At 49.5% G+C, this 144,179-nt stretch overlaps 3 protein-coding genes across 8 annotated transcripts in view; 2 read left to right on the top strand and 1 right to left on the bottom strand.

Moving 5' to 3' along the window:
• Positions 1–18,351, top strand: part of prune (prune exopolyphosphatase) — a 38,621-nt gene extending 20,270 nt beyond the window's left edge. For both annotated transcript variants that reach the window (XM_041181622.1, XM_041181621.1), the window contains 7 exons: positions 1,704–1,799; positions 4,423–4,628; positions 7,598–7,782; positions 8,305–8,463; positions 9,625–9,719; positions 13,520–13,678; positions 17,738–18,351. In XM_041181622.1, the coding sequence (XP_041037556.1) occupies positions 1,704–1,799; positions 4,423–4,628; positions 7,598–7,782; positions 8,305–8,463; positions 9,625–9,719; positions 13,520–13,678; positions 17,738–18,106 (1,269 nt within the window). In that variant the 3' untranslated portion in view covers positions 18,107–18,351. The remainder of the gene's footprint in view (positions 1–1,703; positions 1,800–4,422; positions 4,629–7,597; positions 7,783–8,304; positions 8,464–9,624; positions 9,720–13,519; positions 13,679–17,737) is intronic.
• Positions 18,352–43,355: 25,004 nt separating this feature from the next.
• Positions 43,356–113,721, top strand: bnipl (BCL2 interacting protein like). Of its 4 annotated transcripts, none has more exons than XM_041181615.1 (10): positions 43,356–43,541; positions 77,850–77,945; positions 80,790–80,860; positions 82,426–82,632; positions 96,933–97,106; positions 97,974–98,076; positions 100,768–100,899; positions 105,163–105,249; positions 106,232–106,330; positions 112,549–113,721. In XM_041181615.1, exons 1-10 carry the CDS (start codon positions 43,465–43,467, stop codon positions 112,586–112,588), a joined length of 1,086 nt encoding a protein of 361 aa, XP_041037549.1. In that variant the 5' UTR covers positions 43,356–43,464; the 3' UTR covers positions 112,589–113,721. The 4 variants fall into 4 exon arrangements, with proteins under 4 accessions (XP_041037549.1, XP_041037548.1, XP_041037551.1 ...); XM_041181614.1 differs by having other exon boundaries at positions 82,426–82,653; XM_041181617.1 differs by lacking the exon at positions 43,356–43,541 and adding an exon at positions 56,942–57,119 and having other exon boundaries at positions 82,426–82,653.
• A 19,014-nt stretch (positions 113,722–132,735) lies between these two features.
• Positions 132,736–144,179, bottom strand: part of LOC121274356 (CDC42 small effector protein 1-B-like) — a 14,873-nt gene continuing 3,429 nt past the window's right edge. Inside the window, exons 2-4 of one of the 2 annotated variants that reach the window (XM_041181632.1) lie at positions 140,931–141,035; positions 137,718–137,838; positions 132,736–136,653 (exon numbers count right to left, since the gene is read on the bottom strand). In XM_041181632.1, the coding sequence (XP_041037566.1) occupies positions 137,734–137,838; positions 140,931–141,035 (210 nt within the window). In that variant the 3' untranslated portion in view covers positions 132,736–136,653; positions 137,718–137,733. The remainder of the gene's footprint in view (positions 136,654–137,717; positions 137,839–140,930; positions 141,036–144,179) is intronic. The other variant, XM_041181633.1, reaches the window with a different exon arrangement.

Raw genomic sequence — 144,179 nt, 5'->3', positions numbered from 1 at the left:
GGTCTGACCGCGCGTGTGTGTGTCTCTGTCTGTCCGCGTGTGTGTGTCTCTGTCTGTCCGCGTGTGTGTGTCTCTGTCTGTCCGCGTGTGTGTGTGTCTCTGTCCGCGTGTTTGTGTGTCTCTGTCCGCGTGTGTGTGTCTCTGTCTGACCGCGTGTGTGTGTGTCTCTGTCCGACCGCGTGTGTGTGTCTCTCTGTCCGTCCGCGTGTGTGTGTGTCTCTGTCCGTCCGCGTGTGTGTGTGTCTCTGTCCGTCCGCGTGTGTGTGTCTCTGTCTGTCCGCGTGTGTGTGTGTCTCTGTCCGCGCGTGTGTGTGTATGTCTGTCCGCGTGTGTGTGTGTCTGTCTGTCCGCGTGTGTGTGTGTCTGTCTGTCCGCGTGTGTGTCTCTGTCTGTCCGCGTGTGTGTCTCTGTCTGTCCGCGTGTGTGTGTGTCTCTGTCCGCGTGTGTGTGTGTATGTCTGTCCGCGTGTGTGTGTGTCTGTCTGTCCGCGTGTGTGTCTCTGTCTGTCCGCGTGTGTGTCTCTGTCTGTCCGCGTGTGTGTGTGTCTCTGTCCGCGTGTGTGTGTGTATGTCTGTCCGCATGTGTGTGTGTATGTCTGTCCGCGTGTGTGTTTCTCTGTCTGTCCGCGTGTGTTTCTCTGTCTGTCCGCGTGTGTGTCTCTGTCTGTCCGCGTGTGTGTCTCTGTCTGTCCGCGTGTGTGTGTGTCTCTGTCTGTCCGCGTGTGTGTCTCTGACTGTCCGCGTGTGTGTGTCTCTGTTTGTCCGCCTGTGTGTGTCTCTGTTTGTCCGCGCGTGTGTGTCTCTCTGTCTGTCCGCGCGTGTGTGTCTCTCTGTCTGTCCGCGCGTGTGTGTCTCTCTGTCTGTCCGCGCGTGTGTGTCTCTCTGTCTGTCCGCGCGTGTGTGTGTCTGTCTGTCGGTCTGTTAGTTAATGCAGCTCCGTCTCTTGTAACCCCTTCAAACCAGTCGCTGCTTAAACAAACCGGATTGATCAAGCCGGACAGAGATATACAAAATGCACGAACCCCATTCCATCCCCCTGAGGAGGCGGTGGCCCCAGTCACTGGGCTAGTAACCCAGAGTCCCAGGCTAATGCTGAGGGGACACGGGTTCAAATCCCCCCACGGCAGCTGGTGGAATTTAAATTCGATTAATAAAAGCTGGAATCATAAACTAGTCTCAGTGATGGTGATCATGACAACCATCATGGATTGTCGTTAAAACCCCATCTGGGTCACTAATGCCCCTTTAGGGAGGGAAATCTGCCGTCCTTACCCGGTCTGGCCCTACACGTGACTCCAGACCCCACAGCCACATGTGGTAGACTCTTACCTGCCCCTCTGAAATGGCTGAGCGAGACCACTCAGTTCAAGGGGCAATTAGGGATGGGCAACAAATGCTGGAGACACCCAAATCTCGTGAAAGATTAAAGAGAAAAAAAATGGCTTTTTTCCCCCGTTTTTTTTTCTTGCCTCCAACCCACCCCCCCCTTGTCCGAGATGCCGAGGTCCAGTTCACTCAAATTCCTGTGATCAGGGGACACTCCCCGTGATTCTATAAGAGATTGGATCATTATCTGAAGAGGGAGAGTTTACACGGCGATGGGGCAAAGGCCTGGGCTGGGCTGTGGTGGTCTTTTTCATTGCTAGGCTCAGAGAGGCGAGCGTGGATTTTTACCGTGTTCCTGATCGCCCTTTTCTCTTTCAGAGGGGACCCCCCGCCGTACATGTCGTCCTGGGAAATGAGGCCTGTGACCTGGACTCCATGGTTTCTGCCATTGCGTTTGCTTACTTCCTGAGCAAGGTCCGTGAGCATCCCTCTCACACGCACCCACACCTACCTATGTTCAAATCCCTCCATCCACCCTCCCTATCTCTGTAACCTCCTCCAGCCCCCTACACCCCTCCCTATCTCTGTAACCTCCCCCAGCCCCTACACCCCTCCCTATCTCTGTAACCTCCTCCAGCCCCTACACCCCTCCCTATCTCTAACCTCCCCCAGCCCCTATACACCTCCCTATCTCTGTAACCTCCTCCAGCCCCTACACCCCTCACTATCTCTGTAACCTCCTCCAGCCCCTACACCCCTCCCTATCTCTGTAACCTCCTCCAGCCCCTACACCCCTCCCTATCTCTGTAACCTCCTCCACCCCATACACCCCTCCCTATCTCTGTAACCTCTTCCACCCCCTACTCCCCTCCCTATCTCTGTAACCTCCTCCAGCCCCTACACCCCTCCCTATCTCTGTAACCTCCTCCAGCCCCTACACCCCTCACTATCTCTGTAACCTCCTCCAGCCCCATACACCCCTCCCTTTCTCTGTAACCTCCTCCAGCCCCTACACCCCTCCCTATCTCTGTAACCTCCTCCAGCCCCTACACCCCTCCCTATCTCTGTAACCTCCTCCAGCCCCTACACCCCTCACTATCTCTGTAACCTCCTCCAGCCCCTACACCCCTCCCTTTCTCTGTAACCTCCTCCAGCCCCTACACCCCTCCCTATCTCTGTAACCTCCTCCAGCCCCTACACCCCTCTCTATCTCTGTAACCTCCTCCAGCCCCTACACCCCTCCCTATCTCTGTAACCTCCTCCAGCCCCTACGCCCCTCCCTATCTCTGTAACCTCCTCCAGCATCTACACCCTTCCCTATCTCTGTAACCCCCTCCAGCACCTACATCCCTCCCTATCTTTGTAACCTCCTCCAGCCCCTACACTCCTCACTATCTCTGTAACCTCCTCCAGCCCCTACACCCCTCCCTATCTCTAACCTCCTCCAGCATCTACACCCTTCCCTATCTCTGTAACCCCCTCCAGCACCTACATCCCTCCCTATCTTTGTAACCTCCTCCAGCCCCCTACACCCCTCACTATCTCTGTAACCTCCTCCAGCCCTACACTCCTCCCTATCTCTATAACCCCCTCCAGTCCAACACTCCTCCCTATCTCTGTAACCTCCTCCACCCCCTACACCCCTCCCTTTCTCTGTAACCTCCTCCAGCCCCTACACCCCTCCCTATCTCTGTAAACTCCTCCAGCCCCTACAACCCTCCGTATCTCTGTAACCTCCTCCAGCCCCTACCCCCTTCCCTATCTCTGTAACCTCCTCCACCCCATACACCCCTCCCTTTCTCTGTAACCTCCTCCAGCCCCTACACCCCTCCCTGCCTTTGTAACCTCCTAACAAGTCCCCAAGATTCCCGCACTGCGCCAATTCCGGTCTCTTGCCCTTCCCCCATTTTCCATCGCTGCACCATTGGCAGCCGTGCCTTCAGCTGCCTGGACCCTACGCTGTGGAATTCCGTCCCTAAATCTATCTCTTTATTTCGCATCCTGCCTGGCTATCATACCTTGTGGGATGTTGCCACGGCAACAATATCCGTCAATCACCACGACTTTATAAAGAATTGCCTCATTGGCCGTAAAGCGCTTCGGGATGCACTGAGGTTGTGAAAGTTGCTATATAAATGCAGACCAGTTGTGTTTATCTTGTTCACGTCCAGCTCCCTGAGTCTTGGGCTGCCACGTACACTTCTCAATAGCTGAAAGAAAAAAACAAAATCCCTGGAGAAAAAGAGACATGCTGTCGAAGCTTTTTTGTCTTGGACTCATCAGGTCAGATTCGCAAGAATACCAAACCTCAAAGCGAGCAACAATTTGCACTGCATGAGAGAGGGGAGCTGATTGGTTGGCAAATCAGCTCTGATTTGGTCGTGGCGAATGCGCCAAGGAACTACTGCCCCCTATGCCGCTTAATTAAAAAAGGGCACAATACCTGGGCATGTTCCTTTTGGCTGCAGAGGACAGGTCCCTCCATATGAAACGTATGTAGCTTGTAGCAAGTATAAGCGAGCCACAATGTGACCCCGGCTGATGACCTTAAGTTGGTTGTTAGTGTAATTAGGCTCTGCGCAGATTAATGATCCTACAACCGTTCTGTTTCTGTGTGAAACCCCCTTCCGGAGAGCCGGTACAGTCCCAATGGGCCGAATGGCCTCCTTCTGCCCTGTAAAGAAAACTCACTTGATCACGGGACCATGTCTCACTTTAGCGTCATCAGTATGCTCGGAAATGAAAACTCGGTAGATAAAAAACAAAAACAGAATTACCTGGAAAAACTCAGCAGGTCTGGCAGCATCGGCGGAGAAGAAAAGAGTTGACGTTTCGAGTCCTCATGACCCGTCGAAACGTCAACTCTTTTCTTCTCCGCCGATGCTGCCAGACCTGCTGAGTTTTTCCAGGTAATTCTGTTTTTGTTTTGGATTTCCAGCATCCGCAGTTTTTTTGTTTTTAACTCGGTAGATAACTTGCCTGTTAATTCACTTGAGTCGAACTATTTTGTTGATGCCCTGCACTTGGTCCTTGTTGTACCGGTTTTTAACCGCTCGGGTGTTGCACCTTTGGGTGCTGTTGTTGGCTTTTCTTGTAGACCGCACTGGACCGGAAGGCCGCGACTGTGCCTGTCTTGAACATTCCACGCTCTGAGTTTCCTCTGCGCAGCGAGTGCACTTTCCTCCTCCGGGAGAACCGCCTATCCGAGGACCTGCTGGTGTTCCGGGATGAGATCGACCTGCGCGGGCTGCACAGGGACGGCCGACTGACCCTGACGCTGGTCGATCACAACGTTCTGCCCAGGTAGCCGGTCGCAGTCGGGTGATGGGAGAGCGAGGGTGGGTGGGTGGTGGGGGGGGGGGAAGTCAGAAATGACAGGGAGTTCCGACGGAGTTAATAAGGAGAAACCCTTTCCCATTGGCTGGGAGATAATTTAAAGATAATTGGTACAAGAACCGGGGTGGGGTAAAGGAGATATGATACGGTTATGATCCAATTCCGGCCTCTTGCCCATCCCCCGATTCCCATCGCTCCACCATCGGCGGCCGTGCCTTCAGCTGCCTGGGGGGTCCATGAGCTCTGGAATTCCCTCCCTAAACCTCTCCACCCACCGCTCTCTCTCTCTCTCTCTCTCTCTCTCCTCATGAAAGATGCTCCTTAAAACCGACATAGCTTTAGGTCACCTGTCCCTAATATCTCCTTGTGGGTTCGTTCTCAAACTCAGCTAGCTCTCCTGTGAAGCACCTCGGCACGTCCCACCACCAGTGAAGGGTGCTATATAAATGCATGTTGCTGATCTGAGATGCGCTGCCTGAAAAGTAGCAATGTTAACATTCAGACGGACGGTTGAGACGGAAAGATTTGCAGGACGATGGGGGGAGCAAAGGCAGGGGGAGGGGGGACTAATTGGACAGCTCTCTAAAAGAGCCAGCACAGACATGAGCCGATTGACCTCCTGGGTTGCTGTCTGGTTTCCTTCTGAAGGATGTGTGGCGTTGCTGCACTGTCGGAGGGTCAGTGCTGAGGGAGTGTTGCACTGTCGGAGGGTCAGTGCTGAGGGAGTGTTGCACTGTCGGAGGGTCAGTGCTGAGGGAGTGTTGCACTGTCGGAGGGTCAGTGCTGAGGGAGTGTTGCACTGTCGGAGGGTCAGTGCTGAGGGAGTGTTGCACTGTCGGAGGGTCAGTGCTGAGGGAGTGTTGCACTGTCGGAGGGTCAGTGCTGAGGGAGTGTTGCACTGTCGGAGGGTCAGTGCTGAGGGAGTGTTGCACTGTCGGAGGGTCAGTGCTGAGGGAGTGTTGCACTGTCGGAGGGTCAGTGCTGAGGGAGTGTTGCACTGTCGGAGGGTCAGTGCTGAGGGAGTGTTGCACTGTCGGAGGGTCAGTGCTGAGGGAGTGTTGCACTGTCGGAGGGTCAGTGCTGAGGGAGTGTTGCACTGTCGGAGGGTCAGTGCTGAGGGAGTGTTGCACTGTCGGAGGGTCAGTGCTGAGGGAGTGTTGCACTGTCGGAGGGTCAGTGCTGAGGGAGTGTTGCACTGTCGGAGGGTCAGTGCTGAGGGAGTGTTGCACTGTCGGAGGGTCAGTGCTGAGGGAGTGTTGCACTGTCGGAGGGTCAGTGCTGAGGGAGTGTTGCACTGTCGGAGGGTCAGTGCTGAGGGAGTGCTGCACTGTCGGAGGGTCAGTGCTGAGGGAGTGTTGCACTGTCGGATGGTCAGTGCTGAGGGAGTGTTGCACTGTCGGAGGGTCAGTGCTGAGAGAGTGTTGCACTGTCGGAGGGTCAGTGCTGAGGGAGTGTTGCACTGTCGGAGGGTCAGTGCTGAGGGAGTGTTGCACTGTCGGAGGGTCAGTACTGAGGGAGTGCCGCACTGTTGGGGGTTCAGCGCAGAGCGGGCACTGGGGTGCCCGCGGGCTGTTGTCTTTCAGGATGAGATATTAAATCCCATTTGCTCCTCCCAGATGGATGTCAGTGTTCTTACCCACCCACCGCACCCCCTCGCCTGCCCCCTCTACCCTGCTGTTTCTTGGCCAGCAGATGAGCTGGATCATTGTCACGTTGCTGTTTCTGGGAGCTTGGTGTGTGCAAATTGATTGCTGCATTTCCCACATTACAATAGCGACCACACTCCAAAAAGTTATTGATTGGCTGTAATCCATTTATGGTCTGGGGCTGTGTAAGGTGCTGCATAAATGCACATTCTTCCATTCTGATCCATCTCCTACCTGATGATCTTAAAATCAGTAACCACAATCCTGTGGGAACTGTGAAGATCCACCAGAAATAGAAGCAGGAGTAGACCACTCGGCCCATCGAGCCTGCTCCGCCATTCATTACGATCATGGCTGATCTTGGGCTTCGACTCCATTTTCCCACCTGCTCCCCATATCCCTTCCTTGGGACACAAAAAAATCTGTCTATCCCAGGCTTAGATGGATTCAACGTGGAGCATCCACAACCCTCTGGGGTAGAGAATTCCAAAGATTCACAGCCCCTTTGTGTGAAGAGATTTCTCCTCATCTCAGTCCTAAACAATCGGCCCCTTATCCTGAGACTGGGCCTCCCCGTGTTTTAGATTCTCCGACCAGTGGAAACAATCCCTCAGCGTCCACCCTGTCAAACCCCTTCACAATCTTGTAGGTTTCAATGAGATCGTCTCTCATTCTTCTGAACTCCAGAGAATATAAGCCCAATTCACTCAGCCTCTCATCATAGTACAACCCCCTCATCCCAGGGACCAATCTAGTGAACCTTCGCTGTAACGCCTCCAATACAAGTATATCCTTTCTTAAATGTGGAGACCAAAACTGCACACAGTGTTCCAGGTGCAGTCTCACCAAAATCCTATATAACTGTAGCAGGACTTATTTTTTTTCTTGTACTCCAATCCCGTTACAATAAAAACTAACCTGCCTTTTGCCTTCCTAATCACTTGCTGCATCTGCATGCTAACTTTCTGCATTCCGTATACAAGCACATCCAAGCCTCTTTGAACATCAACCCTTACAAGATGCTCACCTTTCAAAAATAATCTGCTTTTCTTGTTCTGTTGACCGAAGTGAAGACCTTCACATTTCCCTGTACTTCACTCCATCCGTTATCTTGTTGGCCACTCACTTAACCTGTCCATGTCTCTTTGCAGCCTCTCTGTGTCCTCCCCGCAGTTTACCTTCCCGCCGACCTTGCTTGCAAGCCATCAGCGTCTGCGTATGCTGACGCTCGAGGGTCTGCTCTTGCCGATGTGCCTCTTTACTGGATTTCTCTGTTCTTTGCCTGCCCAGAGGTGACATGGCCCTGGAGGAAGTGGTGACGGAGGTAATTGACCACCGACCCGTGGAGCGCCCTTCGACCCCTGCCTGTGTCGTGACTGCTGAGCCCGTGGGGTCCTGCGCGACGCTGGTGACCGAGCGGATTGTCCAGAGAGCGCCTGAGGTTCTGGACAGGCAACTCGCTTACATACTGCACAGTAAGACTTGCACTGCGATTTCTGAGGCTTGCCAGTGTTGTTAGGGGGGTGGGTGGTTGGCGTTGTTGGGGTAGGTGGGGGGGGCGGGGGGTGTTTGGGGCACGTGAGGGGTTTGGTTTTATTTTCGAGGGACGGGAGAAGGAAGGCAAGTGTGTGGTCGTCACTAATAAATCCGATGGGGAATTCAGGAGAAACTTCTTTACCCAGAGAGCGGGGAGAATGTGGGTTCACTCCTGCGGGGAGTGGGGAGAACGTGGGACTGGGGGAGAACGTGGGACTGGCTCCCACGGGGAGTGGTCGAGGCGAATAGCAGAGATGCATTGAAGCGGTGGGGGGGGGGGGGGGAAACTGGATAAACACATGAGGGAGAAAGGGATAGAAGGATATGGTGATGGGCCGAGTGGAAGAGGGGGATGGGAGGGGGATCGTGTTGGGCCCAGTTGGTTTCTGTGCTTGTAAGTATTTTGAAGAAATCAGTGTTGAAACGGAAGCCTTGACTCGTTCTCCGTTTGTCCCCTGTAGGTACCATCGTGCTGGACTGCATCAACATGGCTCCAGAGGCTGGCAAGGTCACACCGAAGGACTCCCAGTACGTCGCCGAGTTGGAATCCAGATTCGGTGACCTCCTGCCCAGAGCCGCTGCGTTTGACTCGCTGCAGAAAGCCAAGTTTGACGTTAGCGGTAACTGTCGCTATCCCCATTGACCGGGGCCAGCCGCAGAGGTGGAGGGAGGGAGCGAGGAAGGAAGGGGGGGAAAAAAAATCTCATCGGACAGCGCGCGAGGGTTCAGTTTCTTCCTCCTTTCGGCCGAGGCTCCGGCCTCTCGAGCGGGAAAGCCGCGGGTTCGAATCCCACTGGCTCCAGGGATTTCCCCTAGGTGACTTCAGGCCGGTAGTGAGGGAGTACTGTCATAACGTGGAAAAGGCGGGAGCCAATTTGCACACAGCAAGCTCCCACAAACAGCAATGTGGTCATGGCTCAGATCGTCAGTTTTTAGGAATACATGAGGGATAAATGTCCTGCCACGCGGGGGAACTCCCTTGCTCTATTTTGCAATGGTAGCTATGGGATCGTGTGTTTAATTTAGTACTGAGAGCACATGTCTATGTCCCAATGCAGCAAGACCTGGACAATATCTAGGCTTGGGCGGGCAAGTGGCAAGTAACATTGGCGCCACGCGAGTGCCAGGTAATGACCATCTCCAACCAGAGAGAATCTAACCATCTCCCCTTGACATTCAATGGCATTACCATCGCTGAATCCCCCACTGTCAACATCCTGGGGGTTACCATTGACCAGAGGCTAAACTGAACTAGTCATATTCAGTTCTGATGAAGGGTCATACGGACTCGAAACGTTAACTGTGCTCCTCTCCGCAGCAGCTGTCAGACCTGCTGAGTTTTTCCAGGTAGTTTTATTTTTGTTTCAGATTTCCAGCATCTGCAGTATTTTGCTTTTAGCCATATAAATACAGTGGCTACAAGAGCAGGTCAGAGGCTGGGAATCCTGCGGTGAGTAACTCACCTCCTGACTCCCCAAAGGCTGTCCACCATCTACAAGGCACAAGTCAGGAGTGTGATGGAATACTCCCCACTTGCCTGGATGAGTGCAGCTCCCACAACACTCAAGCTCCCTCGGTACCGACCCTTGAAGAGTTGGCCTGGATTTTGTCTTTCAGCCCCTGGAGTGGGGCTCGCAAACCCCTCTCGCTTGGGGGGTGGGTATCGAGAGAGAGTTACCCACTCAGCCACTGATGGCCGATTTGGGCACCAAGGCTAGAATTGTTGAGAGGGAGGAAGAGCGATTCCGTCCCATCGGTATAAATTGTTTTGTTCTACCCAGGGTTGACCATCGAGCAGATGCTGAGGAAAGACCTGAAGGTTTTGTCCGGCGGGGATCTTCATTTGGCCATGAGTGCTGTCTACATGAGGCTTGAGGTAGGAGACGTCAATGGGTTCAGTCTAACCTTCCTTAGACACAAAAACGGCATTTCACTCAGCGGAGCCTGAGGTAATTTTGTTCTCTCGTTATTCTGAACTCTAGCCTCGAGCTGCCAACGTGTGCAAAGCTCGGCGGGTATTGGTTTAAATTTTCACGGGATGCGGGTGTCACTGACAAGTCCAGCATTTGTTGCCCGTCCCTAACTGCCCCTTGAACTGAGTGGCCTCACTCGGCCATTTCAGGGGGCAGTTAAGAGTTGACTACATGGCTGTGGGTCTGGAGTCACGTGTAGGCCAGACCGGGTAAGGAGGGCAGATTTCCCTCCCTAGAGGGGCATTAGTGACCCAGATGGGGTTTTTAATGCCAATCGATGATGGTTTCATGGTCACCATCACTGAGACTAGCTTTCAATTCCAGATTTTTTACTAATTAATTGAATTTAAATTTCACCAGCTGCCGTGGTGGGATTTGCAAACGTACGAATTAGGAACAGGAGTAGGCCACTCAGCCCCTCGAGCCTGCTCTGCCATTCAATAAGATCACGACTGATCTGAGTATGACCTCAACCCCACATTCCTGCCTACCCCCCGATAACCTTTCAGCCCCTTGTTCATCAAGAATCTATCCACCTCTGCCTTAAAAATATTCAAAGTCTCTGCTTCCACTACCTTTTCAGGAAGAGAGTTCCAAAGACTCTCCACCCTCTGAGAGAAAGAAAATTCTCCTCATCTCTGTCTTAAATGGACGACCCCTTATTTTTAAACAGTGACCCCCCCCCCACCCCACCCCTCAGTTCTAGATTCTCCCACAAGAGGAAACATTCTCTCCACATCCCCCCTGTCAAGACCCCTCAGGATCTTATAGGTTTCAATCAAGTCGCCTCTTACTCTTCTAAACTCCAGTGGATACAAGCCCAGCCTGTCCAGCCTTTCCTCATAAGACAGCCCACCCATTCCAGGTATTAGTCTGGTAAACCTTCTCTGAACTGCTTCCAACACATTTACATCCTTCCTTAAATAAGGAGACCAGTACTGTACACAGTGCTCCAGATGTGAATAATAATTTGTGCTCCTGTCCCTCGAGCATTAGTCAGGACCTCTGGATTACGAGTCCACCACTAATCCTCCTCCGTTGCGGACCTCATCTCTGACCCTTCACCCTTTCCAGCAGGATTTACTCCTCAAGGGATAGTGTACTGGTCCTCGGGGGATAGTATACTGGTCCTCGGGGGATAGTATACTGGTCCTCGGGGGTTAGTATTCTGGTCCTCGGGGGTTAGTATTCTGGTCCTCGGGGGTTAGTATTCTGGTCCTCGGGGGTTAGTATTCTGGTCCTCAGGGGTTAGTATACTGGTCCTCGGGGGTTAGTATTCTGGTCCTCGGGTGTTAGTATACTGGTCCTCAGGGGTTAGTATTCTGGTCCTCGGGGGTTAGTATACTGGTCCTCGGGGGTTAGTATACTGGTCCTCGGGGGTTAGTATACTGGTCCTCGGGGGTTAGTATACTGGTCCTCGGGGGTTAGTATACTGGTCCTCGGGGGTTAGTATACTGGTCCTCGGGGGTTAGTATTCTGGTCCTCGGGGGTTAGTATTCTGGTCCTCGGGGGTTAGTATACTGGTCCTCGGGGGTTAGTATTCTGGTCCTCGGGGGTTAGTATACTGGTCCTCGGGGGTTAGTATACTGGTCCTCGGGGGTTAGTATACTGGTCCTCGGGGGGTTAGTATACTGGTCCTCGGGGGTTAGTATACTGGTCCTCGGGGGTTAGTATACTGGTCCTCGGGGGTTAGTATTCTGGTCCTCGGGGGTTAGTATACTGGTCCTCGGGGGTTAGTATTCTGGTCCTCGGGGGTTAGTATACTGGTCCTCGGGGGTTAGTATACTGGTCCTCGGGGGTTAGTATACTGGTCCTCGGGGGTTAGTATTCTGGTCCTCGGGGGTTAGTATACTGGTCCTCGGGGGTTAGTATACTGGTCCTCGGGGGTTAGTATTCTGGTCCTCGGGGGTTAGTATTCTGGTCCTCGGGGGTTAGTATTCTGGTCCTCGGGGGTTAGTATTCTGGTCCTCGGGGGTTAGTATACTGGTCCTCGGGGGTTAGTATTCTGGTCCTCGGGGGTTAGTATTCTGGTCCTCGGGGGTTAGTATTCTGGTCCTCGGGGGTTAGTATACTGGTCCTCGGGGGTTAGTATACTGGTCCTCGGGGGTTAGTATTCTGGTCCTCGGGGGTTAGTATACTGGTCCTCGGGGGTTAGTATACTGGTCCTCGGGGGTTAGTATACTGGTCCTCGGGGGTTAATATACTGGTCCTCGGGGGTTAGTATTCTGGTCCTCGGGGGTTAGTATACTGGTCCTCGGGAGTTAGTATACTGGTCCTCGGGGGTTAGTATACTGGTCCTCAGGGGTTAGTATTCTGGTCCTTGGGGGGAGGGGTGTAGTCTACTGGTCCTCGGGGGGTGGGGGGTAGTCTACTGGGACTCGGTGGGGTGGGGGGGGTGGGGTTAGTCTACTGGTCCTCGGAAACTCGGTGGTGGTGGGGCGGGGGTGGGGGGGGGTAGTCTACTGGTTCTCGGGGACTCGGTGGTTGGCGGGGGGGTAGTCTACTGGTCCTGGTGGGCGTGCAGCGGAGATTTGCCAGAATTATACCCAGGGCTAAAAGGGTTAAAATGTGAGAAAAGCTTGCCTTCTCCACATTGCAACAGTGGCTACACTTCATGCTGCGCTGCTCCAGGATAACCTGAAACCTGCTCTGTAAATGGAGTCTTTCTTTCCTTTCTAGACTCTGCTCGTATGGGGACGCAGTGGTATTATCACTGGACTGGTATCCCAGAGGCGCAGGGGTAATTCTCTGGGGACCCGGGTTCGAATCCTGCCACGGCAGATGGTGAAATATGAACCCGTTAAAAGTCCGAGGATGACCATGAAACCATTGCTGCCGATTGTTGTAAAAAGCCCATCTTGGTCACGAGTGCTCCCTTTAGGGAAGGAAATCTGCTGTCCTTACCCGGTCTGGCCTACACGTGACCCAGAGCAATGTGGTTGATGCCTAAATGCCCTCTGAGCAAGGGCAATTAGGGATGGGATGGGAAATAAATAAAGTTGAGGGATTTAAGATGATTAAGGGATTTAAGAAACTATTTCTTCTGTGGGTTAGTGGGGCAGTCGGGATGGGGGGAAGGTAGGGAGAGTCCAGAACAAGGGGATAGATAGAACCTTAAAATGAGAGCTAGGCTGTTGAGCGCTGGTGTCAGGAAGCACTTCCTCTCACACAGGGGAGTGGGAATCTGGAATGCCCTTCCCCACACCACCTTTCCCAAAAAAACAGGCTGGGGAGTCGATTGTAAAATTTAAAAACTGAGCTTTCTATTGACCAGGGTTATTGAGGACCTCACCTCTGGTAAGGTGGGCGGATGGAGTTAAGATGCAGCTCCGCCATGATCTAACCGAATGACTGAACAGGCTCGAGGGGCTGAATGGCCTCTTCCTTGTTGCCCCTGTTCATCTCCCCCACCCTCTCCAGAGGCAGTCAGGGGGACGGGTAGTTAAATGCCGGTGTTGCCCATAAGCTGCGAATGAGTTATGAAAGATGAGAGAGAGAGAGAGAGAGTGAGTGAGTGTTCGGGGTGGAGGGAGGATGGGATTGGGGCCTAGCTGTGACGCACCACGTGGTCGAATTGCCGTGTCACTCTGCGGGTGGGCGTCGCTGTGCCCCGCCACCCCCCCAACTGTTGGTGCGAAGTAACTTTGCTTTTGACATATTTCGTCGAGGACCTCGCCTTCTGACCCTTCGCCCTTTCCCGCAGGATTTACTGGCACGTCCTCGCTTGAAGGAAGGGTTTGAGGAATTCTGTCGAGGGGGCGGCTGCAGTGTTGTGGTTGTCATGACGATCTCCTTCAGCCAAAAGAGCGAACCTTTCCGGCAACTGGCAGTCTACAGCGCTCACCACGACTTGAGAGACGCAGTAGGTTTTTCTTTTTGAGAGCTTCCTCGGGGAGCGCGTTGGGGGGGGGTGGGGGGTGGGGGAAGGGCTCGGAAGGCTGAGTGCCCTATCTCAGCCCTGCCCTAAGGATGTAAAACGTGAGGAAGGGTACGGAGGACCATTCCCTCTCCGCGCCCCCCCCCCCCCACCTGGACGAGGGTCCTCCGCTGTAGCTCGATGACCCTGTGGGTAGTGGTGGGGAGGTAATGGGAGGAGGGACAGGCCAAGGTTCCTGCTCCTCACTGCCACCCAGTGGCTCCTGCCGGGCACTGCGCATGTACACGGTGGGGGTGAACCAAGATCAAAACTGGGCTTGAGAGGCTCAACGTGGTAAATAGCCTGCCTCAGTAATCTCCTGGGAGAAGAGTTTTTATTTATTCTTTCAAGGGATGTGGGCGTCACCCGCTAGGCCAGCATTTAATGCCCATCCCTAATTGCCCCCTGGGGAGGTCGTGATGAGTCGCTGCCTTGAGCCGCTGCAGTCCCTGCGGTGTAGGTGAACCCACCGTGCTGGTAGGAAGGGAGTTCCAGGATTTTGACCCAGCGACAGTGAAGGAACGGCCGATATATTTCCAAGTCGGGATGGTGAGGGGCTCGGAGGGGAACTTGCAGGTGGTGGTGTTCCGCATGTGTCTGCTGCCCCTTGTCCTTCTAGGTGGTAGAGATCGTGGGTTTTTGAGGGAACCTTGGTGAGTCGCTGCAGTGCATCTTGCAGATGGTGCATGCTGATGCAACTGTGCATCGATGGTGAAGGGACTGAATTTTGAAGGTGGTGGATGGGGTGCCGATCGAGCGGGGCTGTTTTGTCCTGAATATATCGAGCTTCTTGAGTGTTGTGGGAGCTGCACTCATCCAGGCAAGTGGAGAGTATTCCATCACACTCCTGACTTGTACCTTGTAGATGGTGGACAGGCTTTGGGGAGTCAGGAGGTGAGTTACTCGCCGCAGGATTCCCAGCCTCTGACCTGCTCTCGTAGCCACAGTATTTATATGGCTGGTCCAGTTCAGTCTCTGGTCAATGGTAACCCCCAGGATGTTGATAGTGGGGGATTCAGCGACAATAATGTTATTAACTGTCAAGGGGCAATGGTTAGATTCTGTCTCGTTGGAGGTGGTCATAGCCTGGGACTTGTGTGGCCACTTCGGTAAGATAAGGGAGAGGTTAGCTGGTGCCAGCAGACTTGTACCCTGGCAAAAATTAGTATCTTTGGCAGGGAGGGTTTATGAAAGTTGGCTGAGGGTGATTAATATATTGTAATGTTACAGTGTGCAGGTTCACATGCGCCTATCTTTAAAACAGGATTGTCGATAAGGCTATCAGGAAAAAAACTTGCGGGATATCAGGCTTTATAAATGGGAGAATGGAGTACAAAAGCAAGGAAGTTATGCTAAGCCTTCATAGTTCATGTTTTGTTAATTACGTTAAGGTTAAGGGAAACAGGTGATGAGCATTAATTGTCTATAAACGGGGGATAGCTGGGACACTGGGTTGAGTGGGAGGAGAGTCGAGATACTGAACAAGTCGATAAGCTCTCAATAAAGAAAAGCTCTTTGTCTTGGTTTCAGCTTCACCAACCAGCTTGGATTATAAATCATTGTTTAGATCCTAGATGCGGTGTTCTGTATAATTCGGGAAGGATGTCGAGGCCTTGGAGAGGGTGCGGAGGGACATTTACCCAGAATGGGGCCAGGGATGAGGGACTTTAGCTCATGTGGAGAGACTGGAGCTGGGATTGTTCTCCTTAGAGCAGAGAAAGTTAAGGGGGAGATTTAATCGAGGCTTTCAAAATCAGGAAGGGGGTTTGGACAGAGTAAATAAGGAGAAACAGTTTCCACTGGGCAGGAGGGTCGGGAACCAGAGGGGACACAGATTGAAGAGAATCGGGAAAGAACCAGAGGGGGAGATGAGGAGAATTTTTTTTTTTGACACAGCGAGTTGTTGTGATCTGGAAGGCGCTGCCTGAAAGGGCGGTGGAAGCAGATTCAATAGGAACTTTCAAAAGGGGGAATTTGATATAGAGAAGATGAATCAAGAACCAGAGATCATAATTTTAAGACGGTCCCTAATAAATCAATCAGGAATTCAGGAGAAACTTATTTACCAAGAGAGTGGGGAGACTCGCTACCGCAGGGAGTGGTCGAGGCGAATAGCAGAGATGCACTTAAGGGGGAAGCTGGGTGAACACACGAGGCAGAAAGGAATAGAAGGATATGGTGATGGGGTGAGATGAAGAGGGGGGTGGGTAGAGGCTCGTATTGAAGCATACATGCCCGCAGGTTATTTGACCTTGCGAGGCATCACCAGAGTTGAGGCTGATTCTTATTTGGGGTCCTGTAACACTCAAAGCTGTAAATGCGAAAATGGGGGGGAAAAAAATTGCAAGGCCAAAGGGAAGGGAAGGGAAGAGAAAGACAAGGCTAAGGTGGGGGCGGGCAGGGGGGGGCGCTGGTGTGGAATAATTGGATAGCTCTTTCAAAGAGCCAACAGAGGCAGGATGGGCCGAATGGCCGCCTTTTGTGCTGTATAATCTTACAGAAGGTCTGTAGATCTGCCAAGTGATTAAACTACATATTATGACGAGTGGCTGGAGATACTGGGATTAATTCAGACCCACCACTGCCCCACCAAACCACCCCCCCACACCCACCTCGTTCCTTCACTGTCACTGGGTCAAAATCCCAGAACTCCCTAACGACACCGTGGGTGTACCTACACCACGTATGAACTCGGAGCAGGAGTAGGCCACTCGGCCCCTCGAGCCTGCTCTGCCGCTCAGCGAGATATCACGGCTGATCTGATTGTAACCTCAGCCCCAGGTTCCTGCCTAACCCCGCCCTCCCCCCACCCCGATAAACTTTCACCCCCTTTGCTTATCAAGGACCTATCTAGGCCTGCCTTGAAAAATATTCAGAGACTCTACCCTCAGAAGGAGGTGGAAGCAGAGAGTTCCAAAGACCCGGTGGACAGCAGCCGTTCAGGAAGGTGGTTCATCACCACCACCTTCTCCAAGGGGCAATTGGGGATGGGCAACAAATGCTGGGCCCGGCGAACAACGCCCACGTCCCAAAAAAGAATAAATAAATAAATAGACGAAGGGCGTGAAGAGAGCGCGAGAGGGCTGTGATTGGGGATCAGTGACAAGGTAAGGGGACCAACTCGGAAGGTCTCAGGGGATCGAGGAGTGACGAACGGCAAAAACCTCTTTCCACAGAAGGTTGTTGAAGGGTGGAATGCTCAGCCACACTGGTTGGGGCCGCTACAAGGAAAAAGCGGATAGAAATGGGAACAGAGAGAGACTCGTTTCCAATTTCTTCATGGGGTGTGAGGTGTATAAAATTATGAGGGGCTTAGATAGGGTAGACAGGAGAGACCTGCTTCCCCTGGCTGAGGGGTCAGTTACCTCAGGGGGCACAGATTTAAGGTGATTGGTAGAAGGATTAGAGGGGACATGAGGAAAAACTTTCCCACCCAGAGGGTGGGGGGCGTCTGGGATTCATTGTCTAACTCGGTGGTTGAAGCTGAAACCCTCAACTCATTGAAAAGGTACCTGGATCTGCATCCGAAGCACCGTAACCTGCAAGGCTAGGGACCAGGGGCTGGAAAGTGGGATTAAAATGAGCGTCTAGTTTCTTTTTTTCCCTTTTTGGCTGGTGCGGACGTGATGGGCTGAATGGCCTCTTTCTGCACCGTAACGTTTCTGTGGTAGGCCAGACCGGGGTAAGGACAGCAGATTTCCTTCCCTAAAGGGGCATGAGTGAACCAGATGGGGTTTTTTTTTTTTAACAACAATCCAGGATGGTTGCCTCGATCACCATCGCTGAGACTCGCTTTTCAATTCCAGGTTTTATTCACTGAATTTAAATTCCACCAGCTGCCGGGGTGGGATTAGAACCCGTGTCCCCCAGAGCGTTAGCCTGGGCCTCTGGGTTACTAGCCCAGTGACATTACCACAATGATACCATCTCTATGTGGAGGGAGTGGGGGGGCGGGGTGGTGTTGCTGGTTGCTCTCCGTAAGCCTCTCTAATTCTGCGGTTACAGGTGAGACGGGCGCTGGAGGAGTCGGAGGCCCCGTCGCTTCAGTTGACGCCGATGGACAGCCCCTGCCCGCAAATCGGCGCCTATCGCCAGGGAAACGGGCTGGCCTCCCGCAAGAAGGTCTTGCCCGTCGTCAGGGACTTCCTGAAGGCCCGGGAGGCCTGCCGGGCGTGGGCCGAGGGGGAGGAGGAGGAGGAGGAGGAGGAAGAGGAGGCCTGCCGTGACGAGGAGGGCGACCTGCCCCCCACCCCCATGAACAGCCTGGTGGAGGGCTGCCCCCTGGACGCCGGCCTGCCCAGGCTGACGCCGGAAGCCGTCTTGGAGAAGTTTGGCAAAATGGCCGCCGAGGGGCTGTCGTCGGATCCGGCCTAGCCCGGCTGCCGTTAGCCTGGGGACCCGTTGTTGTTGGACGACGAGGGGGGAGGGGAGAGAGAGAGAGAGAGAGACTGGAATGGTGGGAAGAGGCCTGTTTTAAAAGCAGTCGTAGTCTCCCCAAGCCCCGTGTGCCAAGAGCCAGCGCCCCCAGTCCGCCATTTGTTCACTTCACTCCTATGGAGGCCTCCTTTGAACCCGTCGCTCGTTCATCTCGTTGGTTCCCCCCGCCACTACCCCTCTCCCTTGCCCCCCACCCACCCACCCACCAACCCCACCCAGCCACCACTATTGAGTACCAGCCGCCTGCCTAGGCTTCCTGTGTCCCCAGAACGTTAGCCTGGGCCTCTGGCTTGCTAGCCCAGTGACATTACCACGATGCTACCATCTCTATATGGAGGGAGGGGGTGTGTGTGTGTGGCAGAAGGGGGGGGGGGGGTGTTGCGGATAGAGACGCACAGCCTTAGGAGCATGGAAGGAGTGGGGGGGGGGGGGGCGCCATTCAGCCCCTCGAGCCTGTTCTGCTATTCAGCTAAATCAAAGTTAATCACCCGTGTTCCAGCTCCAGCTACACTCTGCCCCTCGCCACCCAAGCATCAATCAATCTCCGATTTAGATTTTAACAATTGGTCCAGCATCGAATGCTGTTTACGGAAGAGAGTTCCAAACTTCTACCACCCTTTGTGGGTAGAAGTGTTTCCTAATTTCGCTCCTGAAAGGTCTGGCTGGAGTTTTGTTTAGACTAGTCCCCTAATCCTAGACGTCCCCAACCAGCAGAAATACCCATCTACCCTTATCTGATCCCCTTTAATACCTCAAACTTTGATCAAGGCAACCCCTTAACCATCTTAAATTCCAGGGAATACAACCCCAGCTTGTGTAATCTCATGAGTTAACCCTTGCAGTTCAGGTATCATTCTGGTAAATCTACGCTTGCCCTCCCTCCAATTCATCCTTTTTTTTTAAGACATAGGAGCAGAAATTGGGCCATTCGGCCCATCGAGTCTGCTCCGCCATTCAATCATGGCTGATAAGTTTCTCAACCCCATTCTCCCGCCTTCTCCCCGTAACCTTTGATCCCCTTACCAATCAAGAACCTATCTATCTCGGTCTTAAATACACTCAATGACCTGGCCTCCACAGCCTTCTGTGGCAATGAATTCCATAGATTCACCACTCTCTGGCTAAAGAAGTTTCTCCTCATCTCTGTTCTAAAAGGTCTTCCCTTTACTCTGAGGCTGTGCCCTCGGGTCCTAGTTTCTCCTACTAATGGAAACATCTTCCCCAAGTCCACTCTATCCAGGCCTTTCAGTATTCTGTAAGTTTCAATCAGATCCCCCCTCATCCTTCTAAACTCCATCGAGTATAGACCCAGAGTCCTCAAACGTTCCTCATATGTTAAGCCTTTCATTCCCGGGATCGTTCTCATGAACCTCCTCTGGACCCTCTCCAGGGCCAGCACATCCTTCCTGAGATACGGGGCCCAAAATTGCTCACAATATTCTACATGTGATCTGACCAGAGGCCACGGGTCGGATCCCTGATTCGATCATGAGCAGCTGGGCTTCGGGACCTGTTGCTAAGGGCAATGGCGGTGGGGTGGGTTTGAAGGGAAGAGAGAGCTCCAACGCTATAGTGACTCCCCCCTCCCCCCCACCGACAAGTAGGTAGATGAATGATGGGTGGGGCGGGTGGAAAGGGTTGAGGGTCTCGTTCCCGCCAAGGGAAAGGAGCATCACTGGGGTGCGATGCGACAGAACCCTATCTTCCCCCACCCTCAGTGAGACTCTGCCCTGGGGGAGGACCCACCGAGCCATGGGAGGCTAAACTCCGTCTGCACTCGAGGGAGCACTTTGAAACGTATCAGAAGTCTTCCACCTCGCGGAGAGATCGATTGGCTCTCCCTGACCTTCGGGCTTTGGAGACGAGTGTGGTTGTTTTTTGTTTTGTTTCGGGCCTGCGTGCGGGTGTCTGTTGATTGTTGAAAGTTTGCGGTGAGCGAATTATATTTCGGGATTGACGGCGGGATTGATTTTTTTAGGTGTGATGATCTGTTTTGGTGCGTGGGGTGGAGTTTCCTTGTAAAAATGTAAACTGGTTTTGTGGGTGGGGGCGGGGGGTTTGGGAGTTAGTGTGTCTTCATCACATGGAGCTCTGGGAGGCCTCTGCTGTCTATTTGATTTCACCGTCCCATCCCAGCTTTTCTCCAGAGAGATCTGGACACCTCAGTTGAGCCCCCTCACCACTGTCTGCCTCCCTCCCCAAAGATGAATGCAACACAAGTGAACTGGTGCGGCATGGGGGGAGGTCAATGGGATAGTCTCCCCACCCCCTTGCTCCTTTCCACACCGTGGTGCTATACGTCACAGTATTACATGGTACTACACAGAAACAGGCTATTCGGCCCCTCTGCTCCATGCTGGGGCTTCTGCTCCACACAAGCCTCCTCCCACCCCCTTTTCATCTTCCCCCCGCCCCCACCAACATACCCTTCCATTCCTATCTCCCTCGTGCATCGAACCATCTTCCCCCTTAAATACGTCCATGCTACTCATCTCGACCCCTCGAGTGCCACACTCCCTGGGGGAAGACGTTTCTCCCGAATTCCCCATTGGATTTATTAGTGACTCTCTCGTATCGATGCCACCCCTACAGCTGGTAGCTGTGGGTGTGACTGGCGGCATCGTAACCTGCCCGTGAGTGGATGGTCATGCCCAGATAAGGAGCGAGTTACACGTCAAACAAATTATAGATGAATGTCTTTGGGGCATTTGGAGAGAGTGGTCACTTCAGGGCCTAGAAATTGCACTGTTGGTCCCAGACATTTCAACACCAACGTGATTGTTTCAAATTCCTACCTCCGTTTTTTTTAAGATAGTTTTAAAAGAAAGATAACAGGTTAATGCGCCCCCGCACCCACCCCCCCCCCCCCCCCAAAACCTTATACAGCAAGGGAAGGAATTCCATCACCTAATTTCATGTTCAGTGGCTGACAGACTAACCCCAAGATCCAACTACACTGATAGTGTCACCGGAAAAATTCACTCCTCACCCCCCCCCCACCTCTTCTCTCCCCCCCCCTTCTCTCTCTCTATCCCCCCCTTCTCTCTCTCTCACCCTTTCTTCTCTCACCCTTTCTTCTCCCTCTCTTCTACTCCCCCTCTCTTCCCCCCCTCTCTTCCCCCCCTTCTACCCCCCTCCCTTCTACCCCCTCTCTTCTACCCCCTCTCTTCTCCCCCTTTCTCTTCTCCCCCTCTCTCTTCTCTCCCCCTCTCTCTTCTCTCCCCCTCTCTCTTCTCTCCCCCTCTCTCTTCTCTCCCCCTCTCTCTTCTCTCCCCCTCTCTCTTCTCTCCCCCTCTCTCTTCTCTCCCCCTCTCTCTTCTCTCCCCCTCTCTCTTCTCTCCCCCTCTCTCTTCTCTCCCCCTCTCTCTTCTCTCCCCCTCTCTCTTCTCTCCCCCTCTCTCTTCTCTCCCCCTCTCTCTTCTCTCCCCCTCTCTCTTCTCTCCCCCTCTCTCTTCTCTCCCCCTCTCTCTTCTCTCCCCCTCTCTCTTCTCTCTCTCACCCCTCTCTCTTCTCTCTCTCACCCCTCTCTCTTCTCTCTCTCACCCCTCTCTCTTCTCTCTCTCACCCCTCTCTCTTCTCTCTCTCACCCCTCTCTCTTCTCTCTCTCACCCCTCTCTCTTCTCTCTCTCACCCCTCTCTCTTCTCTCTCTCACCCCTCTCTCTTCTCTCTTCTCTCCCCCTCTCTCTTCTCTCCCCCTCTCTCTTCTCTCTCTCACCCCTCTCTCTCTCTCTCTCACCCCTCTCTCTTCTCTCTCTCACCCCTCTCTCTTCTCTCTCTCACCCCTCTCTCTTCTCTCTCCTCTCCCCCTCTCTCTTCTCTCCCCCTCTCTCTTCTCTCTCTCACCCCTCTCTCTTCTCTCTCTCTCACCCCTCTCTCTTCTCTCTCTCACCCCTCTCTCTTCTCTCTCTCACCCCTCTCTCTTCTCTCTCTCACCCCTCTCTCTTCTCTCTCTCACCCCTCTCTCTTCTCTCTCTCACCCCTCTCTCTTCTCTCACCTCTCTCTTCTCTCTCTCACCCCTCTCTCTTCTCTCTCTCACCCCTCTCTCTTCTCTCTCTCACCCCTCTCTCTTCTCTCTCTCACCCCTCTCTCTTCTCTCTCTCACACATCTCTCTTCTCTCTCTCACCCCTCTCTCACCCCTCTCTCTTCTCTCTCTCACCCCTCTCTCTTCTCTCACCTCTCTCTTCTCTCTCTCACCCCTCTCTCTTCTCTCTCTCACCCCTCTCTCTTCTCTCTCTCACCCCTCTCTCTTCTCTCTCTCACCCCTCTCTCTTCTCTCTCTCACACATCTCTCTTCTCTCTCTCACCCCTCTCTCACCCCTCTCTCTTCTCTCTCTCACCCCTCTCTCTTCTCTCTCTCACCCCTCTCTCTTCTCTCTCTCACCCCTCTCTCTTCTCTCACCTCTCTCTTCTCTCTCTTCTCTCACCTCTCTCTTCTCTCTCACCCCTCTCTCTTCTCTCTCTCTCACCCCTCTCTCTTCTCTCTCTCTCACCCCTCTCTCTTCTCTCTCTCTCACCCCTCTCTCTCCACCCTCCCTTCCCCCCTTCTCTCTCTCTCCCCCCTCACTCTCTCTTCCCCCTCTCTCTCTTCGCTTCCCCTCCCACTCAGTTAGAAGGTTATAGGTTCAGATCCCACTCCAGGGACTTGAGCAGATTGTCTGGGCTGACGCTAACAGTGCCAGAACTAAGGGACATGTGCAACGTCTTGGCTGAGACATTAAACCAGAGCACTGCCTACCCTCTCAGATCAACCTATAGGACCCCACACCGCTATTTCGAAGAGCAGCCCCTGTCAACTTCTCTCTGGTGTCCTGGAGCCAGTATTTATTCCCCAACGGCTCGTATATTTAAAAACAAAAATCTGCTCATGATCCTATTGTGGGAGCTTGCTGTGCAGAAACTGGCTGCTGTGTTTCCTAGATTACAGCAGCAAATACACTCCAAAGGTACTACATTGGCTGTACAGTGCACTCGGTTGTGGCAGGCGCTATAGAAATGCGAATCCTTTGCCAAGCTACTGAGCCCTGTCGAACTGTCTACCTGTGACAAGCGCTAGCTAAGCCAAAATGTATTTACCAGAGGGCAAAATAGAAGTTGACATTTTAACTGATCTATAAAGGACAGTGCTAACAGATTTCACAGTTAACTATTAATGACTACAAGGTTATTGAGAAACAAACTGTTTTTTGTTGACCAGCGAATTCTCTACTATGCAAACGGTACTATGCATGTTAATATTTTTGAAGCAAAGTTGGTTAATTATTATTTTCCTCTGTGGTTTTGTGTGTGTGTGTGTGTTTTTTTTAATTAATCTTGCAACACCAGCAAAAAAAAATACATGGTCTCTGGTGGTAAAGGATTTCCCAGATGTGTTTAACGGGCCCATGTTTGGAGGAGGGGGGTTAGGGGGAGGGGGTCCTGATGCGTTGCATCATTTCCGCGCCGTGGAGATGGGCTCAGTTGCCTTGCCCACCTTCTGACCTCAGTTGTGCATCGGTGTTTGGCGTGTGGAGGGTGGAGGGGTTGGCCGCTGCGGGTTGGGGGGAGTAGTCGGGACAAGGCAATTCTGTCTGAATCCTGCTGGTACATCTGGCACTAGGGCTGGGGGGGTGCGGTGAAATGAAGGGATTGGTGTCATTAAGACGAAATTGGTTATTTTTTTTTTTTAAACAAATAATTAATTAAATACAATTAACTGGACAAAATATCCTGTCAAACGTCACTTTCTTTACAGCTTTGTTCGTCCATCCTAACCTGGTCAGATCTCTGCAGCATTCTCACGCTGACTGGTGTGTAGGGAGCGGAAAGATACTGGCCCATGTTCCCCCTCCATCCATCCCTCCATCCTTCCATCTGTCCCTCCCTCCCTCCTTCTGTCCCTCCCTCCTTCTGTCCCTCCCTCCTCCTGTCCCTCCCTCCTTCTGTCCCTCCCTCTGTCCGTCCCTCCCTCTGTCCGTCCCTCCCTCTGTCCGTCCCTCCCTCTGTCCGTCCCTCCCTCTGTCCGTCCCTCCCTCTGTCCGTCCCTCCCTCTGTCCCTCCCTCCCTCTGTCCCTCCCTCCCTCTGTCCCTCCCTCCCTCTGTCCCTCCCTCCGTCTGTCCCTCCCTCCGTCTGTCCCTCCCTCCGTCCGTCTGTCCCTCCGTCCGTCCCTCCATCCCTCCCTCCCTCCGTCCCTCCATCCCTCCCTCCCTCCATCCGTCCATCCCTCCCTCCCTCCGTCCGTGCGTCCCTCCCTCCGTCCGTGTGTCCCTCCCTCCGTCCGTGCGTCCCTCCCTCCGTCCGTGCGTCCCTCCCTCCGTCCGTGCGTCCCTCCCTCCGTCCGTCCCTCCCTCCCTCCCTCCGTCCCTCCCTCCCTCCCTCCGTCCCTCCCTCCCTCCTCCGTCCCTCCCTCCCTCCGTCCGTCCCTCCCCCCCTGTCCGTCCTTCCCTCCCTCCCTCCGTCCCTCCCTCCCTCCCTCCCTCCCTCCGTCCGTCCGTCCCTCCCTCCCTCCCTCCCTCCCTCCCTCCGTCCGTCCCTCCCTCCCTCCCTCCCTCCGTCCCTCCCTCCCTCCGTCCCTCCCTTCCTCCGCCCCTCCCTCCCTCCGTCCGTCCGTCCCTCCCTCCCTCCGTCTGTCCATCCGTCCCTCCCTCCCTCCGTCCCTCCCTCCCTCCGTCCCTCCCTCCCTCCGTCCGTCCCTCCCTCCGTCCGTCCCTCCCTCCCTCCTTCCGTCCCTCCTTCCGTCCCTCTCTCCTTCCGTCCCTCCCTCCGTCCTTCCGTCCCTCCCTCCGTCCTTCCGTCCCTCCCTCCGTCCTTCCGTCCCTCCCTCCGTCCTTCTGTCCCTCCCTCCGTCCGTCCGTCCCTCCCTCCGTCCATCCGTCCCTCCGTCCATCCGTCCCTCCGTCCATCCGTCCCTCCCTCCGTCCATCCCTCCCTCCGTTCGTCCGTCCCTCCCTCCCTCCGTCCGTCCCTCCCTCCCTCCTTCCGTCCCTCCTTCCGTCCCTCTCTCCTTCCGTCCCTCCCTCCGTCCTTCCGTCCCTCCCTCCGTCCTTCCGTCCCTCCCTCCGTCCTTCTGTCCCTCCCTCCATCCGTCCGTCCCTCCCTCCGTCCATCCGTCCCTCCGTCCATCCGTCCCTCCGTCCATCCGTCCCTCCCTCCGTCCATCCCTCCCTCCGTTCGTCCGTCCCTCCCTCCCTCCGTCTGTCCCTCCCTCCGTCCCTCCCTCCATCCGTCCGTCCCTCCGTCCCTCCCTGGAACGACCTTTGTTATGGGCACCGGTTTCATGGTAAAGTGCGGTCGTGCACCACCCGGTAGTAAGGAGAAACCCAGACTTGGCCTGCGTAGGACTCCAGACCCGCAGCAATGTGGTCGACTCTTACCCGCCCTCTGAAACAGTCAAGTGAGGTGGCGTGGTGGTATTGCCTACTGGACTAGTAATCCAGAGAGCCAGGGTAATACTCTGGGGCCCCGGGGTTCGAGTCCCACCACAGCCACAGTGGGACTTGAATTCAAGTCTAATAGCGAGCGCTGTTGTAAAAAAAACCCCATCTGGCTCGCTAATGCCCCTTTAGTGAGGGAAATCTGCCGTCCTTACCTGGTCTGGCCTACATGTGACTCCAGACCCACAGCCGTGTGGTTAACTCATAACTGTGCCCCCCTGAAATGGCTGAGCAAGGCCACTCAGTGTACCCTACACCACATGGACTGTAGCGAGAGGGGCAATTGGGGGGTGGGCAATAAACACTGGCCTAGCCAGCGACACGTGCCACGAATGAATAAAAAAATGAAGCCCCCTCACTTGTCAAGAAAGTGGCTCAATCACCACCCCGCCCCCCGCCCCCCCCCAGGGCAATCGGGGACAGGCAATAAATACTTGCCCATCCCTAATTGCCCCCTTGAACTGAGTGACTTGCCTGCCCATTTCAGAGGCCGGTTAAGAGTCAATCATATGGAGTCAGATGTAGGCCCGGTCTGGGTAAGGACAGCAGATTTCCCTTCCCTAAAGGGGCATTAGTGAACCAGATGGGGTTTTTACGACAATCCATGATGGCTGCCATGATTACCATCACTGAGACTCGCTTTTCAATTCCAGATTTTATTCATTGAATTTAGATTCCACCAGCTGCCCGTGGTGGGATTTGAACCTGTGTCCCCCAAAGCTTTAGCCTGGGCCTCTGGATTACTAGCTCAGTGACATACCTGCCACACCACCACCTCCCCAGGTTGTCCTGGAGTCTCGAGGACTTGATTCATGGAAAGAAAGAATTGAATTTCCATAGCGCCTTTCACACATTCAGGATTCCCCAAACTTAACTGTAAAAATTCCAATTTACAGCGAATGATGCATTTATTTTTTGGAACAGCCCTCACTGTCGTCATCTTTCACCTTAAGCGAGTCCCTCAGGGGTCGAGGATGACTTGCTGCCTCTCTGGTTCGATGGGTTCTGAGACGGCTGGTAAGCCTGCGCCACCTGCAGACTCTGCCACCCTTTGGGGGGGGGGGGCAGGGGGAGCTTGAAGGGGGTTGGGTAGATGGGTTGTTTGGAGGGTTGTGTGCGCCCCCTGCAAAGGCTGGACCTTTCCTCTGAAGGTTTCCGAACAGGTCTCTCGATGTGTTTGTTTCCTTCCTGAATGGGCCTACTCCATTTTGGTCATTCTCAAGCCTGGAACTCCCATGAGCCTGGCATTGCGCCCCCCCTTCAGTGCCCACCCTCTGGCAGTGCAGCACACCCCCCCACCCGGTGATATCACTGGGAGTGTCAGTCTGGATTTGGTGCTGCAGTCTCTGCAGTGGGGAGGGCACTCCAGGCCACAGAGCTTTGATTGGGAGATGCGAGACGGCGCTAGGCCCTGAGTCATGATCTGACACGGTTCCATCTTTGAAAGTACATAAGGACCAAAATGGGATCATCTGTTACTTGCAGCAAGTGGGAAGCTGACGGAATCGACTGCGATATAAACATCAGGTCAAATTTCACCCTGTCCAAAGTCTTGAGGGGTTAGTCATTGACAGGAGGGGAATTCAGAACTAACTGGAACCGTGAAAAGATTGAGTTGAGTTACGATGCCTGCCATGGGCGAATTTCCCAGGAAAAGCTTCCTCCTTTCCGGTGGTCGGCCAGGGCTCATGCGAGGTAGCACGTTTGCCCCCGAATCAGAAGCCGTGGGTTCGAGTCCCACGCCAGAGACTCGAGGCTGATACCCACCCGCTCAAGGACCGAGAGAGAGAGAGAGAGAGTGCTGCACTGACTGAGGTGCCGAATTTTGGGTGAGATGCTAAACCGAAGCCCTATCTGTGCACCCGTGTGTGTCAAAGGTCCCAAGGACACCATTCAAAATTGGGGGGCAAGGGGATTCTCCCTATTGGGGGCCAATATTTATCCGTCAACTAACATCACCAAAAGCAGATGATCTGGGTCATTATCACATTGCTGTTTGTGGGAGCTTGCTGTGCGCACATTGAAAACCCACGTTTTCTACATTACAACAGTGAATACACTTCAGAAAAAAAAGTACTTCAGTGCCTGTAAAGCAATTTGGGATGTCCTGAGCTCCTGAAAGGTGGTATAGAAGTGCAATTCTTATGAAGGCACCTGATGTTTGACAGCCGGTCAGGATTGACGGATCTGAGTTCGGGTGTGTCGACGTGTTTTTACAGGGCCTAACAGAATCATAGAATCACACGGCACTGAAGGAGGCCATTCAGCCCATTGAGCCTGTGCCAGCTCTGAAAGCGTTATCCAATTAGCCCCGCATCCCACCACCCCCCGCTCTTTCCCCCGTCCGCCCGGCAAATGTTTCATCTTCGAGTATTTATCCGATCTCCCCCCCTTTTGAAAGTTTCTTTTGAATCTGCTTCCACCGCCCTTTCAGGCAGCGCCTTCCAGATCACAGCAACTCGCTGTGTCAAAAAAATAATAAATTCTCCTCATCTCCCCCTCTGGTTCTTTCCCCAATTCTCTTCAATCTGTGTCCCCTCTGGTTACCGACCGTTCCTCCTTATTCGCTCGATCGAACAGAGGCGCCGACTGCAACATGCATGTAAAAGTGCGTGCTGCCACAGCAACTAGGTTTCCTTTTGCAGGGGGCGGGGGGAGTGCGAAGGGGTCCTGCAGGGGGTGGTTAGATGAGGAAGCTGGCTTGGTTGGCTGGTGTGGACCAGGTCGGTGCCGGCAGCCTGGGGTTGGATTTTTTTTCCCCCGTTCTGGCTGAGGCAGGCTCGGGGGAGACCTGCCTCCTTGCCCTGGCACCTGGGTGGATGTTGGGGGAGACATTGGTGTGGTGGGTAGTGTCACTGATACCAGTAATCCAGAGGCCCAAGGACATGGGTTCAAATCCCTACCATGCAGCAGCAGCAGGAATTTGAACTCAATTAATAAAACGTGGAACGGAAAGCTGGGGAATTACTGCGGCACGAACCCAAAACAGACAGCGTGGATCTTTTTTCTCCCTTGAGCTACATCATGCCACACACCAGAGGTAGAAGCAGGGACACAGCCCAGTCTCTGGCGACGCAGCTTTACGGAGGGTCACTGGGATGACACAGGAGATGAGGGACATCAGTTAGCGGGGGGGGAAGAGAAGCCAGGATTGTTCTGCTTAGAGCAGGGGGGGAGAAAGAAAAGGAGAGATTTAATCAGGGTGTTCAAAACGATGGGAGGATCTTTAATAAGAGTAAATAAGGGGAAACTGTTTCCACTGGGCAGGAGGGCCAGGAACCAGAGTGAAGAGAGTCGGCAGAAAGAGCCAGAGGGGGAGAAGAGGAGATTATTTTTTATAAACACAGCGAGTTTTTGTGATCTGGAAGGCGCTGCCTGAAAGGGCGGTGGAAGCAGATTCAATAGGAGCTTTCAAAGTGGGGGGGGGAATCGGATAAATACTCGGAAAGATGAAATGTTCAAGTGCTACGGCGAGTGAGAAGTGGGGACTAACTGGATAGCTCTTTCAAGAGCTGGTACGGACCTGATGGGCAGAATGCCCCCCCCGCCCCACCCCCAGCTACGCCATATCATTCTATAATCACATTATTGTTGGTGTCTTATTGGTTCGGTGCTAGTAGGGAATGTGTTGACAAGACTTAATTGAACTGCTTTCCAACGCCTTCAAGTGTTTTAAAAACACTTGGGCGGGTCAAGTAAAGTTCAGCCAGAGTTTCTCCTCCTCGCCTGGATGCTGTAGCTGGGGAAAGAGACCAGCTCGGCTGGGCGATGCTCACTGTAGTCAAACAGCCAATGCACCCACGAGATACTAGAGGATGTAATTGGGGTCGGTGGGGGTGAGGGTGAGGGTGAGGGTGAGGGTGGGTGGCATGGAAAAGTAGGCAAACAGTCGGCAGCTTCGAGGTGGGGGGGTGGGGGGGGGTGGGATAGAATTATAAAAATACCTGAATTTTGATCCTTGGTCTGAAAAAGCGGATCTCTGATCTCGGAAGAAAGAAATATCAGTTTGACAGCTAACCAGCGACCCCTGCTGGAAATTCTGTGCCTCTTCAACGAGTAATCTGTGTTTTTTGGTGGTGTTCATTACATGCGAACATATGCATTAGGGGCAGGTTTGGGCCCCCTTGCGCCTGCTTCCCCCCCCCCCCCATTCAATAAGATCACGGCTAGATCTGAGTGTAACATCAGCTCCACATTCCCGCCCACCCCCCGATAACCTTTCACCCCCTTGCTTATCAAGAATCTATCTAGCCCTGCCTTAAAAATATCCAAAGACCCTACTTCCACCGGCTTTTGCGGAAGCGAGTTCCAAAGACGCTCGACCCTGTGAGAGAAAAAATTCCTCCTCACCTCTGTCTTAAATGGGCGACTCCTTATTTTTTAAACAGTGACCGCCCCCTAGTTCTGGATTCTCCCACAAGAGGAAACGCCCCCTCCACGTCCAAGTCCCCTCTGGATATTGTGTGTTTCAATCAAGTCGCCTCTCACTCTTCCAAACTCCAGCGGATACAAGCCCTGTCTGTCCGCTCTTTCCTCATAAGACAACCCACCCATTCCAGGTGTTAGTCTGGCAAATAAAAACAGAAAATGCTGGAAAAACTCAGCAGGTCTGGCAGCATCTGTGGATGTGGAGTTAACGTTTTGAGTCCCGTATGACTTCTAGTCTTGTAAACCCCATCTGAACTGCTTCCAACGCCTTTATATCCTTCCTTAAATAAGGAGACCAATACTGCACACAGTGGTTGAAGGGTAAATACTGGTCCAGGACACCAGGGGGGAACTCTCCCAGACCACCGCCCCACCCCCACTGCGAAATAGTTGCCCCTGGGATCTTGTACGCCCACCCAGGAGACGGTTTATCTTCTCATTCAAGTGGTGGCACCCCCGACAGTGCCGCACTCCCTCGGCGCTGCAACCAGGTGGTTCGTCCTGGGTTATGAGCTCAGGCCTTGCGAGCCTCAAATCCCATGACCATCTGAGTGGGATGCCAGGGCGCTGGCATCACGTAGCCAGTGATCGTGTTCTAGTGCCTTTTCCTTAAGCGGGCCAGCGATGTAAGGAGTTTGGGGGGAGGGGTGGAGCAGCAGAACATTTTCGGGGGGGGGGCGCAAGGTGAGCAACTGGCCCCATATGTCAAGTGATTGCCCCTTATTTTTGACCTTTTTGCCCCACGCCCCTCCCTGTGGAAGACAAGGGCCTGGGAGTCTCAGTGGAGTGATCCGAGTGGGACTGCGTGTCCGTGACAGAAAAACAGAAAGTTCTGGAATAACTCAACAGGTCTGGCAGCATCTGTGAAGCGAGAAAGACCAAGCTAACGTTTCGAGCCCACGCCAGCAGATAGATGGTCAAGTCGCATCCACAAATTCAGTTGTAAGCTTTGGTAACTGTAATGATCTCTCCACCACCCGCAACACCCCCCCCACCCACCCCCCACCACCCCCACCCCCCCCACTCTGCTGACCTGCTCTTATAGCATGAAACGCCCCATTCCCCATTTAATGTCACCATGAACCACACCATACCCCACTTATCTTCACCAGAAACCCCCCCATCCCCCCTTATCTACACCAGAAACACCCCCATCCCCCCTTATCTTCACCAGAAACCCCCCATCCCCCCTTATCTTCACCAGAAACCCCCCATCCCTCTTATCTTCACCAAAAATGCCCCATTCCCCCTTATTTTCACCAGAAAGCCCCCTCTTCCCCCCGATCTTAACCTGAAACTCCTTCATTCCCCCTTATCTTCATCAGAAACCCCCTACTCCCCCCTTATCACCAGAAACCCCTCCCATTCTCCTCAATCTTCACCTGAAACTCCTCCCATTCCCCTTATCTTCACCAGAAACCCCCCATTCCCCCCTTATCTTCACCAGAAACCCCCTATTTCCCCTTATTTTCACCAGAAACCTGACTATTCCCCCAATATTAACCTGAAACTCCCCATTCCCCCTTATCTTCTTCAGAAACCCACCATTTCACCCTTATTTTCACCAGAAATCCCCCTGTTCCCCCCTTATCACCAGAAATCCCTCATTGTCCTCAATCTTCACCTGAAACCCCCCCATTCCCCTTATCTTCACCAGAAACCCCCATTCCCCCTTATCTTCATCAGAAACCCCCCATTCTCCCTGACCTTCACCTCAAACCCGCCATTCCCCTTATCTTCACCAGAAAGCTCCCCATTCTCTCCTTAGCTTCATCATAAACCCCTATTCCCCCTTATCACCAGAAACCCCGATCTTCACCTGAAACCCCCCCATTCCCCCATCTTCATCAGAAACCCCCGATTCCCCCTTATCTTCATCAGAAACTCTCAATTCCCTCCTTATCTTCAGAAACCCCCCATTCCCTCCTTATCTTCATCATAAACCCCCATTCCCTCCTTATCTTCATCATAAACCCCATTCCCCCTTACCTTCACCAGAAACCCTCATCTCCCCTTATCTTCACCAGAACCCCTGATCCTAACCTGAAACCGCCCCCCCCATTCCCCTCTTATCTTCACCAGAAACTCCAATTCCCCCTATCTTCACCAGAAACCACCCCTTCCCCCTTATCTTCACCAGAAACCCCCCCATTCTCCTCAATATTCATCTGAAACCCCTCCCATTCCCCTTATCTTCACCAGAAAGCCCCCTTATCTTCACCATAAACCCCCTATTTCCCCTTATTTTCACCAGAAACCCCCCATTTCCCCCTTATTTTTACCAGAAACCCCCCTCTTCCCCACAATCTTAACCTGAAACCGCACCAATTCCCCCTTATCTTCATCAGAAACCTTCTATTCCCCACTTATCACCAGAAACCTCCCCTTATCTTCACCAGAAACCCCCAATGCCCCCTTATTTTCACCAGAAACCCCCCCATTTCCCCCTATTTTCACCAGAAACCCCCATTCCCCTCTTATCTTCATCAGAAATCCCCCTGTTCCCCCCTTATCACCAGAAACCCCCCATTCTCCTCAATCTTCACCTGAAACCCCTCCCATTCCCCTTACCTTCACCAGAAACCCCCATTCCCCCTTATCTTCATCAGAAATCCCTCAATCCCCCCTTATCTTCACCAGAACCAATCCCATTCCCTCCTTATCTTCATCAAAAACCCCCATTACCCCTTATCTTCAGAAACCACCCATTTCCCCCTTATTTTCATGAGAAACACCCCCATTTCCCCCTTATTTTCACCAGAAACACCCCCTATTTTCCCCTTATCACCAGAACGCCCCCATTCTCCTCAATCTTCATCTGAAACTCCCCCATTCCCCTTATCTTCACCAGAAACCCCCATTCCCCTTTATCTTAATCAGAAAACCCCATTCCCCCCTTATCTTCACCAGAACCACCCCCATTCCCTCCTTATCTTCATCAAAAAACCCCATTCCCCCTTATCTTCTCCAGAAACCCCCATTCCCCTTTATCTTCATCAAAAACCCCCATTCCCCCTTATCTTCACCAGAAACCCACATTCTCCCCTTATCTTCACCAGAAACGCCCCGATCCTAACCTGAAACCCCCATTCCCCTTTATCTTCACCAGAAAACCCCCCATTCTTCCCGATCTTCACCTGAAACACCCCCAGTCCCCCATCTTCAACAGTAACCTCCCATTCCTCCTTATCTTCATCAGAAACTCTCAATTCCCTCTTTATCTTCATCATAAACCCCCATTCCCTCCTTATCTTCATCATAACCCCCATTCCCTCTTACCTTCACCAGAAACTCCCATCTCCCCTTATCTTCATCAGAAACTCTCCATTCCCTCATCTGCATCATAAACCCCATTCCCCCTTATCTTCACCAGAAACTCCCATTCCCCCTTATCTTCACCAGAAACCCCCCATCCCCCCTTATCTTCACCAGAAACCCCCCCATCCCCCACTTATCTTCACCAGAAACCCTCCATCCCCCTTATCTTCACCAGAAACACCCCATTCCCCTTTATTTTCACCAGAAAACCCCTATTTCCCGTTATCTTCACCAAAAACCTCCAATTCCCCTCTTATTTTCACCAGAAATCCCCCTCTTCCCCCTGATCTTAACCTGAAACCCCTTCATTCCGCCTTATCTTCATCAGAAACCCCCTATTCCCCCCTTATCACCAGAAACCCCTCCCATTCTCCTCAATCTTCACCTGAAACTCCTCCCATTCCCCTTATCTTCACCAGAAACCCCCCCATTCCCCCCTTATCTTCACCAGAAACCCCCCATTCCCCCATATCTTCACCAGAAACCCCCCCATTCCCCCTTATCTTCACCAGAAACCCCCCATTTCCCCCTTATTTTCACCAGAAACCCCACTCTTTCCCCTATATTAACCTGAAAACCCCCATTCCCCCTTATTTCATCAGAAACCTCCCATTCCCACTTATCTTCATCAGAAACCCACCATTTCCCCCTAATTTTCACCGGAAAGCCCCTGTTCCCCCCTTATCACCAGAAACCCCCATTCTCTCAATCTTCACCTGAAACCCCCCATTCCCCTTATCTTCATCAGAAACCCCCATTCCCCTTATCTTCACCAGAAACCCCCATTCTCTCTTATCTTCATCAGAAACCCCCCATTCCCCCTTATCTTCATCAGAAACCCCCATTCCCTCCTTATCTTCATCAAAAACCCACATTCTCCCCTTTTCTTCACCAGAAACCCCCAATCTTAACCTAAAAACCCCCATTCCCCTTTATCTTCACCAGAAACCCCCCATTCCCTCTTTACCTTCACCAGAAACCTCCCATTCCCCCTTATCTTCATCAGAAACTCTCCGTTCCCTCCTTATCTTCATCAGAAACCCCCCATTCCCTCCTTATCTTCATCAGAACCCCCCATTCCCTCCTTATCTTTATCAGAACCCCTCATTCCCTCCTTATCTTCATCATAAACCCCATTCCCCTTACCTTCATCAGAAACCCTCATCTCCCCTTATCTTCACCAGAACCCACCAACCCCCCCATCCGATCCTAACCTGAAACCCCTCCATAACCTTCTTATCTTCACCAGAAACCCCCCATTCCCCCTTATTTTCACAAGAAACTCCCCCATTCGCCCCAATCTTCACCTTGAACCCCCCAATTCCCCTTATCTTCAGCAGAAACTCCAATTCCCCCTTATCTTCATCAGAAACTCTCCATTCCCCCTATCTTTGCCAGAAACCAACCTCCCCCCATTCCCCCTTATCTTCACCGGAAACACCCCATACCCCCCTTCCCCCTTATCTTCACCAGAAACCCCCATTCCCCCCTTATCACCAGAAACCCCCCTATTCTCCTCAATTTTCACCTGAAACCCTTCCCATTCCCCTTATCTTCACCAGAAAACCCCATTTCCCCCTTATTTTCACCACAAACCCCACTTATCTTCACCAGAAACCCCCCTCTTCCTCCCAATCTTAACCTGAAACCCCCCAATTCCCCCTTATCTTCATCAGAAACCTTCTATTCCCCATTTATCACCAGAAACCTCCCCTTATCTTCACCAGAAACCCCCAATTCCCCCTTGTTTTCACCAGAAACCCCCCCATTTCCCCCTTATTTTCACCAGAAACCCCCATTTCCCCTTATCATCATCAGAAACCCCCCATTTCCCCCTTATTTTCACCAGAAACCCCCATTTCCCCCTTATCTTCATCAGAAACCCCCCTGTTCCCCCCTTATCACCAAAAATCCTCCATTCTCCTCAATCTTCACTTGAAACCCCCCATTCCCCTTATCTTCTGCAGAAACCCCCATTCCCCTTATCTTCATCAGAAATCCCTCATTCCCCCCTTATCTTCACCAGAACCACCCCCATTCCCTCATTATCTTCACCAAAAACCCCCATTACCCGTTATCTTCACCAGAAACCCACATTCTCCCCTTATCTTCACCAGAAACCCCCCAATCCTAACCTGAAACCCCCATTCCCCTTTATCTTCACCAGAAATCCCCCCATTCTCCCCGATGTTCACCTGAAACCACACCAATCCCCCATCTTCACCAGTAACCCTCGATTCCTCCTTATCTTCATCATAAACCCCCATTCCCTCCTTATCTTCATCATAAACCCCATTACCCCTTACCTTCACCAGAAACCCTCATCTCCCCTTATCTTCACCAGAAACTCCCATTCCGCCTTATCTTCACCAGAAACCCCCCATTCCCCCTTATCTTCATCATAAACCCCATTCCCACTTATCTTCATCAGAAACCCCCCATTCCCCCTTATCTTCATCATAAACCCCATTCCCCCTTATCTTCACCAGAAACCCCCATCTCCCCTTTTCACCAGAAACCACCCATTCCGCCTTATTTCCACCAGAAAACCCCATTCCCTCTTTATCTTCACCAGAAACCCCCCATTTCCCCTTATCTTCATCAGAAACTCTCCATTCCCCCTTATCTTCACCAGAAAACCCCCTTCCCCCTTATCTTTACCAGAAAACCCCTATTACCCCCTTATCACCAGAAACCCCCCATTCTCCTCAATCTTCACTTGAAACCCCCCCATTCCCCTTATCTTCACCAGAAACCTCCCCATTCCCTCCTTATCATCATCATAAACCACCATTCCCCCTTATCACCAGAAACCCCGATCTTCACCTGAAACCCCCCCATTCCCCATCTTCACCAGAAACCTCCCATTCCCCCTTATCTTCACCAGAAACCCCCCTTTCCCCTTGTCTTCATCAGAAACCCCCATTCCCTTATTATCTCCATCATAAACCCCATTCCCCCCTTACCCTCATCTTCACCAGAACCCCCCAATCCTAACCTGAAACTCCCCCATTCCCCTCTTATCTTCACCAGAAATCCTCAATTCCCTCTTATTTTCACCAGAAACCTGCATTCTCCCTTATTTTCACCAGATACCCCCCATTCCCTCTGTATCTTCACCAGAAACCCCCATTTCCCCCTTATCTTCATCAGAAACCCCCCTGTTCCCCCCTTATCACCAAAAATCCTCCATTCTCCTCAATCTTCACTTGAAACCCCCCATTCCCCTTATCTTCTGCAGAAACCCCCATTCCCCTTATCTTCATCAGAAATCCCTCATTCCCCCCTTATCTTCACCAGAACCACCCCCATTCCCTCATTATCTTCACCAAAAACCCCCATTACCCGTTATCTTCACCAGAAACCCACATTCTCCCCTTATCTTCACCAGAAACCCCCCAATCCTAACCTGAAACCCCCATTCCCCTTTATCTTCACCAGAAATCCCCCCATTCTCCCCGATGTTCACCTGAAACCACACCAATCCCCCATCTTCACCAGTAACCCTCGATTCCTCCTTATCTTCATCATAAACCCCCATTCCCTCCTTATCTTCATCATAAACCCCATTACCCCTTACCTTCACCAGAAACCCTCATCTCCCCTTATCTTCACCAGAAACTCCCATTCCGCCTTATCTTCACCAGAAACCCCCCCATTCCCCCTTATCTTCATCATAAACCCCATTCCCACTTATCTTCATCAGAAACCCCCCATTCCCCCTTATCTTCATCATAAACCCCATTCCCCCTTATCTTCACCAGAAACCCCCATCTCCCCTTTTCACCAGAAACCACCCATTCCGCCTTATTTCCACCAGAAAACCCCATTCCCTCTTTATCTTCACCAGAAACCCCCCATTTCCCCTTATCTTCATCAGAAACTCTCCATTCCCCCTTATCTTCACCAGAAAACCCCCTTCCCCCTTATCTTTACCAGAAAACCCCTATTACCCCCTTATCACCAGAAACCCCCCATTCTCCTCAATCTTCACTTGAAACCCCCCCATTCCCCTTATCTTCACCAGAAACCTCCCCATTCCCTCCTTATCATCATCATAAACCACCATTCCCCCTTATCACCAGAAACCCCGATCTTCACCTGAAACCCCCCCATTCCCCATCTTCACCAGAAACCTCCCATTCCCCCTTATCTTCACCAGAAACCCCCCTTTCCCCTTGTCTTCATCAGAAACCCCCATTCCCTTATTATCTCCATCATAAACCCCATTCCCCCTTACCCTCATCTTCACCAGAACCCCCCAATCCTAACCTGAAACTCCCCCATTCCCCTCTTATCTTCACCAGAAATCCTCAATTCCCTCTTATTTTCACCAGAAACCTGCATTCTCCCTTATTTTCACCAGATACCCCCCATTCCCTCTGTATCTTCACCAGAAACTCCCATTCCCCCTTAACTTCATTAGAAACTCTCCATTCCCCCTTAACTTCATCAGAAACTCTCCATTCCCCCTATCTTCACCAGAAACTAGCACCCACCCCACCCCCCCCACACCCCCATTCCCACTTATCTTCACTGGAAACACCCCATTCCCCCCTTATCTTCACCAGAAACCGCCCCTTCCCCCTTATCTTCACCAGAAACCCCCTATTACCCCCTTATCACCAGAAACCCCCCATTCTCCTCAATATTCACCTGAAACCCCTCCCATTCCCCTTCACCAGAAAGCCCCATTCCCCCCTTATCTTCACCAGAAACCCCCCTTCTTCACCAGAAACCCCCTATTTCCCCTTATTTTCACCAGAAACCCCCCTCTTCCTCCCGATCTTAACCTGAAACCCCCCCAATTCCCCCTATCTTCATCAGAAACCTTCTATTCCCCACTTATCACCAGAAAGCTCCCATTATCTTCACCAGAAACCCCCAATTCCCCCTTATTTTCACCAGAAACCCCCCCATTTCCCACTTATTTTCACCAGAAACTCCCTGTTCCCCCCTTATCACCAGAAACCCCCCAATTCTCCTCAATCTTACCGAAAACCCCCATTCCCTCCTTATCTTCATCAAAAACCCCCATTCCCCCTTATCTTCACCAGAAACCCCCTATTACCCCCTTATCACCAGAAACCCCCCATTCTCCTCAATATTCACCTGAAACCCCTCCCATTCCCCTTCACCAGAAAGCCCCATTCCCCCCTTATCTTCACCAGAAACCCCCCATTTCCCCCTTATTTTTACCAGAAACCCCCCTCTTCCCCACAATCTTAACCTGAAACCGCACCAATTCCCCCTTATCTTCATCAGAAACCTTCTATTCCCCACTTATCACCAGAAAGCTCCCATTATCTTCACCAGAAACCCCCAATTCCCCCTTATTTTCACCAGAAACCCCCCCATTTCCCACTTATTTTCACCAGAAACTCCCTGTTCCCCCCTTATCACCAGAAACCCCCCAATTCTCCTCAATCTTCACCGAAAACCCCCATTCCCTCCTTATCTTCATCAAAAACCCCCATTCCCCCTTATCTTCAGAAACCCCCCATTTCCCCCTTATTTTCACCAGAAACCCCCCTATTCCCTCCTTATCACCAGAACCCTCCATTCTCCTCAATCTTCATCTGAAACTCCCCATTCCCCTTATCTTCATCAGAAACCTCCCCATTCACACCTTATCATCATCATAAACCACCATTCCCCCTTATCACCAGAAACCCCGATCTTCACCTGAAACCCCCCCATTCCCCATCTTCACCAGAAACCTCCCATTCCCCCTTATCTTCACCAGAAACCCCCTTTCCCCTTGTCTTCATCAGAAACCCCCATTCCCTTTTTATCTCCATCATAAACCCCATTCCCCCTTACCCTCATCTTCACCAGAACCCCCCAATCCTAACCTGAAACTCCCCCATTCCCCTCTTATCTTCACCAGAAATCCTCAATTCCCTCTTATTTTCACCAGAAACCTGCATTCTCCCTTATTTTCACCAGATACCCCCCATTCCCTCTGTATCTTCACCAGAAACTCCCATTCCCCCTTAACTTCATCAGAAACTCTCCATTCCCCCTTAACTTCATCAGAAACTCTCCATTCCCCCTATCTTCACCAGAAACCAGCACCCCCCCCCATTCCCCCTTATCTTCACTGGAAACACCCCATTCCCCCCTTATCTTCACCAGAAACCGCCCCTTCCCCCTTATCTTCACCAGAAACCCCCTATTACCCCCTTATCACCAGAAACCCCCCATTCTCCTCAATATTCACCTGAAACCCCTCCCATTCCCCTTCACCAGAAAGCCCCATTCCCCCCTTATCTTCACCAGAAACCCCCCTTCTTCACCAGAAACCCCCTATTTCCCCTTATTTTCACCAGAAACCCCCCTCTTCCTCCCGATCTTAACCTGAAACCCCCCCAATTCCCCCTTATCTTCATCAGAAACCTTCTATTCCCCACTTATCACCAGAAAGCTCCCATTATTTTCACCAGAAACCCCCCCATTTCCCACTTATTTTCACCAGAAACTCCCTGTTCCCCCCTTATCACCAGAAACCCCCCAATTCTCCTCAATCTTCGCCGAAAACCCCCATTCCCTCCTTATCTTCATCAAAAACCCCCATTCCCCCTTATCTTCAGAAACCCCCCATTTCCCCCTTATTTTCACCAGAAACCCCCCCATTCCCTCCTTATCACCAGAACCCTCCATTCTCCTCAATCTTCATCTGAAACTCCCCCATTCCCCTTATCTTCACCAGAACCACCCCCATTCACTCCTTATCTTCATCAAAAGCCCCCATTCCCCCTTATCTTCACCAGAAACCCCCCAATCCTAACCTGAAACCCCCATTCCCCTTTATCTTCACCAGAAACACCCCCCTTTCTCCCCGATCTTCACCTGAAAACCCCCCAGTCCCCTATCTTCACCAGTAACCCTCCATTCCTCCTTATCTTCAACAGAAAACCCCATTCCCCTTGTCACCAGAAACCCCTATTCCCCCTTATCTTCACCAGAAACCCTTATCTTCACCAGAAACCCCCATTCCCCTTATTATCACCAGAAAGCCCCCATTCTCCCTTATCTTCACCAGAAACCCCCCTTCCCCCTTATCTTCACCAGAAAACACCTATTCCTCCCTTGTCACCAGAAACCCTCCCTTTCTCCCTGATCTTCACCTGTAACCCCCCCATTCCCCTTATCTTCACCAGAAAGCCCCCATCCCCCTTATCTTCACCAGAGACCCCCATTCCCCCTTATCATCATCATAAACCCCATTCCCCCTTATCTTCACCAGAAACCCCCATCTCCCCTTATCTTCACCAGAAACCCCCCAATCCTAACCTGAAACCCCCATTCCCCTTTATCTTCACCAGAAACCCCCCATTCCCCCTTATCTTCACCAGAGACCCCCATTCCCCCTTATCTTCATCATAAACCCCATTTCCCCCTTATCTTCACCAGAAACCCCCCATTCCCCCTTATCTTCATCAGAAACTCTCCATTTCCCCTATCTTCACCAGAAACCCCCCCATTCCCTCTTGTCACCAGGAACACCCCCATTCTCCCCGATCTTCACCAGAGACCCCCATTCTCCCCGATCTTCACCAGAGACCCCCATTCCCTCTTTATCTTCACCAGAAACCCCCATTCCCTCTTTATCTTCACCAGAAACCCCCATTCCCCCTGGTCACCAGAAACCTCCCCCATTCCCCTTATCTTCACCAGAAACCCCCCATTCCCCCTTATCTTCATCAGACACTCTCCATTCCCCCTATCTTCACTAGAAACCCCCCCATTCCCCCTTATCTTCACCAGAAACACCCCATTCCCTCTTATCTTCACTGGAAACCCCCCATTTCCCCCTTATCTTCACCAGAGGCCACCCATTCCCCTCATCTTCACCAGAAACCCCCTTTATCTCCTTATCTTCACCAGAAATCCCCGATTCCTTCCATATCTTCATCAGAAACCCCCCATTCCCCCTTATCTTCACCAGAAGCCCCCATTCCTGCTTATATTCACCAGAAGCTCCCCATTCCCCCTTATCTTCACCAAAAACATCCCCATTCCCTCTTATCTTCACCAGAAACTCTTATTGCCACCAGAAACCCTCCCATTCCCCCCATGCACCTCTTATTGTCCCAGAACCCGTCCACCTCCTGTCCCCATGATCGAGGTGCATCTTATTTTATTTTGGAAGAGTTGATCACCCTGGAAGGAGGAGCTCTATGCCCACCTCCCCTTGCCCCCTGCCTCCTGCAGAATAGGGTTGCCAATGGTAATTAATTGTATTCCTGGAAGTATCCCCACATGACTTGCCTCCTGCTTTCCAGCCATTCATCGGCCAACACATCCATCCTTGTGACACAGTGCCTTCCTACACCAATCAAAAAGCAGAAAGACTCATCATCCAATTGGATGATGCTTGACAATCAACCAAACAGCCAGAACAGGTTGAGAGTGCGGTTAATAAAACATACAGGGGCTAGGAATCCTGCGACGAGTAACTCACCTCCTGACTCCCCAAAGCCTGTTCACCATCTACAAGGCACAAGTCAGGAGTGTGATGGAATACTCTCCACTTGCCTGGATGAGTGCAGCTCCCACAACACTCAAGAAGCTCGACACCATCCAGGACAAAGCAGCCCCGCTTGATTGACACCACATCCACAAACATTCACTCCCTCCACCACCGACACACAGAAGCAGCAGTGTGTGTACCATCTACAAGATGCACTGCAGCAACTCACCAAGACTCCTTAGACAGCACCTTCCAAACCCACGACCACTACCATCTAGAAGGACAAGGGCAGCAGACGCATGGGAACACCACCACCTGGAAGTTCTCCTCCAAGCCACTCACCATCCTGACTTGGAACTATATCGCCATCCCTTTACTGTCGCTAGGTCAAAATTCTGGAACTCCCTCCCTAACAGCGCTGTGGGTGAACCTAAACCACAGGGATTGCAGTGGTTGAAGAAGGCAGTTCACCACCACCTTCTCAAGGGCAATTAGGGATGCGCAATAAATGCTGGCCTAGCCAGTGACGCCCACATCCTGTGAATGAATTTTTACAAAGTATCGTAGGCTTTATTAATAGGGGTAAAAACAAAAAACTGCGGATGCTGGAAATCCAAAACAAAAACAGAATTACCTGGAAAAACTCAGCAGGTCTGGCCACATCGGCGGAGAAGAGTTGACGTTTCAAGTCCTCATGACCCATGACTCGAAACGTCAACTCTTTTCTTCTCCGCCGATGCTGCCAGACCTGCTGAGTTTTTCCAGGTAATTCTGTTTTTATTAATAGGGGTATGGAATACAAGAGCAAGGGGTTTATGTTTAACTTGTATAAGACACTAGTTTGGCCTCAGCTGAAGTATTGTGTCCAGTTCTGGGCATCGCACTTCAGGAAGGATGTGAAGGCATTGGAGACAGTGCAGGAAAGATTAACAAGATTGGTTCTAGGGATGAGGAACTTCAGTTATGGAGGTAGGTCAGAGAAGTTAGGACTGTTTTTGTTGGAGAAGGCTGAGAGGAGATTTGACAGAGGTGTTCAAAATCAGGAGGGATCTGGACAGAGTAGAGAGGGAGAAGCTGTTCCCCTTGGCAGTAGGATGGAGAGGGCACGGACTTAGAGTAATTGGCAAAAGAAGCAATGGAGACCTTTTCAGGCAGCGAGTGGTTGGGGTCTGGAAGGCGTTGCCTGAGAGCGCCGGGAGGCAGGTTCAATAGAGAATTAGACTGTTATCTGGAAAGCAAGAATGTGCAGGACCATGAGAAGGGCGGGGTGAGGAGGCGGCACTAGGTGGGTTGGCCTTTCTGAGAGCCACTGCAGATACGATGCGCTGTAACAATTCTGTGGTTCTGTATAAGAGGCACACCCACCACCAACATACACCAGGCAGCGCTAGGACCCGGCCACAGCTAGCGCTCTCTCTCTCCCTCTCCCTGTTGTTGCTGCTGCTGAATTCAATGACGGATTAATAAGGGGATCTGCTCATCATTCTGATCTCCCGTCACTGGGGGAGGGAAAGGGGAAGAGGAAGAGGTGGGGAGAGGATGGGTGGGGGGAAATTACATAGAGTCAGAGAGGAAGAGAGAGAGAGAGCGAATCAGAGAAACCAGGCTGGGGAAAGTTCTTAACTTCTACTGAACTTTTAAAAAGTTTGTAACAAATGATATGACTTCGCGACTGACGGGAAGCGAGGAGCGACTGGTTCACCAGGGAAAGGGTGACACGGAGGAGCAGAATGGGAGGTGAGTGTGTGGACAGAGAGGGGGAGAAAGAGACAAGAGAGAGAAATATCAACTTTCTCGTTTGCTGAAATTGAAATTTTTGAAGCTGAACTTGAGCTACAGAAGGAGCCTGTGATTCACAGCGTTTCATTGGTTAATTATTAAGCTCTCTGTTTATACCTTCATCCCTGCCAAGTGCCAATTTTAACTACCTCTGCTGCAAAAAAAAACTTCTTGTGTTCAGTTTACCATTTATAAAGTTGCTGGCGAGTTTTTACAAGGCATCTGGATAATGTTTGTGTTCATGATTTTTTTTTCTGGGGCCTCCTCAAAAGCTCCTGGTTAACTCTTTCTCCTCACTGATGTACATATGAGACCCCAGTTGTTTGTTGGTTCACCCAGAAAGGGCTTCCATATCTAGAATTAAAACAGAAAGTGCTGGAAAAAAATCTCAGCATCTGTGGAGAGAGAGAGAGAGAGAACAGAATTAACGTTTGGAGTTCAATATGACACTCCTTCGGAATTTCAGAGCTCAGGCAACTTGCAGTATTTTGCTTTTAGTCCACTTCTGAAGCCCTTTTCATGACCTTCGTCCTCAGTTAAAGCCAAGGAAGTATTTTTGGTGCTCTAGTCACTGGTGTAGAGACAGCCAGTTCCACAAACAATTGATGTGACAAATGGCCCAGATCATGTGTTTTTGTTTTGGTGATGTTGGTTTGAGGGATAAATATTGGCTCCAGGACACCAGGGAGAACCCCCCACCCACCTCCACTCTTCTTTGCCATAGTGGCTGTGGGTTCTTTTGCACCCACCTGAGTGGGCAGAAGGTTCCAGCTGAAACTGGGCACCTCCTTGGGGGCTGGGCTTCTGCAGTACTGGCACCCAGAGCGTCGTCCGGGGTGAGAGGGGGATAAGGGGGGGAATTTCTTCTCTCGGAGGATTGTGAATCTTCGGAATTCTCCTCCCCCAGAGAGCCGCGCTGGCTGAGTCATCGACTGCGTTCAAGGGCTGGGACAGACAGATTCTTCATTTTAGGAGCAAGTCGAAAGTTACGGGGAACACGCTGGGGCCAAGATCAGATCAGCCGTGATCTTATTGAATGACAGAGCAGGCTCCTCCTCCTAATTCTGTAAGCTTTCAGGAGACATAATTGTTCCCTATCGCCCTGCCCTGTTATGCCTGTGCTGATTCATGTAGGTGAATGTTGGATGAGGACAATGGGTTTCTGGGGGATGAATTGCACCATAGATAGAATGGTTACAGCACAGGAAGAGGCCATTCAGCCCTTCTTATCCATGCCAGTCCTCTGCAAGAGCAGCTCGGTTAGTCCCACTCCCCTGCCTTTTCCTCGTAGCCCTGCACATATTTTCTTTTTGGATAGTTATCGAATTCCCTTTTGAAATCCTCGCTTGACCCTGCCTCCACAACAATGCATTCCAGATCCTAACCACTTACTGTGTACACATGCCTGCGTTGTTTCTTTTGTCAATCACTTTAAATCTGTGCCCTCTGGTTCTCGATCCTTCCGCCAATGGAAACAGTTTCTCCCCCTCTGCTCTGTCCAGGCCCCTCGTGATTTTGAACACCTCTATCAAATCTCCTCTCGGCCTTCTCTTCTCCAAGGAGAACAGCCCCAGCCTCGCCAATCTATAGATGGAACTGAAGTTCCTCATCCCTGGAACCATTCTGGCAAAACTTTTCACACACTCCCTAAAGCCATCACGTCCTTCCTAAAGTGCGGTGCCCAGAACTGGACACACAATACTCCGGTTGAGGCTGAGCCAGTGTTTTATACAGTTTCAACATAACCCCCTCGCTTTTGTACTCTATGCCCCTATTTATAAAGCCCAGGATCCGTAATGCTTTATTAACCACTCTCTCAACCTGACCTGCTACCTTCAATGATTGGTACACATGTACGCCCAGGTCCCTCTGCTTCTGCACCCCCTTTAGAATTGTACCCCTAATTTTGTATTGTCTCTCCCCGTTCTTCCCACCAAAATAAATCATTTCACTTCATCTGCCATGTGTCCGCCCATTCCACCAGCCTAAGTCCGCTTGAAGTCGATCACTCTCCTCCTCCTAGTTCACAATACTTCCAACTTTTGTGTCCACCACAGATTTTGAAATTGTGCCCAGTCCATCTCCTCCAAGACTGGAACGTTGATATAAATCAGGAAGAACAGAGGTCCCAATACTGATCCCTGCGGAATGCCACCATACACCTATCTTCCTTCAGTCCGTAAACCAGCCGTTTGCCATTCCTGTTTCCTGTCACTCAGCCGATTTCATATCCGTGCTGACACTGATTTTATTTTGGGGGTTTTTAACTTTGCTGGCAAGACTGTTATGTGGCACTTTATCAAATGCTTTTTGGAAGTCCATGTACACCACATGAATCACATTACCCCCATAGACCATCTCTGTTGCCTCATCAAAAAACGCAGTCAAGTTAGTTAAACACAATTTGACTTTAACAAATCCCTGCTGGCTTTCCTTAATTAATCCACATTTGTCCAAGCGACTGTTAATTTTGTCCCAGATTATTGTCTCTAAAAGCTTCCCCACCACCGAGGTTAAACTGACTGGCCTGTATTTGCTGGGCTTATCTTTAGATCCTTTTTTTTTGAACAAGGGTGTAACATTTGCAATAAAGACAGAAAATGCTGGAAAAGCTCAGCAGGTCTGGCAGCATCAGTGGAGAGAGAGAGAAAAAGAGTGAACGTTTCGAGTCCGTCCTCTTCGTTGACTCTGTTTTTCTCTCCACAGATGCTGCCAGACCTGCTGAGCTTTTCCAGCATTTTCTGTTTTTATTTCAGATTTCCAGCATCTACAGTAATTTTGCTTTTATTTTAATGTAACATTTGCAGTTCTCCACCAGACCTCTGGCAGTGTCTAAGGAGGATTGGAAGATTATGGCCGGTGCCTCTGCAATTTCCATCCTTAACTTGCTTCAGTATCCACAATGCATCTCGTGCGGTCCTGGTGACTTCTTAACTTTAAGTACAGCCAACCTTTCAATCGTTTTTAAATTTCTAAATTTTTAATCCATCCAGTGTCTCAACCACCTCCTTTTTCACTGTAACTTGGGCAGCATCTTCCTTAATAAAGATGAAAATCACTCACTTAATACCTCTGCCTCCATGTGTTAACTCCTTTTGTGGTCACTAATGGATCCCATTCCTTTTACAACCCTTTTACTATTTATTTATAAGCCTATAGCAGACTTTGGGATTCCCTTTTAATCTTAGCTGCCAGTCTCTTCTCATACTCTCTCTTTGCTTCTCTGACTATTTTTTTCACTCCTGTAGCTAACCTACGCCTTTAAGATCACTGTCCCCTCGATATTCCTCTATTGCAACTTGATTTTCCTGCCCTACCTCAATTGCCAGAACCAGATCCAACAATGCCTCTTTCCTCATATGGAAACATATTGATATAGAAAGTTCTCCTGGAGTCACTTCGGAAACTCTTTGCCCTTTACGTTACTACCATCCCAGTCTAAATTAGGATAATTAAGGTCCCCCGTTGTAAGCATATCTCTGTGATTTCCTTTTGATTTCTTCCTCTATATCTTTCCCACTAGTTAGTGGCCTACAGAATACAGCCAGTAGCGTAATGGCACCTCTATTGTTCCTTAGCTCTGATTAAATAGATTCTGTCCTCGACCCTCTGAGGCATCCTCTTTCCTCCAGCACTGCAATGCCCTCCTTAATTAGTACTGCCACCACTCCTCCTTTCCTTCCTTTGCCATCTTTCCTGAACAAGAATATTTAGTACTCAGCCCTGCCCTTTTTTTTCCTGAGCTACTTTTCAGTTAGTGCATCAATATCGTATTCACTGGCGACTACCTATGCCTGTGGCTCACCTGCTTTACTTGCCGCACTCTGCGCATTCACATGCATGCACCTAATTTAGACTTTAATGCATTCCCCCCCCCCCATTACTCTGACCCCATCCTTAACCTCTTGCTTTTTCTTACTACTGTACCAGCTGTCTCTCCCAATCTTTTGTGCACCTCATTTTTCCTTTATAATGTTCCATCCTGGTTTCTATCCCCCTGCCAAGTTAATTTAAACCCTCCCCACCTGCACTAGCAAACCGCCCTGCAAGGGAACGGGTCCCGGCCATGTTGAGGTGCAACCCGTTAGGCCTGTACAGGCCCCAGCTTCGCCCAGATCACCTGGGGAAAAGTGAACTTGCCCACTTTGGCAGGAAGGATAGAAAAGTAGTATATTTAAATGGAGAGAGATTATAGAACTCTGAGGTGCAGAAGGATCTGGGTGTCCTGGTACATGAATCACAACAAGTTAGTATGCAGGCACAGCGAGTGATTAGGAAGGCAAATGTTGGTGTTTATTGCAAGGGGAATGGAGTCTAACGGTAGGGATGTTTTACTGCAGCTGTACAGGGCGTTGGTGAGACCACATCTGGAATACCCTGTACGGTTTTGGTCTCCTTATTTGAAAAAAGATATAATTGCATTGGAAGCAACTCAGGGAAGATTCATTCAACTCATTCCTGGGATGAGGAGCTTATCTTAAGAGGAAAGGTTAAGCAGGTTGGACCTATGCCCATCGGAGTTTAGAAGAATGAGTGGTGATCTTGTGGAAACATAGAAGGTCCTGAGGGAATTTGAGAGGGTGGTTACCGGGAGGATGTTTCCACTTGTGGGCGAGACTAGAACCAGGGGACAGAGTTTAAGAATAAGAGGTCTACCATTTAAGACTGAGATGAGGGGGAATTTCTTCTTTCAAAGGGTTGTTACTCCGTGGAATTCTCTTCCCCAGAGAGCAGTGGAGACTGGGTCACAATATATTAAAGGCTGGAGTTAGACAGATTTTTGATAGACAAGGGGGTCAGCTGTTATGGGGGCAGACAGGAAAGTGGAGTTGAGACCACAAACAGATCAGCCAAGATCTTATTGAATGGCGGAGCAGGCTCAAAGGGCTGAACGGCCTACTCGTGCTCCTAAGTCTTATGTTCCTAAAACTGGTTCCAATATCCCAAGAATATTCCTCCCCCACTATCTCTTCAGCCACTTGAGAAGGTGGTGGTGAGCCATCTTCTTGAACCGCTGCAGTCCTTGTGGTGCAGTTACACCGGCAGCGCTGTTGGGAAGGGAGTTCCAGGATTTTGACCCAGCGACAATGAAGGAACGGCCGATATAGTTCCAAGTCAGGATGATGTGTGGCTTGGAGGGGAACTTCCAGGTCGTGGTGTTTCCATGCGTTTGCTGCCCTTAGCTTTCAAGGTGGCAGAGGTCGCAGGTTTGGAAGGTGCTGTTGAAGGAACCTTAGTGAGTTGCTGCAGTGCATCTTATAGATGGTACACACTGCTGTCACTGTGTGTTAGTGTAGGAGAGGGTGGATGTGATGCTGATCAAGCGGGGCTGCTTTGTCCTGGATGGTGTTGAGCTTCTTGAGTGTTGTGGGAGCTGCACTCATCCAGGCAACTGGAGAATATTCCATCACACTCCTGACTTGAGCCTTGTAGATGGTGGACAGACTTTGGGTTGTCAGGAGGTGAGTTACTCTATGCAGAATTCCCAGCCTCTGACCTGCTCTGGTAGCCACAGTATTTATATGGCTAGTTCAGTTCAGTTTTTGGTCAATGGTAACCCCCAGGATTTTGATATTAAATGAGGGGTGGTCTTCCACTGCCTCCAGTAGACCCTTTTATCTCTGGGACCCAAGTTCAAATGTGGGGTTGAAAACCTCTGGCTTATTTTGTATTGTGATGGTGGAATGATGAATGGACAGGAGGAGTATGTGTAGCTTCTCGCATCTGCTTCACCATTCAATACAATCGTGACTGTTCTCCTATCTCTGCTTTACTTTCCTGTTTTCTTGATATCTTCCATTCCGCTATCCTGCGAATGTTGTCAATGTTGACGCCATGGGCACCAGCCTGGGCACTACCCTGAGGCACTCAGGGTAGTGTCCTGAGTCCAACCATCTTCAGCTGCTTCATCAATGACCTTCCTTCCATCATAAGGTCAGAAGTGGGGATGTCGCTGATGATTGCACAATGTTCAGCACCATTCACAACTCCTCAGATACTGAAGCAGTCCATGTCCAAATGCAGCAAGACCTGTACAATATCCAGTGGCAAATAACATTCGTGCCACACAAGTGCCAGGCAATGACCATCTCTAACAAGAGAGAATCTAACCATCGTCCCTTGACATTCAATGGCATTACTATTGCCGAATCCTCCACTATCAACATTCTGCGGGTTACTGTTGACCAGAAACTGAACTGGACCAGCCATATAAATGCTGTGGCTACAAGAGCAGGTCAGAAGCTAGGAATCCTGTGGTGAGTAACTCACCTCCTGACTCCCCAAAGCATGTCCACCATCTACAAGGCACAAGTCAGGAGTGTGATGGAATATACTCTCCCCTTGCCTGGATAAGTGCAGTTCCCACAACATTCAAGAAACTTGACACCATCTAGGACAAAGCAGCCCTTTTGATTGGCACCCCATCCACAAACATTCACTCCCTCCACCACCGACGCACAGTAGCAACAGTGTGTGTACCATCTACAAGATGCACTGCAGGAACTCACCAAGGCTCCTTCGACAGCACCTTCCAAACCCACGACCTCGACCATCTAGAAGGACAAGGGCAGCAGATACATGGGAACACCACCACCTGCAAGTTTCCCTCCAAGCCAATCACCGTCCTGACTTGGAAATATATCGGCTGTTCTTTCACTGTCACTGGGTCAAAATCCTGGAATCCCTCCCAGCAGCACAATGGGAGTACCTACACCACAGGAGCTGCAGAGCTTCAAGAAGGCAGCTCGCCCACCACCTTCTGAATGGCAATTGGGGATGGGCAATAAATGCTGGCCTAGCCAGTGACGCCCACACCCCATGAATGAATTTAAAAAATCCTGCCCCTGTACAGTGCAGTACTTCATGTCTGAGTTGGTCAGCAAGAGTTGCCAACACCTCCTTATTGTTCAGGGGCCTCTGGCAATTGATGTTTAAGTCCCTTGAGTGAGCAACACAGAGAAAGAATATAAACAGAGGGATTCTGATTTTCTACAAAATGTTTTTGGTTTCTTCATTTTCTTTGAACGCTTGTTTATTTGTTACAAAGGTATTGGAGATGGGGGTTAAAACGGCTGATTGGATGAGCTCCCGCTTCCCACCCAATCAATGACGCCTCCAGGAATGCATCCAGCCAGAGTTGGCAACCCAAGTGTGGGAATTCTAAGAATGTCATACGAGTTTAGTAGCGGACAAACTTCTGGGGGTTGGAGCCGAGGGAATGTTGTTTGCGGGGGTGCCGAGAGTAGGGGGTTGGTGGGGAGGGGGCTCTAACCAGCCTTTTAACAAATGCTGTACCTGCCCCGGTCGGGGGGGGCGGGTGGGGTGGGGGTGCTGGGTGGCGGGAGGGGTGAGGGGGGATGCTGAGGGTGGGGTGGGGGGGAGAGCAACGCTCGATTTTTAAAATTGAGTCTGAAATAGGCAAGTGTTCCATGCTCCCCAGCTTCACTCCTCGGTTCAGCAAGCACGCAATCGGAGGAGGGAGGGACATAAAAATGGTTATGTGTAAGTTTCGTAAGGTCGCCTGTCTCCGCCTTAACCTCAGCCTCTCTGCTGCTCAGACTGTAATCCGTGTTTTTGTTCCCTCCAGACATGACCATTCCAATGCTCACCTGCTGGCCTGCCACATTCCTTAAACCTCAGCTTCTTGAAAACTGTCCTGCCCAGATTCTTACTCACAATGAGTCAAGTTCACCCATCATCCTGTGCGTGCTCGCTGACCTACACTGACTCCCAGTCCAGCAATGCCGTGATTTATAACAAAAATTCTCATCCTCGTGTCTCTTTATAACCTCACCCTCCCTCTCTCTGTAACCTCCTCCAGCCCCTACACCCCTCCCTATCTCTGTAACCTCCTCCAGCCCCTACACCCCTCCCTATCTCTGTAACCTCCACCAGCCCCTACACCCCTCCCTATCTCTGTAACCTCCTCCAGCCCCTACACCCTCCCTATCTCTGTAACCTCCTCCAGCCCCTACAACCCTCCCTATCTCTGTAACCTCCTCCAGCTCCTACACCCCTCCCTATCTCTGTAACCTCCTCCAGCCCCTACACCCCTCCCTATCTCTGTAACCACCTCCAGCCCCTACACCCCTCCCTATCTCTGTAACCACCTCCAGCCCCTACACCCCTCCCTATCTCTGTAACCACCTCCAGCCCCTACACCCCTCCCTATCTCTGTAACCACCTCCAGCCCCTACACCCATCCCTATCTCTGTAACCTCCTCCAGCCCCTACACCCCTCCCTATCTCTGTAACCTCCTCCAGCCCCTACACCCCTCCCTATCTCTGTAACCTCCTCCAGCCCCTACACCCCTCCCTATCTCTGTAACCTCCTCCAGCCCCTACACCCCTCCCTATCTCTGTAACCTCCTCCAGCCAATACACCCCTCCCTATCTCTGTAACCTCCTCCAGCCAATACACCCCTATCTCTGTAACCTCCTCCAGCCCCTACACCTCTCCCTCTCTCTGTAACCTCCTCCAGCCCCTACACCCCTCCCTATCTCTGTAACCTCCTCCAGCCCCTACACCCCTCCCTATCTCTGTAACCTCCTCCAGCCCCTACACCCCTCCCTATCTCTGTAACCTCCTCCAGCCCCTACACCCTCCCTATCTCTGTAACCTCCTCCAGCCCCTACACCCCTCCCTATCTCTGTAACCTCCTCCAGCCCCTACACCCCACCCTATCTCTGTAACCTCCTCCAGCCCCTACAACCCTCCCTATCTCTGTAACCTCCTCCAGCTCCTACACCCCTCCCTATCTCTGTAACCTCCTCCAGCCCCTACACCCCTCCCTATCTCTGTAACCTCCTCCAGCCAATACACCCCTCCCTATCTCTGTAACCTCCTCCAGCCAATACACCCCTATCTCTGTAACCTCCTCCAGCCCCTACACCCCTCCCTATCTCTGTAACCTCCTCCAGCCAATACACCCCTATCTCTGTAACCTCCTCCAGCCCCTACACCTCTCCCTCTCTCTGTAACCTCCTCCAGCCCCTACACCCCTCCCTATCTCTGTAACCTCCTCCAGCCCCTACACCCCTCCCTATCTCTGTAACCTCCTCCAGCCCCTACAACCCTCCCTATCTCCGTAACCTCCTCCAGCTCCTACACCCCTCCCTATCTCTGTAACCTCCTCCAGCCAATACACCCCTATCTCTGTAACCTCCTCCAGCCCCTACACCCCTCCCTATCTCTGTAACCTCCTCCAGCCAATACACCCCTATCTCTGTAACCTCCTCCAGCCCCTACACCTCTCCCTCTCTCTGTAACCTCCTCCAGCCAATACACCCCTATCTCTGTAACCTCCTCCAGCCCCTACACCTCTCCCTCTCTCTGTAACCTCCTCCAGCCCCTACACCCCTCCCTATCTCTGTAACCTCCTCCAGCCCCTACACCCCTCCCTATCTCTGTAACCTCCTCCAGCCCCTACAACCCTCCCTATCTCCGTAACCTCCTCCAGCTCCTACACCCCTCCCTATCTCTGTAACCTCCTCCAGCCCCTACACCCCTCCCTATCTCTGTAACCTCCTCCAGCCCCAACAACGGTCTGAGAAACCTGAGCTCCTCCAGTTCCTGTCTCATGCACCCCTACCTTCCCTCGCACTGTAACTGATGGCCGTGATTTCAGCGGCCTGGGGGCCCTCAGCTCTGAAATTCCTCCCTAAACCTCTGCTCCTTAAAACCTTGGACTAAGACCCCTGCCCTGATGCCTATCTTCTGTGTGGCTTAAGTGTCAACCATTTGCCTTGATTCGCGCTCCTGTGAAGCACCCTGGGGACGTTTTTCAACATTCATGGGTGCTGTATAAATGCAAGTCATTGTTGGCATGGGCAGGGGAGGCCAGGGGGGGTTGGTGGGGGGAACTTAAAATGGATTCCTGTTCTGAATCAGTGGTCGGTGATGGGGCCTCTGGTCCTCGGATCAACCTCGTCGCTTTGGTTCAAACTGGCAGGCCGTCATCAAGGACATGTTTTCGGGGAGAGGGAGCTTTTTCTCAACAGCTCAATGAATGTATCTCTTGGCAGGTTAACTCGGGGAGTGCCATTGAGTCATGCTTTGATTTTTTTTTTTAATGATTATTTATGTTTCCTTTCCCATTGTCTGTGCGAGTGCTCGACGAAATGGGATCCACCCTTTTAATGTAACCGAAATTCCAGGTTGGATTCCTGCGTACGCAGGGAGCAGTTGGTTGTGGCGGGTGGGGGTGGGGGTGAGGGGAAGCGGGGGAGGGGAGGTGGAGTGGGAAACATTCGAAACTCACGTTGCACTGGGATACGGTTTTTCTTTGCAGCTCCGAGCGCAGTAACCCAGGGGCACGGTGAAGGGGCAGTGCGCCTCACTGTAACGTAGCTGGGACTGTATGGAACAGGCGTTTGCACTTATTAACGGCTCTGCGCCGGCAACGGTCGTGGGCTCCTCCTGTGCAGAGGTTTAGCTCACGGTAGTTGAGATGGTGAGCCCCTCCCACTGTCGAATGGAAAGACAGGCTTGCGTTTCTGTAGCATCTTTCACAGCCACAGGATGGGCTTTACAGTCACCTGAAGCGCTTTTGAAGGGTGGCTACATTTGCGATGTAGGAAATGCAGAAGCCAATTTGTGCACAGCAAGTTCCCACAAACATCAATGACCAAGATCGTCTGGGTTTAGTGATGTTGGTTGAGGGATAAATATTGGCTCCAGGACACCAAGAATAAATTCCACCCCCACCACTCAGTCGCCGACCCTCCGACAGTGCGGCGCTCCCTCAGTCGCCGACCCTCCGACAGTGCGGAGCTCCCTCAGTCGCCGACCCTCCGACAGTAAGTAAATCTAAAGATATTATGAGTAAACAGAATTGCAGTGTGTTACTAACTACTCATGATGTTTATCTGACTGGTTGACTTGTGCTATGCGTTTGGATATTAGGGATGAGTTTATTCATAATTCACCTGGTTAGATCAAGATAGGCAATAAACAAGATTTTCTTTATAACTTTTGATTTATTTTCTTTGGTTTTGCCGTTTTTAAGATGAAGATAAACAAATTCACATTTATATAGCACCCTTCACCATCTCAGCACCTTCCAACATTTTCATTACCAGATTTAATCCGCGTGACTTTCCTCTTGGGTTTGTTTCATTCTTTCATGGGATGTGGGCATTGCTGGGCTGGGCCCAACATTTATTGCCCATCCCTAATTCCCCCGGGAGAAGGTGGTGGGTGAGCTGCCTTCTTGAGCTGCTGCAGCCTATGTGGTGTAGGTACACCCACTGTGCTGTTAGGGAGGGAGTTCCAGGATTTTGACCCAGCAACAGTGAAGGAACGGCCGATATATTTCCAAGTCAGGATGGTGAGTGACTCGGAGGGGAGCTCCCCGGTGGTGGTGTCCCCATCCATCCACTGCCCTTGTCTTTCTCGATGGTACTGGTCGTGGGTTTGGAAGGTGCTGTCTAAGGAGCCTTGGTGAGTTCCTGCAGTGCATCTTGTAGATGGTACACATGCTGCTGCTACTGTGCGTTGGTGGTGGAGGGAGTGAATGTTTGTGGATGGGGTGCCAATCAAGTGGGGCTGCTTTGTCCTGGATGGTGTCAAGCTTCTTGAGTGTTGTGGGAGCTGCATTCATTCAGGCAAGTGGGGAGTATCCCATCACACTCCTGACTTGTGTCTTGTAGATGGTGGACACGCTTTGGGGAGTCAGGAGGTGGATGGATCACAGCTGGTTTCCGGAGATTAATCTTTAATTCCTGGAAAGCCCAGGACAACCCAATAGGGTTGGGAACCTATCAGGAGGCAGCAATCGGCAGATAGCACTGCACTGTAGGGCAGCTCTGTGACTCTGGGCAGGTGCCTGCACGCAAGTAGTTCGACCCTGACTCCCATTCACTTCGTGCAGACACACATACAGCAGAGGGAGAGATGGAGGGGAGGAGGGTCAGACAGGTCTCGGAGGGCTGGGGGAGGTTACTGACTTGGGGAGATTCCTGTCGAGAGGTGTGAGAACAAGGATGACCATTTTAAAATCGAGGCACTGGGGTTGAGGTTGGTGGGTGAACAGGATTCTGTCTGTTTGTACATTGACGGCAGTATTTTGGATGGGCTATTGTTTACAGCAGGTAAAAGGTGGGAATCTGGCCAGGAGAACTTCAGAATATTCAAATCTGGGGAAATCATAGAATAGTTGTACAGGGTCTTGGTGAGACCACACCTGGAGTATTGTGTACAGTTTTGGTCTCCTTTATTTAAGAGAGGATATAAATGCATTAGAAGCAGTTCAGAGAAGGTTCACCGGACTGATACCTGGAATGGGGGCATTATCTTATGAGGAAAGGTTAGACAGGGTGGGGTCTGTATTCGTTGGAGTTTAGAAGAATGAGAGGCGACCTTATTGAAACATGTAAGACCCTGAGGGAACTTGACAGGGCGGATACCGGGAGGATGTTTCCCCTTGTGGGAGAGACTAGAGCCAGGGGATGCAGTTTAAGAATAAGGGGCCTCCCATTTAAGACTGAGATGAGGAGGAGTTTTTTTTCCACTGAAGGATGTGAATCATTGGAATTCTCTTCCCCAGCGAGCGATGGAGGCTGGGCCGTTGAATATTTTTAAGGCAGAGGTAGGTAGATTCTTGACTAACAAGGGAGTCAAAGGTTGTCGAGGGGGTAGGCAGGAATGTGGGGCTGAGGCCACAATCGGACCAGCCGTGATCTTATTGAATTGGGGAGCAGGCTCGAGGGGCCTACTCCTGCTCCTGAGTCGTATGTTCACGTAGCGCAGCGTAGGAGGAGGTCAGTCGGCCCATCGAGTCTATATCTGTTCTTCTGAAGAGCAATCCAGTTCGACCATGTCTCTGTATCTCCTTCCAGTAGTGATCCAACTCCCTTTTGAAGTCTTGTGTTGAAATCTGTATCCACCGCCAAGTCAGGAAGCGTATTCCAAAACCACTGACCACTAGTCGCATTTAAAAAGAAAATAGAGTTTTCCCTCAATGTGGTCCCTGGCTCTTATGCCAGTCATCATCAATTGGTGCTGTTTGGTCATTGGCCCCATGTGCCACCGGAGGCAGTTTCTAGTTTCGCCATCTGGGACCCTTCCAACAAATACCCTCTTGGCACCCCCCTCCGTTCTGCACTGCGTTACCACATCAACTAGCTGCTAACAAGCCCGGCAGGCTTGGCATGTGCAAGATGTTAGTTGCTGGGCTTTGAGTTTCCTGTAGCTGGGAGGTGTCAGGAAATTCCACAGTGAGGTTTTCTTCTCTCTGGATTTATTGGCCAGTGTCGGGAAAGGCACGGCCGATTATTATTTTTTTTTTAAAAAGACCTTCTGGAAGTACACAGGAATATTGACATTGATCCTTTCCTTTATTCCGCTGTCAGTTTTCTTCCCACAACCGTCACTCCCTTCCAAAGCTATTAACTTCTGACTTTAGTCGTTGCATACTGGCGTTTCTCCCCTCTGGAACTGTGCCAGATGTCCATTCTTCCAGTGTGAGTTTAGCCTGCGAGTGTTGGCAAGCCAGTTGACTCGGCCAGGCCTGATTTCCGGGTGGTAGGCAGAAGGTAAGCGGGATTATAATGGCTTTTTGAAAACCGAGCTGTGTAGGGAGGCGAGGCCCATGAGAGCCCCCAGACGGTGGAAGGGTTGTCTCAGACGTTGGGAAACCAGTGTGTAAGGTATCGAAGTTATATTTTTTCTCTCTCTAGTTCTTTCATGGGACGTGGTCTGGAGTCACACGTAGGCCAGACCGGGTAAGGACGGCAGATTTCCTTCCCTTTAAAAGGACTTTAGTTGTTAGCCTGTGTCAGCTGTGGGCTCACTGGACAGCAATCTCGCCTCACGGTGGGGGGGGGGTCCCACTTGAGCATCTTAAACACACAAATCCAGGCTGGCATTCCCAGTGCAGTACTGAGGGAGTGTTGCTCTGTCAGAGTACCGATTTCGGAGGGGACATTAAACAGAATCTGCTCTCTCAGTCAGGCATGGAAGATCCCACGGCACTATCGACAGGGGAGTTCTCCCTGGTATCCTCAGATAGATTGATCCGTGATTTTTTTCCCCCCCCAAAACCAACATCACTAACATACTGGACTCTCTGTTTCTATGAGGAAACTGGGCCTGTATTCTCTAGATTTTAGAAGGATGAGAGGTGGGCTCATTGGAGTGTGCAGAAATCTCACAGGGCTTGACAGGCTACATGCAGGAAGGATGTTCCCCCTGGCTGGGGGTAGGGTCTAGAACCAGGGTGCACAGCCTGAGAATAAGGAACAGGACATTGAGGACTGAGATGAGGAGGAATTTCTTCACTCAGAGGGTGGTGAATCTATGGAATTCTCTGCACCAGAGGGGCTGCGGAGGGTCAATCATTGAGTACGTTAATTATTGATTATCTAGTCATTATCTCATTGGGTCTTGTTGTACACAAACCGGCTGGTGTATTTTCTTGCATTACAACAGTGACTGCACTCCGAAAGTATTCCATTGGCTGCGGAGTGTCCCCGGGCTGTGAACACAAGGTTCGTTTCCAGCTTGATGGAATTGAAAAGGTTTATGGCAAACTTGTCGGGGGCCTTGGTTTGACCGCACTTGAGTGCCGTAAACAATTCCGGCCTTCGTTTTTATTGAAAGTAGATTGAGGCACTGGAGAAGGGGCAAAAAAGATTTACCAGAACGATATCAGACTGAGAGGTCACAGCTATCAGGAAAGATTGAACAGGCCGGGGCTCTTTTCTCTAGAAAAGAGAAGACTGAGGGGGCTGACCTGATGGAGGTCTTTAAAATTCTGAAAGGGTTTAATAGAAACTAGGAGCAGGAGTAGGCCATTCGGCCCTTCGAACCTGCTCCACCATTCATTATGATCATGGCTGATCATCCAACTCAATAGCCTGCTCCTGCTTTCTCCCCATATCCTTTGATCCCTTTCACCCCAAGTTTCGATAGGGTCGATGTAGAGAAGATGGTTCCATTTGTGGGGTTGTGGGGGGAAGAGACCAGATCTAGGAGGCCATCAATATAAGATAGTCACTGATAAATCCAATTGGGAATTCGGGAGAAACTTCTTTCCCCAGAGAGCGGGGTGAATGTGGGATTTGCTCCTGCAGGGAGTGGTCGAGACGAATAGCATTTAAGAGGGAAGCTGGATAAACACATGAGGGAGAAAGAAACAGAAGGATATGTTGATGGGTAGGGGTGAGATGAAAAGGGTGGGTGGGAGGAGGCTCGTGTGGAGCTGACAGACCAGCACGGAGCAGAGGGGTCGAATGGCCTTTTTCTATGCTGCAAACACCTATGCAAGTTCTGCCCTTTTTTTTGCTTTGAGGTGAAACTAACTCAGCCAGTAGGATGCTCCATCACAGCTCACCGACTCGTCATTGCACATATACTGTTGCTCAGCACTGAGCTGCAGTGACGCCTCGCTATCGTGCCCAGACTGGATCCCAAAAGGGTGGACCCCGTGGCTGGGGGGTGGTGAACCTACATTCCCCGCTTGTTGGAGTCTGACCATGGCACACCCAAAAATCAGCCTTGCCCCAGTTGAAAGGAATGCGAGCATGTCGAACCCTGTCAAACCAGATGCTCACCAGATTAGAGAACATCTGTCTGATGTGATCACCTCTGGTTTGGCGTGGAGCTTTGCTCACGGCTGAGTTTTCTGTCTGCCTTTTTTTAAAAAAAGAAAGTTGTCTGAAAAGGTGTGTTTTGAAAGCACCGCAGTTTTTAATGGAAGATGTTTTGCCAAGCGTTGTATTTCCAAATGCAAATTGGAAATGTTTGAGATTTGCCAATGGAAAGCATGACTTCCCCCCAACCAGCAGATAATGGAGGGAAGAACCTCCATGCACCTTTCATGACCTCAGGATGGCCCCAAGTGCTTTTTGGCCAACGAGCTGACCAAACCATGGGGACAGCGGTGGCGCAGTGGACTAACAGTCCAATGAGCCAGGCTAACACTCTGGGGACACGGGTTCAAATCCCACCACGGCAGCTGGTGGAATTTAAATTCCATTTGAGTCTGGAATATGAAAGCGAGCCTCTGTAAGGGTGACCAGTTTTTACTGTCATCGTAAAAACCCATCTGGTTCGCTACCATCACCAGCCTGCTGCCACCACCACCACATGCTGGCCTTGCCAGCGATGCCGACATCCTGCAAAAGAATAAAGGGACCCAAAAAGAAAAATGTACTTTGGTACTAGCCACTGTTGTGAAGCAGGAAAGGCAATGGACAATTTTCCACACAGGAAGCTCCCAGGGAGGGTCAGATCATGTTGCAGTGAGTAAAATATTGGGGATACTGAAGATCTGAAATAAAAACAAAGTGCTGGAAAAAACTGATCATGCTTTTTGAAACCCAAGGTTCACACTGGACTCTACGAGGAAACTCGGCCTGTATTCTCTAGAGTTTAGAAGAATGACAGGCGAACTCATTGAAATGTACAAAATTCTGACATGGTAGATGCAAGAAGGGTGTTTCCCCTGGCTGGGGGTGGGGTGTGTGTGGGCTGGGTGTCTAAAACCAGGGGCCAAAGTCTCAGAATAAGGGGTAGGCCAATTAGTAATGAGACGGGGAGGAATTTCTTCAGTCAGTGTGGCGAATCTTGCAATTGTCTACCCCAGAGGGCTTTGGAGGCTCAGTCTTTGAGTATGCTCTAGATGCTGATAGATTTCTAGATAACTATTGAATCAAGGGGTATGGGGATAGTGTGGGGAAAATGGCAAGGTAGAAGATCAACCATGATCTAGTTAAATGGTGGGGCAGGCTCGAGGGGCCGAATGGCCGCCTCCTGCTCCCAGATTCCTTCCTACGAAATGTTAAATCTGTTTCTTTCTTAGTGGATGCTGCCAGACCTGCTGAGTTTTTCCAGCACTTTCTGTTTTTATTTCACGTTTTTGGTGATGTTGGTTGAGGGATAAGTGTTGACCAGGACAGGGGAGAGAATTGCCCCATCCCACCGCCCTACCACCCACGCGTTGAGAGGGCCAGTGGGAACTTGGTTTAATGTCTCATCTGAATGGCAGCACCTCCGACAGTGCAGCACTCCCTCAGTACTGCAGCGGGAGTGTCGGCCTGGATGTTGTGCCCGAGTCTTTGGAGTGGGGCTGGAACCCACGACCTTCTGACCTGGGGTTAAGCCACAGTGAGGTAACATGTAGGAAGAGGAATGGCTTCCCTCTTGTACAGGAAGCTACGAAAGAGGTGAGTTACGACAGAGGGCAAGGACATGGGTATGGTACAGATCTTGGAGACTGATAGCTGTTTCAGATCTTGTTACTTAACAGCCATGGATGTGTTCAATTTATAAAAAATTCTTTATGGGATGTGGATGTTGCTGGCAAGGCCGGCATTTGTTGTCCTTCCCTAATTGCCCTTGAACTGAGTGGCCTTGTTCGGTCATTCCAGGGGTCAGTTAAGAGTCAACCACGTGGCTGTGGGTCTGGAGTCACAAGTAGGCCAGACCGGGTAAGGAAGGCAGATTTCCCTTCCCTAAAGAGACGTCAGTGAACCAGATGGGTTTTTATGACAATCGATGATAGATGTCATGGTCACCATTACTGAGGCTCGCTTTCAATTCCAGGTTTATCAGTTAGACTCCAATCCCGTGGTGGGATGTTACCGTTACCACCCCTGCTGTGATTATGATGAGTAAAATGTCTTAAGGGTAAAGTAAATGGGAGAGAATGGGACTGATACACGTGTCAGTGAGCCAGTTTCGGCCTTGTACATTTAAGAACGTACAGGCAGTTGGGTTTCTTGGTTGGTGAAAGGTTTCGCTTCATAAACTAACGCAGTCTTCAAAACAGTTAAACTCCAAAGCTACGTCCTATTGTGGGAAGTGGGCAGAGTACGTGAGATAAACTCGTTTACAGTCTTCAGTTCTCCATTTGAGAGAAGTGATTCTATTTAAAGATTCCAGGGCACGTTTCGTTTATAACAAAGAGAAACCTTTCCTGGCTAACCTTTTTTCAACATTCTGCCTTGTGCTCCTGTGTGCCTTCTGCCACTATCATATTCTGTGCAGCACTCTCTCTCCTGGATTTTCTCCCTATTATTGCACCATTCTCTTTTTCCCCTCCTAACCTGTCTTCTCTCTTTCTCTCTCTCTCTCTTTCTCTCACTCTCTCTCTCACATCAGCCCTATATTCAACTTCTGTTTTTTTTTTAATATCTGTTGCTCTTTTCTCTTCCAACACTTCCTCCTTCTTGTGCCACTCATTTTTGCCTTCAACCCATTGGTCTACTCTTCCCTCTCTCAGCTTATAGCATTGCCCTCTTGCTCTCAGCCTGGTTCCATGTAATCATTCCCCTTCCCTCACCCCCGTGACTCCTTCCAGGTAGCTCCCTTCCTCCTCCCTCCTCATTATCTTTCTTCATACCTTGTAGCTCCCTCTTCCACATGGGTTCCTTTCTCCTCCCTTCCCCTTACAGCCGCCGCCCCCCTACTTTTGTAGCTCCTACCACCATGTTCCTTCATTGGCTAACATTGGGGGGGTGGGGACGATGTTCGTGATAGCTCTTTTTTAAAAATTCCTTCATGGGATGCGGGCATCGCTGGCAAGGTCAGCATTTGTTGCCCATCCCTAATTGCCCCTTGAGCTGAGTGGTCTCACCTGGCCATTTCAGGGGGGGCAGTAAAGAGTCAACCATATGGCTGTGGGTCTGGAGTCGCATGTAGGCCAGACCAGGTAAGGACAGCAGATTTCCTTCCCTTAGGGGAATAGTAAACCGGATGGGTTTTTTTAAACAATGTTGTTAGTTTCAGATTTAATAACTGAATTTAAATTCCACCAGCTGCCCGTGGTGGGATTTGAACCCGTGTCCCCCAGAGTATTAGTCAGATGACTAGTCCAGTGACATTACCACTCTGCCACTGTCTTCCCTTACATTTCACATGATGTAAAAACGTTGGTGTGTTGCTTGTTTTGAAGTGCTATGTAAATGCAGCAACAAGAGTAAATGCTTAGTGGCTCTGCGGAGAGTGAACAGTTAACATTTCAGGTCAATGACTTTTCATCAGGAATCCCTTTGTTTCTCGCCCCACGGACACTGCCAACATCTTTGCATTTCCACCACTTCCTGTTTGTATTTCAGATTTCCAGCATCTGCGGTATTTTAGACGTTCTCACGAACGTACCAACATATCAATTAGGGGCACTCGGTGCCTTGGGCCTGCCCCATCATCCAGTAAGATCACGGCTGATCTGATTGTAATCTCAACTCCACATACCTCCCGATAACCTTTCACCCCCTTTGCTTATGCAGACTCTATCTACCTCCGCCTTAAAAATAATCAAAGACTCTGCTTCCACCGCCTTTTTCAGGAAGAGAGACCCAAAGACTCACGACCCTCTGAGAGAAAAGGTTTCTTCTCATCTCTGATTTTAATGGGCGACCCCTTATTTTTAAACAGTGACCCCCTAGTTCTAGATTCCCCCACAAGGGGAAACATCCTCCCCACATCCTCCCTGTCAAGACCCTTCAGGATCTTATATGTTTCAATCAAGTTGCCTCTTACTCTTCTAAACTCCAGTGGATACAAGCCCAGCCTGTCCAGCCTTTCCTCATAAGACAACCCACCCATTCCAGGTGTTAGTCTAGTAAACCTTTTCTGAACTGCTTCTAATGCATTTACATCCTTCCTTAAATAAGGAGACCAGTACTGTACACAGTATTCCAGATGTGGTCTCACCGGTGCCCTGTACAACTGAAGCATAACCTCCCTACTTTTGCACTCAATTCCCCTTGCAATAAACGGTAACATTCTATTAGCTTTCCTAATGACTTGCTGTACCTGCATGCCAACCTTTTGCGATTCATGCACTAGGACACCCAGATCCCTCTGCATCTCAGAGCTCTGCAATCTCTCACCATTTAGATGATATGCTTCCTTTTTTTTATTCTTCCTGCCAAAATGATTATATTCTTGTATAATCGTAACTTGTCTTTGTTTGTTTGCGCCCCCTGGTGAACTAAGTGACTCTGGACAACCATGCAGCCCCAGCTGTGAGTGATGTGTTCAGATAATGTAGCCAGAAGCGACGAAACATAATCGTGCTGCGATTCATTTGGAGCTGGCAGGACATTTTTAATAAAACTAAACACCCTCGTGAACAGTGAAGGTTTGGAAAGGTCCTGCTTGTTCTGTTGTGTTGAATTACTATCTCACCTTGAAGAACATATTTGTGCCTAGCTTGGTGTTCACCGTACAATGCCACTACAGTTGGTAGAGAGCTGGGAAACTGGGCAGCAGCTCTTGAAGAGGTAGGGGAAGATCGTGGCATAGTGGTAATTCCACGTGACTAGTAAACCAGAGGCCCAGGTTAATGGGTCTGGGGCCACGGGTTCAAATCCCACCCTGGCCTTGGAGTCAGAGCCTTTAAGTATTTTTAAGGCAGACCAGAACACCCACAGAAATGACCAGATAATCTGAGTTTTCGTGCTGCTGATTGGGGGATAATTATTAGACAGGACACTGCCCAGAGAGAGAACTCCCCTGCTCTTCTTTAAATAATATGACCTTTTATAGCTGCCCAGCCCCACTCCCTTTAATGCCCCATCTACAAGACGTCACTTCTGACAGTGTAGCGCACAAGATAGGAGCAGGAGTAGACCAGTCCACCCATCGAGCCTGCTCTGCCATTCAATAGCATCATGGCTGATCTTGGGCTTCAACTCCATTTTCTCCGCTCGCTCCCCCATAACCCTTAATTCCATGAGAGACCAAAAACCTTAAATATATTCAATGATGGAGCATCCACAACCCTTTGAGTGAAGTAATTTCTCCTCATCTCAGAATGATCGGCCCCTTTATCCTGACACTGTGCCACCACCCCCCGCCATGTTTTAGATTCTCCGACCAGCGGGAACAATCTCTCAGCGTCCACCCTGTCAAACCCCCTCAGAACTGGGAGCATCGGCATGGATTTCGTGCCCAAGTGGGGCTTAAACCTACAGCCTTGTGGATGGCCACGGCAGACACTTTAGCCACTACTCCCTGATTTAACTTGTCGCCTCTCTGGCGGTTCGCGTTTGAGGCTGGTCCCGGTGCCTCTGGAGACAGCAGCGCCACCCCGCCCTGTGTCGGACTCGTGGGGCGAGGAGGCTGTCGGGCTGGATCTCCCCGTGAAGCGGTCGAGTCAGCCGGTGACGGAAGGGCCACTCCGATGGGCCTGAGCCCCTCAAAGCGGGAAGGGAAAAAATGATCGGTTGATCGATTCCTATTGGGAAATGGTTCACCAGGGCCATTCAGCCCAACGTTAACTGTGCTGGCTCTTTAACCCAATTAGTCCGATTCCTCCTGCCCCTCCCCCCACCAAAACCCTGCCTTTCTCCATAGCCCTGCCAGTTTCTCAGTGTCCCGTGTTAATATGACTGCCTTTGACCGTTACGATCGAGTCTCCTTCCATTGCCTTTTAAGGGAACGCAACCCTAACCATCGTAATGGTGAAAAATGTCTCCCCAGCCCTCCCTACTTCTTTTGCCAGTTATCTTAGATTTGTGTCCTCTAGCTACCAACTGAGTGGAACTCATTCGTAATCCTGGGGGCCCCTATTACAGCCCCCTTGAACTTTCTCTGCTCTTGAGGTGAACACTCCCAGATTCCTCAATCTACCCTCCAGTCCCTCGTCCTCGGGGCACCGTTCTGGTAAATCTCTTCTGGACCCCCTTTCACAGGGAGGGGTTCGGGCCCGGCCGTAGTGGCTACGGAGGTGAAGCAGCGGCGGGCGCCTGGGTAGCTGTGGAACTCCGTGAGGGAGCAACGCGTGCCAGGGAATATTGGATAGGAGTTGGAGAGAGAGAGAGAGAGGGGAGGAGGAGGAGGGAGGAGGCTTTGGCTCTTTTGGCCGAGAGCATAGGAACAGAGGCAAGGCTGTTCAGCCCCTCCAGTCCATTCCGCCATTCAATTAGATCATGGTTGATCTATATCTTAACTCCACCTACCCGCCTCGGTTCTGTAACCCTTAATGCCCTTAGCCCACAAACTTCTATCAGGCTTGGTTTTGAGACTTTCAACTTGACTTCCCACCCCCCACCCCCCCCAAACAGCCTCGACATTCTAGAGAATTCCAGATTTCCACTCCCCTTTGTCTGAAGAAATACTCCCTGACATCACCTGGCTCTCTTTATAAGGATAACCATCTGCCCTGACTTGTACCCCAAATAGTTTATTGGTGTTGAGGCCACAGAGAGAGAGAGAGAGAGAGGGGTTTGCTCTTTCGGCCTTCTGTCCTGCGTTGTCAGTGGTAGATAAAGCAGAATTGTGTGTCGGGTTGCCGGAGTAACTGGACCTGTTGGGCGTGGCTGTGGCAGACATGCCCAGGCCCCAGGTGAGCTACAGTGATGTAAACAGCCTGCAGTCTGTTCTGTGGCATACAGCAAAGCAGCCTGTTTGAGAGGAGAAAGTCAAAACTCTGTGTACAATTTTGTGCTCTGCCAAACTCGCTGGGTCAGACATCAAGTTAATTGAAACCAAGCTCGGTAAGTACCATTTGAAAAATTATGCACACTGCAGTGTTTTGGAGTATGGTAACTCCTACATTTTTTCTTTAATGGACCAGGTTTTTTTTTGGATCGTTTAGGGCGTTGTATTCAAGGCATCAAGTTACTTGTTTTTTCAAGGAACAACATATTGTGAACTTAAATACCATTGCATTTTTTTTTTTGTCTTGGTTCCTGTCTGCTGTTTCCCTCCCCTGTTAAGTAACATTTCCACCAGGTACTTCCCGCTTACACACGAAGCCAACACCACAATTGTTGCAACTGTCGATCAGACAAGCACAGTGGCTGTTTCATTGCAGGGATTGACCGAGTTCTGAAGCCATTGCCACAATAGCATGCTGACATACAGTTCCGTGCATAAACATGTTTTATGGAGGAATAGATATTTCATGTCTTCTGTAGAGAATTTGTATTATAGGAATACCACAGACACACACACACACCCCTGACACACACACACACACGCACACACCCCTGACACTCACACTCACGCACACCCCCCTGACACTCACACTCACGCACACCCCCCTGACACTCACGCACACCCCCCTGACACTCACGCACACCCCCCTGACACTCACGCACACCCCCCTGACACTCACGCACACCCCCCTGACACTCACGCACACCCCCCTGACACTCACGCACACCCCCCTGACACTCACGCCCACGCCCCGACACTCACGCCCACGCCCCGACACTCACGCCCACGCCCCGACACTCACGCCCACGCCCCGACACTCACGCCCACGCCCCTGACACTCACGCCCACGCCCCTGACACTCACGCCCACGCCCCTGACACTCACGCCCACGCCCCTGACACTCACGCCCACGCCCCTGACACTCACGCCCACGCCCCTGACACTCACGCCCACGCCCCTGACACTCACGCCCACGCCCCTGACACTCACGCCCACGCCCCTGACACTCACGCCCACGCCCCTGACACTCACGCCCACGCCCCTGACACTCACGCCCACGCCCCTGACACTCACGCCCACGCCCCTGACACTCACGCCCACGCCCCTGACACTCACGCCCACGCCCCTGACACTCACGCCCACGCCCCTGACACTCACGCCCACGCCCCTGACACTCACGCCCACGCCCCTGACACTCACGCCCACGCCCCTGACACTCACGCCCACGCCCCTGACACTCACGCCCACGCCCCTGACACTCACGCCCACGCCCCTGACACTCACGCCCACGCCCCTGACGCTCACGCCCACGCCCCTGACGCTCACGCCCACGCCCCTGACGCTCACGCCCACGCCCCTGACGCTCACGCCCACGCCCCTGACGCTCACGCCCACGCCCCTGACGCTCACGCCCACGCCCCTGACGCTCACGCCCACGCCCCTGACGCTCACGCCCACGCCCCTGACGCTCACGCCCACGCCCCTGACGCTCACGCCCACGCCCCGACGCTCACGCCCCGACGCTCACGCCCCGACGCTCTCGCCCACGCCCCGACGCTCTCGCCCACGCCCCGACGCTCTCGCCCACGCACACATCCCGACGCTCTCGCCCACGCACACATCCCGACGCTCTCGCCCACGCACACATCCCGACGCTCTCGCCCACGCACACATCCCGACGCTCTCGCCCACGCACACATCCCGACGCTCTCGCCCACGCACACATCCCGACGCTCTCGCCCACGCACACATCCCGACGCTCTCGCCCACGCACACATCCCGACGCTCTCGCCCACGCACACATCCCGACGCTCTCGCCCACGCACACATCCCACGCTCTCGCCCACGCACACATCCCTGACGCTCACGCCCACGCACACATCCCGACGCTCACGCCCACGCACACATGACGCTCACGCCCACGCACACATCACGCTCACGCCCACGCACACATCCCGACGCTCTCGCCCACGCACACATCCCGACGCTCACGCCCACGCACACATGACGCTCACGCCCACGCACACATCCCGACGCTCACGCCCACGCACACATCCCGACGCTCTCGCCCACGCACACATCCCGACGCTCTCGCCCACGCACACATCCCGACGCTCTCGCCCACGCACACATCCCGACACTCACGCCCACGCCCACATCCCGACGCTCACGCCCACGCACACTCCCGACACTCACGCCCACGCACACTCCCGACACTCACGCCCACGCACCTGACACTCTCGCCCACGCACACATCCCGACACTCTCGCCCACGCACACATCCTGACACTCACTGCCCACGCCCCTGACACTCACGCCCACGCCCCTGACACTCACGCCACGCCCCTGACACTCACGCCACGCCCCTGACACTCACGCCCACGCCCCTGACACTCACGCCCACGCCCCTGACCACCTACGCACGCCCCTGACACTCACGCCCACGCCCCTGACACTCACGCCCACTGCCCCTGACACTCACGCCCACGCCCTGACACTCACGCCCACCTGCCCCTGACACTCACGCCCACGCCCCTGACACTCACGCCCACGCCCCTGACACCACGGCCCACGCCCCTGACACTCACGCCCACGCCCCTGACACTCACGCCCACGCCCCTGACACTCACGCCCACGCCCCTGACACTCACGCCCACGCCCCTGACACTCACGCCCACGCCCCCTGACACTCACGCCCACGCCCCCTGACACTCACGCCCACGCCCCTGACACTCACGCCCACGCCCCTGACACTCTCGCCCACGCACACATCCCTGACACTCTCGCCCACGCACACATCCCTGACACTCTCGCCCACGCACACATCCCTGACACTCTCGCCCACGCACACATCCCGACACTCTCGCCCACGCACACATCCCGACACTCTCGCCCACGCACACATCCCGACACTCTCGCCCACGCACACATCCCGACACTCTCGCCCACGCACACATCCCGACACTCTCGCCCACGCACACATCCCTGACACTCTCGCCCACGCACACATCCCTGACACTCTCGCCCACGCACACATCCCTGACACTCTCGCCCACGCACACATCCCTGACACTCTCGCCCACGCACACATCCCTGACACTCTCGCCCACGCACACATCCCTGACACTCTCGCCCACGCACACATCCCTGACACTCTCGCCCACGCACACATCCCTGACACTCTCGCCCACGCACACATCCCTGACACTCTCGCCCACGCACACATCCCTGACACTCTCGCCCACGCACACATCCCTGACACTCTCGCCCACGCACACATCCCTGACACTCTCGCCCACGCACACATCCCTGACACTCTCGCCCACGCACACATCCCTGACACTCTCGCCCACGCACACATCCCTGACACTCTCGCCCACGCACACATCCCTGACACTCTCGCCCACGCACACATCCCTGACACTCTCGCCCACGCACACATCCCTGACACTCTCGCCCACGCACACATCCCTGACACTCTCGCCCACGCACACATCCCTGACACTCTCGCCCACGCACACATCCCTGACACTCTCGCCCACGCACACATCCCTGACACTCTCGCCCACGCACACATCCCTGACACTCTCGCCCACGCACACATCCCTGACACTCTCGCCCACGCACACATCCCTGACACTCTCGCCCACGCACACATCCCTGACACTCTCGCCCACGCACACATCCCTGACACTCTCGCCCACGCACACATCCCTGACACTCTCGCCCACGCACACATCCCTGACACTCTCGCCCACGCACACATCCCTGACACTCTCGCCCACGCACACATCCCTGACACTCTCGCCCACGCACACATCCCTGACACTCTCGCCCACGCACACATCCCTGACACTCTCGCCCACGCACACATCCCTGACACTCTCGCCCACGCACACATCCCTGACACTCTCGCCCACGCACACATCCCTGACACTCTCGCCCACGCACACATCCCTGACACTCTCGCCCACGCACACATCCCTGACACTCTCGCCCACGCACACATCCCTGACACTCTCGCCCACGCACACATCCCTGACACTCTCGCCCACGCACACATCCCTGACACTCTCGCCCACGCACACATCCCTGACACTCTCGCCCACGCACACATCCCTGACACTCTCGCCCACGCACACATCCCTGACACTCTCGCCCACGCACACATCCCTGACACTCTCGCCCACGCACACATCCCTGACACTCTCGCCCACGCACACATCCCTGACACTCTCGCCCACGCACACATCCCTGACACTCTCGCCCACGCACACATCCCTGACACTCTCGCCCACGCACACATCCCTGACACTCTCGCCCACGCACACATCCCTGACACTCTCGCCCACGCACACATCCCTGACACTCTCGCCCACGCACACATCCCTGACACTCTCGCCCACGCACACATCCCTGACACTCTCGCCCACGCACACATCCCTGACACTCTCGCCCACGCACACATCCCTGACACTCTCGCCCACGCACACATCCCTGACACTCTCGCCCACGCACACATCCCTGACACTCTCGCCCACGCACACATCCCTGACACTCTCGCCCACGCACACATCCCTGACACTCTCGCCCACGCACACATCCCTGACACTCTCGCCCACGCACACATCCCTGACACTCTCGCCCACGCACACATCCCTGACACTCTCGCCCACGCACACATCCCTGACACTCTCGCCCACGCACACATCCCTGACACTCTCGCCCACGCACACATCCCTGACACTCTCGCCCACGCACACATCCCTGACACTCTCGCCCACGCACACATCCCTGACACTCTCGCCCACGCACACATCCCTGACACTCTCGCCCACGCACACATCCCTGACACTCTCGCCCACGCACACATCCCTGACACTCTCGCCCACGCACACATCCCTGACACTCTCGCCCACGCACACATCCCTGACACTCTCGCCCACGCACACATCCCTGACACTCTCGCCCACGCACACATCCCTGACACTCTCGCCCACGCACACATCCCTGACACTCTCGCCCACGCACACATCCCTGACACTCTCGCCCACGCACACATCCCTGACACTCTCGCCCACGCACACATCCCTGACACTCTCGCCCACGCACACATCCCTGACACTCTCGCCCACGCACACATCCCTGACACTCTCGCCCACGCACACATCCCTGACACTCTCGCCCACGCACACATCCCTGACACTCTCGCCCACGCACACATCCCTGACACTCTCGCCCACGCACACATCCCTGACACTCTCGCCCACGCACACATCCCTGACACTCTCGCCCACGCACACATCCCTGACACTCTCGCCCACGCACACATCCCTGACACTCTCGCCCACGCACACATCCCTGACACGCACACACAAAATCTGAGTCCACCTCTCTTCTGAGCTGCTTACATTCAGGTAATATTTTTATCACTTTTTTCCAGCCACGTCTCAGTGGGTGACGTTGTTGCACCTCTGCCAGAAGGTTGTGTCCTCGAGCCCAACTCTGCAGAACTGAGCACGTAATCCAGGCCAACGCACCCAGCGTTGGCACTGAGGGAGTGCTGCACTGTCAGAGGCTCCGTCTTTCAGTTGAGACGGTACTCCTGTAGCTCTCAGGAGGGCATAAAAGATCCCATGGCACTATTTTGAAGAGGAGCAGCTGAGTTCTCCCTGGTGTGCCGGGGACCGATATTTATCCCTCAACCAATGCCAGGAAACAGATGATCTGGGTCATTATCACCTTGCTGTTTGTGGGATCTTACTGTGTTCAAATGCTCCGCCGTGTTTCCTACATCACAGCAGCGAGTGCATTTCCTAAAATGACTTCAACGGGAAGAGCTCTGGGACATCCTGAGGCTGTGGAAGGTGCTATATGAAGGCGAGATCTTTCACTATGGCTTACCAAAGAGAATAGTGTGCCGGACCTGAGACCTGGGCGGCATTTCTGTCCAATTTTTAATTTGCAGTGTGCTGCTGGTCGTTTGATAGTGGACGTTTCGGGAATATTGGGATGTGTTGCCCGTGGTAGGGTGGGCCTCTGGTGGTTGGGGTTGGGCAGCTCTGAAGATTCGCCTGCTAGAGCCATTGGAAGCACAGAGAGTTAATCTTCTTTATATAATTTCATTCCCGCGGGTGGGAATAGCCACTCAGGAGTCAAACATGCCGTTTGGAGGCCGATTTTTTTTTTTTTGTCATTCAAATGTGATTTTGTGATTTGACTATTCAAACCAAGCTGCAGATGGTAAAAGGAACACTTTTTTCTGCTTATGTTTGGTGCCGGGGTGTACACCCTTCGTTGCACTAATGCGGAGACGAATTTAGAGAAATGTTCTGTGTCGGGGTCACAGTAGTGGGCAGTTCAGCGGAATGTACAAGGTGTACAAAATGATGAGGGGAATAGATAGAGCGGACAGGATGAAATTGTTTCCCTTGATGGAGAATTCTAAAACAAGGGGACATAGATTCAAGATAAGTGGCAGAAGGTGTAGGGGAGACATGAAGAATGTTTTTACACAGAGGGTAGTGGGTGTCTGGAATTCGCTGCCCAAGTTGGTGGTAGAGGCAGAAACTTTAAACTCTTTTTAAAAAGTATCTGGATCTGCACCTAAAGCACTGTAAGCTGCAGTGACGGAAGGTGGGATTAGAAAGGGTACCTGGGTGTCCTCGGGCTGGCATAGACAAGACGGGCCAAATGGTGGCCTCCGGTGCTGTAACTTTTCTATGGTTCTAATGTATGAGATTTGGAAATGTTGACTTTCAGTCTGGTTGGTTCCGTGCTAACGGACTAACAGGGCGTTAAAGCTGACATGCTCTATCTTAACAATGAAAGGTTAAGTGCTAATCACGCCCTCTTAATATCTCACGTCGTGTTTTGGGTAGACATCCGATTCCAATGTCAGCCTTGGTTCAGCTTTGAGAGTGATCTTGTCCCTTTTCATTTAGACCCTGCTCTGGAGACTTAGAATCTCAGCTGACGCTTCAGGGGAGCTCGTCCTGGTGCTCCTCCCCCTCTCCCATCACCACAACCACCTCCACCACCCGACTGGGCAACGCTTTACCCCACAGCCGGGCATCACCTGAACCAAGGTCGAGTGATTTATTGTTTGTGGGACCTTGGTGTGTGCACACGGGCGACTCTCCCATGTTCGGCTTCCTCACGAGAGTGACTGCACTGCAAACATAAAGCAATGCTCAAGTTCTGTGCACCCAATGACTAGAAATTACTTCACTCAAAGGGTTGCAAATCTTTGGAATTCTCTCTCACAGAGTATGGTGGGTCCTCCATCGTTGAATACATTTAAGGCTGGAATAGACAGATTTTTGATCTCTCGGGGCACCGAGGGATATGGGGATTGGGCGGGAAAATGGAGTTGATGCCCAAGATCAGCCATGATGGTCTTGAAAGGTGGAGCAGGCTCAACAGGCTGTGTGGTCTACTCTTGCTCCTATTTCTTTCTGTTCTGAGATTCTTTGCATCTAGGTTCTGGACTCTGCAGCCGGGGAAACAGCCTCTCAGTGTCTATCCTGTCAAGATATTTCCTCAGAGGTTAGGGAGGAAGGTACACGGGCCCTGGAAACTCTTAACTGCTTTGCTTGGAGAAGTTGGGAGTCCTTATTCTGTGGCCATGTAGCTTTCTTCTTAATGTCCTAGTCATTCCTGATTGCTGGCATTAATGTCAGGGAGAATAATCTGCAAATGCAGGAGGTCTCAGGACATTCTGGAGTATTGGTGACCCCTATGCAGTCCAGGACATAAGGTTCTGGAAGCAAGGTTTAATTTTAGTGAGATTTTGGGAATATTGTGTGCGCGCACCAGTGTCGCTGCTTCTAAGTTTCATGCATGGTTTTTGAAGGTCCGCTGTTCATGCAGTCCAGTGTGGATGTATGAATGGCCTAGCAGGTTGTCAGTCATGGCACAGTGGTTTGTACTCTCGTCTCCGAGTCAGAAAGTGGTCGGTTCAAGTCCCATTCCAGAGGTTCGCATCTATAATCCAGGCTGACTCAAACAGTGCAGTTCTGAGGGAGTGTGGTCAGGTGAGGTGTTAAACTAAGTAACCCCACCCCAGTCCGGCCTTTTGGGTGGACATGAAGGACCCCGTGGCAGTATTGGAAGAAGGAAAGAAGAATTATCCACAGTCTTCAGCAATTAATAATCATTCGGTTTACAAGGGACGCCTAAGACAGACAAGGGACAACAGTGGTAATCTCACTGGACTGGTAATCTAGGGACCCAGACAAATGCTCCGAGGACAAGGGTACAAATCCACCACAGATTAAATTCAATTAATAATCTATATATAATCTATAATCCATGTAATCTCCTTTCACAGAATCTTCCAAACCCACAACCATGACCACTACCATCTAGAAGGACAAGGGCAGTAGACACAAGGGAATGCCACCACCTGCAAGTTCCGCTCCGAGCCACTCACCATCCTGACTTGGAAATATATCGGCTGTTCCTTCACTGTCGCTAGGTCAAAATCATTGGAACTCCCTCTCTAACAGCGCTGTGGGTATACCTATACCACAGGGACTACAGTGATTCAAGAAGGCAGCTCACCACCACCTTCTCAAGGGGCAATTGGGAATGGGCAATTAAAATGCTGGCCCAGCCAGCAATGCCCACATCCCCATGAAAGAATAAATAAAAAATCTATAGTCTCAGTAATGGTAACCATGAAACCATTGTCAATTGTTGTAAAAACCCAACTGGTTCCCTAATGTCCTTTAGGGAAGGAACTCTAGTCTCAGTAACAGTGACTGCATGTAAGAAAAGATATACTTGCACTGGAGCAAAGGTTCACTAAATTGTTCCCTGGGGTGAGGGGGTGATCAAAAATTGGGTCTGTTTCTCTGGAGTTTAGACGAATGAGGGGCAGTCTCATTGAAGTGTTTCTAAATGGGCTTGATGGGGTAGACACTGAGAGATTGGTGATGGTGACCAGTGGAGCCATCGTTGAAAAAAAGCCCCATCTGGGTCACTAATGCCCCTTTAGGGAAGGAAATCTGCCGTCCTTACCCGGTCTGGCCTACATGTGACTCCAGACCTACAGCAATGTGGCATGCCACACAGTTCAAGGGGCAGTTTCGGGATCGGCAACAAGTGTTGGTCTTGCCTCTTTGACGCCCACATCCCATGAAAGAATTAAAAATAAATTGCCCTTTTTGGATTCGTGGAGGACAGGCAGATCGAGTTTGGAAGAAATAAAATTGTCCGCAATGATCATTTTAAAAAAAATAAATTCCTTTAATTAATGCCCAGAGCTTTAAAACCTAATTCACTCCTGGGCTCCAGCATTTCTTGTTCTGTAACTGCCCTGCCTTACTGAACATTTTGAAGAGCAAATTCTAAATAATTGATGTACTTTATTAACATGGATGCAGTTGACTGGAAAATCTCTCCTTTCTCTCACTCTAAGCCTGCTTTTAGTTTAATTGTTCTACATTGTAAACAAGTTTGAGCCTGTGAGTGTTTGTTTAAGAGCACACGATAATTTTTTTAACTACTTGACAGCTGATACAACTTTTCCGATAGAGCAATACATGGGATTACATCAAACCGACAGCTTGGAGACGGGCCATTCAGCACCCCCCCCCCCCCCCCCCCCCCCCCCCCCCCCCCACCCCCGCCCCATGACCTATGTTTTCTACCTCTCTTCATCTTGTTTTATTAGCAGAACCTTGTATTCCTTTCTCCCTCATGTGTTTATCCAGCTTTCCCTTAAATGCATCCCTGCTATTCGCTCCAACCACTCCCTGTGGGAGCGAGTCCCACATTCTCCCCACTCTCTGGGTGAAGAAGGTTCTCCTGAATTCCTGGTTAGATTTATCAGTGACTATCTTATATTGATGCCCCCCCTCCCCCCCCCCCAACCCTCGTTCTGGTCTCTTCCCCAGTCCCTCCCCCTCCCCATCTTCCCTACATATACCTTATTGAAACCCTTTCGGAATTTTAAAGACCTCGACCAGCTCACCCCCTCAGCCTTCTCTTTTCTAGAGAAAAGAGCCCCGGGCCTGTTCAATCATTTCTGATAGAACTTGTACTAAAGCAAATATGTGTTCTTGACTGACTCTTAATCCATTATCTGAGGTTGCAAACACTACCACCAGTACTAAACTTAAGTGTTATGCAACCCAAAACGTCCTCTAGATACAACCCTAGTTTTGAAGGACAGCGAGTTGATAAGTATTAACGAGGAGACATGTTATCGTTTATTGAATACAAGAATAGCAAGGTTATGCCTCAGTTATACAGGGCATTGGTGAGGCCAGATCTGGAGATTTGTTTATTCATTTACGGGATGTGGGCATCACTGGCTAGGCCAGCATTTATTGCCCATCCCTAATTGCCCTTGAGAGGGTAGTGGTGAGCTGCCTTCTAGAACTGCTACAGTCTGTGTGGCGTAGGTACACCCACAGTGCTGTTAGGAAGGGAGTTCCAGGATTTTGACCCAGCGACAGTGAAATAACAGCGATATATTTCCAAGTCAGGATGGTGTGTGGCTTGGAGAGGAACTTCCAGGTGGTGGTTTTCATGTGTTTCTGCTGCCCTTGTCCTTCTGGGTGGTAGAGGTCATGGGTTTGAAAGGTGCTGTCTAAGGAGCCTTGGTGAGTTTCTGCAGTGCATCTTGTAGATGGTACACATACCGCTGCCATTGTGTGTTGCTGGTGGAGGGAGTGAATGTTTGTGGATGTGGTGCCAATCAAGTGGGCTGCTTTGTCCTGGATGGTGTCAAGCTTCTTGAGCGTCATTGGAGCTGCACTCATCCAGGCATGTACTGTGTACAGTATTGGTCTCCTTATTTAGGAAAGATATAAATGCATTGGAAGTGGTTCAGAGAAGGTTTACTAGATTAATGTCAGGAGTGGGCGAGTTGTCTTATGAGGAAAGGCTCGACAGGCTAGGCTTGCATCTGCTGGGGTTTAGAAGAGTAAGAGACGACTTGATTAAAACATCTAAGATCTTTAGGGGACTTGACAGAGTGGATGTGGAGAGGATGTTTCCTCTTGTGCGAGAATCTAGAGCTAGGAGGTCACTGACTAAAAATAAGGGGTCGCCCATTTAAAAAAGAGATGAGAAATTTTCTCTCTCGGGCTGTGAGACTTTGGAATTCTGTTCCTCAAAAGGTGGCTGAGGCAGCCTTTGAATATCTTTAAGGCCAAGGTAGATAGATTCTGGATAAGCAAGAGGGTGAAAGGCCTATTGAGTGTTGGTGGGAATGTGGAGTTGAGGTTAAAATTAGATCAGCCACAACCTTATTGAATGATGGAGCAGGCACAAGGGGCTGAGGGGCCTACTCTTGCTAATTTGTATGTTCGTATAAGACAAGGGAGAACTTCGCTGCTTTTCTTAGAAATATTGGTGTGGGATCTCTTACGGCAACTGAGAGGCAGACGGCGCCCATGTTTAATGTTTCATCTGAAAAACGGCACCTCTGACAGTGCAGCAGTCCTTCCTCAGTCCTGTGCTGGGAGCGTCAGCCTGGATTTTGTGCTCAACTGTCTCCGGAGTGGGGTTCGAACCCACGACCTTCTGACTTGGAGGCGAGAGAGCTACCCGCGGAGCCATACGTTCTACTCAAACGTGTTTGCAACTCCGGCTCCGGTTTGGACACTTGGTTGTGAATTCCCAGTTGATGGAGCAGGGCGAAGGTGCAACAATGGGAAAGGGCTTCAGCCTTTCAATGCTGAGTTGCAATGGAGGAGCTGCTCTGCACAATTATGGAAGTAGCAGATGTACAGCAACTCCTTCTTGACAATGCTGTTAGTAACTGGAGTCATTAACATGAGAGACACCCTCGTACTCCTCTATTTCCCCACCCCCTCAGTTGGCAAGCCACTGCCTCACTATAATCTTTGCTATTCCAGCCTTCAGAAGGAACTGTCGGAGTCGCCGAGTTCTGCAGGTGTGCGAATCGAGGATATGGAACTCCGGGAAGAGTGGCAGGATGAAGAGTTTCCAAAGTAAGGTGAAGCCTTCTGTGTGGTTCTACATCACGGCAGCCTTAAAGGGGATGTTTTGTTTCAACAGATTTAATTTCAATTTGATGCAGACCCCTTTATGGTTATCCTATAAAGTAAAAATCACTTGCATGAGGAAAGCTTAAAAGCTAAGCTAGGAGGACAGATTGTTTAGACTCTCCTTGTATCCCTTTGAATATAGGAGATTAAGGCCTGATCTTATCGAGGAGGTTTAAGATGAGTAAAGATTTTGATAGTGTCGATAGAAACTATTTCCTCTGGTGGGGGTAGGGAATCCAGAGCAAGGGGGCAGGAACTTCAAATTAAGAGTCAGGCCACTTGGGGGTGATGTCAGGAATCACAAAGGAGAGCAGAAATCTGGAACTGTCTCTTCCCCTACACCCCCACCCAATTTCCCGCATCTCCCCCCCCGCTGGCCCAACTTCTGCCCCACCACCCCAGAAGAGCTGAATGAGGCTTGAGATTGATCGAATTTTGTTTAGCAAGTGTATTCAGGGATGGTGGGTGGTGATGGCATAGTGGTATTATCACTGGACTAGTATTCCAGAGACCTAGGGTGACGCTCTGGGGACATGGGTTCAAATCCCACCTTGGAAATTTGAATCCAATAACAATCTGGAATTAAAAGTCTGATGATGACCACAAAACCATTGCCAATTGTCGCAAAAAACCCGGATGGTTCACTGATGTCCCTTTAGGGAAGGGAAATCTGCTGTCCTTACCCAGTCTGGCCTGCATGTGACTCCAGACCCATAGTTGAATTGAATCTTAAATGCCCTCTGAACAAGGGCAGTTAAGGATGGGTAATAAGTACTGGCCTAGCCAGCGATGCCCACATTTCATGAACGAATAAAAAAATATATATACAATTAAAGATGGAGTCAAGTCACCCAGGATCTAATTGAATAGTGGAGCAGGCTCAGGGGCTGAATTGCCCTAGGGGAGATGGTGGCGTAGTGGTGATGTCACTTGACTAGTAATCCAAAGGCCCAGGCTAATGCTCTGGGAACATAGGGAATTTAAATTCAATTAATAAATCTGGAGATGACATTCCATTGCCAAGGCCGTCTTGATCTGTCCCCCTCTTGCTCACTGCCATACTGGCATTGCACCTGATCTCTCCATCCCGCCCCCCCTTCACCTTGCGGAGGCCATTTTGGGTTGAACCCGACCATTTACGTGGGTGGCCCAGCTGGTCAGCGAACACCACCCTCAGGCTGGCTCCAGGAGTGGGTCCCAGTATTCCTGTTCTGGGTGAGGTTCTCTGTGTTATTTCTAGAATGATCACGGGGGATCGTTATTTGTCTGGAACCTTGGACCTATTTGCCAAGGGAGACCCTACCTGGGTCCAAACTCCAGATGTATTCCAACCTCCAAAGCTGAGGTCATGGTTCTCTCCTGGAAAAGAGTGGGGCTTGCTCTCTCCAGGTGAGGAGGCAACAATCCTCCCTTGTTGGAGGACTTCAAGTATCTCGGGATCTTACTCACGAGTGATGGTAGGGGGGCAGCATAAGATTGACCAGCGGATCGGTGCAGTGGCTGGAGTTCTGCATATGCTCTACGTGGTGGTGAAGCAGGAGCTGAGTTTTAGGACAAAGTACTCGGTTTACTGGTCGATCTGTGTCCTCATCTTCACCTATGGTCACGAACTGTGGGTAATGACTGAAAGAATAAGATTGCGGGTACAAGTGGTGGAAATTAGGTTTCTCTGCAGGGTTGCTGGGCGTACGCTCCGGGACAGGGGTGGGAGAGCCTCGGGTCACTGCTCCTCTGGATCGAGAGGGGCCAGTTGAGGTGGTTCGGGCATCTGATAAAGATGCCCCCTGGCAGGTTCCCGCTGGAGCTGTAATGGGCAAGGCCCACTGAGCGGAGACTTCAAGGCCGACCCAGGACAGGTTGGGGGGATTACATCTTTCTGCTGGTCTGGGAATCCCCCAGGAGGAGCTGGAATCTCTGGCTGAGGAAAGGGAAGTCTGGTTGGCCCTGTTCAGCTTCCTGCCACTGCGACCCTTACCAGGAGAAGTGGTGTGAAAATGGATGGATGGATAATAAATTGAAAGCTAGCCTCAAATGGTGACCATGAAACTATCATCGATTGTTGTAAAAACCCATCTGGTCCACTAATGTGAAGGAACTCTGCTGTCCTTATCCAGTCTGGCGTATGTGTGACTACAGCACTCCAGATACAGCAATATGATTGGCTCTTAACCGCCCTCTGAAATGGCCAAGCAAGCCGCTCAGTCCAAGGCCAATTAGGGATGGGCAACAAATGTTGGCCTTGGCAGCGACGCCCACATCCCATGAAAGAATTTAAGGAAAACGCCTCTTCTTGTTCCTAAATAGGAGTGAAATTTGTAACTGGGAAGTGAGAGACGGTAGGGATCCAATTAAGCAGTAGTTACAAAACCACTCTCCCTTTTCAGTTTTAAATAGGTATCCTCAGAAAATGTGGCGTGCAGTGAACCGTGCTCAAGTGGCACAATATCCTTTTGCCCCCACTAAATACTAAATATAGTGAGGATCAAAAATCAGTGCCTTTAAATGGCCTTAGTGTTAATGTTGAACTTATGCTACAATACAATATATGCTTTAAGTTTGGTAATTAAGAACAGCTGCCTCTGATTGGGGAAGGGTTAAGGAATCGTTGCAAGAGTATATAAATCAATTCACTCTGGGGTGTCTGGGAGGAACTGGGAGAGTCTGTGATTTTACTTTGCTATATTGGAAATAAGCCTGCTTTAAGGTACAGGCTAGCTTCAGACTCATTCTTCCTCAACATACGTTTATTGGAATTAACACTTAAGACCTCTTATTTCCAATCTGCAGACCTCTTCCAGAAGATACTGATGCCGTGACAGAGGATGAACTGAATGCCAATACAGATGTTGACAGACCAGGTAATATGCTGGATACAAAATTTCTAAAGTGTGAACATCAGTATGAGAAAGAGAGAGAGAGAGAGAATTCTCACTCAGTAGCAACCCACCACTAATGGTTTACGCCTCCTGATCCTTCAGACCAGAAATAGATGGACAGTAGTCATTTGGTCTCATTTCCTCCCTGCCAGCCCCACTTGTCTAAAGTAACTGTAGTTCATTTACCAAGCCTCGAGACTCGGAATCAGATGCAATTGTAGAAATGTTTATATACATTAAAAAGCAGCCTGAGGAAAGGCAAGCGAGACTGTTGATTGGTGCAGCACCCTTTCCAGTTACTGAAAATGAAGTGAGCCTGGCCAAAACTACAGCAAAGTCTCCCGTTTTGAAAGCAGATTATTTATTCAGCAGAATGCAGTGAGTGGAGGGTAGTAACAGGATAGAAATTACATGTGTAAAATCAGTTCCAGTCACTTAAAGCCATGCGGTCTCTGGGCGTGATTGAAGGATGTTAATGGGATCCAAGCGAGCTGGTGAAGCCAAAAGCAAGACACAGAGCTTTTCTTTATTTAGAGAGTTTATTGACTTGTTCAGTCTCCCAGCTTTCCTCCCACATAACCCGGTGTCCCAGCTGTCCCCTATTTATATGTGCTCAAAAACAATTAATACCCAACACCTATTTCTCTTAAAGTAATTGACCCATTTACCCCAGTGTCCCAGCTGTACCCTATTTATACATGCTCAAAGATGATTAATATCCAACTGTTTTTCTTAGTCTTAACAATGTGATTGACATGACATTAACAAGGGAGGGAAAATACCCCACTTTGGCCAGGACTATTAGCGTCATTCTATGTAATCTATAAGTTATGCTCACTCTTATGGACAATTTCAGGAAAACGCTCCTGAATACCTTGAAATTCTGAGGACTCTTTATTGTTTTAACTAGTCTCCAAGTGTAGTCGACATTGACTGTCCCCCTCTCCTCCATGCTGTACCTGACCTGAGTGTGCTTGATGTTCTTAAGCTAGTGCAAGAATGTTCTACTTCCTCATCTAGACACCCCTCAGAAGTGTCGGATATACATCATAGAAGGAGGCCATTCAGCCCATTGAGTCTGCGTTGGCTCTTTCGAAGAGCAATCCAGTCAGTCCCACTCTGCCCCTCTTTCCCCTTTATCCCTGCAAATTTTTCCCTTTCAAGTATTTATCCAGTTCCCTATCTGAGGGCTACTATTGAATCCATATCCTCTGCCCTATCAGGTAGCTCGTTCTAAATCCTAACCACTCAGTGTGTAAACAGATTTTTCCTTGTATCGCACCTGGTTCTTTGGCCGATCGCTTGACATCTGCGGCCTCTGGTTAGTGACCCTCCAGCCATCGGAGACAGTTTCTCGTTATCTCCTCTGTCTGAACCACTGAAATGATTTAAATCAAATCTCCTCTCGTCCTTCTCTAACCCAAGGAGAACAAACCCAACATTATTGGAGATGAGGGGACAGGGAAAAGAAAAACTTGAGAGAATAGTTACTTAAAAGGAAAAAAATCTGTTGATCAAAGTTATCTCTCTCTCTCTTCCTTCTCCAGTGCCACCTAACACACTACAATTATGCGGGAATAAGCACAAGAAACGTCTCCTTGCGCCAGCAATCAGTTTGACCCTAGAAGGTAATGGGGAAACAACGCACTCCGAGGACAGGACTCCGGATGAACTGGAAGGGGATTCGTCTGATTTAAATTTAGAAGACTTAGATACTCCTTCAGATAGTGAATCTTTTGAGTTGCCGGAGAATGGTAATGAATTTGAGTGGGAAGGTAAACAGACCAATCAATGTCGAATCAATTCTCTTAATCATCTGCTCCTCTGCTTTCATATCTGTCTCTTCCTCCATCAGTGCTGATGTTAGTTAGACTGGTTTGGTGACGTCAGTAGGCACGGCAGCCCAATTTCTCTGCTGGCCAATGGCAAATTTCCATACTCGCTCCTGGATGTTCAAAGACAGTGGGGGGAGACCCATTGCCCACCCAATGGTAGATGAGCTGTGCATCAGCTCAGGGTTGGTAGATAAGAGCACATTGTTCCATCGGGAAGCCACCTGCCTAAATTGCACCCTCCGGCGCTTTGTTAGCCCGTTGTTGAATTAGATTATCGAGTAAGCGTGGGTTTCCCTATTCTGCTGCTCCCCATCCCTACTGCAGGAGGCAGAAGGGAGGTGGGGATCGGGGGCTCGTGGGGGAGCACTAACATAAAATAGAAATGGGAGGAAAAGGCTGGATGTTGTCTGTTTTTTTTCCCATTATTCATTCACGGGATGTGGGCTTTGCTGGCTGGGCCCAGCATTTGTTGCCCATCCCTAATTGCCCCTTGAGTAGATGGTGCTGAGCCGCTGCCTTGAACCATTGCCGTCCCCTGTGGTGTAGGCACACCCACAGTGCTGTTAGGGAGGGAGTTCCAGGATTTTGACCCAAAATAGCCGATATAGTTCCAAGTCAGGACGGTGTTTGGCTTGGAGGGGAACTTGCAGATGGTGGTGTTCCCGTGTGTCTGCTGCCCTTCTTCTAGGTGGTGGGTTTGGAAGGTGCTGTTGAAGGAACCTTGGTGGGTTGCTGCAAGTTGTAGATGGAATATGCTGCAGTCACTATGTGTCGGTGTTGAAGGGACTGAATATTTAAGGTGGTGGATGGGGTGTTAATCAAGCGGGTCTGCTTTGTCCCGGATGGTGTCAAGCTTTTTGTGTTGTGGGAGCTGCACTCATCCAGGCAAGTGGAGGGTATTCCGTGACACTCCTGACCTGTGCCTTGTAGATGGTGGACAGGCTTTGGGGAGACAGGAGGTTAACTTACTCTCTGCAGAATTCCCAGAACTCTTGTAGCTGCAGTACTTATATGGCTGGACCATTTTGATCAAGCAATAATTCTCAAGGACATACAAGCAGGCAAATTAGGAGCAGGAGTAGCCATTTGGTCCCTCAAGTCTGCTCCACCATTCAGTAAGATCATAATATCAATCCAGAGGGTGTCTCTTTTTTGTGTGTGTGGCTCCTGTGCTTCATGCAAGACGTGCAGTTATATGAGACACCCTGAAACAGCAGGAGGCCTTCTAATCCCTTGAGCCTGCTATGGCTATTCAACTGGATTATGATCAATCTGTATCTAAAAGGAGAGAGACAGGGCTCCTGTCCTTCCCACTCAACTCCTACGCCATTCCATAATCCCATAAAAGATGTTAGGCTTCTTCCCTGCTTCCTTATTCAACCACTATAGCTTGTAACATTTTACAAAAGCATCCAGAACAAAACTCAGTGCACGACTATGCTGCCAGTTCCCCCTTTTTTTTCTCCTCCTCCTCCTTCCAGCTGCATACTGACTGTTCTAAAGCTGGGGAGAGTGGCTCCCACAATGGATACGTGCTGTTATATGTATGGGCGAGATTTTGAGCACTGCATACATGTGAAGGGTCAGCGTCCAACAGTGTGTGACCGCAGTGAGCCAGCCCTGATTGTGCGCTCGAGTCATGACGCTAATTTATGACTGGATGGTTAGGCGGTGGCATAGCGGCACTGTCACTGGACTAGTACTCCACAGACCCAGGTTAAAGCTCTGGGGACCCAGGTTCGAATCCCACCACGGCAGACGGTGAAATCTGAATTCAGTAAAAATCTGGAATTAAAAAGTCTGATGATGACCACAAAACCATTGTTGTAAAAACCCATCTGGTTCAATAATGTCCTTTAGGGAAGGAAATCTGCTGTCCTTACCTGGTCTGGCTTACATGTGACTCCAGAACCAGAGCAATGTGATTGACTCTTAAATGCCCTCTGAAGAAGGGCAATTGGAGATGCCTGCATCCCATGAACAAATTTTTTAAAAATTGCCCAATGGGCTCAGCAACTTTGCTAAGCAGGCCAGAGACTGAGATAGATGCTCCAATAACTGCTATGGCTACTAGATTTAAAGCCATCAATTGACTGAAGCCAGAATATTGGGCACCTATTATGCACCATTCCGCTATTAGTTCGTCATCAATGTTCCAGACACACACAGCACTGTTTAGCCTCCACTCCCCTCCGTCCTTGCTCTACGTAGGCTGTCCCAGCCGGCCGTCTGAGCAACTTGATGTTTGTCTCCTTTCCCCTCCCAACACCAATGCTCCAGGGTAGCAATCATGGCTCAGTGGGTAGCTCGTTCTCTCTCTCTCTGCATCTCGCTCTCTCTCTGCATCTCCCTCTCTTTCTGCCCCTCTCTCCATCTCCCTCTTCCCTTCTCTGCATCTCCCTGTCTCTCTGATTCTCTCTCTCTCTCTCTCGCCCTCCGTCTCTCTCCTCCCTCCCCCTCCCCCTCTGCACGCTTCGCTCCCTCTGGCCCACCGCCTCTCGCCTGCTCGCTCCCTCTGGCCCCCCTCCTCTTGCCCGCTCGCTGCCTTTGGGCCCCCTCTCGCCCGCTCGCTGCTTTTGGGTTCCCCACCCCTCTCGCCCGCTCGCTGCCTCTGGGGGCCCCCCCCCTTTCGCTGCCTCTGGGCCCCCCCCCCCCTCGCCCGCTCGCTCCCTCTGGCCCCCCTCCTCTCGCCTGCTCGCTGCCTTTGGGCCACCTCTCGCCCGCTCACTGCTTTTGGGTCCCCCTCTCGCCTGCTTGTTGCCTCTGCCCCCCCCCCCCCCCCCGTCTCGCTGCCTCTGGGCCCCCCCCCCCCCCCCCCCCCGTCTCGCTGCCTCTGGCCCCCACCCCCCCCACGCTGCCTCTGGCCCCCCCCCTCTCGCCCGCTCGCTCCCTCCTTCTAGCACCCCCCCTCGCCCGCTCGCTCCCCCTAGCCCCCCCCCTCTCGCCCGCTAGCTCCCTCTGGCCCTCTGCCTCACTCACTGAGTGAAGACTTGGAGGTTAGTGAGAGGGGAAGTTTTAAGTGTTAATTTTGTTCTTAAATTTTGCTCTTAAAATCTAATCTAGTCTCTAATTAGCAGTAATGGAAAATACTGTGTAAGCAGGCTAAATTCTTTCTTTCTTGCAGTTTAGACAGGGTAAAATCACTGTCAGCTGTAGGAGCTGAGTAGTTAATTTGCTAACTGGTTGAATCTGGTTACTGTAGCCAGTTCAGTTTACTATAAGCTCAGTTCTTTCATGAAGCCTTGGCAGAGTGCAGCTGAGAAACTGAGTGAAGACTTGGGAGTTTGATGAAGCACGGAGGGGGGGGCAGGAGTTGTTTGTTTCCTCTTTCTATCTTTCTCAACCGATAGAAATTGGTTCCTGCTCTACTACAGGGAAAGGAGCTAGCTGTTTGGTCAGTATCTGGTCAGTGGGTAAGTTCTATTCTAGCCCTAAGGTTTAAAATAGTACACAATTTGGTGGTAAAGTTAATAAAATATATAAGAAAGCAACATATATAAGTGATCAATATAATTAACTAATTATTTAAAACACATTAAGGATGGCAGGACAGGTGATGTGCTGAGGCTGCAGCATCCTGCGGGAGCTCCTGAATAACATTGTAACGTCTGCAGTGTGTTTGCGGCATGAGGAACTTTGGCTTGGAGCTGTGGAGCTGGAGGCTGAGCTGCAGACTCTGCGACACATCAGGGACGGGGTGAAAGTTACCTGGATGCTTTATACCAGGAGGCAGTCACACTTCTTTGGATAGGGTCTTCTGATTTGATTCGTGGCCAGGGACAGGAGGGTGTGACTACGAGTGAGGCAGCTAAGGGGACCCGGAGTGCCGGTGTGTGAGCCTCTGCAATTGTCCAACAGGTTTGAGGTTCTCTCTATTTGTTTGGATGAGAGCGGAGGGGCTGCAGGGTGGGTGAGTGAACCAACCATAGCACCGTGGAACAGGAAGCCATCCAAGTGGGGGGAGCAAACAGGAATGTAGTGGTAGTAGGGGACAGGGGGACAGTATAGTAAGTGTGGTTGACACTGTTAGAGACAGAGTTTTACAGCATGAAAAGAGACCCTTCGGCCCATCGTGTCTGTGCCAGTCATCAAGACCCTATCTGCTCTAATCCCATTTTCCAGCACTTGGCCCCCTGGTTATTGACCCCTCTACTAAGGAGAAAAGTTTCTTCCTATCTACCCCATCTATGCCCCTCAATTTTGTACACCTCAATCAGGTCCCCCCAGCCTTCTCTGCTCTAAGGAAAACAACACCAGCCTATCTAGTCTGTTTTCATAACTGAAATGCTCCAGCCCAGGCAACATCCTGGTGAATCTCTTCTGCACCCTCTCCAGTGCAATCACATCCTTCCTATACTGTGGCGACCACAACTGCACACAGTACTCCAGATGTGGCCTAACTAACATTTTATACAGCTCCATCATAATCTCCCTGCTCTTGTATTCAGTGCCTCAACTAATAAAGGCAAGTACCCCATATGCCTTCTTAACCATCTCATCTACCTGTTCTGCTGCCTTCAAGGCAAGGTCCCTCTGATCCTCTGTACTTCCTAAAGTCCTATCATTCATCGTGTACTCCCTTGCCTTATATTGTCCTGTAATCTAAGCTTTCCTCCTTGCATTTACCACACCACCAATTTTCGTGTCATCTGCGAACTTACTGATCATACCTTATACATTCATGTCTAGATCATTAATGTACACTACTAAAAGCAAGGGACCCAGCACTGAATCTTGCAGTATGCAACTGGACACAGGCTTCCAGTCACAAAAACAAGCTTCTATCACCACCCTCTGCTTCCTGCCACTAAGCCAACTTTGGATCCAAATTGCCCTGGATCCAAGGGTTCTTGCCTTCTTGACCAGTCTCCGGTGAGAGACCTTGTCAAAAGCCTTATTGAAGTCCATGTAGACTACATCAACTGCACTACCCTCACCTACACACCTAGTCACCTCCTCAAAAAATTCAATCAAATTTGTTAGACATGATCTCCCCCTGACAAAGCCGTGCTGACTATTCTCGATTAATCCTTACCTCTCCAAGTGGAGATTAATTATGTCCCTCACAATTTTTTCCAAAAGTTTCCCTACCACTGATATTAGACTCACTGGCCTATATTTCCATGCTTTATCCCTACCAGTCTCCTTGAATAATGGTACCACATTAGCTGTCTTCCAGTCCTCTGGCACCTCTCCTGTGGCCAATGAGAATTTGAAAATTAATGTCAGGGCCCCTATAATCTCGTCCCTTGTCCCCCACAGCAGCCTCGGATTCATCTTATCTGGGCCTGGGGATTTATCCACTTTTTTAAGCCTGCTAAAACTGCTAATGCCTCCTCCCTCTCCATGCTAATTTGTTCAAGTATATCACAGTCCCCCTCCCTGATTTCTATGCCTACATTGTCCTTCTCTATAGTGAACACAGATGCAAAGTACTCATTTAAATCCTCACCTACATCTTCCGGCTCCCCTCTCAGATTGCCACTTTGGTCCCTAATGGGCCGTACTCTTTCTCTGGTTATCCTCTTGCCTCTAACATACTTTTAAAATGCTTTTGGGTTTCTCCTAATTTTACCCGCCAGTGTTTTTTCATGCCCCCTCTTCTCTCTCCTAATTCTTTTTTAAGTAACCCCCCTGAACTTTCTATACTCCTCTAGGGTTTCCACTGTTTTGAGCCCTCGGTATCTACTATAAGCTTCCCTTTTATCCTTATCCAATCCTGTACATTCCTCAACATCCAGGGTTCTCTGAACTTGTTGGTCCCACCCTTCACCTTTATGGGAACTCTCACTATTTCCTTTCTGAATGACTCCCACTGCTCTGATGTAGATTTTCCTTTCAGCAGCTGTGCCCAGTCCTCTTTGGCCAGATCTTATCGTATTAAAATTGGCCTTCCCCCCCAATTCAGAACCTTTATTTCCAGTCCATCTTTGTCCTTTTCCATAGCAACCTTAAATCTTAAGAGTTATGGTCACTATCACTGAAATGCTCCCCCACTGATGCTTCTACCACTTACCTGGCTTTGTTCCCTAAAATTAGGTCCAGCACCGCCCCCTTTCTTGTAGGATTTTCTACGTGCTGGCTTAAAAAGCTCTCCTGGATAAGTTTTAAGAATTCCACCCCTTCTAAGCCTTTCCCACTTTGTTAATCCCAGTTAATATTGGGGAAGTTGAAATCCCCCTACTATTATTTTTACACTTCTCTGATATTTGCCTACATTTCTGCCCATATTTCTCTCCCTGACTGTTTGGGGGTCTATAGTACACTCCCAGCAATGTGATTGCCCCCTTTTTGTTTTTAAGTTCTACCCATATGGCCTCATTTGAGGAACCTTCTTAAATGCCATCCCTCCTTATTGCAGGACTCCTTGATCAATATTGTGACCACACCTCCTCTTTTACACACCCCCCGCCCCCCCCCCACCCCCCCCCAACCATCCCCAAACCCCCGCCCCAGTCTTGTCTGAAGATTCTATACCCTGGGTTATTGAGTCCTGCTCCTCCCTCAACCATGACTCCATGATAGCAATATCATATCCCCATGCGTTAATCAACACCCTTAACTCATCTGTCTTACTCACAAGACTCTTTATATTAAAATAAATGCCACACATCCTTGCCATGCTCCCTTGTGCCTTAGCTTGACTACATACACTCTGCCTTCCAGACTGACTTGGTTTTTCTTCTATATTTGGCTGTGCATCATCCACTACTATAGCTCCACTCCATATCCCATCCCCCTGCCAAATTAGTTTAAACCTCCACCAACAGCACTTGCAAACCTAAGCAAGGATGTTGGTCCTGTTCCGGTTCAGATGCAACCTGTCGGACTTGTACAGGTTTCACCTTACCCAGAAATGGATGGATCCAGTGATCCAAGAATCTAAAGCCCTCCCTCCTGCACCAACTCTTCAGCCTCACATTCATCTGCCCTATCCACTTATTCCTATACTCACTAGCATGTGACACCAGGAGTGATCCAGAGATTACAATCTTTGACGTCTGCTTTTCAATCTGTTACCTAGCTCCCTGAATTCTTGTTGCAGGACCTCATCCCTCTTTCTACCTATGTCGTTGGTACCGATGGGAACCATGATCTCTGACTGTTTGCCCTGTTTGACACACTTGACCCTGGCCCCGGGGAGGCCACACACCACCCTGGAGTCACATCTGCAGCTGCAGAAACACTTGTCTGTACCCCTCACTATTGAGTCTTCTATCACTATTGCTCTTCATCTCCCGTTGTGCAGCTGAGCTCTGGCTGCACTCCCCAGAGGAACCGTCACTCTCACCTTTTTCCAACAAAGAAAATCTGTTCTTGAGTGAGGTGCACTCTGGGGCTTTTCTGAGTACCTGCCTGTTCTCTGTAACAAAGGGTGAGTGTCCAGATAGCTTTGTTGTCTGCCCGGTTCCAGGGTTCAGGACATCTGCTCAGGGCTGGAGAAGAACTTGCAGTGGGAGGGGGAAGATCCAGTGCTTGTGGTCCATGTAAGTACCAATGACATAGGCAGGATGAGGAAGGAGGCTCTGCATAGTCAGTATGACGAGCTAGGCATCAAATTAAGAAGCAGAACCTCAAAGGTAATAATTGCTGGATTATTACCTGAGCCACGTGCAAATTGGCATAGGACAAATAAGACTAGAGAGATGAATGTGTGGCTCAAAGTCTGGTGTGGGAAAAGTGGGTTCCAGTTTGTGGGGCACTGGCACCAGTATTGGGGAAATTGGGATCTGTACCTTTGGGACGATCTACACCTGAACTGTGCTGGGCCTGGTGTCCTCGCGAGCTGCCTCACTAGGGAAGTAGAGAGGGTTTTGAACTGAATAGTGGGGCAAGGGATCAAATTTGGGAAGATGTGGTAAACCAAAGAGTAGACACAAGGCGAAAGAGACTGGTATTAATATGGGAAATGATAAACAGACTGTGACAGGAAGGGACAAAGAGTACAAATCCAACAGATCAGATAAGGCTAGATGCTACAAAAATAATAAAAGGACTAAACTAAAGGCTCTGTATCTAAATGCACTCGAAACAAAATAGATGAACTGATAGTGCAAATAGAAATAAATAAGTACGATTTGATTGCCATGACAGAGACTTGGCTACAGGATGACATAGCTCGGACTGGAATATTGAAGGGTATGTGACATTTAGGAAGGGCAAGAAATTAAGAAAAGGTGGAAAGATGGCTCTGTTAATTAGTGATGGTGTTAGCACATTAGAGAAGGATGACCTAAATTCAGGAAACCAAGATGTAGTAGCAGATTGGGTTGAGACGAGGAATGATAAAGGCAAGAAGTCACTTGTGGGAATGGTGTACAGGCTCCTTAATTGTAACTACGCAGTAAGACAGAGTATAAGAGAAAAGATAATGGGAGCTTGCCAGAAAGGTACAGCTATAATCATGCGGGATTTTAATCTACATATAGATGGGAAAAATCAATTGGGCAAAGGTAGCGTAGATGAGTTCATAGAATGTTTTCGGGATAGTTTCTGAGAACAGCACGTTCTGGAGCCAACCAGAAAGCAGGCTATACTAGGCCTGTATTGAGCAGCGAGACAGGATTAATTCATAACCTTCTAGTGAAGGCAACCCTAGGTAGCAGTGTTCATAATATTATTGAACTTTACATTCATTTTAAGGGAGAAATGAATGTGTCCAAGACTAGTATTTTAAATCTAAGTAAGGTTATTTATGAGGTCATGAAAGCAGAGCTAGCTAAAGTGATCTGGCAAATGAAGTTAAGGGATATGTCAATAGAAGTTCAGTTTAAAGGGGATTGAAAGGGATATTTCAGAATACATAGAATATATACATTCCAATGAGAGAGAAAAGTTCCAAGGGGAGGGAGGGCCCACCATCCGTGGTTAACTAAAAAAGTTAAAGATAATATCAAACTTAAAGAAAAAGCATATAATTACACAAAGATGGGTGGCAGGTCAGAAGATTGGAAAGGCTATAAAGAACAGCAAAGAATGACAAAAAGATTAATAAGGAGGGAAAAATTAGAGTATGAGAGAAAGCTAGCTAGATATATAAAGATGGATAGTAAGAGTTTCTATAGATATTTAAATAAAAAAAGTTAACAAAGTGAGCGTTGGTCCTATAGAAAGTGCATCTGGGGAATTGATAATGGAAAGTAGGGAGATGATGGATGAATTAAACAGGTATTTTGCTTCAGTCTTCACTATAGAGGACACAAGTAACATCCTGGAAATAGCTCTAAATCAGGAAATTGAAGGGAGGGAAGAACTCAGGAAAATTACAATCACCAGGGAAGTGGTATTGAACAAATTGTTGGGGCTGCGGGCTGACAAATCCCCAGGTCCGGATGAACTTCACCCTAAGGCCTTGAAAGGAGTGGCTAGTGAGATAGTTGATGCACTGGTTTTAATTTTCCAAACTTCCCTAGATTCAGGGAAGGTTTCATTAGATTGGAAAACAGCAAAAGTAACTCCTTTATTTGGATGTATTAGCTGCTCTCTCAGGTGACAAATGTGCACATTGGGTCACAGTAGCACTTCCATCAGCCACACTTCCTGTACTTTCAGCCCCAGATACAGCACAATGTTTTCTTTGTCTCCTCTTGGAGTCTGAACCGTCTATGTTTTGGCACTTTTCCAAATGAGGTGACGGCTCCATTGAAGGTTGTTCATTATTTAAAAAGGGAGGGAGACAGAATGTAGGAAACTATAGGCCAATTAGCCTAACATCTGTCATAGGGAAAACATTAGAAGCTATTATTAAAGATGTTATAGCAGGGCACTTAGAAAAATTCAAGGCAATCAGGCAGAGTCAACATGGCTTTGTAAAAGGGAAATCGCATTTAACCAATTAATTGGAGTTCTTTAAAGGAGCCATGTGCTGTGGATAAAGGGGAACAGGTGGATGTACTGTACTTAGATTTTCAGAAGGTGTTTGATAAAATGCCACATCAAAGGTTATTACAGAAAATTAAAGCTTCTGATGTAGGGAGTAACATCATTGGCCTGGTTAGAAGATTAACTAGCTAACAGCAAGCAGAACTGGCATAAATGCTTCTTTCTCTGGCTGGCAGAATGTGACGAGTGGTGTGCCACAGGGGTCAGTGCTGGGGCCTCAACTTTTTACGATTTATGTAAATTATTTGGATGAAGGGACCGAAGGAATGGTTGCTAATTTTGCTGACGACACAAAGATAGGGAGGAAAGTAAATTGTGAAGAGGAGGCTACAAAGTGACATAGATAGGTTAAGTGAGTGGGCAAAGTTCTGGCAAATGGTGTATAATGTGGGCAAATGTGAAATCATTCATTTTGGCAGGAAGAATAAAAAAGAAACTTATAATCTAAATGGTGAGAGATTGCAGAGCTCTGAGATTTAGAGGGATCTGGGTGTCCTAGTGCATGAATCACAAAAGGTTAATCTGCAGATACAGCAATTCATTAGGAAAGCTAATAGAATGTTATCATTTATTGTGAGGGGAATTGATTAAAAAAGTAGGGAGGTTATGCTTCAGTTGTACAGGGCATTGGTGAGACCACATCTGGAGTATTGTGTACAGTATTGGTCTCCTTATTTAAAGAAAGATGTAAATGCATTAGAGGCAGTTCAGAGAAAGTTTACTAGACTAATACCGGGAATAGGCGGGTTGTCTTATGAGGAAAGGTTGGACAGGTTAGTCTTGTTTCCACTGGAATTTAGAAGAGTAAGAGGTGACTTGATTGAAACCTTTAAGATTCTGAAGGGTCTTGACAAGGCAGATGTAGAGAGGATGTTTTCTCTTGTGGGAGAATCCAGAACTAGGAGTCACTGTTTAAAAATAAGGGGTCGCTCACTTAAGACAGAGATGCAAAATTTTTTCTCTGAGGGTTGTGCTTCTTTGGAGCTCTCTTCCTCAAAAGATGGTAGTAGCAGAGTCTTTGAATATTTTTAAGGCAGAGCTAGATAGATCTTTAATTAACAAGAGGGTGAAAGGTTCTCAGGGGTAGGCAGGAAGAGTTTACATTCAGATCAGCGATGATCTTATTGAAAGGCGGAGCAGGCTCAAGGGGTCAAGCGGCCTACTTCTGCTCCTAGTTCGTATGTTCGCCTGGTGTCTCCCGCCCGGTGTCTCTCGCCCGCCCACGTCAAAAAGTTTGGGTTCAAGTCCTATTCCAGAAATTGGGGCTGATAATTCAGGTTACCAGTCCCTGGTGCCAGAACTGAGGTGCAGTATTTTAGGATGAGGCATTAAATCAAGGCCCCTACCTGCCCTCGGGTGGATGTAAAAGATCCCATGGCCACTATTGGAAAAAGAGCAGGGGACAGGGGCGTTGTACTCCCCGTGTCCTGGGGCCAATATTTATCCCTCAACCAACATCACTGAAAACAGATGATCTGGGTCATTATCACATTGCTGTTTGTGGGAGCTTGCTGTGTGAAAATTGGCTGCTTTGTTTCCCACATTACAACAGAGACTTCACTGCAGGAAACTATAGGCTAGTTAGCCTAACATCTGCCATAGGGAAAGTGTTAGAAGCTATTTTTAAAGATACTTCATTGGCTGTTATAATTTGTGATTAGCCAAGCAGTAAAATGAGTGCTGGGTGAAAAGTAATTGCGTTTTAAATTTCACATTGTATAAGAACATAGGACTTGGGAGCATGAGTAGGTCATTCAGCCCCTCGAGCCTGCTCTGCCTGTCAATAAGATCATGGCTGATCTGGATGTGTCTCAACTGCACCTTTCCTGTCTGCAGCCCCTGCTCTCCACCACCCCCCCCCCCCCCACCAAACACCACTGGACTCCATTGTCTATCAAAAACCTGTCTAACTCAGCCTTGAATATATTCAATGACCCAACCTCCAGTGCTCTCTGGAGAAGAAAGTTCCACAGACTAGCCACACGTTGAGAGAGAAAATTTCCCCTCATCTCCATCTTAAGTGGGAGAGACCCCTTATTCTTCACCTGGGTCTGCTAGTTCCAGCTTCCCAATTCTGTCACAAAATTTGTCCTCCCGATTCACATCTTGCCAAAATCCAAACAACTATCATCGTCCAGACTTGAGCCTGACTAATATTTATGCCCTCAACTGTCATCACTCAAATGGACTACAGTAGTTTGTTTTGTGTTTGTGGGAACTTGCTGTGCGCGCGTCGGCGGCCGAGTTTCCTGTATTACAACAATGAATACGCTTCAAAATCACATATCTTATTGGCTGGGGAGTGCTCCTGAGGACATAAAAGGCACTGCTTACAGTACTGTGTGCAGTACTGGTCTCCTTATTTAAGGAAAGATGTAAATGCATTGGAAGCAGTTCAGAGAAAGTTTACCAGACTAATATCTACATTGGGTGGGTTGTCTTGTGAGGAAAGGTTGGACAGGTTGGGCTTGTATCCGCTGGAGTTTAGAAGAGTAAGAAGTGACTTGATTGAAACATTTAAGGTCCTGAGGGGTCTTGACAAAGTGAATATGGAGAGGACGTTTCATCCTGTAGGAGAATCAAGAACTAGTGATCACTGTTTGAAAAATAAGGTGTCACCCATTTAAGACGGAGCTGAAGTGAAATTTTTTCTTGAGGGTCATGAGCTTTTGGCACTCTCTTCCTCAAAAGCAGAGACTTTGAATATTTTTAAGGCAGAGCTAGATAAATTCTTGATAAACGAGAAGGTGGAATGTTATTGGGGGTAGGCAGGAAGTGACAATCAGATCAGCCATGATCTTATTGAATGGCAGAGCAGGCTCGAGGGGCTGAGTGGCCCTACTCCAGCTCCTAATTCACACGTTTGTCTTTCTCAGTAGGTAGAGCACGCGCGCAGACCCATCTTAGTGCTGACTGGTTAGCAGCCGGCACTGCGCAATCGAAGCTTGGTATTTAAAGTAAAACAGGACACAAAGCAGAGATGGTTCAGGAAAGTGTCGTAGGGGCGCGGAGGGGGAGGTGGGGAAGCAAAAACGGCGAGATGGATGGATAAACGAGCTGCTGCGTTCTGCCCCACACCATTTGTCAAGCCATGGGTAAGCCGACAACGAGCTTTGTGTGGATGTGTTGATTATGACCCGATTTCTGTTTATTTACAGTGCGCCTGCGGTGATTTCTTGCATGCACAGCCAATCAAAAGCATTTATTTTGCGTGTATCAACCACACACTGACCAATCAAAAGCATTCTTTCACACATCGTAGAAGCAACTCCCACTCCACCAGCTGATTACTCCCTGTCACATCTGACTGATGTTTGTTAAACTTGAAATTAACTTTGATTCTTCCCATTTGAGATATATTTGAGTGATTCATTCCTCCGTGAATTGAAAAATGATTCTGTATTCTTCTCAAATTCGCTGAGAGGAAAAAAAAATACAATTCAAATTCTCTTCCCCCTGGTAACGACTGCATTTCCACTCCCCCGCACTACCACCATTTAAAATAGAAAATGGCCTTTAGCTTCTTTGTCTGGGAGTTGGGGAGGTGGGTCTTGGAGAGCAGCAGGCATCAAGGGGCCAAATCAGGAGTACAGCAGAAACTGAGACCAGACTAAGCTCAGACTGGGAGCTCAGACTTGGAGAACCAGCCCTGCCCAGTGCGATGGAGACTTCCCTGAAATAAAACAAGTGCTGAAAAACTCAGCAAGCCTGGCAGCATCTGTAGAGAGAGAAACAGAGTTAACATTGCTGAAAAAGGAGACATGCTGTCAAAGCTTCTCATCTTGCACTCATCAGGACAGTTCGCAAGAAATGCGAACAGTAAAGGGAACCACTATTTATACTGCATGAGAAGAGAGTGCTGATTGGTTGGCAGGTGGACTCTGATTGGTGAAGGTGTTGCCATGGAGAATGCAGCATGGAACATTTAACTGCTGCATTCCCATGGCAACACCTCTGCAGATCGGAGTCCACTTGCTAACCATTCAACACTCTCTTCTCATGCGGTATGAATTGTTGTTCCCTTTGAGATTTGGGGTAGTCTTGTGTCGCTGTCCTGATGAGTGTAAGACGAAAATCTTCGATAGACTGTGTCTTTTTTTCAGCAATACTAAAGTTAACGTTTCGAGTCCAATTGACTCATCAGAGCAGGGATTTCCCTGGCCATGCTAGCATTTAAAATGGTTGTAGTGACGGAGTAAAGAATGAGAAGGGAGGGGAAGGAGAAGTGATTTATTTTTGTTCAAATTATCGAAAAATGTATTTGGTATCCATACGTTGTATCATTCGAGAGGCTAAATGCTGTTTTCTTTTTTTTCTCTCCAACTCAATCTGGCCAGATGATCTGCCGCGGGTGTATCGTTCGTTATCAGATACGGAAAGTTTCCAGGGACACGTAACAGATGAAGAGACGGAAGACGGCAAACTGTGGAGGGTCTTCCACATCGGGGAGCAGGAATATCGGGTGGACATGGCTGTTGTGGATCCATACAAGGCAGTTATTTCTCACGGAGGTGAGGCTCCTGGTTTGAGTTCGGATTAACTTATTTCCTTTAATCTTAAGAGAAAAAAATACACCTAGACCGATTAAACTGATTTATCAATTGGCAACAGTAGCACAGTGGTTGTGTTCCAGGTCTAGTAATTCAGACGGTCCGGAGGGGATTGCATCGTTATCTGAAAAGGGAGAAAGGTGCAGGGCAATGGTGAGAAGGTGGGGTGAATGGCACGAGGTGAACTGTTCCCTCAGAGAATCAGCGCAGACATTGGAACGTAGGACTTAGGAGCGGAAGTAGGCCATTCAGCCCTTTGAGTCTCCTCTGCCATCCAATAAGATAGTGGCCTACTCCTGCTCCTAGTTCTTATGTTCTCCTCCTCCTCTTGCGCTCCTAAAGTTGTTGGTTCGTTCTGGCATGCACTTCTCCGGTTACTAGCCACTCACCGAGAGTCGACAGTTGGCAAGCTATTTGACTGCTGAAGGCAATACAGCCTGATCTTTGTCTTCGCTCGATGACCACTCAGTGCTTTTGAGCAGGTTTTGGTGATTTAACAGTTTTGCTGACGATTTTGAGTCTGTGACCTCTGGCTATCGACCAACTCGGCGGAGGGAGTATGTTCCCCGCCTTCTCTTATCAAAACTCTTCCCGTTCTTGAAAGCCACCCACTGGGGCACCACTTAACCTTCTCTGCTCCAAGGAGAACAATCCTCCCTTCTTCAGTCTTTCCTCGTCACTGGTAACGGCTTCCTCTGTAGCCTCTCCAAAGCCATTCACCTCATGCCTAACCGGTGATTGTACTAAGTTTGGTCACATGTGGGGAGAGGTGGGGAAAGGTGATAAATCTGACCTGATGAGTAATCTCTCTCTCTCTCTCTTTACCAGGTTGCTTTGGTGAGAATTTAACTGCAATCATTGTGTTTTCCTCCTGCTATTTGCCTGAGAGCAGTCAACCTGACTACGAGAATGTGATGGAAAATCTGTTTAGGTAGTGACCAGAATCTTATACCCTGATCATTAGAAGCCTTTATATTCCTCCTCTACGGTTTTGATTACTTGCCTTCGATGTGATGTTAAACCGATTAACTGCGTAGCTTTAGCAAATTTGACGTTTTTCACTTGTAGAGGACCTTAAGGTCCCAACTTGTGTTCAATTAGGTGGGTCACCTTCCATTTAGTTTCCTCAGTCGCCATTATTTGCTGTAAGTTATTCAACGATAGAAAGATCGAAAAAGCACCTTTTCTGGACCTTCCAAAAGCCAGTGAAGCATTTTTGAAATGCAGTCTTGTTGTAATATAGTAAACACGGCAGCCGATTTGCACACAGCAAGCTCTCATAAGCAGGAATATGCTAACGACAGGGTATCCTCATTTTTTCAGTGATGTTGGTTGGAGAATAAGCCTTGGCCATAATAGTGGAAGAACTCCCCTGCTCTTCTCTCAGTAGTGGGCCTTGAGATCTTTTGGCTTCCAACTGAGATGGCAGATTGGGTAAAAAACGTTTTCCTCACATCCCCCCCCCCCCCCAAACCTCCTGCCCCTCACCTTGAACTTATGCCCCGTTGTGACTGACCCTTCAACTAAGGGGAACAGCTGCTCCCTTTCCACCCTGTCCATGCCCCCTCATAATCTTGTACACCTCGATCAGGTCACCCCTCAGTCTTCTCTCCAAAAGACAGCAGCTTCAACAGTGCGGCACGCCCTCAGTTCTGCACTGGGAGTGTCGGCCTGGATTTTGTGCTCAGATTGTGCTCTTGAGGAGACTGACAAGGATGTTGGCAGGACTGGAAGAATGCAGCTATGAGGAAAGATTGGATTGGCTGGGGTTGTTCTCCTTGGAACAGAGGAGGCGGAGGGGGGGGATATTTGATTGAGATGTACAAAATTGTGAGGGGGCCTGGATAGAGTGGATGGAAGAGGTCAGTGATTAGGGGGCATAGATTTAAAGTGACTGGTAGAAAGATTAGAGAGGAAATGAGGAAAGACGTTTTCACCCAGAGGGTTGTGTAGGGCTCTGGAACCCATTGCCTGAAAGGGCAGTAGAGGCAGAAACCCTCAACTCATTTAAAAGGTGACTGGATATGTACCTCAAGTGCCATAACCTGCAGACCTACGAATCAAATGCTGAAAAGTGGGATTAGGCTGGTTGGCTCATTTTTCAGCTGGCGCAGACACGATGGGCCAAGTGGCCTCTTTCTGTGCCGTAAACTTTCTATGATTCTGTGAAACTGTTTCTCCTTTTCTAACACCATCAAGTCTTTTAATCACAAAATCACAGTGCAGACGAGGCCCTTCGGCCCATCAAGTCTGCAACAACACATGAGAAACAGCTGACCTACCTACCTAGTCCCATTTACCAGCACTTGGCCCATAGCCTTGAACGTTATGACGTGCCAAGTGCTCATCCAGGTACTTTTTAAAGGATGTGAGGCAACCCGCCTCCACCACCCTCCCAGGTAGCGCATTCCAGACCCTCACCACCCTCTGGGTAAAAAAGTTTTTCCTCACATCCCCCATAAACCTCCTGCCCCTCACTTTGAATTTATGCCCCCTTGTGACTGACCCTTCAACTAAGGGGAACAGCTGCTCCCTATCCACCCTGTCCATGCCCCTCATAATCTTGTACACCTCGATCAGGTCGCCCCTCAGTCTTCTCTGCTCCAACAAAAACAACCCAAGTCTATCCAACCTCTCTTCCTAACTTAAATGTTTCATCCCAGGCAACATCCTGGTGAATCTCCTCTGCATCCCCTCCAGTGCAATCACATCCTTCCTATTTCATCTTAAATATCTTAATCAGATCACTTTCTATACTCCAGGCATATCCTGCTATGGTATGTGTTAAAGTAACTGCTGGTCTGGAGTTAGAGGGACTCTTAACTTGAGTGATCTGTAAGTGTTAAATAGGTTAACAGGGTCACCGTTTGAAAATAAGGGGACGCCCATTTAAGACCGAGATTAGGAGAGTTTTTTTTTTCTCAGAGGGTGGTGAGTCTTTGGAACTCTCTTCCTCAAAAGGTAGTGGAAACAGTCTTTGAATTTTTAAAATTCATTCAAGGGATGTGAGCATCGCTGGCTGGGACAGCCTTTATTGCCCATCCCTAATTGCCCTTGTTCAGAGGGCATCTAAGAGTCAACCACATTGCTGTGGGTCTGGAGTTACATGTAGGCCAGACCAGGTCAGGACAGCAGATTTCGTTCCCTAAGGGACATTAGTGAGCCAGGTGGGCTTTTAAAACAATCGACAATGATTTCACGGACATCATTAGACTTTTTTAATTCCAGGTTTTTATTGAATTCAAATTCCACCATCTGCCATGGTGGGATTCAAATTCAGGCCCCCAGAGCATTATCCTGGGTCTCTGGATTACTAGTCCAACGACAATATCACTACGCCACCCCCTCCCCTGTGTATATTTTTAAGGCAGAGCTTGATAGTCTCTTGATAGGGAAGGGGGTGAAAGGTTTGGGCGGGAATGTGGAGCTGAGGTTACGATCAGGTCAGCCATGATCTTACTGAATGGCGGAGCAGGCTCGAGGGGCTCTTGCTCCTAATTTGTATGTTTGATGGTTGACAAAAATGGGGGAAAAATCACTCGTTTCCAGCACCGATGTCCCTTACCTCACTTAAATATAAAGATTACTTTGAAAGCTAACTGCAGTGTTCTGTCCCCCACAGGTATGTTATTGGAACCCTGGAACTGTTGGTGGCTGAAAATTATATTATTTTGTATTTAAATGGTGCCACAACCCGCAACAGGGTGCCATCAATCAGTTGGCTGAAGCAGTGTTACCAGACCATTGACCGGAGGTAAGCTTCTCACAGTTTGAATGAATTAAGGACCGAAAGCGAATGTGAGTTTTTTATTAAAAAATCTAAATTTGCCGATGACACCAAGATAGGAAGTGGAAGTGGAGAGTCCACAGAGAGATATATAGATAGGTTAAGCGAGTGAGCAAAAATTTGGCACGTGGAGTCTAATGTGGGAAAGTGTGAACTTGCCCACTTTGGCAGGAAGGATAGGAAAACAGTACACTATCTAAATGGAGAGAGACTGCGGTGTAGCGGGATCTGGGTGTCCTGGAACGTGAATCTCAAAAAAAGTTAGTATGCAGGTGCAGCAAGTGATTAGGAAGGCGAACGGAATGTTGGTGTGTATAGCAAGGGGAATGGAATATAAAAGTAGGGAAGTTTTTGCTGAAGCTGTACAGGGCCTTGGTGAGATCACATCTGGAGTACTATGTGCAGTCCTGGTCTCCTTATTTGAAAGAGGATGTAATTCCAATTGAAGGAGCTCAAAGTAGGTTCTCTTGTCTCATTCCTGAGATGAGGGGCTTATCCTCACAGTATCTTTACAGTGCAGGAGGCCATTCAGCCCATTGAGCCTGCACTGGCTCTCTGAAAGAGCATTCCACCTAGTCCCACTCCCCTGCCTTATCCCCCTGGCTTTGCAAATGCTCTCTCTTCAGATAGAAATCCAATTCCCTTTTGAGTACCTCAATCGAACCTTCCTCCATCACCCTTTCAGGAAGTTTGTTCCAGACTCCAACCGCCTTCTGGGTGAAAAATTTTTCCTCACGTCATATTTACTCCTAATGCCAATTATTTTGAATTTGTGCCCCGTAGTTTTTGATCTCTTGAGTGGGAACAGTTTCTCCCTATTTACCCTGTCCATGCCCCTCAGGATCTCAGATACCTCTATCAAGTCTCCTCTCAGCTGCCTTTTCTCCAAGGAAAACAATCCCAACCTTTCCAATCTATCATCATAGCTACAGTTTTTCATCCCGGGAATCATTCTTGTGAATCTCCTCTACTTTCTCCAATGCCTTCACATCCTTCCTCAAGTATGGTGCCCAGAACTGTGCGCAGTACTCCAGATGAGGCCTAACCAGTGTCTTATGCAAGTTCAACATGACCTCCTTACTCTTGTACTCAATGTCCCTATTAATAAAGCCTAAGATACTATATGCCTTGTTAATTGCTCTCTCAACATGCCCTGCCACCTTATCTTATGAACAAAGGTTGAACAGGTTGGGTCAAAGCTGTCAGAGTTTGGAAGAATGAGGGCTCCCTGAGGGGACATGATAGGGCAGATGCTGGGAGGATGTTTCCTCTTGTGGGGAGACTAGAACCAGGGGACAGATTTTAAAAATAAGGGGTCTCCCTTTTAAAACAGAAATGAGGAGAAATTATTTCTCTGAGTGTTGTTAGTCTGTAGAAGTCTCTTCACCAGAGAGCAGGGGAGGCAGGGTCATTGAATTTGTTCAAGGCTAAATTAGACAGATTTTTGATAGATGAGGATGTCAAGGTGAGGTAGACAGAAAAGTGGTGTTGGGACCACAATCAGATAAGCCATGACCTTATCGATGGTGGAGCAGACTCAAAAGGCCTACTCCTAAATCTTATGTTCATTAGAATGAATCATTAGTGCATCAGCACAAAGGGAAGGTAGGGACATGGGATGGGTTGTTCTTGTTTTGTTGACTGTTTCGGAGAAGTGGCGTTGGCTTTATTCATTTAAAAGTGTTAGAAAGAGGAGCAGGAGGAGACCATTCGGCCCATCGAGCCTGCTCCACCATTCATAAGATCATGGCTGATCTTTTGCCTTTTCTCCACCTTCCCAAGTTATCTTCACACCCTTTCATTCCACCCAATAATCTATCAATCTCTTGTCTTGAATATACTTGACAGCCGAGCATCTGCAGTTCTCTGGGGAAGAGAATTCCAAAGATTCAGAACCCTCTGAGTGAAGAAATTTCACAGAATTGTCACGGTGCAGAAGGAGGCCATTTGGCCCATCGTGTCTGCACTGGCTCTCCACATGAGCAACTCACTTAGTACCATTCCCCTGCCTTCTCCCCGTAACCCTGCTCATTTTTCCTTTTCAGATAACAGACTAATTCCCTTTCGGATGCCTCCATCACACTCTCAGGCAGCACATTCCAAGCATTAACTGTGCGAAAATGATATTTTTCATATCGTTGTTGCTTCTTTTGCAAATCACCTTAAATCTATGCCCTCTCGTTCTCGATCTTTTTGTGAACGGGAACAGTTTCTCCCTATTGACTCTCTCCAGACCTCCAAATTTCTCTTCATCTCAGTCTAAAATGGCTGGCCACCTTAATCTGAGACCATGTGGCTCCTAGTCCAAGACTCCTCAGCCAAGGGAAACAGCCTTGTCAGTGGCTAGATGGAGTTCTTTAAGTATGCCTTCAAGTTTGCGTTTATGTTTCAGTTAGAGCACCACTCACCCTTCTAAATTCTAGGTAGCTTAGACCCCATGTGTCGTATGTTCAGTAGGTCTCACAAAGAGGTTGGGAGTCTTGTATGATTGAACATTAGTTCATTGATAACACATAACTATGTGCATGTATACAGGATAGAGTCCTAGCTATGAGCTAACTCCATGCTGGCTTCTACACAGGTCTCTGTCCAGTTCACAAATGACTCTAGTCTCAGGTCATGTATCTCTTTACATCAGACTATGGGCAGTACTGTTTCCCTGTCCGATATTAATCCTTTCCATGCCAGACACCATCTACTCAATTTCTCCCCATAGGATAATCCCAACAGTCAGTCTTGACCTAACAGAGGCAAGAATGAGGGTTTCCGCAGCGAAGGAGCTGAGGTAGGCGTGGAGTTGGAAATGGTCGTGGAAACAGGCCATCTTAGTGATGGTGTGGCTCTGCAGTCGGGAGCTCATCTTGGGGTGAAAGGTGACCGTGACAGTCTGGTTTGGTCCCAGGCTATGGCCAGCAGAGCAATGGAGTCAGTGACTTCTTGTTGAGGAATCTGGGTCAGGAACCTGGGCCTGTGAATTGAGAAGTGGTGACTGGGCGGCACCAAGGCTAGGCCTTCAAAAATTGCAGATGGGATGGCTTGCAGAGGGTAGTGAGGAGTTACAGCTTGACACTTTGGGAACGAATGAAATGATGAGACTTTTAGACAACAGTTTTTATGAATAAGCATGTGATAGTTTCATCTAGTGACTATGGATAGGCAGATTTTTCCTTAATTATTGCTTTTAAAAACGATGGTCTCTATGGGGATCGTAGCAAAGTGACAATGACAGCCCTTGATATCAAGGCCGCATTTGACTAAGTGTGGCATCAAGGAGCTCTGGCAAAACTGGAGTCAATGGGAATCAAGGCAAAAAAACTCTGGTTGGAGTCACACCGAATGCAAGGGAAGATAGTTGTGGTTGTTGGAGGTCAATCATCTCAGTTCCAGGACATCACTGCAGGAGTTCCTCAGGGTAATGTCCTCGGCCCAACCATCTTCAGCTGCTCCATCAATGACCTTCCTTCCATCATAAGGTCAGAAGTGGGGATGTTCACGAGAGACTGCACAATGTTCAGCACCATTCGCGACTCCTCAGATACTGAAGCAGCCCATGTCCAAATGGACTGACAAGTGGCAAGTAACATTCACGCCACAAAGTGCCAGGCAATGACCATCTCCAACAAGAGAGAATCCAACCATTGCCCCTTTGGCATGCAATGGCATTACCATTACTGAATCCCCCACTATCAACATCCTAGGGAGTTTCCATTGGCCAGAAATTGAACTGGACTAGCCATATAAATACTGCGGCCACAAGAGCAGGTCAGAGGCTAAGATACCACCAACTGGAAGTTCCCCTCCAAGCCACTCACCATCCTGACTTGGAAATATATCGGCCGTTTCTTCACTGTCGCTGGGTCAAAATCCTGGAACTCCCTCCCTAACAGCACTATGGGTGTACCTACACCACATGGACTGCAGCGCTTTAAGAAGGTGGCTCACCACTACCTTCCCAAGGGGCAATTGGGGATGGGCAATAAATGCTGGCCTAGCTAGTGATGCCCACATCCCATAAATGAATTTTTTTTAAAAACTTCTTCAAGAAGGAGGTGAGTTTCATAGCAACCGGTGGAAAAGAATCAAAGGACAAGATTTCACTGAGACTCTTACTGTAACAAAACTAAAATCACCTAAAATCAAACATTAATTAACAGGCCTATTTCAAAGCATAATTGTCTTGTAAAGTTCAGTTGATCACAACTTATTTTCTTTCCCCCACCCCACCAATAGGTTAAGGAAAAACTTGAAATCTCTCATTGTGGTCCATCCGTCGTGGTTCATTAAGGTGATATTAGCAATTACCCGGCCTTTTATAAGGTATGACATTCTTTTTAACACCTGCCCCCCTCCTCCACCACTCCGTCCTTCCTTTCTTAATGGTCACCTACCTATCATATAGGAATAGAAGGAGCTCATGTAACCCTCAAGCCTGTGCCACCATTTAATGAGATCATAGCTAATGTGCAGTGTAACTCTACATAGCTGCCTACGCCCCATATCCTTCGAAACCTTTAGTTAACAAGAATCTATCGACCTAAGATGGAAAATTGATTACTAATATGGCAACAAGTGCCGTTCGAGGAAGAGCCGACACTCAGCCAGAAGGGAGCACTGCACTGTCGGAAGTATCATTTTTCAGATTAAACCAGGGACCCTGTCTGCCCCATCGGCTAGACTCAGAAGATCCCAAGGCACTATTTAAAGGAAGGCAAGGGACTTCTCCCCAGTGTCCTGGGTGCTGTTTAGCCTTCAGTCAACTTCACTGAAAACAGATGATCAGGTCCCTACCCCATTGCTGTTTTTGGGAGCTTGCTGTGTGCATGTTGGCTCCTTTTTCCTACACTACAACAGTGACTTCATTGGCAGTAAAGTAGTTTTGGGGCTACCTGAGATCCTAAACAGTGCCACAAAATTTTAATTTGTTCCTTTTTTCTCTCTCTCTTTTTCCTTTTGTTTATCCTTCACCCACCCACCGCACCCCCCCCCCCCACCCCACCGCTCTCCCCCTCCACCTTCCCCCTCCCGCTCTCCCCCCTTGCACCCCCCACTCTCCCCCCTGCACCGTCCTCCACTCTCCCCCTTGCAATGCCACCCCCCCCCCCCCCACCACGCTCTCCCCCCTCCACATCCCTCCCCTGCTCTCTGTGCTCTCCCCTCCCCCACCCTGTTCCTTTCAGGAGGAAGTAACTTCAGGGCTATTGTTTAAAACTGAGATATCTCGATTACGACAGACCACGTTTTTGTTATTTAACTGACTGCTGCAGGATGCTAATGTGCTGCTTTTTCTTTCCTCCTGCAGTTCAAAATTCAGTAGGAAAGTCCGGTTTGTAAATAGTCTTCAGGAGCTTTCACAAATAATTCCCATGCAACATGTACATATTCCACAATGCGTTAAAGAGTAAGTATGGCTGAGATTGCAATTCCATTTCATTTTTACAATTATATTTCTTATTTCTTTTAATGTTTACTCTGAAAGCACTGGGCAACATCAGAGGGCAAGGTCCTTTGAATAGCACGAATGTGGTGTTAGCTTAGCTCTGACAGCACAAATCAAACCTAGAAATTTTCCAACAGTGAATCTGTTGCTGTTGCTTAAGGGGAGATGGTAGCACAGTGGGTAGTGTCACTGCGCTAGTAATCCAGAGATCCAAACTAACATGGGAATATGGGTTCAAATCCCACCATGGTAACTGGAGGAATAGTAAAATCAGTAATTGGTGACCATGAAACTATCATCGATTGTGGCGAAAACCCATCCGGTTCACTCATGCCCTTTAGGGAAGGAAATTTGCTGCTGTTACCTCATCCAGCCTACATGTGACTCCACACCCACAGCACAGAATGTACTCTGGGTGGGATGGGGGACTTCGGTGTCCATTGCCAAGAGGGGCTTGGTAGCACCACTGGCTGAGTCCAAAAGGACACAGCTGCTAGACTGGGTCTGCAGCAGGTGTCGAACCAACAAGAGGGAAAAACCTACTTGACCTTGTCCTTACCAATCTACCTGTCGCATCTGTCCATGACGATATTGGTAGGAGTGACCACCGCACAGTCCTTGTGGAGACAAAGTCCCATCTTCACATTGAGGATACCCTTCATCGTGTTGTGTGGTACCACCACCATGCTAAATGGAATAGGTTTCAAATAGACCTTACAACTCAAGACTGGGCATCTATGAGGCGCTGTGGGTCATCAGCAGCAGCAGAATTGTGTACAACCACAATCTGTAACCTCATGGCCCAGCATATCCCCTACTCTACTGTTACCATCGAGCCGGGGGTAAACTCTGTTTTAATGAAGAGTGCAGGAGCAGCACCAGGCATACCTAAAAAAATGAGGTGTCAACCTGGTGAAGCTACAATACAGTACTACATGCATGCCAACCAGTGAAAGCAGCACGTGATAAACAGAGCTAAGCGATCCAACAACCAACGGATCAGATCTAAACTCTGCTGTTGTGAATGGTAGTGGACAATTAAACAACTAACAGGAGGGGGAGGCTACACAAGTATCCCCATCCTCAATGATGGAGGAGCCCAGCATATCAGTGCAAAGGACAAGATTGAAGCTTTTGCAACAATCATCAGCCGGAAGTGTCGAGCGGAAAATCCATCTCAGCCTATCCCGGAGGTCCCCAGCATCACAGATGGCAGTCTTCAGCCAATTCAATTCACTCCACGTGATGTCAAGAAACAGCTGAAGGCACTGGATACTGCAAAGGCTATGGGCCCTGATAACATTCCATCAACAGTACTGTGCTCCAGAAATTGCCCTGCTCCTAGCCAAGCTTTTCCAGTACAGCTACAACACTGGCATCAACCTGGCTATGTGGAAAACTGCCCAGGTATATCCTGTCCACAAAAAGCAGGACAAATCCAACACTGCCAATTACCACCCCATCAGTATACTCTCAATCATTGGCAAAGTAAGGAAAAGTGTTGTCGACAGTGCTATCAAAAGGCACTTACTCAACAATAACCTGCTTACTGACGCTCAGTTTAGGTTCCACCAAGGCCACTCAGCTCCTGACCTTATTGCAGCCTTGGTCCAAACATGGACAAAAGAACTGAGCTCCTGAGGTGAGGTGAGAGTGAATGCCCTTGACATCAATGCAGCATTTGATAGTGTGGCATCAAGGAGCTCGAGCAAAACTGGAGTCAATGGGAATCAGGGAGAAATCTCAGCTGTTTGGAGTCATGCCTAGCACAAAGGAAGATGGTTGTGGAGGTCAATAATCTCAGTTCCAGGGTGTCACTACAGGAGTTCCTCAGCGTAATATCCTAGGCCTAACCATCTTAGCTGCTTCATCAATGACCTTCCTTCCATCATAAAGTCAGAAGTGGGGATGTTTGCTGATGATTGCACAATGTTCAGCACCATTCACGACGACTCAGATACTGAAGCAGTCCATGTCCAAATGCAGCAAGATCTGGACAATATCCAGGCTTGAGCTGACAAGTGGCAAGTAACATTCACACCACACAAGTGACAGGCAATGGCCATCTCCAACAAGAGAGAATCTAACCATCTCCCCTTGACATTTAATGACATTACCATAGCTGAATTCCCCACATCAACATCCTGGGGGGTTACCATTGACCAAATACTGAACTGGACCAGCCATGTAAGTACTGTGGCTACAAGAGCAGGTCAGAGGCTGGGAATTCTGCAGAGAGTAACTCACCTCCTGACTCCCCCAAGCCTGTTCACCATCTACCAGGTACAAGTTAGGAGTGTGATGGAATACTCTCCACTTGTCTGGATGAGTGCAGCTCCAACAACACTTAAGAAGATCAACACCATTCAGGACAAAGCAGCCCGCTTGATTAGCACCCCATCCACAAACATTCACTCTCTCAACCACCTGTGCACAGTAGCAGCAGTATGTGTACCATCTCCCAGATGCACTGCAGCAACTCACCAAGGCTCCTTCGACAGCACCTTCCATGACCTCCACCACCTAGAAGGACAAGGGCAGCAGATACATGGGAACACCACCACCTCCAATCCGCACACCATCCTGACTTGGAAATGTATTGGCTGTTCCTTCACTATCGCTGGGTCAAAATCTTGGAACTACCACCCTAACAGCACTGTGGATGTACCTACACCACATGAACTGCAGCAGTTCAAGAAGGCAGCTCATCACCACCTTCTCAAAGGCAATGAGGGATGAGCAATAAATGTGGGCCTGGCTAGTGACACCTACTTCCCATGAAAGAATTTTTAAAAATGATTGATTCATCTATGGCCATAGTATGAATGAAAATGCCTGATCTTGGAGGCTAAGCAGACTTGGGCCTGGTTACTACTTCGATGGGACACTACCTGGGAATACCAGGTGCAGTAGGCCTTGTGGTAGTGGGTAGCACCCCTGCCTCTGAGTCAGAAACTCTGGGTTTGAATCCTACCCCAAATGTGTAGGATTTACAATTTTCAGGTTAAAAATTAGGGGTCTCCCATTTAAGACTGATAAATGGAGAATATTTTTCTCTGAGTGTCATTAGTCTGTGGAATTCTCTTCCCTAAGAGGCTAAGTGAAGGCAGAAAAGTGGATTTGAACCAAAATCCGATTAGCTGTGATCTTTTCGAATGGCAGAGCAGGTTTGAGGGGCCAAATGGCCAACTCCTGCTTCGAATTCTTCTGTGTGAAATGCTAGTCTGTGAGAGGAGTGCGTGCGCACGTCTGTGTTTGTGTGGATAGGTGCAAGCTCCTTCTACCCAGATTTTTAACGATAATTATTGTTCAGAATGTGTCGGGATTCGGGCAGCGATCTGCTCCAGACTCACAGCCACCCACCCAAGATGCCTGCACTGAGCCGCACATTCTGCAGACGGTCCCAGGTTCGATCCCTGAGTTGGTGCTGGGCTTGTCTAGGTATTCAGCTTTGACACCAGTTCATTGCAAAGGTTTAATATCAATCAGGTTCCCATTCCTGATTACCTTCCATTAATCCTTGTGTGAAAATCGGATTGGCTTCAACTGCGATGGAACGTCCTGGCAACCTCTAGTTTCTGCCCACCCATGATCTGTAGGCACCTGGATGAAGTACTGGATGGTGACTGGGGGAACTGTATTTGTGCATGAGCTTTGTTCTCAGGATACGGGCAGCACTGGGAAAGGACCTATCTCTCCGAATGCCCTGACCGCAGTGTGTTAACCACACAATGTGGAACTGCAGTCAGGTGTAGACCAAAGGGGTGTGGGGTTCCCCTCTCTGAAGGACATCCGTGAACCAATTGGGTTTTTACATCAGTCTGGTAGGGTTTTTGGTGCCAGCATATCAAGGCAGAATTCGTATTCATGATCTATGGGTTGCCAGTCTAGTTCCAGAATCACTAGGCTAGTGTTGTCTTGGGGGTGGGGTTGGTGGGGAAAGCAAGGACCAGGTGAGAAGCTCTCCAAAGGCTGGTAAACACCATGCTGTGGCAGTGAGCTGTACAGAAGGCTGCAGGTACAGTTGTGGTCCTGTGCTGACTGCTTTCGATCGGGGCAGTGACCGAGCCGCTACATTTGACTTCAGTGTTCATGGGTCAGTGGGGAGAACAATGAAGGATCCTCGTTCTTGACTGTAATGGGATGTCCTCGCAAAGTGCGGGGACGGCACTGAGTTTGGCTGTAAGTCCTCCACAACTAAACACAGCCTGCTGTTACAGCTCGCGAGGTGACTCCCAAGGTAACGAGCCAGGCAGCAGCCGCTGTTTGGTGCCACTGCACATTCCTTCGAGAGGGAAGGGAGCAAATTGGACACAAATGTAGATTAGGAAAATGAATGTCAACATGAGAATCCCTCAAGTAAAAGGATCACAGGCAGGAGGGCAAACCTCCCTTCCATGCAAAACGGAACTGCAGTTTTCACAAAAAAAAAAGTTTCCATTTATATTCTCCACTACATAGTAGGGCCACAGCAAGAGTACTGCGTACAGCTCTGGTCTGTACACTTTCGGAAGGACGTGAGCACACTAGTGAGGGAACAGAGATTTACGAGGATGTGCTGGGACTGGAGAATTTTAGCGATGAGGAAAGATTGGACAGGCTGGGCTTGTTTTTCTTTTCATGAACAGAGAAAGCTGAGGGGACATTTAAATGAAACATTTAAAATTCTGAGGAGGGCCTCGACAGAGTGAATAGGAAGCACCTATTTCCCTGAACAGAGAAGTCAATAACTAGGGGGCACACAAACGTCAAGTAAGTGGTGGAAGGAGTTCTTTTCACCTGGTGGGGGTCCAAACCTCCGTTCCCTGTAAAAGGTGATAGAGGCAGAACCCCTCAACACATTTAAAAAGTGCTTGGATACACATTTGAAGTGCCGGAGCCTACAGGGCTATGCACCGAGATTTGGAGAGTGGGATTAGGTTGAATAGCTCTTTTTTTTGATGGCACCAAAATGATGTGCCAAATGGCCACCTCCTGCAGTCGCTTTCTATAATTCTATGTGCACAGGAGAGGATGAAGGTCAGAGCAATAACACCGATCCAAAGTATAAAGGGCAAAGAGGAAATAATAGAGAAAATTGAGTTCTACAATCTACAGGGAAAAGAGAGGGATCACAATGAGGCGTAGATAAAGTATAATCAGAGTATTAAATATATTATGCTAATGAGATAAACAGGACTTTGTCACCTCTAGACTTGGCTGTTCTAATTATCTTCTCGCTAGCCTCCTATTTTCTGTCCTATTTAAACTTGAGCTCATGTAAAGCTCTGCTGTCCAAACCATAACTCTCACACCAAGTCCTATTTATCATCACCCCCTGGACTTGCCAGTCAAAGTCAGCTTCCAGTCCAGCATTGCCTCAATTTTTAAAATTCTTATCCTTGGTTTCAAATCCCCCCTCACTCCCTCCCTATCTCTATTACCTCCCCCAGCCCCTACAACCCTCCCTATCTCTCCAACTGCCTGCAGCCCCTACACCCCTCCCTATCTCTGTTAACCCCCTCAGTCCCATAACCCTCCCTATCTCCAACTGCCTGCAACCCCTGCACCCCTCCCTATCTCTGTTAACTCCCTCAGTCCCATAACCCTCCCTATCTCTCCAACTGCCTGCAGCCCCTACACCCCTCCCTATCCATGCAACCTCCTACAACTCTCTGAGATCTCTGTGCTCCTCCAATTCAGGCCTCTTCAGCATTCCCCGATTTCCATCGCTCCACCATTGGTGGCTGTGCCTTCATGTGCCTGGGGCCCTAAGCTCTGGAATTTCCTCCCTAAACCTCTCTGTCTGCCTGTCTGTCTCTCTCTCTCCTCCTTTATGATGCTCCTTAAAACCACCCTCTTTGATGAAGCCCTCTCCTGATATTTCTTTGTGGCTCAGGGTTGAATTTTGTTCAATAATGCTCTGGTAAAGCATTTCGGGATGCTTTATTAGGTTAGAGATTCTATATAAATGCACATTGTTGTTAAATTGGTGTGAAGTAGAGCTCTGATTTAAAAACTCTACTCAACAGGTGATGATAAATGTTTGGAATAATCTTTAGTCAGAACTAATAAAAGTTTTACTGGGTCAGTTGAAGATCTTACATGTAGTTGGAGTTAGTCAGAGCACCAGAGAGGCAAGCTACAGTGGCCTTGAATTTTCTTTATCACTTACACCTCTTCTTTTTCCCTCTAAACAGGCTGGATGAAGAGTTAAATGGAAATTCAGAATCATCGTAGAAGTCTATTATTTGTGTGTGTGTGTTTGTGTGTGCATGGAATTCTACTGGATTGCTTTCTATCTAATGTGGACGAGACATTTTCTGAATGGTGAATGCAAGTAAACCGGGGTGAGCATAATGTCAAAGAGAAGAGAGATTTTCAGGACCAGTGTTGCAGAGTCTGTTCCGATTCGAAGCAAATTTTCATCCACCGTTATCGTAACAACAGCATACAGTGTTTTCTTTTAAAAAAAAAAAATTGTGCATCAACATTTTGACAGCTTAATGACTCAATGATACGGGATCAGAGGTCATGGCGTCAAATCCCAGTGCCTGCTGGGACTTAGTTGCTCCGTCATGGTTGTCATGCGTCGAAGGAGACAAAATTTAAAACTGGCCTAGGTTTCTACTTCTGATCACCACCTCGGACATTCCTGCTCAGAGAAGTGTTCATTTGTAGTAGGTGGGGACGGAATTAAACTCTTGCCATGATGCCCGTCTTGATGAATCTCAGTGCAAAGTGGGTCGTAAAGAATGGCAACACGGCTCAAGAGAGTTGGCAGTGCCAATGGGAGTGTATAGAGCAGGAAATCAAGAGAGTTTCACACTTTCATGTTTTATGACCAAACTTTGGTGGCCTCTTTCCAACACAAGATTTCCCATTGTGGACTGAGCAAGCATTAGAAGCATTGTAGTAGCCGGGGGAGGAGGGAAGTGGGGGAGAACGGGAAACGAGGTGGCGCTGACAACTTGTGACATTCACTGAACATTATCAATTGCCAAGGATCTATTTACAAACAGTCAATTTGTGGGGATGTGCTTCGGGGTTAAGGTAGTGGGGATGCTGTGATAGGAGTAACGTGAAGTGTTCTTTGCTATGCTCACTTGCATAGACTGAACGCCCTTCCTGTGTCTATCTCATGGTCTTGCAAATGGTTTATTTTGACAGGCAGGGCAAGGAGAGACAATCTAATTTTGGACTAAAACCAGAAGATTACATATTCAAGAATTGTGATCTGTTAACTCTGGCGACATTTTGCTGTAACTTATATTGGAGGAGGGAGAGGGTTTACATTAAGTCTGTTCGCAAGTCAAGGGACAGGTTTCACGCAGTGTGAGATTCTTTTTATTAAAAAAGAAAAGTTAAATCAATATCCAAAATAATATATGCTTTACATTTATTGCTAAAGTTGTTTTGTCTCCCTTTCTTCCAGGATTTGAACAATTAATCATTATAGTTTAACGAGAAACTCCAATCTCGAGACTCGGGTGGCCTAGTAATCTAATGCTTAACAGCGCTACACCCCAAACAAACTGGGTCAGGGGTTTGAGTGCCTGCTACCTGTTAGCATATGGCAGAGGGATGTGTCTGGCCAGTGGGTGGGAAACATTCGATCTCTGGGCAGAGGCAGGGAGAGAAGACATGTTATATTGCCCCAGAGGATGTTCCATCGCAGGTGGAATTTTATGGCCCCATCGCGGTGGGGGAATGGGGCTGGATAATGCAGTGAGGCATTCAAAAGTCCATTGACTTTGCTGGGACTGGAACATCCCACCGGCGGGAGGGACTGGTAAATTCCGCCCATTGTCTGATCATGGTAGTAGAGTTAACAGCAATAGCAGCTGCAGAGCATTTGGAGCCCTGCATCATTCCGCCCCCATCCCTTACTGAAAGAAACCGTATTAAGATTTGGGGAGCCAGTGGAGCAATGGTAATGTCACTGAATGAGTAATCCAGAGGCTCAGACCAAGGCTCTGGGGACACCAGAGTCCCACCACGGCAGCTGGTGGAATTTAAATTCAATTAGTAAATCTGGAATTGAAAGCTAGTCTCAGTAATCGTGACTATGACAACTATCATCGATTGTGGTAAAAACCCATCTGGTACACTAATGTTCCTTTAGAGAAGGAAATCTGCCATCATTACCTGGTCTGGTCTGTATGTGACTCCAGTATCACAGCAGTGTGGTTGATCCTTAGCTGCCCTCTGAAATAGCCTAGCAAGCCACTCATTCAAGGGCAGTTAGGGATGGGCAACAAACGATGGACTTGGCCACATCCCATGAAGAATTTAAAAAAATGATGGGCTCAGGAAAAAAGGTGAAAAGCCATTTATATTTTTTGTATATGTTTTTTTTTGGAAAGCCTAGGGGGAAGAGCTTTTATTCAGAGTAATCCCCATTGTCTGTATTTTTAAAAAATATATAAACGTTTATTTGACTTTTTGTTTTTGAAAATGTCAAATTTCTCACCTGAATAACGATCTCTCAAACACAGTGAAAAATAGAGAGAGTGGGAAAGACCCACTGGTCCATCTAGCCTGTTCCACACAAGTTCTGAAACCCTAAAAATCACAAGACATGCACTCCCCCCGCCCCCATCCAGAGTAATATAATGTCCTGGGTGGGGGGGGGGGGGAGGTGACCTGGAAGATTCCTTTTCTACCCCATTAGGCAATTTAACACTATTTTCAGGTGACCATTCTGACCAGAGTAGCCTTGTGGCCGCTCTAGTGATTGTCGTGACCCAGCAGCCCCTTGAAATTCAGTGCCCAGAGCTGTCAAAAACCCAGGCAGATAAAAAAAAGTCTCTCTCTTTATAAGCAGACAATGGGAGGTTGTTTTGAACCAGAAATTCTCTCCCTTCTTTCTGTAAGTTAAATACTCAATTTGCGGGGAACATGTGTACATTTCCTGGGTTACTGTCTGTACAGTTCTTCCTTTGCTACCAGCAAGTATATTTAAAGAAATTAAAGTAAGTTGTGCTTTTGTTTTTAAAAGAAGCATTATTTTGTTATTGAGAGCATTTCTCACTTTTTAAGAATGCACTGAGTCAGAAGGAGCTGCATGTCAATATTAAAATGCTCTAATACTGTCTCAGTGTTTGAGAATTTCTAATGTGTCAATGGAATTAAGGATTCTTGATAAACTTGGGAGTAATAAACATCACAAATGTTAATCCTGCAGTGCAAAATTGTCATATAGATGCTTGAGCCAATTTGCTGTGATGCTTGTGAGATGTCTCTCCTGTGTGTGTGTGTGTGTGTGTGTGTGTGTGTGTGTGTGTGCGTGCTCTGACTTCAGCAGTGTGCTCCCTCCACGCACTGAGGAGTTCTTGAGCTAATTCAGGATTGGTTTTACTGTGATAAATCTGTGGCCTCTGGCCATTTTTGAAGAGTCCTGCTAACACTGCACTTATTTACTCTATCAGTGTTTAAAATTGGTACCACCGCAACCACTTCATCCCAGCCTTGTGCAGCTCAAAATGGCCTCTCCAAAAGCAACCTACGTTTGAAAGGTGCGAAATCTTATACATCTGGGCTTTTACAGTTCAACTTAGAAACCCAACATAAATGTTTTAACTTTTTTCACCCTCCCTTGAGCCCATAATCCCAGTTGATACTCTGTGCCAGTAATGAGCGAGTGCTGCCCTGTCAGAGGTGCTGCCTTTCGGATAAGACGTCTGGCCTCTCAGGTAGACGTAAAACCACCTACAGCCATTATTCTGAAGAAAAGTAGGAGAGTTCTCCCTGGTATCTTGGAGCCAATATTTATCCCTCAACTTTTTAAAAAAAAAGTTATCTGGTCATGCTCACATTGCTGTTTGTGCACAGTGGGTAAACTGGCTGCTGCGTTTCCTACATCCCATCAGTGGCTCCACTTCCAAATTGGCTGTAAATCACTTTTGGCTTTTACGATTTCAGGATGTCCTACTGCAGATCTTTATTCTTGTCAACTTGCTATCAAATAACTGCTTTAATTTTCAAACAACATGTCAAAACAATGAAGAATGCTGGTGTTCCAATGTGGCAGGATGCTGTTCCTTGCATATAGTTGTCCTTCATCTCAGCCAAGTTATTTGTTGTAAATGGAGATTTAGTGTCTTCCTCTTCAGCAGGGTGGGTGAGGGAGTGGGGGGGGGGGGGGGGGGGGGGGGGGGTGAGGTGGAGAGCTTTCTTGGCTCAGCAACATTAATACATCCCCATCTGGGACGGTTATGGATTCCAGATAGACTCTTACACATTCACTCTTTTGCACTATCACGAATTGGTCTCAACACTTCGTTGTTCTATTTTCTCCTAGTCATGGGAGATTTGTACTACACTTGGCACCATAACCCACAGATGTCGAATCGTATTTTTATATTGGATAAGTGTCAAACAAAAGCGTGTAAATTTTAATCTCGAGCCCAAACTATATTATTTATCAGTTATCAGTGTTTTTATTTCTTACATGCCTACGATTCTCTGATTAATGGAAGATTATGGTGAAGATATTATTCTTATAAAAGTGATACTACAGAATTTTATCATTCTTCTCTGCCTCTCCCTGCCCTTCATCTTCACTGCCACTGCAAGATAGATATTCCCAATTAGAATATACTCTGTCAGACCTTCCTTGCTGTCTTTCGTCAAGGAGATCTGTTATAGAGACATTTTAAGTAGAGATGAAAGTAAACCCAAACCAATACATTAATATATTCCAAGGGGTAATGAAGAGGATTGACATATTTGAAATCTGAAAGTATATTAACACCTGCAACAAGAAGTGAGAAAGAGGGATTGAGGTCAAGAAATGGTCATTTAAAAGAAAACAGAAGGGCTGTTATGCCGAAGGACATAAAAATCATCCAGCCATCATCTTGTACTCTTTGGTAGTGGGAGGGGGTATATTAAAAGTCCAAAGAACCCATAAGAGCACAAGGAAGAGGCCATTCAGCCCATCATGTCTGCACCTCTGCATAAAAGGAATACCTCCTCATTTCCCTCCTCTGCTTCCTTTGTCAATTATCTTCAATCTGGGACTTCTGGTTACCGACCCTCCCGCCAGTGGGAACAGTTTCTCCTTATTTGCTTGAGTCAAGCCCTCAGTGACTCTGAACGCCTCGATTAAATCTCCCTCTTAGCCTTCTCTGCTCCAAGAATCATGGCCATTCTTCCTCCTCCTCCTTGCCGAGTCTGGCTGGCGATGGGCTCCATTCTTGTGGTGGTCCAGGTGCACCACAAACAAAATGCATTTTACCATTAACAGCTTTAAAATGTGCAAAAATCTAATCCGAATGACGGTAAACATTCAAATGGCTGTTACCTTGGTTACCTGGCAGCCATGTTTGCTTGTGCTTGGGGCACAAGGTGAGAGGCAATTCCTGTAACCCGTATGTGGACACAAATATAATTTTGTGCGCTGAAAATGCCCCTAGTTATTCACTACTCTAATGGTGTTGGGTTTATTAAAGATAATTTATTATAAATTCTAAATTTAGCTCCAACACGTGTAGTAAGTACCACAAATCGGCAAAGGGGTGGCGGGGAGGGGTACAGAACGCAATATAAACCTCCACTTTAACATCCAGATCAATAAGGATTGCCTAGATGATTAGAAAATGTTCAAAGGCGCTTAGGCCGTTGCGTTCCAGCTTAGGTCGTTATTTTGATGAAGTTAAGAATCGTCCCACCAAGCCTCCCGCCACCCCCACCGGCTAAAAATGGAATGAGCCGAGTCGACGGACGAAAGCCGCCCTGTTTTGGCGCGGAGGCCTGTGATTGGTCAGAGGGCCGACGGCTGATGTCACAATGGGTTGGGGGGGGGGGGCGGTTTCCTTGGATATGCGCATGAGCTCGCCCCAGGGATTTTTGAACGCCCGCCTCCTCGCGCGCTTTCTAACGGTTTTTTCCCCTCCCCCCGCTTTGGCCGTAGCTAATGGCGGCCATGATGGTCGGTGGAAGCCAAGAGTCCTGGCTCTCACTTTCCAGGGAGCACAGCAGCGGCCATGCACTTTGCCGTACTTACCTTTCTGCTTGCCCTCTTGGCCACATCGGGGAGGGCACCGGCTGTGACCGGAGAGTCCATCTCGACCACCGCGGTCTTGGCCGGTGAGGGGTCAGCGAACATCGCCACGGGCAAGCCGGAGCTCAGCAGATCCAGCGCCCTCACCCTTCTCGCCTCTCCATGCGCCCCGAGCACCGCCGGCCTGCCTGCCTCCAGATCGACTGCCCAGCCCGCCGCCCAGACGACGGCCCAGTCAGCCACCGAGTCGACCGCCAAGTCTGCCACGCAAACCGCCACCTTCCAGTCCGACGCCACCCAGTCCACTGCCCAGTCCAGCACCGCCCGGTCTGCGGCCACTCATTCTACCGCCCAGTCCAACGCCACCCAGCCGACCGCCCAGTCCGACACCCCCCAACCCGCTTCCCCCTCCACTCCTCAGTCCACCACTCTGTCGTCCAGTCAGGCCACAGCCCAACCCATCGCCCGGTCCATTCTCCGGCCTGCCACCCCATCCGCCAGCCATCCCGCTGCCCACGCCACTCCCGTGCCCGCCGTCCTGTCCACCAGCCATCACACCGCCCAGCCCACTCCCCAGACTGCCGCCGCCCCGTCCACCGCCCAGCCCGCCGCCCCGTCCACCGCCCAGCCTGCCGCCCCGTCCACCGCCCAGCCCGCCGCCCCGTCCACCGCTCAGCCCACACCACAGTCTGCCATCCCGTCCACCAGCCAACCCACCGCCAAGTCCACTCCCCAGTCCGCCGCCCTGTTCACCAGCCATTCCACTCCCCGGTCCACTGTCCCGTCCAGCAGCCAACCCACCGCCCAGCCCACTCCCAAGGTCGTCGTCCTGTTCGCCAGCCAGTCCGCCGCCCAGCCCACTCCCCAGCCCGCCGTCCCGTCCGCCGCCCAGCCCACCCCACAGTCTGCCATCCCGTCCACCAGCCAACCCGCCGCCCAGTCCACTCCCCTGTTCGCCGTCCTGTTCACCAGCCATTCCACACCCCGGTCCACTGTCCCGTGCAGCAGCCAACCCGCCGCCCAGCCCACTCCCCAGCCCGCCGTCCCGTCCGCCGCCCAGCCCACCCCACAGTCTGCCATCCCGTCCACCGCCCAGCCCACCCCACAGTCTGCCGTCCCGTCCACCAGCCAACCCACCGCCAAGTCCACTCCCTTGTTCGCCGTCCTGTTCACCAGCCATTCCACTCCCCGGTCCACTGTCCCGTCCAGCAGCCAACCCACCGCCAAGTCCACTCCCCAGTCCACTGTCCCGTCCAGCAGCCAACCCGCCGCCCAGTCCACTCCCCAGTCCGCCGTCCTGTTCACCAACCATTCCACTCCCCAGTCCACTGTCCCGTCCAGCAGCCAACCCACCGCCAAGTCCACTCCCCAGTCCACTGTCCCATCCAGCAGCCAACCCGCCGCCCAGTCCACTCCCCTGTTCGCCGTCCTGTTCACCAACCATTACACTCACCAGTCCAGTGTCCCGTCCAGCAGCCATCCCTCCACCCGCCCCACCTCCGCCCCCTCTGCTGACGCTGAGGTGCAAACCTCCCCCCCCATCGTCCTGATGGGCTCCACTCAAATCGCCATCAACAGCCCCAGCCTCCCCGGGGAGACAACGGCGGCCCCAGTCTCCGTGGGCAGCGGGGCCGAAATCATCGTCATCAGCTCAAAGGACAATGCGACGGAGAGCTCAGTCCCCATCATCCTCAAAGCCGGGGATGAAATCATAGTTGGTGAATCGGACAGCACCAGAAACAACAGCGACCATGCTCCTGTCCTCAGAGGCCAGACTGAAATCATAATTACTGATTCCGAGGACTCAGAAAATGCTACTTTTGCCTCCATTGTCCTCAATGAAGGGGACGAAATCATTATCGCCAATTCTGATGGGACTAAGACCGAAACAGCGACTTCCATTATGCTCGGCAATGGGACCGAAATCAGAATTGCCAGCTTAAAAGACAGCAAACCCCCTATTATCTTAACGAATGGCTTGGAGGTAGTGACCAAGCATCATTCGGAAATGGATGAGACCGAGAAGCCCATAGCTTTTACTAAGCAGAAACACCACGCTCGGACCGCCGCCCCCAAAACCGTGACCAAGGGCAGAGCCACCATGGTGGTCGTCGACGAGACTGCTGCCACGAGCGAGGCCGCGACGCTGCCGCACGAGCCCATGACCATAGTCATCTCGCTGGACAGCTCCTCCTACACGTGGGCACGGTGGAGCGCCTGGTACTGCAATTGCCTCAACAGCAGCATGTCGCGCATCCGGGGCATCATGGACAAGGAGACGGGCATCGTTCTCCACTACCAGGACTACCAGCCCAGCCACTTCCAGAGGGAGCCGTGCAACTACAAAGTCTGCGAGTGCAGTCGGGAGGACAAGCAGTGCCACTTGACCAACGTGACCTGCGTAGAGTCCGACCCATACGACTGTGTGTTGAACGACATCGCCTATCAAGAGATTATGGACTCCAAGCATTACTGGAAGAAGTTGAAAAAGGGAGTCCAGGCCCTTTACCACAAAATCAAAACATTCTTACGGAAAAATACAAATGAGGAGACATAGCCGATGAGGTAAGAGACTCACAGAGGCTTTGCTCGAGGACGAAACTCACCTCGGAGATAGCACGTGGCGTTTAAAGTTTGAGGTCCGCTTCGTACAAGGACAACTTTGCTTACCGTCTTGGAGGTTTCCAGCCTGGGCCATTTAGTTTTCAATCCATCCATGGGGATGTGGGCGTCGCTGGCAATTTACTGCCCTTCCCTGATTGTCCCTTGAGAAGGTGGTGGTGGTGAGCCGCCGTCCAACTGAGTGGTTTGCCTGGCCCTTTCATAGAATCGTAGAGTGCTCACAGCGCAGGAGGAGGCCATTCAGCCCATCGGGTCTCTGCAAGAGCAACCCACCTACTCCCACTCCCTGTCTTTTCCTTGTAACGCTGCAAATGCTTCCCTTTCAGATAACCATCCAATTCTCTTTGAAAATCCATGATTGACCTGGCCTCCCCCACTCTCTCAAGCAGTGCATTCGTTCTGCTAACCACAGTGCTGCGGGGAAAAAATATTTTTTTTCTCATATCGCTCATTGCTTATGGATCCCATAATGATTTATTAGCCACTCTCTCAACCTTCAATGATTTGTGCACATATACGCCCAGGTCCCTCTGCTCCTGCACCCCCTTTAGAATTGTATCCTTTATTTTATATAGTCTCTCCTCGTTCTTCCTACCAAAATGAATCATTTCATGCTTCTCTGCATTAAACGTCATCTGCCACCTGTCAGCCCATTCCACCAGCCTGTCTAAGTCTGCTTGAAGTTTAATGCTCTCCTCCTTACGGTTCACAAAACCTCCAAGAATACTTTCAGAGGGGCAGTTAAGAGTCAGCCACATTGCTGTGGGTCTGGAGTCACATGTAGGCCAGACCGGGTAAGGATGGTAAGATTTCCTTCCCTAAAGGGGCATTAGTGAACCGATAGGGCTTTAATGAAAATCTGGTTGTTACCATGGCCAATATCAGCATTTTATTCCCAATTTTTTTAATTAATTGAATCTGGATTGGGTGAGATTTGAATTCATGTCTCCGGAGCATGAATGTAGGTCCCTCCGGACATTAGTCCAGTAACATAACCATGATGTTACCATAATAGAGGGGAGAGCACTGCTTACACACTCTGGCCTTGTCTCCAAACGGTCAGTCCTGCGGTCAATCATTTGGATTTTGAAAAGAGGTCGTCTGGAAATTGCAGACACTAAACCTGAAGAAGCTCTGGGGAGCTTCATGATCTGATGCTTCAAGAGAAGCAAGTTTGAAATATCATGTGTAAAATTTGTTTTTTTTTTAATTATTTTGGTTTGAACATTCCTGGGAGCAAAACCCTCATTTCGTTGGTGAAAATGGGATGTTGGTAAAAGGACTTGCAAAGAAATATTTGGGATAATCCCACTGGTTTGCCCCCTTCTGTTAGCTTTTGGAAATGGCTGTTTGGCAGTTTTCATTCCAGCATTGCTGTGTGCAACCGGCATATCCAACACACCAACAGGAAAAGGTCAAATCTCAGTCAGACCACACATGAAGTTATTGGACACTGTTCTGGTCGCCAGAAGTCATCGCAATACAATATATAGGATGTCAAGGCTCGTGGTGGAGCACGAACACCAGCACAGAGCAGAGGGCCGAATGGCCTGGTTCTGTGCTGTACATTCTGTATTATACAAATGACACAGGAAGTTTGATGGAGAAAATACACATACAGACACAATCCTTTCTCCACTCATTGATCTCCCAGGGGCCTTCAAAACCAAGTTTCATCATTGCACCGACCTGCATGGATTCCCTGTATACCCGTCCCCATTTCAGTATGCACTTAACTTAATTTCAAGTTATCAATAATTAACCAGCAAGACCTATGGTAATTTGGGAAGTAGAAAAATAGAGGTTGGTCGGAGTGCAAGAATAGGCCTTTCAGCCCCTCGAGCCTGTTCCACCTTCAGGTATTTCATTATACTAAGGTCTAAAGATACGGTGGAATTCCAGTGTAACACGGGCAGGTTCCAATCTAAATGTGGGAATAGGCATTTCTAATGGTAAAAGTAATAGGGAAAAACTATGACAGATGAAATAAACTAGCATTATAAAACATTTTTTACAACCTCGGGACCATCCAAAGCACTTCACAGCCAATGAAGTTCTTGTGAAATGTGGGAAATACAGCAGCAAGCACCCACAAACAGCAATATGATGAATGACAGATGATCTATTCTACTGATACTGGATGAAAGTCTATGTTGACCCAGAACACTTGCCTGCTCTTCCTCAAAAACTGCCATCCTTCCAGGAGGGCAGACTGGCATCGGTTTGTCATCTCTTCTGAATAACGGCACCTTCAGCAGTGCAGCACTCCCTCAGAAGTTGTGTCTGTCACTTTAAGGTCAGAAAATCTACCTGCTTTGAGTAACTACCCCCCCCAAAACCCGACCCAACTACCCCCCTGACCCGACCCAATTACCCCCTGACCCGACCCAACCCAACTGGCCCCCCGACCCAACCCAACTATCCCCCTGACCCGACCCGACCATTCCCCGATTACACCCCGATCCGACCTAATTACCCCCCAACCCGACCCAACCATTCCCCAATTACGCCCCGACCCGACCCAACTGCCCCCCCGACCCGACACAACCATTCCCCGACTACACCCCGACCCGACTCAACTATCCCCCCAACCCGACCCAACTACCACCCAACCCTACAGAACCCAAGTACCCCCCCCAACCCGACCATTCCCCAACTATAGCCCCTGACCCGACCCAACTACCCCCTCCCAAACCCAACCATTCTCCGACTACACCCCGAACCGACCTACCTATCCCCCAAACTCAATCAAACTAACCCCCGACCCAACTACCTCCCCAAACCCAACCCAACAAACCCCTTGTCCCAACCCCACTACCCCCCCCGACCCGACCCAACCATTCCCCGGTTACACTCCGACCTGACCCAACTACCCCTCCTGACCCAACAGAACCCAACTACCCCCCCAAACCCAACTCAACTAACCCCCCGACCCAACCATTCCCCGATTACCCCCCGACCCGACCCATTCCCCAATTACACCCCAACCTGACCCAACTCCCCCCCGACCAACTACCCCCCAAACCCAATCCAACTATCCCCCCAACCCAACTACCACCCCAAACCCAACCCAACAAACCCCTCGACCTGAGCTAACTACCCCCCCGACCCGACCCAACCATTCCCCGATTACACCCCAACCTGACCCAACTACTCCCCTCAACCCGACCCAACCTTTCCCCAATTACACCCCAACCCAACCCAACTACCACCAACCCAACCCAGCTACCTCCCCAAACCCAACAAACCCCTTGACCCGACCCAACTCCCTCCCCCCAACCCGACCCTACCATTCCTTAATTACACCCCGACCCAACCCAACTACTCCCCTCAACCCGACCAAATCATTTCCCGACTACACCCCGACCCAACTAATTCCCCCCCCCAACCCGATCCAACCATTCCCCAACTACCCCTCCAACCCGATCCAACCATTCCCTGACCCGACCCAACTACGCCCCCGACCCAACCCAACTATTCTCCAACTACCCCCTGACCCGACCCAACCCAACTACCTTCCCGCACCCCCCCTCAAGACCTGACTACCACCTCAATCCGACTACCCCTCCAACCCAACTACCCACCTCACCCAACCCCACTACCCCTCCACCTGACCTGACTACCTCCCTCACCCAACCCAACTACCCCTCCACCCGACCCGATTACCTCCTGACACGACTACCCTCCACCCGATAACCGCTCTCACCCCACCCATCAAACCTCGCTCACCTGACCACCCCTACCCTACTCAACTAACCCTCACCCGACATGACTAGCTCCCTCACCTGACCCGTCTACTCCCCCACCTGACCTGACCACCCCTCTGACCCGACTAACCCCCCAACCCATCCCGACCACCCCCGACCCGACTACCCTCCCTCCCCTGACCCCACTCACTACCCACTCATCCACCTATTCATTCACAAAGTCTGGATTTCTAAACTTTTCACAAAACAGCTGCTGGTGTCGTCCAAAGGGGGCTCTTCCTGCATTCCTCCAACTCTTCTCCAACCCAGTTCCCCGAGGGATGTTACGCTACACATTTCTTCTACAACTGGGATCGGAAAATCCTGGAAGAAATGTGGAGCAGCATTGATTCAGGGGAATCTTTGAGCATAACAGCAATCTGCTCATCATGGCCACTGCTCTGAAGATTCAGGCCAATGTCCTGAATCTATTACTGCTGGTGACTGAGAGAATACACTGTTTTGTAATAGGTGGATTATTTCATGTGGTACACAATGTGTTGTATAGACCAGTGTCTTTCTGTTCAAAAACAAAAACAGAATTACCTGGAAAAACTCAGCAGGTCTGGCAGCATCGGCGGAGAAGAAAAGAGTTGACGTTTCGAGTCCTCATGACCCTTTGACAGAACTTGAGTTCGAGTCCAAGAAAGAGTTGAAATGTAAGCTGGTTTAAGGTGTGTATGTGGGGGGCGGAGAGAGAGAGAGAGCTTATATTTCAACTCTTTCTTGGACTCGAACTCAAGTTCTGTCGAAGGGTCATGAGGACTCGAAACGTCAACTCTTTTCTTCTCCACTGATGCTGCCAGACCTGCTGAGTTTTTCCAGGTAATTCTGTTTTTGTTTTGGATTTCCAGCATCCGCAGTTTTTTTGTTTTTATCTCAGTGTCTTTCTGTTTCCTGAATCGGTTTTGAAGATCAAATGTATGACTTAGTAATTTTCCTATGGGAAGTCTAAATGAACCGTGAAAGGAGAGTGCCTGACTCATTTAACACATTCCATTACAGATCAATTTTTTTTCCCAAGATGTCCAGGTAGCAAATATCGTACAGCAAACTGGAGATGGGATGAGGCATCCAGCAGCAATGGGAAGGAGAATGGGAGGTCCTGAACTTTGGCTGGGGTACAAGGATTTGGCATAGCTGAGGCAGGTATCCATCGGAATCATTCATGCTGATGGATTCCAGAATTCCCTTTCCTTTATCTGAATAACCCACACAACTCAGGATTAGAAATTAAAAGTGAAACTACTGGAAATGCTAAGCAGGCAACATCTGTGGAGAGAGACTACGGTCACGTTTCAGCACATTGACCTTTCATCAGAATGGAAGATATTAAAGATAAACAGCCTTTACACAAGTAAAGAGCCAGGGAAATAATTAAAGGGTGAGGTCTGTGACAGCTTGGAGAGCGGGAGAAATTCAATGCCAAAAGTGATGATCGTGCAAGACAACATGAGGTGATAGATGGTCCAGAGACTGTGCCAGTGAAGGGATGAACATAGGGAAAATCCGACAGAGACAGCTCCCATAGCTGGGAATGTGGCCGCACAATAGCAGGTAGATCCCCATGAGTATGGAGTGCACCAAGAGTGTATCCTCACCCCAAGCAGCAGCTCACATCTCCTTAACTCCCAGAGGTTCTGGCACAGCCCTCCCCCAAAACGTCAGAGAGAGGAAGATCCTCACAGTGCAGTCCACTGCATACATACAGAGTACATTCAGCAGGATTGCAGTCAGGAGCAGGAATTCTGGCAGCCTCTTCCCCTCTCTGGTGACTCATTATACTATTCCATTAACCTCTGGCTGAAATATTCTACCTGATTTCCCTTCTTATTGCTTATTTCAGCATTTTGAATTTGTTTCCTGGTCTGAACTTTTCACCATGGTGACTCATATTGCTGGATGAACTTCTGTGGGAACTGCAAAAATTCCTGCTTGGCTGACCTTCAAGTCTGCTCCTTTCGCAAAGGATAGACTGCAGTAGTGTTCAAGAAGAACTTAAAATATAACATTTTATATGGATTGTGCTACATGCCATGTTGTGGGTTCCATCCCTACCTCATACTTGTGTAGATTCAATACTGACACTCCCAGTGCCAGTACTGAGGGAGTGCTACACTGTCAGAGATGCCATCTTTCAGATGAGTTGTTAAACTGAAGTCCCATCTGCTATCCCTCAGATCGATGTAAAAGATCCCACAACTACTACTTGGAAGAAGAGTGGGTAGGTGGGAAGGTGGGGTGGGGGGTTCCCCAGAGTCCCGAATCCAATATTTATCTCTCAACTAACATTACTAACAACAAATGCTCTGTCATTTGTTACTGCTTGTGAGAGCTTGCTGTGTGCAAATGGGCTTCCATGGTTTCCTACAACAGTGACTACACTTCAGAAAGTACTTCATTGTCTGCGATGCACCTTGGGATGTCCTGAGGTATTCTCTCTCATGATTCATTACTCAGCCAGCTCCACTATAGACCTGTGTGTAGAGAGATGGAGAGGGCGAGGGAGGAGGAAGCTCGTGTGAAGCTTAAACACCAGTGTAGACTGATTAGGCTGAATGGACTGCTTTGTGCTGTGATTCAGTGAGTCACTTTCATAAGAAATGGGAAGAAGGTTTCCCTGTCCCATTTAAACCTGATAACACATTCTTGAAGGATTTTTAATACAGAGAATCAGTTCAAATTACACACCATCATCGCAATGTCCTTGCTTGTTATGGTTGCTTGGTTACCAAGGGGCCAATGAGCCAGCACTGTACCACTTGGCAGAAATTGGGAAGAATTTTTTTTAAACAAAATGAAGAATGCAGAAAGACAACAATAACATCTTGTAACAAATGACTTACCCGGGAGAAATACACCAGAGGCAAAATGGTGAGGATATAGACATGACTGGCAGCAGTGGCAGTGATGCCCTGTATTGTTTTGGAACCTGCCAACACTCATTGTTGAGGTTTACACCTGAAAAGGTTGATGATGGTAATGCTGAAGATGTGATGTACATGGACTTTCAAAAGGCATTTGACACAGTGCCACACAAGACTTGAGAGAAAAGTTATTGCTCATGGAATAAAAGGGACAACATGGATACAAAATTGGCTGAAAAATAGGAAGCAGAGAGTATTGTTCAATGGATATATTTCGGGCTGCAGGAAGATTTGTAGTGGAGCTCCCCAGGGGTCAGTATTGGGACCCTTGCTTTTTCTGATATATATTAATGATCTAGATCTTGGTGTGCAGGGGACAATTTCAAAGTTTGCAGATGATACGAATCTCGGGAGTGTTGTGAACTGCGAGGAGGACGGTGTGGAACTTCAAAAGGACATAGACAAGATGGTGGAGTGGGCAGATAGGTGGCAGATGAAGTTCAAGGTGATGCATTTTGGTAGGGAGAACATCGACAGACAATATAAAATAAGGGGTGAAATTTTGAAGGGAGTGCAGGAGCAGAAAGACTTGGGTGTGTGTGTGCAAAGATCATTGAAGGTGGCAGGACAGGTGGAGAGAACAATTAATAAAGCATATAGTATCCTGGGCTTTATTAATAGGGGCGTAGAGTACAAGAGCAGGGAGATTATGCTGAATTTATATAAGACATTCGTTAGACCTCAGCTGGGGTATTGTGGAGAGAAGACGATGGAGAGGAAAGTTGAAAAAGATGTTCAATATCACGAGGGGGCTGAACAGGATAGGGAGAAGCTGTTCCCACTCATAATAGGGTCAAGAACGAGAGGGCACAGATTTGTGATCTGCAAATAAAGTGACGTGAGAAAAAACATTTTCACACGAGTGGTTCAGGTCTGGAATGCACTGCCTGGAAGTGTGGTGGAGGCAGGTTCAATCAAGGCATTCAAGAGGACATTAGATGATTGCAGAGGTACGGGGAAAAGGCAGGGCAATAGCACTAGGTCATAACGCTCATTTGGAAAGCCAGTGTAGACATGATGGGCCGAATAACCACCTTCTGTGCCATTAAAATTCTGTGATTGTGTGTGGGCAAGTTACCTCCAGCAAGAGAGGAGGAAACAAGGTGAACATTAGAGGAACAAAAGAATGTTAAAATTGTTGTTCCAATGATAGAATGGGTCATGAATTCTAGTGCAGGGGAAAATTCTCAAGATACGTGAAAGAATTGTGCACTCATATTCCATTCATTCTGGTTAATCTGATACTGTGTGAACTGGGTATCTGTTTTCCCCAACTGAAGTGTTTGATTTTCCTTTATCTCAATTTTCCCAACAGGATCAGTAGGCCACCAACCTCAGCATCACCAATGGGAGAATGCATTGGGCTACAACACTTATTCTGCAGACTTTTACTCCTGTGCATCACAGAGTGAGCTCTGCACTATACTTTATGAATTAAACAGAATATCAATTAGCTTTGTGTTTGTAACCTTTATTTATCATCAATGTTTTGAAAAATCAAACCTGCATGGAATGGAGGTGGTGGTTTACTAGCACACAAGCCATGTTTTGTTTGAAGGCTTCAGTCTCTCTCTCTCTCTGGTACACTTCTCTCTTCCTCTATATTTATTAGATAGGATCATTGGGCAGTAATCAGGAGCAGGAATCCTGGCCAATTTGTTGAGTTAATTAAGCCAGTCACTGTGGTCTCAGTATGATCAGCTGGACCAGAGCTCAAACCAAGTAACCTCTACGACTTAGAAACACACCTTGATTATGGATTTGTTTAATGGTATTGATCTTCAATGGTGCTGTACAGTAACTGGTCCTCCGAGGAGGGAGGGGAACACTTACAGGTATAGTGATTCTTCACAGATTGGATTTTTACTTTTAGCCATGTCATTAGGAAGCTGGCAATGGACACCAGTGCCACCCTAGAAGGAATTACATTCAAACACCTAAAAACTTGAAAATTTGAATTTCCCCACCCCCTTATCACATTACTTCATCTACAAACTACTTTCAACTGCACTTATGTGCACAAATATAGTAGTTAATTTGCACTAAGATGCCACAAATAGATCAACTGATGTTTCATTGCACCACTGTGGTTTGACAGACTCAATTAAAGGGAGAAACTACCCACTCCTCCTCAAAACAGCGATGAGATCATTAACATCCACCAGAACAGGCAGGCAGTTTAAATGCCATCTCCCAGGTATCGCAGCCCCAATAACATAGCACCCCTCAGTTCTGGCCAGATTACCATTGAACTCATGACCTGTTCACTCTCAGATGAGCGCATAGTGCCATTGCAGGGAAGGAGCATCAGAAACAGGCTAGTGCCAAAAACAGGATGTGAAATCATTGTAAAAGTATCAGAGAGCAAAGGACTGCCACCAGCCTCTAAAAATGTTTCAATTGGAAACTGTTCTTGTGTTTCCTTTCACCTTTGAAAAAAAGATTCCCAATTCCACTCAATATAGCAGATGTACAGGTGCCAGGACACTGAATAAATTTAGAGGAGATAGGCAGATTTTTAATTAGTAACGGGGTTGAAAGGTATGGGGAGAGGGCGGGAAATTGGAGTTGAGGCCAAAATGAGGTCGTATTGAATGGCGGGGCAGGCTCGAGGAGCTGAATTGCCTACCCTGTTCCTAGTTCTTATGTTCTAGTTACTTAATGCATACAAGAAACAATCACAATTTTAAAAAGGGAATGCAAACATGACTATGAGATGGAATGCAAGCAACACTCCATCAGATTATGGCAGAACTTCGACTTCCAACTCCACTTTCCTGTTCGATCCACCAATCCTTTCGTCCCTCTCGAGTTCAAAGGTCCGCTGGAATGGTGAGAGGAGATCCTTATGGAGCTTAAATACCAGCATAGACCTGTTGGGCTGAATGGCCTGTTGTCTCTGCACTGTAAATATATTAACACTCATCTGCTGTGTTATGAATTTATTCCTGAGGCATCTGTTCAGTCGGAACAGGTCAAGGGTTCAGCCAATCTCTGGGTGAAGGGCTTTCAGGAGAAATTCAAGGGGTTGGAGGGTCGTAGTTGGGGTTTTGAGCTCCAGTGAGTTTTCACATACAGCGTTAAGGTGGTAAGGGAAATCATAAGTACACTGAAGGGGAGATGGTGGCATAGTGGTAAAGTCATTGGACTAGTAACCCAAATGCCAGGCTAATGCTGTAGGGATATGAGTTCCAATTCCACCACAGCAGCTGGTGGAATTCAAATTCAGTCTCAGTAATGGTGACCATGAAACTATCACTGATTGTCTGGTTCACTAATGCCCTTTAGGAAAGGAAATCTGCTATCCTTCCCCGGTTAGTCTACTACATGTGACTCCAGACCCACAACAATGTGGTTGACTCTTAAACTGCCCTCTAAATGGCCCAGCAAGTCACCCACTCAGTTGAAGGGAAATTAGAGGAGGGGGTGACAAATGTTGGCCTCACCAGCGATGCTCACATCCCATAAGAGGAAAAAAATAAAAAACTTTCCCCACACAACAAATTCTCCATCTCAGCCATGACTTCAGGACATGCCACACAAAACAGAGAGGAGAACCAACTAGAGGGCAAATCAAAGCATCACCTATTTGAGGGAACCCCCAACAGAAGCCAAATCAAGACGACTGGGGAGGGGTCCCAGTTTAGGTCACAAGTTGTGTGTCTGCCTCCTCACCCACCCCAAAACCAAAGGCTTTACCTTGCCCTTCGTGTCGGGTTGCTCGTCATTCCAAGCTTCATGGCTTGCAATGGAAGCCAGTCCCGAAAAGTCCTGCGGTACAATAACTCCCGGCCTGCGCCAAGTAAGCAGAACCGGCAGCAGCGAGGATGCGGCCTTCCTCTGGGCTGGTTTGAGGATGCGAAATAAAATGAGTCACCTATTCCCGACCCCACTTGCCAGTCCAATGAATCCATCTGGAAAGCGTGTGTCCGACCTTCGGAGGAAGACAAGGTGGAGTTGAGCTGCTCCCACAGATAGTTTGCCAACATTTGCTGTCCCTCCAGCCCAAATAGTGGCTTGGGTAAACTCTGCGGAATTAGATCTTCAGGGCAAGAAAGGTGAGGATAAAATCACCCCCCCCCACCACATCTGGTTTGTTAGACCATGAGTACTTCCTGTTAATGTGGATTATATAGAGAGTGCTGAGGCATGGTAAGTGCTGGTAGAATAAAAGAGACAAACGCTTAGGAAAGTAGTTCCGTCAAAAAAGCTCATTCATTACAACAGACAAGAGAACATAAAAGCCTTACAGCTTAAACAGAAACATATACTGCAATATGTACAGCACAGATCACTTACAACTCCTAAAAAAAATCAACTTGTACTTCAAGTGTCAGAGCACATGCTGAATTCTCTCATACTCAAGTCTAAGATCAGCTCATCACTCCATTGCATCACGAATCAGTCATTAACCAGCCGCTTACCGCAGCATAATATAAACGCAATTTTTAAAAGGCAGATAAATTTGATTGAAACACTATCTATATATCCTAAGCAATAATGTGTAAAGTTCTTCCCCTTTGCCAGCCCAACCTAAAACCGTAAGATACATTCGAAATCATCCCAAATATTATCGCACATATAATATATTATATGTGTGTCTATAAATGTATATCATTTCTGAAAATTTGGGCCAGAGAATGCACATACACATTTGCGGACAAGGAATAGCCCAGCTATCCATCCGTCAGTGGACACATTCTTAAGAAAGGGTTTTGCTGTGTTTTGTTTCAAATTGGACAGTCCAGCTGTCGTCAACATACGCACATTCAAATAATTGCTTTTGTTGGTCAAAGTACTGACGCTATTAGAAGCGCCCCCAATGCACACCCCTCCCATCAATCAGAAGCAACATGAACTGTTGGTGGCTGCAACTTTCAACTCTCTCTTGCCCCATTTTCTAAGAGATTCTGAAGGGCACCCAATCTGTGGAAATGCAGCCCCAGCAAGAGTCAAGAACTTCAAAGAGACGATGGGAGAAGATTGGCAGGGCGGGGGGAAAAACAACAGTGCATGTGGGGAAAAGAAAACGGCACATTCAGAATTGGCATGAAATTCTGTGATTACCCTACCCCCACCCACCCACCCCAAATGATAAGGCTATTAGGGACAAAGATTGCTTGCATCTTGAGTTGCACAGGTACCATACAGCAACTCTACCACCATCATCAGCAAAGGAAGGTGCCCATCCAAAGAATCCCAGGCTTCTAACAGATTGGTGTCAAGTTCCTTTAAGTCAATTTGAGACCCACAATTTGCTCTCTAACATGCTTTTAAAAAAGTGCCCACCTTCCATTAATACAAGCAATTCAGAGGTTGGTAGCTCAACACTATCTTGTTCCAAGTTTGGTTCAAACTTCCATCCCAGCCAGCCAAAAAAAAAAAGGGATAAATCCAGCATGCAGGCCTGGAATAATTTAAGAAACTGCTGGATGCCGAGATGGTGGAACTATAGGCTCTGTCTGGATAGACGGACCAAGATGGGGTTGAATGGCCTCCCCTAGTCTGTATCTAACTTGTGATCTTGTGAAATGTCATTAGGGGTTCGGCCATGTTGAGGCAAATGGTGACTTCTCAATATTAATTGCGCTGGGGGAGATGTTGAACACAGGACACACACACACACACAAACACACAGAGGTAGGCTCGTAGATCATCAGAATTTGAGTGGATTGGCAGGACTATCCTAAAGGAGGCCTAGGCAGGAAATGGACGTTTAAAATAAAGTGGAGTTGACAATATTCCTCAAAGGGCACTATTTTTTTTAAAATTGATTTATGCAAAAGGCTACTGATACATTTGAATAATTGGATCACAAGAGGCTCTAAGTGACATTCTGTCTAAAGCCCTCAAACTATCCTTGGCGATAAAATGAAACCACAACAGCCAACATATTGACAGACCAGCAGGATCTGTAACAACGTGTGTTCAACAATAGGTCTTAAGCCAATTTTATGTTGGGTTTAGGATGGACTTTAGGTGAGTGAGTGGCCATGACACAGAGGCTCCAAGACCTAGATCGTCACCGATCCCTTGATAGGTCTGATGGGTGGCCATTTTAGGCTCCCGGGTTAGCTCTACCAAGGGGCCGGCATGGTCACAACAGGCCAAATGGCCTCCTTCTGCACCGAATCATTCTCCGATTTCACACAATCCTTCAGGACCATTGAAAATTCAGGCTCCAATGCTCCGACGTCCCAGAGTTGACCTTCAAGTAAAGGCCAACTTCTGCTCTCTGTGCTGAGGTTAAGGTAGTTCCACTAGGGCTGCTCTCCAATGGCGGGACAGGTTTATCTCCTGAGCTGAGCAGTTCCGTTCCAGGTCCAGTCTGTGCCAAGTTAACGGAGGCAGTGGGTCAGGGCACAACACTGGCCTCACTGGCTCCAATATCGGACAGTAGTTTTGGGCAGTGAACTCACATACATACCAAGAGTTATTTTCACTCACAAATAAACTTCATTCCAAGGTGTGATTTTTCTTTCCAAACTAGCTACAACTGGCTTAATGCAAAAACAAAAAATAAAGCCCAGCCTGATCCTGCTAAGAAATAAGACGTGAAAGCTTCGAGAGTTAGGACATTGTTTAAGGTGTAGAGGCATTCAGAGTGCACAGACCCAGGGGCTGAAGGTGGAACAATGATGGCTGACCTGACCACAAGCTGTAGTCCACCCAAAATCCTCATGTATTTATAAAGTGACCATAGGACGCTCACTTTACGTTTATTTATTTTGACACTTAAACATCCGGTAAAGGGAGGAGGATGGAGCTGAGAGTGGCACAAGACCAAGTGGAGCAGAAGCGAAGGCTCCTCAGACTGCACCACAGTCGGTTCTGAACCACCCTCTGCTGGTCCTCCCATGGTTTGTCAAGACTTGCAGATTCTAAAATGCTGCCTTGCAGGAAAACATGCCACATTCTAACAGGGCTTCACAATGGAGTGCTCTCACCTGCGCAAAGTTGAAATGTGGGGTCATGGCAATCCAGTGACAATAACTTGCACAGGTTTTACTTGAAAAAAGATGGCATCTCGCAGCGCAGGCGTCAAACCGGTGCAGGAGACAATGGGCCGGGTGGGGGGGCTGGTACTCGCCTGAAGCTTATCGTTGCAGAGTACGGGGAGCTTTACTCTCCGGCTGGCCTGTACAATTCAGTCTCACGGACACAAGTCACACACGGCGGACAGGGTTGGGAGGAGGCGGGCCGTGTGGAACAGGAGTGTCGGCACAGAGCTGTTGCTGACACAAAGGGCCCAATTTTGTACCGCACACATTCAAAACAATCAAGTATTCCCCCTTCCCCTGTATTTTGGTCCCCACCTCCACCACCATTTTGGCTTTTGGACACAACTCCTGGAGCCACCTTGACTGTTTGGCTCAACAGAATGACAACCTCAGGACTGAAACACAAAAAAGTTTCCAGATTTATTAACAAAAATTTGCGCAAATTACTTTTTAAAAACAGCAGCAGCAGCAGCACCCCCTTCCCCCCACCCCCACATAGCTAAGACAGTATTTACCATCTCCAGAGGAACAGTGGGAAGGCTTCAATGAGAGCAGTCAAAGGCTGACTACACCAATGGATTGGAAGGTCCCCTTGTGCCTTTCCTGAAAATGATAGGATTTAGTTACCCATTGTAATGCAGCCATGTTGTTGAGAGCTGGCGGGGGGGGGGGCATGAAATTAACATCCTTATAGACATTGCCAGAGTTTGGGTGATCCAGTGGTCTTGGGCCATACCAACTAGCCAAACCGTCAGCTGCGGCCGTGTAACAAAGGATGGTGGGGAGGGGAGAACTGGCAGTGTCACAGAAAGCCTCTTTTCCAATCTGGAGAAAGGTGTTTGTCCAACAATAATCTCACATATAAGAGCTTCTTGCTGGCGAGGCCAAGTTCTCTTGCGCAACTCTCAACTCAAGAGGTCAACACTTTTATCAAGGTAATTTTAGATGAACAGGAACTTTAAAGCCAGTCTCTGGTTTCTCCCCACCCACTGCCGGCAGACAGCAATGGAGAGCTGCCCCTCTCTAACCATATATATGTGTGTGTGTATGTGTGTGTGTGTGTGTGTGTGCGCGCGCGTGCGCACGCGCACCAGCCATGAGGTTCTCCCCATCGTGGCAAGCCTAACAGTTGGACTGGGATCGTGGCAGTGCAGTGAGCTATGAGGGAGGCTGTTCCTCGCTCTTGATGTTTCTCGCTCTTGAGCATTGAGTGTTAATGAGCCAAAGCAGAGAGAGAGAAACAAACGCCAGATGTTCCCTTAGATAACAAAATCCCGGAAAAACATCAAAAGGAATTCATTTCATTCCGTGAAGAACTATGGGGCAGCACTACAGTCTTGAGGTGAGCTTACTTGTGGAGGTGTCTCACCTCACGGTTGCGTGACCCTCCATTTTAGTGTCATGGAGCTTGCCCCTCTTGGGATGGGCAGAGGGCCATCCGCTGTGCAAGCAGACAGTCCAAATGCCGACTAGTCGAGTCTTCAGTTATCCCAATAAACCGAAGGGCAGTGCCTCCAACCTCAAGAGCCCACCCCCATCTCACAACCCTCCTCATTTGGTTGATATACTCCAAAACTGAGTGGAGTTCTTCAAAAGCAGCCAAAAACTCTCCCCATCTCCCCCCAACAAAAGGCAAAATATAAAAACGGTCCACCCTTTCCCACAAGCGCAGACTCGCGCTCCACTGCAAATCGAGGGGATGTGACCTAAAAGCCTGAGCAGAACTATAAAAGAACAGGTTTAAAAACACTTCCGTATAGACCTTGGAGGCTTAAGAGCCCACATGTTCCTTCCTCACTGGGAAAATCTGTAGAAAGCTTATGTTAATCAGGACCGTCACTACAGAGTTCTTGAGCAGTACAGAAGACTTAAAACGATGAATCAGAGGAAACCCAATTGTGTGTATATCTATATATAAATTAGTTCAAACCATTCAAAGTAACTTTTTGTAAAGAGCAGACCGAAGGGAGTTCAAGAATGGCTTCGCTGGCAGTCCCATCACCTTAAAAAGAAACAACAGTGGAGAGAAAAAAGACAATTAGAAATTTTAATCCATCACACAGGAGGGTAGAAATTTCCCCACAATGGTAATCGAGTCAGGTACAGAGCACGTAAATCGAAATGTCACACCAAAGTCTTCAATTTGAGAGATTGCGCCACCGGTATAAAATCGAACAGACTACTGTTCAAAGAATTCCGAAATAGTTAATTGCCTCAAACACTAACACAAATGAGATAATGCCAGGCAGCCCCCTGACACCCACTCGTCTTGTGCCCCTGACAGCCCCCTTCTTCTGTGCCTCCACCCCCCCCCCCCCCCCAAATGTGCCCCCTCCGCTCCTGTGGTTCCTCCAACTGCCCCCTTGTGTACCCTCAAATTGCCCCCTCCCCTTCCGTAACCCAACTGCCTCCTCCCCTCCTGTAACCCCCAATTTCCCCCTCCTGTAACCCAACTGGCCCCTCCCCTATAATCCCAACTGCGCCCTTTCCTCCTGTAAACCGCCCCCCCCAACTGACCCCTCCTGCTCTCTCCCGTAACACCCCAACTGACCCCTCCTGCTCCTTCCCCTCCTGTCCCCCACAACTCACCCCCTCCCCTCCTGTAACCCCCAACAGTCCACTCCTCGCCAACTGCCCCCTCCCCTCCAGCCTCCTCCAACTGCCCCCTCCCCTCCTGCCTTCCCCAACTGCCCTGTCCCTTCCTGTAACCCCCCCAACTGACCCCCCCCACTTCCCAACTCGCCCCCTCCCCTCACAACCCTCACTGAAGCCCATCCCTCAAAATACTCTAACTCTCCAGCTAACCTTCGACTCTCACTATTTGTAACCAGCTAGATACCCCTGTCCCTATACTGCCCCTGTCAAATTAAGCCAGCCATTTTGCACCCAATTCCTTCCTGTATTCCATCTTTGTTTATTTCCACTGGTTTATGTATATGACCTAATTTCCTAACTTATCTACGGCTTTCTACCTTTTCACACAGTTCAACAAGGCTGCACCTCCCCACCCACCAGTCTCAAGGTATAAAGCTTAGTGTCTCAGGTCACTGTGGGTGCAGAACTTACTTGCTAACGGAGGTGCTCACTGCGAAGATAACTGGCTCTTTGCTACAGTTTGCCTCGTGTCTGTAGTCGAGTTTGTGACCAACCCACTTTTGGATTTCATCCGTTCTTGAACTGACCCCGGCTAATGAGAGAACACGAGGAGAAATTTACCAATAGGTAGAAAGAATTGTTTTATTGGTTACCCGTCCCTGGGATGTGTGGGCCAGGATAGCCATCAAGATCACCACTACTGAGGCTAGCTTTTGAATCCGGATTTTATTCATTCAGCTGCCGTGGTGGGATTTGAACCCATGTCTCCCCACCCACCTCCCAGAGCATCAGCCTGGGCCTCTGGACTACCGGCCCAGTGACATTACCACTGCACCACCATCTCCCTCAGGGTGAGGGGACTAGGTGGGCAGCTGGAGTTATGAAACAGGTCGGCCGTGATCTGACTGATGGGCGGGACAAGCTGAAGGTGGCAGAATGGCCTCCTCCTGTCCCGGTGATCAGTGGGTGGATAAAATGCACCCAGGCCAAGTGCCAAACCAGACAAGTTGGCCCGCGATGACTCAGCTAACCGCAGTCTCAACCACAGTTCTATTGGAGTTAGGCAAGGTAAATCTTGCACTTTCCCCAACCTTGAGACGTGGCAAAGAGCCTTTCAGCCAATGAGGTGCCTCTTCTTTTAAAAAAAGATGAGCAGTCACTATTGCAATGGAGGGAACATGGCTGCCAATGTGCGCACAGCAAGATCCCAGGAACAGCAACGTGGTCAATAACCCAGACAGATAATTTTTAGGGCCTAGATTCCCGGGGGCTGCTTTTCGAAATAGCGGCTGTAGGATCCTTCACACGTTCCTCCTCCTCCTACCACCGCCGAGAGGGCAGACAGCTTAACGTCTCCTCTGAAAGACAGTGCGGCACTCCCTCAGTACTGGCAGTGGCAGTCGCCAGCCCTGCTCAAACCTCGAGAGCGGGGACTCGAACCCCCAACTGTCTGACTCGAAGGCGAGGGAGCTGCTTGCTTGCTCACCAGGCCTCGACAAGGCAAGGGTGGGAAAGCCGATGCATGGACCACTGGGCTATTCAACTGCACAGGTCGCCGTGGGGGAAGCCACTTCTGGCACTCTTGTCAGCTCTTGCTTTTGTTCATCTCTGGGCACTCATGCCCTGCTCTGTTCAAACGTAGCCATGGGCTTAATCTGAGAACTTGCTTAACCAGCTCAGCCAGCCCAGTTAGCAGAATTTAATTCAGTTTATATCCTGAAGTAGCAGCACCAGATAAATATCTGATGCCCATCTCGAAACCTCTATCTCTTTCTCAAGATCTCTTTCTCAAAATCTCTCTCTCTGCCTTCCACTCTGGATTCTTCTATCACTCTAAAATCTCTTTCTACCCCCTCAATGTCTCTCTCTCTCTCTCTCTCTCTCCCGCCAACTCGCTCTGCCCCTCTCTTCAAAGTGTCAGCCCCTGCTGCAAGGCAGGCAGGTCCCACTGTGACAAAGATCTGGCAGATATCGCGCTGCAATACTGCACTTGTTTATAAGTCGTTTTAAGATTCCTGACATTCCCCGAGGGGGAGGGGAGGCTGTGATTTGCATGTCACATGGCCAGGGATGACAAAAGCTGCCTTGATTGTTCACTGATGCCCTAATTCAATCTCGTGCAGCAGGTCACAGGATGGCACCGTTCTATTGCAACATGCATGCAGCGCTTGGGCAGGAGATAGGCCAGCTGGAGGCGCTTGGTAATCGGATAAGTAAATAGCCAGGAGTGGCTCCATTAATCACCCTGCGGAGAGGTCCTGACTAAAAGCCCTCAATTCTAATTAACACATACCGAACTGGTTGGACTCGAGACCGGGGCGGGGAGGAGCATAGGTACCCAAACAGGCAGTAGACTATCACGAGTGACTTTAAAATGGTTTACGAAATTCATTAAGAAACAGTTTAGATGCGACATATTAACTAGCAAGACAGAGAAAAAAAAAAAGTCGAGACCCATTTGCTGATCCCAGAGAACAAAGGGAGGGTTAGCAGGGTGTGTGGGTCTCAACACCCTCCTCGTCCACTGCTCCATCGTCCATCTTTAAAAGGAGGAAGCTGCCCAATGAGCACTGGCCCCTCACCAGCACCTCAGACACCTACCACCAGTATATATACAATTTTCTTTTTAAGTGGGCTGGGAGCTCACCCAGTGTCTATCTGTCTAACTATTTCGACCAATGGATAGAGGACAAGTGCTCCAAACATCAAGGTGGTTACCACCTCTCCTGTTCGTCATCCTGCTAGAGGTCAGTTTTTAGCTTCCATCTTGCGAAAGGGTCAAATGCTGGTCCTTTTTAAACAACTGCATAGACAAGGGAGATGCCATTCTATCAGCTTCGGGATGTCAACATGGCAGCCTGAACTAAGACTGTTTAGGGGTCAAAGGGTTTAAGAAAGCCTCTTGCAGAGAGAGAATCAATGCGGTGTAAAAATTCTACCAGGGTTTTATAAATATGCATAAAATATCTGTTTATTTAAGGCCCCAATTTTGTACAGAGCTAAATCAGTTGCGCTGTTGGTTGAGAGTACACAAGCCACATCAAGGGGTTCATCAGTGAAATGCATCGAGGCTTCACTTTTACTTCATTCATTCATCAGACGTGGGCATCGCTGGCAAGGCCAGCATTTGGTGTCCATCCCTAATTGCCCCTTGAACTGAGTGGTCTTGCTCAGCCATTTCAGAGGGGCAGTTAAGTATCAACCACATTGCTGTGGGTCTGGAGTCACATGTAGGCCAGACTGAGTAAGGATGGCAGATTTTCTTCCCTAAAAGGGGCATTAGTGACCCAGATGGGTTTTTACGACAATCGATGAAAGTTGTCATGGTCACCATTACTGATACTCGCTTTCAATTCCAGATTTTATTAATTGAATTTAAATTCCACCAGCTGCCATGGTGGGATTTGAACCCGTATCCCCAGAGCACTAGCCTGGGCCCCTGGATTACTGGTCCAGTAATATTACCACAATTCCACGGTTTAATGTGAATTTAAATGTGGCACTGGAGAATAGAACACTCATCTCTCGGATGTGGGTGCTCTCTGGCCCTGAGTCAGGAGGTCAAGGGTTTTGGTCCCACTCCAGATACTGGAGCAGATCACCTGCATCTCAAGGAGAGATAGACAGACAGGGGTCCAGGGGTGCTGGGGGATTAACAGGTGAAAAGCACCCCCCATGTCTCACCATTGAAAAGCCTTGGCTTGACATGTCTCCTGATCCAACATGCGTCAAGTGTACGAAGTTCATGGGCTCACCGATCATACTCCTGTCGATCCGCTTCCTCTTCTTCTGGAATACAAGGACAGGAGTTAATGCAATGAGACCCCATGTTGGCCACACCTTCAGATCACCTTAACTCTCAATTTCCTCAGCCAACTTTAGAACAGGAGAGTCCTTTACCTTGGCAACCTCCTCCGGCCCCTCACCCCTCCCCATCTCTGTAACCTCCTCCAGCCCCTGCACCCCTCCCTATCTCTGTAACCTCCTCCAGTCCCTACACCCCTATCTCTGTAACCTCTTCCAGCCCCTACACCCCTTCCTCTCTATAACCTCCTTCCAACCTCCAAAACCCTCAGATCTCTGTGCTCCTCCAATTCTGGCCTCTTGCACATCCCGAGTTCCATCGCTCCACCATTGGCGGCAGTGCCTTCAGCAGCCCTGAGCTCTGGAATTCCCTCCCTAGGCCTCTCTGCCTCTCCCTTTCAAGAAGCTCCTTAAAAGCAACATTTTTAAAATTCTTTTATGGGACGTGGTCATCACTGGTAAATCCAGCATTTGTTACCCATCCCTAATTGCCCATCGAATTGAGCCGTCTCACTCGGCCATTTCAGAGGGGCACTTAAGAGGACCACAGCCATGTGGTCAACTCTTAACTGCCCCTCTGAAATGGCTGAGGAAGTCCACTCAGTTCAAGGGGCAGGTAGGGAAGGGCAGCAAGTGCTGGCCTTGCCAGCGATGCCCACTTCCCAAAGAATTTTTTTTAAAAAAGGGGCCATCATCACATTGCTGTTTGTGGGAGCTTGCTGTGCACAAACCTTCATAATAGAAACCCCAGCACGTCAAGGTTATTTCACTGGTTGGAAAGCAATTTGGGATGTCACCCAGAAGGTGCTATAGAAATGCAAAGTCTTTTGTTTCTTTCTGTGGGGGTGGGCAGTTGCTGGGTTACAGCACAAACTGTGTGAAGACACAACTCCTTGAAAACAAAATCGAGGGCAAAGTTTGGCCAAACATTGAAAATGAGTCATTTCTCCTCCTGCAGTGTTGCCACAGGTAGATCCTGGACAGCTTTCAGAAACGCCTCCAAATGCAAACACTTCAAAGGCCGATTCCTTTAAACACAACGGTGCCGGGGCTTAAGGAGTCACACCCCAATCAAATTGCGGGCAGCTCCGTGGGCTTGGGATTCACTTTTCCTGTCCCTGTCGTGCAAGCGACATCAATCGGGAATGACATGAAGGGCGAAAGGGGGATTCTGACCCAAGCCCACCCAGCCAGGGGGTGGGGCGGGTCAATGAACTCAGTTAACTATTGTTTACAAGAATGCTGCCAGGGTTAGAAAAAAAGTGTAGCTACGAGGAGAGATTGGATAGGTTGGGGTTATTTTCCTTAGAGCAAAGAAGGCTGAGAGGTGACTTGATTGAGGTGTACAAAATAATGAGGGGGCTAGATAGAGTGGACAGGATAAAATTGTTTCCCTTGGTGGAGAATTCGAGAACCAGGGAACATAGATTCAAGATAAGTGGCAGAAGTTGTAGGGGGGACATGAGGAAGAACTTTTTTTAGGCAAAGGGTAGTGGGTGTCTGGAAATCGCTGCCCAAGTTGGTGGCAGAGGCAGAAACTTTAAACTCTCTTTTAAAAAGTACCTCGATCTGCACTTTAAGTGCTGTAAGCTGCAGGGTTATGGGCCGGGTGCAGGAAGGTGGGAATAGAAAGGACACCTGGGTGTCCTCGGGCTGGCATGGACAAGATGGGCTGAATGGCCTCCTTCTGTGCTGTAACTGTTCTAAGGTTCTAACAGTTAGATCAGTCTTTTCATACAATCAAGCTCTGTAAAAAAACTCGACACCATTGATGACACCAACCAAATGCTCATGCAGCGTCTAAACACTAGCACATTCAGCCAAACCGCCTGCTTCTGTACCGTAAATTCTTTTGACAGCACCTTTCAAACCCACGACCTCTACCACCTAGAAGGACATGGGAACACCACCAGCTGGAAGTTCCCCTCCAGTCACTCGCCACCCTGACTTGGAAATATATCGGCTGTACCTTCACTGTCGCTGGGTCAAAATCCTGGAACTCCCTCCCTAACAGCACAGTGGGTGTATCTACAACACAGGGACTGCAGCGGTTCAAGAAGGAAGCTCACCCACCACCTTCAAGGGGCAATTAGGGATGGGCAGGAAATGCTGACTTAGTCAGCAACACTCACATCCTGTTAAAAAAAAGTCACGCCCTTGACAAGGGCACCAGGCTCAATCTCCCCCTCAGTGTCGAGCCAGCAAACCCAAAAACCTTGCACAATGCCGTTCATGATGTCAGGACTACCCAACTTTACATGTCCAAAAAAAAGACTTAATTGGTCATAATCACTTTTGCAATGTAGGAAGCATGGGTAGCCAAATTATACACGGGAAGCTCCCACAACAGCAATGACGTGATGACCAGATAACCTGTTTTCAAACGGTGGTGGTTGAGAAATAGGTCAAACCCCACTCCAGGTATTTAGTGTTCTATCCCTGCAAGCCTGGCGGTGAAGGATATAACAGGAGCCAATCCTGACACACTTTTACGGCTATTTATTTAGAGGTACAGATTCCAAGCATGCACCACCTAACCCAAACACCACAGTTTCAGCGGAGCACAGGCAAAAGCCCAGGTAGTGCCCACGCCTACCTACAATTAAACACAATTAACACCCGAGCGCATAATCTTTCCGACACTATTAGTGCAGCACCGAGGGAGTGCTGCAGGGCAGGAGGCATTATTTTATTGGACCGAGGCCCTGCCTCCCACAGCCGTTATTGGAAAGGGCAAGGTGGGGGGTGGAGTTCTCCCCAGTGTCAACATTCATCCCTAAACCCAACATCATCATAAAGCAAATGACCTGGTCAGCTTCCTGCATTTGTTATGCACGGGATCTTACTGTGCCCAAATCGGCTGCTGCGTTTCCGACACGACAGACGTGACGGCCCTTCAAAAAAAGCGCATCGGCCACCATCCGATTAGATCGTGGCAGATCTCTAGCTCGGCACATTACCCAACAAAACAACATTTGTCGCTCTCAAGTCTTAAAAGTTCCTAATAGCCCGCGTCATCCTCACAGCTTTCTGGAGGAAGATGGTTGTGGCTGACTGGAGACCTGCCAAGTTGGCACACGTCCCTTTGAAATGCTGCACTAACTTCACATTGAGCACACCAACCCCCCC

The sequence above is a fragment of the Carcharodon carcharias genome, assembly GCF_017639515.1.
Source record: "Carcharodon carcharias isolate sCarCar2 chromosome 36 unlocalized genomic scaffold, sCarCar2.pri SUPER_36_unloc_1, whole genome shotgun sequence".
In the NCBI taxonomy this organism is placed as follows: Eukaryota; Metazoa; Chordata; class Chondrichthyes; order Lamniformes; family Lamnidae; genus Carcharodon; species Carcharodon carcharias.
Note: the sequence above shows the minus strand (reverse complement) of the source record. Positions and strands in the feature narration are given on the sequence as shown.

Coding starts and splice junctions, on each gene's coding strand:
- bnipl (XM_041181614.1), top strand. CDS start 43,465: ATGACTTCGCGACTGACGGGAAGCGAGGAGCGACTGGTTCACCAGGGA. Junction 77,946..80,789: donor CAGGATGAAGAGTTTCCAAA/GTAAGGTGAAGC, acceptor TCCAATCTGCAG/ACCTCTTCCAGAAGATACTG. Junction 106,331..112,548: donor ATTCCACAATGCGTTAAAGA/GTAAGTATGGCT, acceptor CCCTCTAAACAG/GCTGGATGAAGAGTTAAATG.